Genomic DNA, 123308 nt, shown 5'->3' on the forward strand with positions numbered 1-123308 from the left:
ACGTGGAGCGATACATGTTTTATTAAAATATCGGTAAAGAATTCTTCCTTATATAACTACAATATTTTTACAATAAAAAAGTTCTTCCAACACTAGAGAGAAACATAAGTCCCCTTTCAACACTAAAAGGGATAAAAGTGGTGGGAGAAGGGCACGTTCCTTACGTATCATTATAAATGTGGAGAACGGTGCCAACTCCACACCATACATATGTATGGTTTTTTTTTTTTTTTTAATGGGCACAAGCATTGTAAATGCACGAAATGCATCTTGTTTTGTTTTTATTATAATGTGGAACTATTTATATTCATACATCTTTTCATGCAAAATCTCGTTTGTGATGCGAGGCCATAGAGCTTTTGGCGAAAGCTTCTAGGAGAGATGCTATGGAGCCATCATCATGAGCTATGCAATGCGGTAAAATCCACACCACTATCACTATTTTACTTCTAACCATATGCACAGTGAGTTAATCAAGGAAAACTAGTTGAAGCTTCTACGACTGCGGGGAGCTTGCTATGTAGGGCATGTGCAACGTACAAGGTGCACACAAGTTGGGGGTGCTCAAGGTGGTCTACAATAGGACAGGTGCTATGTGTGGAGGAGCAAGCTAGATCTAGTGGCTCCTTGGAGAAAGTGATAAGGTTGAGGGTTGGGTTTACCTCGAGAAGACAATAGTCTTGCTTAGCACGTATATGCAGATCCAGAACTCCCCCCCAACCACCCATATGTCTTGCAAAGTGGGAGTGGTATGTCCTCCACCCCTCTCAAGGGCGGAATTGTGGTGACCAAGTTGTTCTACTCTCAATTCCATGGGGTAGGCAGTAGTTGAGGCAGGCATGCTGCTCACTGGTGGCATTGTCAGATAGAGATGGTAAGGATGAGGCTCTCCTTCAAAGCATGTAGTTTCTACTACTCAATGGTTTTGACTTTTGTTTGGAATGTTGATGCCTCCAGTTCTAGGCTTGTCTTTGTCAATTATTAACTAAGTTGCATTTATACGTGAATTTATTCATATTTATAGTATGAAACACTATTAAATGTTGTATATCCGTGTTGTACGCATATTTTTGTATAAAGATGATTTTTATTGAAATCATCTTCTTATATTTAAAAAAAGGCACCGACAGTTTGAACAAATTGTCAAGGTCCCTTGTTTGTCATTGTCCCAAAAGCTCATGTTAGCCTGTTAGACCTCGTCTTCTGCTTGAGGTGATTGACAAACTTTTGTTATTCCTTTATTGTTTACAATATAAAAAAAATTTCTAGCCCTATTGTTATAGAGCATAGTCTCACACTTCGGGGTTAGTTTACAAGTTAGTAACTCGTCCCTCACTATGTAGACCACATCGTCACACTACGAGGGGATTAGAAAACTAAACACTTTGCCCCAGACTATATTGGAGACCATCTTGTCGCAATACAAGGAGAGTTTAAATAATGTTAGATTCCTTGTCTCTAGCTATGCAGACCATCGTGTCACACTAGGAGGGTTTAGGTTTAAATAAAAGCTTTGTCTCTGGCTCTGCAGACGACCGTGTTGCATTGTTAGAGAGAGCTTAAGGAATGATACACACTTATCTATAGTGAAATAATTGATCACTTGTTCAATACAGATTATTACAAACTCAATAAGACATAGAAGATCTGTACTATCATCATATTTACCATGTTTACGTGCACACACATCTACTTAAAAGGTTGCATAGCCAGTTGTGTAACCCTATAAGCATGTTTGTGTTTGTATTTAAATATGATAGATGTGCCAATTGTGCGTGTTTTTTATTTTCATTGAATCATAATTTTTCGTTTTGAACAAGTGGATTTACCTCAGAGTTCAAATAAGAAAGCATGTATTTCCGCCTTGTCCTTGATAGTGTAGACCACTGCATCACATTGTAGAGAGGGTTTAAATATAAACAAACACTATGTCTTCGACATTGCAAACCATCCTGTTGCAATGCAGAGAGGGCTTAAGGAAAGATCCACACTTACCTGGAGTGAAGTAACTAACCGCTCATCCAAAAGAATTCATTACGGACTCGGTGAGAAATAAAAGCTGTGCACACTTCGCACATCTGTCATATTTAAATAGACATGCATACCTCCTTAAAGGGTTGCACTTTAAGTAGATTTGTGTGCATTTTCAAGTATAGCATATGTGCACAATTGACAAATGCATCAATTTTGTACATCTTCCATTTTTTACTAAGTTAGTAATCGATCGTTTTGGACAAGGTCACATACTTTACTTCAAAGTCCAAATAAGTGTGTATGTTTGTCTTATCCTTGACTGTGCAAACCACTACATTGCATTCCAGGGAGGACCGTATTTTTTATAAACACCTTGTCCTCCTTGACTATGCAGACCTCGGCATTGCACTATATGAAGGGTTGTCATCACTTTAAGTTTGTCATTTCAAACTAATTGCATCATATTAATCTTTCTATGTTTATGTTGGATGTCATCAATTTTTGATATTCATAGTAGTTATTATGACATTTTCATGCGTTAATGTTTATGTTTGCTTCTCTAATTTTCATTTCATATATTTTCAAAATTCCAACAATGGTAGAGACAAAGTTGTCATGTGCTCATTGTAAATTTGTCAGTGATGCTCTTGTACTCTATCTGTAGCATGCTACAAAGGATCATATACGATAAGCATTTAATCCGCTTGCGGTAAAGTTTGAGGACTTCATTACATAGCTTGTGAGACATTGTTTTAGCAAGCTAGAAGCCACATTTTCTTTGATATCATGTAACCCAATCATGCTGACAAATGGAGTCATGCATGTAGCAATCAAGCATCTCTTAGGATAGATTGTCAGGACATTTGAGAGCATCCAACATCCTGAGATCAAAAAGGCTCCAAGGATTCTAGATCAAATGCAACTTATTTCATAGCTACATTCTGACCTCAAGGGAAAAAACAGACAAGAAGACTCCTCTAAATGTCCAAGAATTGAAGAGGAAGTACACATTGCTCATGAAGCAACTATTTAACATGTAGCCCAATTCTAGCAGCAGTCCCATCATCTACATGTCCTCTATCACAAAGGTGATTGCTTTGGCTGAAAGCTAACCCGCCTTGTCCTTCACTTGCTTGGTGAAATTTTAATTTTTTTCCTATACGCTTCCCAAATTGGTGAAGGCCGCTTCGCTGGTGTGTTTAGCAAGTGAGAGTGATGCATTCAAAATTTAAGGATGCAGTGTACATTGCCAAGATCTACAAGCTCATACCACATGTTAAATCCCTATACAAATGGCACTCGAAGAAAATATTGTGATGATTGTTCAGCATTGTGGCATGATCCTTGCCAAAGGCCTTGTATGCCAGCCTATGCTTATTTTCAGGATGTGGAATGGTGGGCACCTAGATTAGTGGATACAAGCTTGAAACCATGATGAAAGAAAGCCAGTTTTAAGAGAGTTCTAATACACCTCTAGAACTTTGAAGCGATTTATTGTTGAGAACATATTGCCAATCACAAATTCTCTCTTACAGACTCTAAAGTTTTTGCACAGCCACGACTTCTTACACAATAATTTACATGCTCGTAACATTTTGATATACTTTGACAAAAAAGATGTAATTGTCAACATTGTTGATTGGGGATCAAGCACTATCTCAAACACCAAGAATACATTTCCTTGCTTGCTACATTTATCCCTAGAAGTGAGATCACAACAAGAGAAAGATTATCCATGGACAGCTCCTAAAAACATAAGTACAAACCCCCTTCACTTCATTAAAGCCTATGATGTATATAGCCTCTGTTATATTCTTAAAGGCTTGATTTTGTGTATCCCATAGTCTTTTGAACATGGGAAACAGAAAATAGTTTGCAATTTGTTGCAACATATTGTCCAAGGAAAAGAAAGGAATCCCTTTAATAGGCTAAAGCATGGGATTCATCACTTTTTATGAATGGAGCCCATAACGCTGGCTACAATATTGTAACTTACTCGCCTACGGCCAACCGATGATTGAATGATAAGCGCAAGATTTAAATTAGCTCAATGTTATCTTTAAGAATGATTCTAGAGTACTTTTAGAAAAATTCAAGGTTTAAAGTGCATGCACATTTCTATCACTGAAATGTGTTTTTCTTCTACGTGCAAATGGAAGATGTAGCTCAGCATGATGATACACCACCTCAGCATGATCAAAATGCACATCGAGAGTACTGAGTAGGTGCGACAGCACCTACCTGATTTGTAGTAGCGGAGATTCCGAATACCCATAGTGTATGGGGAGTCTGCTTGGATGAGAACCATCAGGTCTTTCGGAGAAGGTTATATTGTATGAGTTTGCGTGGCGATGAAGGCCAACATGGGGAAGGAATCAACACGAGAGCCCTGCTGCTATACTGTGTGACAGATTGCTGAAACCGTCATGGGCATGTGAGCTTCATTGTATAGGGTTCCAAGCTACGCAACCAAAGAGACATTGTTTGTCTATCACGAGCAGAACACCGTAGCAAAACTGTAGGAGAAGAGGGAGATTCACCGGGGTATCGACAAAAATGCATGCACTCATGAAACTGCGCAGGGTTTGTGTGTGTGTGTGTGTGTGTGTGTGTGTGTGTGTGTGTGTGTGAGAGAGAGAGAGAGAGAGTTGTATGTGAGCGCACCTGTGTATCGTAAAAAGTGCCTATGCTTGAGAAACATTGCAGGAGAGCTCCACGCAAGTGGTCTCTATGTGTGTGTGTGTGTGTGTGTGTGTGTGTGTGTGTGTGTGTGTGTGTGTGTGTGTGTGTGTGTGTGTGTGTGTGTGTGTGTGTGTGTGTGTGTGTGACAGAGAGAGAGAGAGAGAGAGAGAGAGAGAGATCTTGGGTGTGTGGTCACGTTCGCCAGTGTTAGCTCTCGGGGAAGTACCAAGCAAGAAGGGCGTGTGGTGATGCAGAATAATAAGCACCCCTCGATTCCAAAAATAGAGGGGTTATTTTTATGCACCCATACCTATAGTGGTTGACTTCATTATGAACCCTCACATTATGTGAGTTGTCTCATGCAAGTCCACCACCAGTTCCAAGCTCAAGCTAATCCAAAAGAGACCAACTGTGAGGTGTATTCCCTTAGGGTTCTAGGGTTTATCAAGCCAGGGAGAAGTATTGTGGCAAGAGCAATTCCAAGAATCACTGTATGCAAGAGAAGCGCATAGGTTTGTGTGTATGAGCATGTGTGTTTATGTTTTGACACTCCTCGTAAGAGGGCAATACACGTCTACCGCTCGTGCTAGTAATAATGATGCCATAGAGGTTAGTCGGAATGCGAGCTAATAATAGATTAGGAGTGGGTTACCTAGCTTTAAATAAGGTAGGTAGTTTTTAGGTGACAGAGTTACTCGACCAAAAAGGTATTTAAACCATACCTATTTTTGGCAGATGAGTTGGAGTAGCAGCTCTAGGTTAGCACATAAAAGAGGGAAGCTGTCAGGGGTTAGTCAATGACTTGTCAGCTAGATAAGTGTGTGTGTGTGTGTGTGTGTGTGTGTGTGTGTGTGTGTGTGTGTGTGTGTGTGTGTGTGTGTGTGTGTGTGTGTGTGTGTGTGTGTGTGTGTGTGTGTGTGTGCACGCGCATGAGAGAGAGAGAGAGAGAGAGAGAGAGAGAGAGAGAGATTTAATGCCAGTATGTTGCATTTCTCACCCACATATGGATCTGCAATCATTACAAAAACTAGGTGCTTATACATCATTTGGAACATCAATCACAGGCACCATATCATCCACTTCCTCTAGATTTGAACATTTTGGAGCCACATCTGCTAAATCCCACTCTATTGTATCATCAGAGTGGGCTTCACCTACAATTGCTTCGTGGGTATGGAAACATCCCAAGCTTTTTTTAAAATCTTGTGTGTCTATCCTTGTAGGCTTATGTGTTAGTCGCATATTGCAAAAGATGTACACTAAGATTGTAGCTCCTTTTGGGATCACTCAATTTATTTTCTTTGTGTGCAGAAAAGTGAAAGATGACCAATTTTGCTCATAGCTTCCACTAGAGGAACCCATTGACAAGACCCTGATATCTACGTACTTTAGCTCCACATTCTCACCTCATATTCGTTCCACCAGATGAGTGCACTCAATGTCGTATCGCATCTATGTGCCATGGATCCCCAAACATTCCTTTCCTATTGGTGGAGGCTAACTTCTACATGTAAGCTACCTTGCCATCCGTATCACCTAATAATTGTGCAAACACTTTCTTAATAATATCAATGACCTCATTATTAGCAGATTGATTGTGTGTTTGAGACTTTGGATCCAACACAAAGCCTGTCCCATGTAAAGGGGTGTGTATTTGATCCCAACATTTCTCAGCAAAGGATACGATGATGTTTCTCTCACATGTTGCAAAGGATGTACTCTCCTTTAGCTTGCGAGTGAACAGTTGCATGCATGCACCAATAGACGCTCCCAAATATGAATCCATCTTTATCATTCAAGTGTAATAGATGCACGAAAGGCTCTGTACCAATGAAAATTTCTTCCACATTTCCCTAGAACACTGGAGATTTTACAAGTTAATCGCACTTCGTGGTTGTAGCCTCATAGCAAGGATACTTGTGAAGCCAAATATCCCATCATCTATCTACAACTATTTCACAAAGTCTAGCTTAACCTGCTACAATTAACCTGCTACAACATTTCAAGAACATAGTACGCAATCGCAAACCACATCTCACAAAAGATCTGCAAATTCTTGTTGGGCTATTTAGTTCTAAATAGAGCATAAGTAAAAGCATGCTCTCTAATGAACTTATTTACTTTCCAATAGACTTTAAAAAGCAAATTCAAAGTGTAGTGTGCACAACACATGGAACCGTACTAATCTCAGGATACTTGCTTTTGATTGCACGCCATGCACCTTTGTAGTTAGATGCATTGTATATGACAATAGCATTGATATTTTTGGGCCCACCATCTTTTTGAACTACACGCTCATATATGCTTGCTAGAAAACCACTTGTTTTCTCTTTCAAAGATGTATCAATTGCTTCAATAAAAATGGATCCTCTCAGCAAAATCAGCATCACATTTATCAAGGTCTTTTTTGACAATTTATCCATCCATCAAGAGCAATTGTACACCCATATTGTGGTACATACTCAAGAATTGTACGCTTCAAATACTCTCCGATGAAGCTTTCACTTTATCTAGATATTTTGTATGTATCTTGTTGTAATCGGGTGCCACAAATCCTTTCTTCGATGTTCTCAACAAAGCATCCTTGAAGATAGGCTTATGGATTGTGCCACCATATCATACGTCCATTTGATATGGAGTGTTGTATAATACGTCCGTTTAATATGGGGTGTTGTATAATAGACCCAATCGGTCATGAGGATTGTTTTGTATGAAAAAAGGGTAGAAAGATTGCTAGGGACAAGCCAAGAAAGAGTATTTGAGCTACTGATCATCTGTTAAAGAGCATGCCATTATGGCTATATGGAGTTTGAAGACCAAGGAAATGAAATCTCAAAGATGCACTTTGGTTGATTGTATGATGGGTCTTAAGCTGATACAAAGATGTCATGACTATATTGGGTTGAACTTTTGGGAACAAATTGATATTCCTTATTATTTATTTTTTTACATGGGGAGAAATGACGAGAAGGTAGCAAAACGAGGAGGGGTGTTGTTTGGCCAAAACTTGTGCCATGTTGACCAAGGCGGGAGAAAATCGAGGAAGGGGGAGAGTAAGGAACCCTTTGTATTGGCCAAGACAGAGAGAATAGTAGAGAGGATAGGAGAATCCTACAATGCCGGGGTTGAGAGGTGCCAAGAGAGAGCATGAGAAGCTTTGCCTGAGAGTGTTGTCGAGGAGGGTACTGGTTTCTAGGACGAGCATGAAGAAGGCCGAGAGGAGAAGGTCCATGCTTTGAAGGGTAACTACCATGAAAGAGCTGTGTAGAGAGGGCTAAGGATGCGGGCTGAGAAAGGGAGTTCAAGCGCAAGCGAGGGAGGAGGGAGCCCATGTGGGTTACTCTCTATCTGTGTTTTCTCAGTCGAGGAGCCATGGATGAGAAGAGCGAAGAGACTGTAGAAGTCTACCCTCTCTATATGGGTGTGCTCCCATACAGGGGAGAAATCAAGTATTGAGAGAGACAAAGGCTCTCATTGCAAGATCGATGGAGAGGGGAACAAGAGGGAGCAAACCTCTGCATTAGCAAAGGTAGAGAGAGATACCGAGCTCTCTGCAAGGAACCAAAGAGAGCGAGAGAGAGAGAGAGAAAAAAAACCACCACCTTCTATTCTTTAAATTTATTTAAGGGGGCTCTCCCATAGGGAGAAAGAGGCCGTGAGTGAAAAAGAGAGAGGGAGGGCTCGGTGGTTGCTGCCAAAAAGGGGGGGGGGGAGAGAGAGAGAGAGAGAGAGAGAGAGAGAGAGAGAGAGAGAGAGAGAGAGAGAGAGAGAGAGAATCAAGAAAGAGAGAGAGAGAGAGAGAGAGTTTGGTGTTACCAAAAAAATGCAGACCATGCTGCCCTATAGGGTGTAAGCCAAATCGTTGTGCTGCCCTATAGGGTGCAAGCCTTGAATTTCATGGGCTATCGGCATCTACCATTGCAAAGTTTGGAGCCTACAAAGCTGCCTTGACAAAAGGTTTTGAAGTCAAAAATAAGTTTTGTCAAGCTTGCTGTAAAAACAATATTTTCAATACTCATAGTTGCACGATAATTTCACACGTTATCTTGTGCTCTTCTAGCCTGTCATAAAATCTAATATCTAATCAACCCAAATGATTTTCTCATATTAAACTGATCATTTAATGTGGGAGAATAAACGGGAACAAGGGTTACAATATAGACATGTGCTTATGGATCTATCTCAACACGGGGCCAAGGTTAAAGGGGTCCAAATGAAAAATGATATGAAAGGCCTTAGGATTAGCTTCATTAAAGACCTCCAAAGGTTAGTGTTAAAAGCCTTTGACCTTAGGCAAGCTAGGAATGTGCTTGAGGTGGGAACCCGGCCCAAGCTTGGCGTGTTTGTCGTCGTGCTTGCTGATTAAGGTGCTTGAGGTGCTTAATGACTAACGTGCTAAGGTGCTCCATGACTAAGGTGCTTGAGGGGTTAAGGTGCTCAAAAGTCAAAGCACATCCCTACTCATGAGGGGGAGAGCCCTCTTTGTAGGAGCTAGAGAGAAAACACACACACCCTCACACAAGGCAAGCTTGGTACAAAGAAAGAAAATAGGACATTTGTCAAGCTCCTCTTCATGTTGCCCTCATAGTATGCCTAAAGCCTATTGGTTGGCCTCCCAAGGGGTCCAATGATAATTTAGTTAATTTAATTAATTGTTTATGCATTTATTAAGTCCTCTCTCTCAAAGAGGAAAGGGAGACACTTGTCCCAAGGCTACCCTTGTTGCTTGGTATGCACTAAGCATGTGATTGGCCAGGCTTGAGGAGGTCCAATCAAGTGCAAGCTAGTGCTAGAAGAGGGGGTCCACCAAAGCAAGGAGGGGGATATCTTGGGAGGTATACTCTCCACACACACACACACACACACAAACACACACATACTCTCATTGTGTGAGGTGCAAAGTGCAAGAGCTCTATCTCCTTCTCCAAGCTGGTAGAGAAGTTGGGAGCCTACACCAACACTTTTGGCTATGGAATGCAAATCCAACCAAGAGCCATGCTCCAATGCTTAAGCTTTCCATCTTCTCCATCTTCCTTACTATGCTACTATGTTTGCTAAGCAAGAAGGGGAGAGTACATCCATGGATTTTATCTTTGGATTACCCAAGTCTATCCATGGGAATACGGGAATATGGACAATAGTCAACACGTTTAGCAAGCAATCACACTTTATTCCTATCAAAAAGACTATTAAGGCACACCAAATGGCAACTCCCTTCATATCTCAAATTTTCAAAAACCATGGATTACCAACATCCATCGTGTCAGATAGAGATCTTAGAATGACCAGTAATTTTTGAAAAGGTGTCTTTGAAAATCTAGGTACAAGATTGAATTTCTCTTCGGCCTATCACCCACAAACGGATGGCCAAAGTGAGATAGTCAATCTTACGATACTCGATCTACTAAAGACTTATGTTACAGAAGTAGATCAACGCTCACAATGGGAAAAGTGCATACCCCTTGTAGAGTATGCGTATAATAATATTGTCCATACTTCTATGGGAAAAGCACCTTTTGAAATCATAGAGGGAAGACCTAAAAGTCCCTTGCTACTTAAAGTACATGGAAAGATCTTCGATGCCGATGAGTATAGACGTGACCTACAAGAATCTTTCCAGAAGATTATGAAGGCTATATCCATCTCTCAACAAAGGCAAAAATCTGCTGCTGACAACCACAGAAGGGCCTTAACATTTAAAGAAAATGATTGGGTCTTACTTAAGTTTCCCAAGGCTCGATTGAGGCAAATGACGGGCAAAAATCATATGGCCATCAAAAGTACTATGCTAAACTAGCAAAAAGATACTATGGTATTTTTCAAATCTTGACGCCAATCAATGAGATGGCTTATCAACTCAGACTGCCCAACCATTGGCTCATACACAATGCTTTTTATGTGGGCCTACTTAAGCCCTACAAAGAAGAGCCACCAAGTGAACCAATTATTGAAGACCCTCCGGAAATCAAAGACCAAGAAGAGGTGCTACAACCCGAAGTTATCCTTCGGCATGAAGATAAGGTACGACAACATGGTAAGATTATCCAACGATATCTTATTAAGTTCAAAAATTATCCTTTTGAAGATGCTAGATGGATACAAGGAATACAGCTTAAGGATAGTATGAACCTTGTCAATTCTTACAATGCTACATTAGAGTAAGCAAATGTACAAATTTCTTTTAAATGATCAATGTTTTTGTCTTATAAGACTAATTCTCTTTTTATTGTGTACACATTTAAGTAGTATCCATGCGTAGAATCATGTTTGTGATGAAGACGTCTCTCAAACACCAAGTTGAATGTGTCACTCTACTTTGGGAGAATGAAATGGACTAAAGAGCAGACATGCTTGCGGAAGCTACGTCTCCCAAGCACCAAATGGATTAGTCATCCATCTTGGAATAATGTCGTATGGTAAAAAGGGATCCTCTACCCGCTAAGAAACATTGACTAATGACTAAGTCTTTATCTCTTCTACCTCATAGTCGAGGATGACTATGATTCAAGAGAGAGGTAATGTCATAAAATTCAACATCTAACCAACCCAAATGATTTTCTCATATTAAACTGATCATTATTGTGGGAGAACAAATAGGAACAAGGGTTAGAATATAGACATGTGCTTATGGATCTATCTCAACACAGGGCCAAGGTTAAAGGGGTCCAAATGAGAGATGATATGTCAAAGAGCAATGCTAGCTAATGGAGGTTAAAGACCTTAGGGTTAGCTTCATTAAAGACCTCCAAAGGTTAGTGTTAAAAGTCCTTTGACCTAAGGCAAGCTAGGGTTGTGCTTGAGGTGGGAACCCGGCCCAAGCTGGAGGTGCTTGTCGTGCTTGCTGACTAAGGTACTAAGGTGCTCCATGACTAAGGTGCTTGAGGGGTTAAGGTGTTTAAAAGTCAAAGCACATCCCTACTCATGAGGGGGCGAGCCCTCTTTGTAGGAGCTAGAGAGAAAACACACACACCCTCACACAAGGCAAGCTTGGTACAAAAATAGGACACTTGTCAAGCTCCTCTTCATGTTGCCCTCATAGTATGCCTAAAGCCTATTGGTTGGCCTCCCAAGGGGTCCAATGATAATTTAGTTAATTTAATTAATTGTTTATGCATTTATCAAGTCCTCTCTCTCGAAGGGGAAAGGGAGACCCCAAGGCAACACTGTTGCTTGGTATGCACTAAGCATGTGATTGGCCAGGCTTGAGGAGGTCCAATCAAGTGCAAGCTAGTGCTAGAAGAGGGGGTCGACCAAACCAAGGAGGGGGATAGCTTGGGGGGTATACTCTCCCCCACACACACACACACACAGTCTTACCACGCACCGAGCGAGTTTTTCCGGGCAAAGACAAACCCGAGCAAATGTTTGTATGCATCTATAAACATCTAACTTAACTCTAGCTTTCTAATTATGTTAATTTTCACGTCATGATGTGTTGCTTTTTGTATGGTGATGTGCATAGTGCTCCATTGTCAAGTACATTGGTTTTTATTTTTCCTTTGCACCTATATATGTATATATACATATGTATGCACACACACACACACACACACACATGTGTGTGTGTGTATCTATAGAGAGAGATAGAGGAGGAGGAGGAGGAAAGTGAAGCTCTCATGTGGTACAAATTTATCCAATGAGTCTTGACCTCAAGACATGCTATTCAAAACAAGTAGATTAGGAGCAATAAAGGGTAGCTGGGTTGAAGGCCAATGTCTCTTTAGCCATTGGAGATGGCCCGGTTTGCTAGAGAGAGAGAGAGAGAGTGAGGGGTCCAAATGGCTATGCATACAACAAATTTATGGGGGTCCGGGCTATCTAGAACTTCATACCCTCAATCAAGGTGGAAAGCCTCCATTGGTTCAAAAAAAGGCACTCAATTTTGAGACCCACTAGAGGGACGCCTTTTTCCTCAGAATAGAAGCAAGTTTGGTACTAATTCTTGGTGCAAAATAAAGACAAGGGTTTGATCTCTAATCCTCACCTATAGTTGCGAATCACATAACCACTAGCTCGTATCTCATTTGTCGCTTCAAAAGCTGACGCTTTCTTTTATATCTAGACGTTACAACAACAGGCTAAATGTAAGGCTATTGTAAAAAGGAATGTCGATGTTGGGTGGCATTGTGGCATGTACAATATGAATGCACCCACTGAGTCATATATACCTAGATGAATCCAAAATAAGCCCAAATTCACCCTTGAAGGAAAGTGCAAGTTGTAGACCCATGGTAGTCACTGTTAAGGCGGTTACGCCGCTAGCGGAAGCTAAATAGCGAGAACTCAACCAACAACAGAATTTGTCAGACGAGGACGGAGCTTGACCCGCAGGCGCATGGAAACAACTAGGTGGGTGTCAAATCACCTACTCGACCTTCTAATGACAATCACTACTAAGGAAATCAAATCTAAGTTCTAAAATACGCAAGTGACTGAAATCCGTACTACGAACGAATGCTATACGAAACAAGATCTAGAATCATTGAATCGATCTCAAACTCAAGGGGAAGTCTATACACTAGGTAAGAACAACACCCTAAAGACTTAAACTGCAAACTCAACCTATAACCACTACGTGCGATAAACGCGTATGAAGACAGACCGAAATATACAGGTGACCGAAACTTGACCCTGATGGTACTAATGTGTAGCTCTACTCGTTGTGGTTCTATAGATATGCTGCACACTCAATTCCGACACACGAGTTTGAAGAAAACTCACACCGAAGCTCGTAGGAACTTACCACACATAGAAGCCGATAGCGCGCACTCTTGGTATCTGTGCGTAGCTCTCGCCGTTGCTAACACAATGGCGGTGTCGCTTCTCCAATGGCGGCTCCGTAGCTCGCGTAGCAAGTAGATAAGATTCTATCTCTCTCTCTCTCTCTCTCTCTCTCTCTCTCTCTCTCTCTCTCTCTCTCTCTCTCTCTCTCTCTCTCTCAGACACAGTCACGGCGCTCAAAAACTCACTTTGATTAATAATCTGTATCCCTAGGTTACAAAAACTTTGGCTTATATACCTCAGCCTTGGAGGTGAGAACATTAGCAAATGAAATTACTTCGGGATTACAAGCTGGAAACTCAATTGAGACCCGTTACTTAATGAATGGCTCAAATCAAAATTAATGTCGGAAAGACATTTATTACAATCAATGGTTACAAAATGATGAGTGTGAGCAAAAATGTGGGTGTGATCCTCTGCTGGCTCAACACTCCCCCCCCCCCCCCCCCCCCGCGTTCATGTCGTCCCTGACATGACTTTTATACTTGGTCAATAAAGTCCTGTCGTCTTGAGCATCTGCAAATGTGATTCGTATCGTAGGTTGCCGATGGTCAAGGTTGGGCCGAATATTTTGCTTTCGTGGGTGAAAAAGCCGGTGTAGAAAGCTTCTTCGAATGTTTGCATGTGGAAGCTAGGCAAAAACATAATCCTTTGGTATAGGAGGTGTAACACTTTGGGAGAAGGATGCAATGAAAGATCGTACATCATATCAGACACCGTGTAGGCTGTCGATAGTAGACTCGAGGTCGTGGCTTTATCTGGCGCGAACACTTCAATGCAAGCTAAGAGAGTCCTGCAGATTTTCTTGAGCATCTGACATGAAAGGTCAGGAGAGCCAGTAAAGAGCTTGATGGTGCCCGTTAGGGTTTTCACCATGTAGGCTTTACCTATTCTCTCTCCTGCCTTTGGTCCTGGCATCCTGGGGTAATTAAGCCAATTTGGCTTCTTTTTTGCAATCCTGCCATGCTCTTTCCAGTTTCTGACTCTTGGCACCGGGCAGAAGGTTGCATCCTCCCGGATCTCCTTTGGTGCCTCCACCAAGTAGATGAGGTAGGCTGGGTATTTGTTCAGCCAACCTTTCCTCCATCTAGGTTGTGAATCTACTATCTTCTTTGATTGTTCCTCCTTTGTGATGTCGCCTTCGTAAAGAGCGACATACTGCTCTCCTTCTAGTCTTTTTTTCGTCTTTAGCACTTCATATTTCATCAAAGGGAAAGGCAGGCTGGGTTGCATCCACTGCTCATGGAGCACTTTTGTGTCTAGTCCTTGAAGTCGAATGGAGATTAGGAGTCTCCTCTCCCATTCCATTTCCGCCTTGGCACTCTCCTCTGCTGACTTTTCTATTTGGTCATGGAGCCTTTGTTCTTCTTCTTCAGAGATTCTTGAAGTCGAGGCCACCTCTTGAGCTGGGGCTAGATCTTCAATTGTGGTTGCCTCTCCAGTTTCTGGTAGCTCTATGGCTGCTCCACCTGATTCTTCGTGTGGTGTCTCTGTCTCTCTTCTTTGTTGCTCTTGTAGATCTTGGAGCTATTTGCGGAGGGCCTCATTCTCTGTCCGTAGTGTTTGATTTTCTAATGTGAGCCTCTCCTCTGCGGCCAATGATCCCTCCGCAATGTGCAACCTTTGCACTTGCTCTAATCTTAGCTCTCTTTGTAAGCTTCGGACCTGGTCTTCCAAAACTGGTACGATAGCTCCCTCTTGTTCGGTTCCTGCTCTGCTAGCTCTAGGGGTAGACCTGAGTCTAGTGATTGTTCTTTCTTGGAGCTCGACTCTTTCCCTTAGTTCAATGAGCTCATCCTTAGCCGCCTCCAACTCATCCTCTATCCGCTCCCTTGCTTCCTGTGCACTTGTTACTTCTCTTGAAGCCTCGGCTAGTTGGAGTATCAAGCCGTCTCTCTCGCTTTCCGCGTCATAGAGTGATGCTTTATGACTTTCAGATTCAGTCATAGCATTCTCTAAATTTCTCTGCAACTCTGCTTCCCTTTGTTTGGCTGTCTCAATCTCTACTTCCTTTGCCTTGGACCTTTCTTTTATCTTGATGAGCAGTTCATGCACCATGTGCATGTCTTTTTCATCATCATCTGTCAACTCTAAAGCTCTTTCCTCCACCACCTCCACTGGCTTTGGCTCTTCTAGTATTTTCGGTTCGTCCAGTTTCTCTTCGCTTTCTTTTTTACTCTTTGTCTTTTTCTCCGTCCCTCTCCGTTCATCTTGTTTTTGTAGGGTGATCCCATAAACTGCCTCAAGGGCCTCTTCTTCGATGTATCCTATCTCTACCAGATCCTCATAATCATTTCTCTTTTGCTGAACTGGATCTATCTTCTTTTCTTTGGTCTCGGCTTCTGGCTTTTCCAAAACATCTGTGTCCACCTCTACTGTGGTCTCTTCCACAATTTTTCCCGTCTTCTTCGGGCTTGGTACATTAGTCATAGAGGGATGTTTGTCCTCAGCTTCCTTGGCTTTCCCTTTGTCGGCTTGCCCATCTTTCTCTTGAGGCTTAGTAGACCCATCTACTTTCCTTTTCCCCTTGTCGTCTTTTTTCAGCTCAGCTTTTAATTGTTGTACCTCCTCTTCAATGTATGGCTCGACAGGTTGCTTCTCCAAAATAGCCTCTGACTCCTCATAAGCTTTAATATATTGATCGTATTGATCAATGTGTGGCCTAGCCGAGCTAGTTCCGACTTTAGTGGGGTCTGGCACCCACTTTTCTTCAAAGTCACCCTTTAGAGCTCTTTTCGCTCTAAACTGCTCCACTAATCTTTTCATTCTTGCCGCTTTCTGACTTTTGGTTTGCTTGGGAGCAACCTTCTTCTTTACTTTCTTCTTAAGTGGCTCGTCCACATCCTCTTCAGGTTCTGAAACTACTTCTAGTTTCCGGCGTGCTCTTGTGGATGCCCTCTTGGATACTTCGGGCTGTTCTTCCTCCTCGTCGGCTTCTCTAAGCCACTCATTCTGGGAGGGAGCCTTTGGCCACTGATCTCTAGCTCCAATAGCTTCATAAGCTATTCTTGTCAGAATTTCCACTCCTCCTATGTATTTTGGCTTCTCGTTGTGCATGGCAATTACTTGCTCGTGGATGTGTTGAGCGTAATTCACCTCTTTTGGCATATTGCTCTTTAATGCCCATGTGATGGTGGTCGCAATGGCATGGGGTGGTGTCGTATACTTTTGCGGTCTTTTACTGCAAACATGAAGAAATTGGTTGTACATTCGGCAAAGGGTTGCCGCTCTTGGGTCCTTCATATCTCCATAGGTTGCATTCTGTTTCTTGGGCCCATAGACCTCCCTTCTTTCCTTGACCGAGCTCCCTTTGTTGTGCAGCTTCAATGCGTCTGCAATTAGCTGTGGAGTGATCTGTACTTCTACCTTCTCTCCATCCATGGCTGTCAATGTGGCTTTTCCATCCTTCTGAATGGATGTTGCCAACTCGTACACTCTTCTTGTATCCACACCTGATGGTCTCGAGGTGAAGAAACTGTGCAAGTCTGCCCTTTCCAGGTACCTGCTGATGTCTTCTGACCTGCTATAATCTACCAATTCCTGTGGGATCATCGGTACATCCACCGCTTGCCCTTGAGGATCTCTGAAAGTCCCCTGGTAGATCTTTATTCCCTCTTTCTCCAATACTGCTTCCTCCACCCAAGTTTTGGTTGGCTTGAGGGTTTCTGCTGGAATGTCAAATGGTTCCGCTTCTGCAATAGCATCTTTGATTGTCGGTCTTTTTCTCTTCGTTGCCGATGACTTGGTGGAATCCATGGATCCTGTAACTCCAATTTCAGAAGTTAGCGTCTTTTTAGTACTGAAAGCCGAAATGAAGCTTTTAACTATCCAAATGACTTGAAAATTGAAACATGAGCTATTCAGGGCCTAAGGATGCAAGGTAGGTGAAAAAATATGCAAAATGGGCTCAAAATCATGCTGGAGACATCATACGCGTATGATGTCTTTTGTGTCAAAATGACTTCATATTGGTTGTGCTTGTAGCTGATAGTGTATACATGATTATCATATGCTTGGATTTGAGTTTGGATCCCATTTGGTCAAGTTTTGGCCAATTTAGTCCAGTTCCGGCTCTTGGCAAAATTTTGAAAGGGAATTGGATTTTATGATCCAAATTGGATAAAACTTGGTGGTTCACTTTCAAATGGCATGTAGATCACTTATGTTTGGTGGTTGAAGCCCTGAGGTGCCAAAATCACATAGTGAGACATCATACGCGTATGATGTCTTTTAGTGTATTTTTGGACCAAATTTCTCTATAAGCTTGGATTTGGCTTTAAACAGGCTTATTCAGTGGATTTATGAAGTTTGGATAGATTTTGGGCTAAAAATGGCTCTGGAGACATCATACGCGTATGATGTCTTTTTCATCAATTTTGCATGGGATTGGTTCTGTGGACTCCCCATGTACTAGTGAAGGACTGTTCTTACTCAAATCTTGGTTTGGACTTGAGTATGTTGGATTTGGGCCAAAAATAGGCTTTAGGTGAAGGATTTTCCCTCAATTGGGCTATTGGGGTGATCCTCTTGACCAAATGGTTCCAAATTTCATATGTAGCATGTATTAGATATATATAATGGATGTATGATGACAAATGAGCAGTTTTGGCTCTGTAAGTGTAAATAGACATCATACGCGTATGATGTCTTTTGTGTCAAAATGGTGCTTTTTGGTTCCAGATAGCTTGTAGATGTGTTTAACAACAATCCTACAAAGTTTCAATGAGTTTGGAGTTATTTTGACAAAATTAGGACCAAAAATCAATTTTATGGCCTACTTTGCGTCTTTTTGGTTTTCCTTGGGTTTTCTAACTCCAATTCTCATGATACTTGGTTCATAGGATGTGATTAACATGTGGAATGAGGCTATGCACTCAAATGTTGAAATGGATGTGAAATTCATGCTGTGAGACATCGTACGCGTATGATGTATTTTCTTGAAATGTTGGTCTTTTTGTGCAAAGAATGCTTTGTGCTAGTGCCCTAAGCCCTGCTAACTAGTTTTCAACTTAAAAAGTCATCAGTTTAGTTAAAAAGCCCCCCTATAGGCATTTCAGTCTCCGAAGTCGTCTTTTTGCCTTGGAGTTGAATTTCTTCAACTTTTCTTCTCGAGAGTTGCATTTCCAGCTCATTGGATATGTTGTGAAGCCATCTATTTGGTTGAACTTGACTTTGGCTCCCTGTTCTCCATCTTTCTCCCTTTGGTTGCCCGAAAGCGTCTTTTTCACCATCGGTAAGTGAATCAGCTTTCTTTTGGGTTTTGCTTGCAAACATAAGTCATCGATAGTTACTTGAAGCTGCTTGTGAAGTTTCATTTCATTCGGTCGTCAATTTCAGCCGTTATGCCAAAATGATGCTTTGTGTGTCCGCAACCTAATCGGTTGTTCCGACCTACTTTTTGTGATTCAAACTTGGAGATATTCTATGGTTGCATTGTCCTTGATGTGGTTGAACTTCCTGTGAAGTTTCGTGTTGTTTCGACAACTTTTTCCTGTTTGCCTCTTGCAGGCTCTGTTGACCTAGGGTTTTTCCAATCGTTCTTTCTCAAGCTTTGAGTGTTAGAAACCCATCTTCTATACTAGGGTAACCCACCTATAAGTTCTTGCAAGGTTTGGTTAGGCGGTTGTGCCACTACCTAGCATTCTACCCCATTCTCCGTCTGCTCTTGTTTCTTGGTTTTGGTCAGTTTTCGCGACAAAAGTTAATGATAAGCATCAAAAGCTTATGGCAACGAGTCTACCTCTCATGTCTGGTGTCCTCTGAGCTCTCGTGGAAGTCGTAGAAGGTCGTAGAAGATCTGTGCTCCTGTGGCTCTCTGCTCTTCTCCAAGAAGGTAATAGTGTGAATGAGCTTGAAAGTGATGTGAAAAATACTTAACTTCGGACTTCCCGGTTCACTTGCCACCAAATTTGTCATGTGCTCCTATCTGGTTGTGAGATGCGCTTTAGGATCTGAAATTTCCCAAATCGGACTCCGTTTGACCTGTTTTCTTAGAATTCCGTCCACTTGCCAAAATTCTGTCGTTTCGGACTTTCCGCAACTTTTTCAGAATTGTACCCAATTTTTACCATGGGTTGCCCTTGTCATTAGGACCATCACCGTCTATTCTTTTCTTTTTTCCGATCTCATTTCACCTGCTTTTTCCTTATTTTTCTTTTACTTTTATTAAGAAAATCATAAAAAATAAAGGAAAATAGCAAATTGAAGCCAAAAAATTCCAAACATACACAATAAATAGATGGTAACCCTGTGTATATGAATATACACTTGTTTGTGATTTCTGGACTTGGATTATCACTTTTTTTCACTTTTTAGCTCCAAAAACACTCTTATTTAGTGATATTTACACGTCTAGAGACCCAAATTCATCATTTGATCTCTTCTTGTTGCAAAACAAAGTATATAAGGGCATAAATATTATCAATATCCGCAATCAAACATAAAAATTACAAAATCATGTAAGACACTGCCCTTATAATATAATTTTTGTTTTTCTTTGTTTTTTGTCACTTGTAGCTGCTTTGTAGCTCCTGTATACCTGTATACCTCCCCCCCTCCTAGTCTGAGTCCTCCCGGACGACTATGAATTGTCTGTGGGCGAAGCATTGTAGTTGTTTGGGTCATAAGTTCCCAATGCAATTGTAGAGCGATGATACAACAGTCTTTCCAATAAAGCTGCTCTTTGTTTGATTGAAGGATTGGTGGTCGGATTTTGGGTTGGTTTTGGCACTTCGGTAGTAGAATCAGTAGATGGATTCTTCTTTACCTTGTTGTTCTTTTTCACAATCCAAATCTGCTTCCGCTTCGCTTGTGCTTGCCATAAACTCTTTGCGACCCAAACCTGCTTTGTTCTTTGTGTTGATTTCCTCGCCTTGAAATACCTAGGAGTTTCCATGGATTGTACTGAAGGGAGTTCCTGTTTACAAATCCTTGGGATCCAAATTTGCTTGCTATAGCTTTGTGCCATCATGAACTTCTTTGGAATCCAGATCTGTTTCACTGTCCTTGATTGTCTGGAATCACTTTGTTGTCTGGTATTGAAGACTCTGTTTTCCACCTTTGTGTTCTCTAGCACAACCTTTTTTGGTCTCCATACCAACTTTGACTCCGTTTTTTCCCAAGGTTGAGCTGTTATATTATTGCTTTGTCTTCTTTATCCAATGTTGAGAGTTCCTCGTCGAAGAGCAATCCAGTTGTATAGAAACTTTTGGTTGCCATTGCTTCTTCTTTTTCTCTAGTTGTTGTTTACCTTTGTTCTTGGATTCTTCCTTTGGAGTTGGCACTGCTCCTTTGGTGAACTTAACTGATTGACTTTCACCTTCGTATTTGATAAGCACTGAGTTAGAACTCCAGTCAATCATTGCATTGTATTGCTTCTGCCATGGTTGTCCTAGCAATAATGGATGTTGTGTAGCTTGGTCTTCAACCACGTAAAACATATGAGGATACACATACTGGTTAATCTGTATATGTAAAACTGTGCATCCGACAGTTTTGATTGAATTCTCAGAGTAACTCTTTAACTCTTGCTTGGCAGTTTGTAATTTAGTGGCATTTGTCAATTGTCTATACAAACTGAGTGAAAGTAGGTTAGTTTGAGCTCCTGAATCCAATAGTGCTCTGGCTTTGATTTGGTTGGTTCCTACTTTGCATTCAATGATGGGTTCTTCTTTGTCATTATCCATTTCTGTTATACTGACTGCGTTTATTCGTATTGCTCCTTCATTGCGCTGTTTCTGACGCAGTAGTCTTCTTTTCTCCATTCTTTCCTTCGCCTCGGCTTGCGCTTCCTCCACAATCTTTTTCTTTTTCTGGACAAGCAGCTTTTCTTGATGTATTTTGAGAAGCATGTCTTGGGTTAGCGGCAAAAGATACTTTTTCACTCTGCATCCACTAATCCAATTGGGCATTTCTTCTCCGTCTAATGTAGCAAGCTTGACGGCTCCACTTGGTGATAGATCTTTAATCACCAGATGTCCCATCCCTCGCTTTTTAAGCTTCTTAGCATGCTGTTTCAGAGTGTAAACTAGGACATAATCCCCAACCTTAAACTCTTTAGTCCGCACATGCTTATCAAAAAATTCCTTTTGTCGCCTTTTTTGAGCGTAGATAGAAGCTACTGCTTTTAGGCGAAGCTCGTCTAGCTTTTCTAGTGTATCGTTCTTTTCAGTTTCTTTTTTGAGTGTAGTTCTCAGCATGAAGTACGGAACCACGTCGTACCCGTCCTTGTCACAAAATTTCGTTGTGGGACCATCCGGAATTGCACAAACATCTAGGGTTGCTAGAATGTGTGTCCATTCTAATGGTTCAAGCGTGTCCTCTGAAAAGGGTTCTCCTATATAAGTTTCGTCTTCGATAGCCCTTTCTAAAACATATTCTTCTCGCCTCAGACTTCCACATTTCGAGGCTCCACACATCCATAACTCCTTGGGCTTACCTAACCAAGCTGGAAATTCGGATCCCGCCAAAGTAGCTGAATCAAACTCCTCTACCGGTGTTCGGTTCACATCTTTGTAGCTATGGTCTCTCAGGTTCACACGTGTAGTGGTTTCCATATTTCTCAGGTATATGTGATCGTAGCCCCAATCCTGGACCATTTTCAACTGTCTCATGAATGGTCTTCCCAGTATGATATCACAGTTATTCTCCTTGCCAAAATCGACAATAGCAAAAGTATGTTCGTATTCAATGCCGCAAGAAGCTACTACGACTTTCTCTAATAACCCCATAGGTTTCTCCATGTGTCAATCTGCTAATTGGAGTTTCAACCTAGTCTTCCTTATTGCTGGTTTCCCCCATTTTTTCCAGATCTCTTTTGTAGCAATGGCTACCCCAGCTCCGCTGTCTAGTATTGCCATCGTGTTCACTCCTTGGAATTCAACTGGTAAAGTTGTATTCCCCTCTTCACCTTCGCAATACTCTCCGACCTTGTTTAAGGGTACAGGCTTAGCGTTCTTTTGTGCTTTGCTCAGCTCTTGTATACCCTCTTGCAGTCTCGATGTTGGGTCTTTTATCCCAAATTTCTCCAAGCATTTTCCTACAGTGGTCCACATATGTGGTCTTAGCCTCAAAAGCTCGGCTAGAGTGATAGTGCATGTCACTGGTGTTGACAAGATCTCTATCAATCCTTGCGAGTCCATGAATTTTTCTGATGAGATTCTTCGTGAGGGAAGTGCTCTAATCTCGGATTTTGCTTCATAATCTCCTAAGTATGAAGGTAAGGTATTCAGTGAATGAGGTTTGCTCTCCATTGTTCTAACAGAGCCCCCATCTCCCCAATAAGATTGCAGATCCAAGTCCACTTGAGATCCTGCCTCAAATTCCACTATGGGAGGATTCCTGATGTCCTTTTTCCAATTTGTCTGATTAGCTTGGAAACTTAGTTCGTTTGCAAAGTTTGCCTCTCTCACTTGTTTCCAAAATTCATTGTAATCCTCATCTCTTCCGCAAATCCTCTGTATGACTGGATGAAAACTCTCTATCTCCTGATCGGTTGTGTTCAATACTATGCAGTCATCCTTGTGTGTATTTTCAGGCTTTTGTGCACTGGGAGTCTTTTCAGCTACCCGTGAAATGATAGTCTCTTGTTGAATTGGGTTTTCCGTTCCACAATTCATTGTTTCTCTTTGTGGTTCTAATAAGGCTTGTGCAGTCTCGATCATTCTCTGGCACATTTCAAGTCTCTGCTTTTCCAATTCCGCGTTTGGGTATGTCATCCACCTCTGTTCTTGTGTTTGGTTGTTCTTTAACCTAGCTTCGTAAGCTCTCATCAGTGCGTCCAATGGTTCGTGTACTTTGTCGACTAGCACTAATCCCCCTGAGCTTAAGCTCGTTGTTTCTTTGATACTCTTTTGTTTCGTTCTTTTCGGGCTCATCTCTCGTTTCCCGTTTTGACTCTCAAGTTTTTTTAATCTATCTTTAGTTCGCTTTAGTTCCTCAGCTAGAATAGCGTCTTCACGTTCTTTTCTCAACTTCATGCGTGCTTTTCTAGCTTTCCATGTGTTTCTCTGACTCCGCGGTCCTTGACTAACCACTTCAGTCGCTAACTTTCCATTCTCAGGTTCTCTAGTGGTTTTCTTAGCTTGAGCTCTAGTAACAACTTGCGTTGGTATCAGAGTTTCATTTTCGGACCCACTGTTGGTAGGAATAGTTTCTAGCATATTCAATGTCGTCTTTTGCACTTTGTTTGGATTCTTTGAACAATCCTCAATGAAGTGAGTAACCCCGCACTCATTGCAATAAGCGTTAATTCTAATGATTTCCGTATGTGGACAAACATTCATCAGATGGTCACCTCCACACTTGTAACAGGGTCCTAGTGCTGGTCTTGGTCCCACTTGATTCGTCCTTTGTGGATAGGATGGTCTTTGTCCTGTTAACCCTCCATGAGCTATGAACATCAATGTTCTTGCGTCCAAATTGTATCTCTCTTCATCAGAAGCACTTGTAACTGTTGGTGTTCCAACATTCCCAATCATGCCCCATGGTTCTGGTTGTTTGGGTTCTTCTGGTGGGTAATACACAGTTGGAGACATGTGTGCACCAGATTCTTCATAATAGGCTTGAACAGGCACTAAGGCTTGTTCTTACTGATTCTCTAAGGTTGGTGCATATCTAATGCCCACTATTCTTGCTCCTGGTAAAGGTGGTTGTTGTCCCAATACTGGTTGCGGTCTTTCTATCCCCATATGTCCTGGTACATTTCCCGTTGGGTATCGAGGTACTGGATGTACCTGAGGTGGTGCTAATTGAGCAGGAGGTGCATACTAACGCTCCCTTACATACCCTTTGTTGTAATAGCACTCCTCTGTTGGGTGTTTTGTCCATTTTTGTTCAATAGCACACCATTTCAGTGGTTTTGGCAATGGTTTTTGGTATGGTGCCATCCTTTTTAGAGAATCTTCTATCATTTGCTCTACATTTGGCATGGTTGTTGTTTGAACATTCTTTTTAGTGGTAGTCTCGCTCGCTACGGAGGAAGAGCTACTGGATGCAAAATCTGTATCCGCTGACACCTCTCCATAAACTGTACAATTAGCCACTAAGTACAATGCTTCTCTCGTTACTTGCTCGAAACTTGTACGAGCTTTCAAGTGCAAGTCCTTCTTGAGAGTGTCGTTTCTCAATCCTTCAATAAAGAGAACAGATAGTCTGTCATCTTGTGGTCGTTCACGTACTGGACACACACATGAGCATACATCAACACCAAGTTTAGCATACTGAGTTTTTGTCATGACCCCAGAGATCAAGGGCCCAGCCATAATGAAGCCTATCACTAAAAGAAGCATAAAATCAAAAAAATTAGCATAAAAATGAGGTAGTTGATAGGGCATACGCACCACAAAAGATAGAAAGAATTAGCACAATATCAACTGGTCGTAACTCGGACAAAAACTTCACAATGTGAAGTTTGCATGTCCGCTATACGACTAAAAAATATACCTAGATGAATCCAAGATAAGCCCAGATTCACCCTTGAAGGAAAGTGCAAGGTATAGACCCATGGTAGTCACCCACAAGACAATATAACCATCAGCTCCATCATGCATAGTGTTGACTAAATACCACGACATCCCCACTAACGTCGTCAGTGCCCAATAGTGGGTGCCCATAATTTTTTTCGAGGTGCGATAGGTGATCATTTCCCCACTACTGCCAATCCCCCTAGGGAGTCAGCTCTTAATAAAGTCCTAACTCCCTCTAACCATCCACGCCGGCGCGTATCGCTAGAGAAAGTTTTTTTTAGGTTCAATTTGCATTTTGGAAGGTGGGAAAAGCTAGACGATGATATTCCTACGTGTGACCAAGGAAGCTCCACAGGGTGCAATCCATCTCCCTCTAGTGATCCGCGCCGGCGCGGATGGCTAGAGAGAGGTTCATGATACATTCTGGCGGGTAGGCAGAACTGGATGACAATATTGCTATGGGCAACCTCGCAGAGTGAAATACATGCTTATGTCTTTGCTTTCGGTACAGGAATTGAAGTATCGCAGCAAGTATTGCAGGCTACAAATGTCTTTGCTTTCGCTACAGGAAGTATCGCTGGAAGTAAGCAATGGGCAGCCTCGCTATGGGCAACTTCGCAGGGTGCAACTGTCTTTGATTTCGCAGGCCCTCACACAAAAGCAACAACTTCAGCTCTATTTTTTATGGGACTAGACGAGCCGGTGCTAACACACACATACACTTGCTACTGTCAAGCTATAGGACAAAGGGGATGATGTTGAAATTGACACACATACACACACACTCTTAGAGAGAGAGAGAGAGAGAGAGAGAGAGAGAGATTGGTTGGGGGAAGTTCTTTGGGGTACGGAGTGTGAGAGCGATAAACAAACTATATTAAATGCACGCACACACTTGATTTCTTTGTGATGAAGAGCGATCAGGTTAGGTTTTGTATTGCTTAGGTGTATGTGCTCGAAATTGTGTCATCCAAGGATTCCGTTAGCAAGGAGCGACTAAATATTGTCGCTCATGACTCATGATTGATAACGAGCTACAGGATGCACTACAACCTCAATACCTCATTCATTCTAGCCTACAGGAATCACATGCTCTCATGAGTTGCATATTTGCTCAGCTCTAAGTTCTCTCTCTCTCTCTCTCTCTCTCTCTCTCTCTCTCTCTCTCTCTCTCTCTCTCTCTCTCTCTCTCTCTCTCTCTCTCAAACACACACACATTATCACATAAGCATGCATGCATATCCTAATAAACGTGGCTCTCAAATTCTAGAAAGTGAGAAAGGTGCTATAGGATGGGTGGCTTGTGCACTCCATCAGCACGTACGTTCGTAGGAGATGAGCTATAGCAAAATTGCTCGTGATGCTAGTATCACAATATTGCTAGCAACAATGTCGTTAGCAAGTAGTAGAGAGGGCTACAGTGACAATGGAGAACGAGGACTCTGAGAGATGTGATCAGTAGCTTAGCCTCTTGACTCCTGTTCAAAATAAACAACACTAAGAGTTACTTTGAATATATATCAATATATCAAGGGTTTCACACTAAGTTTCTCTAAAACTAGTAGGTTTTTCAACACTGTCAGGAATCTACACAAGCAAAAGAGATCAAAGAGAGTGTCCAAGAAGGGGATAGGTTGTAACAATGATTAATTAACACACAAGTAGGTGAAAGGGAGAGGCCATATGGGAGCAAAAAGTTTTCCTGAGTACATTGATCATGACTTTCAACCTTGGTGAATCTTCTATCAAATCAGTGCAATATCCCCCCCCCCCCCCCCGGATGGCTGGCTATATATGATGGGTTGATGCAAACCTCAATATATACCATGATGTGGATTTTCTTAAAAGAATGTCCTCATTGCAATAGAATTCTTCCAAAGTTTCCACCATGATCTATACAACAACTTATTGTACATCGAATCACAACAGCTTGAGTTAGAGAGAGAGAGAGAGAGAGAGAGAGTGAGAGAGACAGAGGAAGAAGAAGAAGAGAAGAGAAGGACAGGATCCTCTCTACTTAGTCTTGAGATTTGTATTAGTGGAAAGAGCCTTACTTTTTTAGCATAAGGCTCGTGGTTTAACCCTTGGGTAGAGGTCTGGGATTGAGTAACATTTTTCTTTCTATGCAAGCAATGAAATTGGGAGATATTGCAACCATGCATGCATTACTATGTCATACTTGGTGCTAATTAATCTATAAACACCCAAATCTCTAACAACCCCTATGATGTCATGACTTTGAAGGCCATTTGAATCATGGTGCCAATGTTTCCAACAATCATTAAACTTGGTCGAAATATCCAAGGGCAATAAGGCCCGAGGAGAGAGATAAAGTGTCCGTGGTGTGACAAGGAAGAGAAACATTTTACCAAGCCCATGCTCAAGGAGATCTCTCAACTCAAAAAAGTATTGTGGGTTTATCATTATAAATAAGTGGAATATTGTTTATATTTCTTGTTTTTGCTTGAAATCATCTCAAAAATCTTAAACGACTTTGGGTTTTAAATAGTGTACTTTGCCCTATCTTGCTCGGTTTATGGATTGCTCAAAAATTCTTGCTCGAGGTTTGGGATTCCTCCACACACACACACACATACTCTCATTGTGTGAGGTGCAAAGTTCAAGAGCTCCATCTCCTTCTCCAAGTTGGTAGAGAAGTTGAGAGCCTACACCAACACTCTTGGCTATGGAATGCAAATCCAACCAAGAGCCATGCTCCAATACTTGCCATCTACTCCATCTTCATTACTATGCTATTATGTATGCTAAGCAAGAAGAGTGATGATAAGTGAGGAACTATTTTTCACTCTCCTATGAATGTTTCTTCTTCCTCTTCCCTATCCTCATTCCCTGCTAGCTCTCTCCAGTGTTTGAGGCCTTGGGACTGAGGCCGGGGATGGTTAATGCTTTTAACAAAGTCTATGTTATGCTTGTGATGCATGAAGCTTCCCATCTTCATTGCATCACCTCCCGGGGAGGTCACCTAATAAAAATGTAACCTATCACGTGAGTTCAACAGAAGGGTATTTAAAGTTTTTGAAACTTACAGAAATATATATATACAGAAGGGCATTATTTTTTCAAATTTGAAAAAAACTTACAGATTTTAAAATAAAATGGTACATTATATTTTTAACAAAATTCACAGATAAGGGATTTTACAAACATGTCTTGAACGCACGTGATATGGTAGTTTTACACATAGTGAACCCCCCGAGCATCACCTAGGTCACAAGGAACACAAAGATTGTATTGTACCAAGTCTCTCTTGATGGGAGAATCTATAATACAAAAGCCTATTGGATGGGGGACCGGCTCCACATAAATTCGATCCTCAACTGTTGTCTAGTTTTCTAAACTCTCTCTCTTGCAGAAGTATTGTTCATGCCAAGTTAATTAAGTACTATGGTTATGTTGCTACTGCTAATTAAGTTCACCTTCTATGTTCTCAAAGTAGCCTCACAAAAATGCTCACTCTAATTCTCTTAATTTTGATATTCTCAAAGTTCATAGGCCATTTCCATTACATTGCCTTCCTCTCTGTTTTGAAATAAAGACAACATGAAATTCTTCTCTCTCTCTTCTGATGAATGGTGACGTGATCATCTTTGTGGATAGTCATTGGTGAGATATGACACTGAGAGTGCATTGCACATTCCTGGGTAGCGGATTTAGTAGCACACCTTCCAGCCGTAGTTCCTTGTTGGTGAGCTTGGGGGGTTTGAGTATTATCCTTGCTTGGTTTTCTTGTATGGGTCTGCTCCATGGCCCAGGCATAGAAAAATATCCATCAGTGGAACACCCAGTGGGACCTAGCTTCTAGCATTCTCGCTTGAGCGAAGTACCTACGATTCTCAGATATGGAGCTAGTTTTTCCTTTTTGGGTGTGCCTGACTTTTAGGGTGGTTTCTTTCCTCACAGCCACTTGGGATGCTTGTATATCTAGATGGGAGTATTCCAAAAACAGGGTTATTTTAATGTCTATTGCTACCCAGACCTTCAGCGTCCATGATGATGTTGGTGAGCCTGTAAGTTTTTATAGAGTTTGGGATGAGTTTTTAGCCCATTTGAGTGATGAAGTTGATGAAGATGAGGGCATTTTCCTTGAGGTTATTTCTTGGAGAGAAGTGATGAGACAGAGTGAGACTCTTGACGAGAGTGTTAGGGATGGCTTTTTAGCCAATTTAGTTGATGATGCCACTTTTAACCAATGTCTTCTTCAAGGGGAGAATGTTGACCTACCTTTTTTTCTTTCCCACCCTCCCACTCTTGTTCAGGAGGTGCAATCTGGAGTGGGGTTTACTGCTTCTTTTGACCATATTGATGATGAGATGCAGCCTTTAGAAGGGGTAGTGCTTGTGTCAACAAGTTAAGCCATTTGTTGCAATTATGCCTTTTGAAGAGGATGTTCTTATTGAAGATGTTACTGATGCTTCAACTTTTACTTCATTTGATTTTTTGGATGAGGATGAACCTTCCGTTGGCGACGTTCTCACAAAGGAGAAAGTTGATCCCATAATTGTTGCTTCTCATGTCATTGAGTTACCAGTTGCTCCCCAAGTTAGGGAGAGACCTATTGATCAATGGATTGTCAAGTTGACACCCTATGATGGAGTTGGAGTTGATGCAATTGATTCTCATTTATTGCAATTTGTGCAAACTTGTTGGTTTGAGGGTAATGATAAGACCTCATGCGGTTCTTTCCTGCCTTTTTGACTGGTGTAGCTATACAATGGCATCATAGTATGCTACAACATTCTCCACATTTGATGCAAAAATGGGATGGATTGGGCCAAGATTTTGTTGCTAGACTTTCTCCTATTTTACCTTCTAATTTAGCATTAGGGGGACTATTGGACTTCTTCCAAGGTGAGGGTGAATCAATTGCTGAGTATATTAATAGTTTTCAAGATTTCAAGAGGAAGCATTGTGACCCCTACTGTTTTGATAAAAGGGTTTTATTGGAATATTTTCTTAAGGGTATTCTGGGAGATATTCAACTCCGTGTGAGGTTGTCAGATCCAAAGACACTTGAGGATGCATATACACGAGCTAAGGTCGTGGGGGAGGCCTTTACAACCATTGCACTAGCAACCTGGTCTACACTTCCCTTTGAAGCTAAGAGATACAAGAGAGAGGCTTATTCAACTTCTATGTTGAGCGCCCCAATGGTGCCTATTCCATCTTCTTTTAGAGTTACCAATTTGCCTACTCCACATAGGATACCACATGTGCCAAAAAATGAGTGTTCCCCATCCAAGGGGGTTATGGCAATATAAAGGGAAGAGAGAAATTAATAGAAAAAGGGAAAAATTTAAATGGAAGGAGAAAGAAAAGCCCGATGGATAAGGCACGGTCTAACTAGAAATTCTTGTTTCACACTAGCAGGCTAGTTTTCCCCGCAGGACACCACTGTTGGAGTTTTTTTTGAGCCCCGGGGAGCGCTGATACATGATCATTTTGCACTTCAAATGTTTGCCAGTGTTTGCTATTGTGCTTATTACATTGACGATACTCTCACTTGATTGGCGATGAGGATTGTTTTGCAAGAAAAAAGGGTAGAAAGATTGTTAGGGACAAGCCAAGAAAGAAAGTATTTGAGCTACTGATCATCTGTTAAAGAGCATGCCATTATGGTTATATGGAGGTTGAAGACCAAGGAAATGAAATCTCAAAGATGCACTTTGGTTGATTGTAATGATGGGTCTTAAGCTGATACAAAGATGTCACGACTATATTGGGGTGAGCTTTTGGGAACAAATTGATATTCCTTATTATTATTATTTTTACATGGGGAGAAATGACGAGAGGGTGGAAAAATGAGGAGGGGTGTCATTTGGCCAAAAAAAGGGCACTGGTTTGCAGTGTTGACTGAGGCGGTAGAAAATCGAGGAAGGGGGAGAGTAAGAGCCCTCTGTATTGGCCAAGATAGAGAGTAGTAGAGAGGATAAGAGAATCTTGCAATGGCGGGGCTGAGAAGTGCTAAGAGTGAGCAAGAGAAGATCTACCTCAGAGTGTTGCCGAGGAGGGTGTTGGTTACCACAACGAGCATGAAGAAGGCCGAGAGGAGAAGGTCTATGCTTTGAAGGGTAACTACCATGCAAGAGCTGTGTATTGAGGGCTAAGGATGCGGGATGAGAAAGGGAGTCCAGGCGCAAGCGATGGAGGAGGGAGCCCATGTGGGTTACTCTCTATCTGTGTTTGCTCAGTCGAGGAGCCATGGATGAGAAGATCCAAGAGCCTGTAGAAGGCTACCCTGTCTATATGGGTGCTCTCCCATATAGGGGAGAAATCGAGTATTGAAAGAGAGAGAGGCTCTCGTTGTACGATCAAAGAGAGAGGGGAACAAGAGGGAGTGAACCTCTGCATTAGCAAAGGTAGGGAGAGATACCGAGATCTCTGCAAGGAACCAAAAAGAGGGAGAGAGAAAAAATCCACCACCTTCTATTCATTAAATTTATTTTAGGGAGCTCGCCCATAAGGAGGAAGAGGCCGTGAGTGAAAGAGAGAGAGGGAGGGATTTGTGGTTTCTGTCGAAAAGAGAGAGAGAGAGAGAGAGAGAGAGAGAGAGAGAGACAGAGAGAGAGAGAGAGAGAGAGAGAGAGACAGAGTTTGGTGTTACCAAACAATTGCAGACCGTGCTGCCCTATAGGGCAAATTGCCGCGCTGCCCTATAGAGTGCACTACCATCCTTTGCACTCTAATTTCTTTCCATAAGGCTTGTGGCCATGGCTCTTCTACCTCTCGGATAGGTGTCACAATTTGTGATCTTGCATCATCATTGGTGTTGGCCACTACCCTTGTGTCCAATGGTGTTTCAGTCTCATGCTTCATTTGATTGTTTGTTTTGTTTCTTTTGTGCTCAACTTTCCCGTCCTTTTTGTGGAGTAACACTTCTTATCTAGGGATGTTCTTCTTGGCTCCATTAGAGCTTGAGCTGTCTCTATGAGACTCTTGGAAATTTCTAGTCTTTGTTCCTCAACTTCAAGATGCGGATATGTCAACCATCTTTGTTCTAGTGTTTGGTTGATTTCCTGTCTAGGTTTGTAAGCTTTCAATAGAGCCTCTCAAGGTTCCAACGCTTTATCTACCAAGACTGAACCCCCTGATGATATCTTAGATGATGTTTCTTTCTCCATTTCTTTCTTCAGCTTGTTGCAGCTCGCTTTGTAGGGTGACTTTCATCCTTTTTGCTTTTGTTTTGTCTCATTTTTCTTTCCACGATTTTTTTTGCATCCTCACTGATATGCTCTCAATTTTTTTTTAATAGGTATTTTATGTTCCTCCTTGATAGGTTTATCTTTGGCAGCTTCTTGAGCTTGAGCTCGTCACCCCATTTATAGGTACCATGGGTTCTACCTTAGATCCACTTGAAGAATGCAACACTATTACAATGTTCATTGTTGCTTTCCCCTTGTTGTTTAGGTGTTTTGGACAATTAGAAAGGAGGTGTGTAACATCACATTCTAACCAATATTCAAATATCTCTATGTTCTTTTCCTGATGAGGAAAATTTCTTGCCCAATGATTGCCTCCACACTTGTGGCATGGTCCTACTTGTTGCATAGTTGGTGGTGCATGCGATGGTTGTTCTTGACTGGTAAGAATGGTCTTTGATTCATACTTCTAATTGTCTATGAACATTAAGGTGTTCTCGTCCATGGAATGATGATTTCTCATGGGTTGTGACACATACTCAGCTAGTGGAGTGTAGTTGATTACCACTCTACTATTGTTTAAAAGAGGTGGTTGTTGCCCTAGCATACGTTGTGGTCTCTGATGAGTGTTACACCATGGGGTGGGATGATCCCCTCCACAAGTGTCATATCTCCTCATTTGTTGATGTCATACATTCAAGTTCTCCCTATAGGTTTGGTTCATTCTCCTTACCACTTCTTCAACCACTTGGTCAGTGTTCGGCATGGTAGAACATTCCACTTGATTGTGGATTCACTTGTTGTAGAAGAGGCACTACTAGTGGGCATTGTCTGCATCTTTCGTCACCTATATGTAAACCTTGCAATTGTCAACTAGATTTAGAGCTTCTCTAGCTACTTGCTCAAATGTCATGTATCCTTTTTTAGAGTCTCAGCCCTCTATAAAGAGAATTGATAACCTCTCATCTTGTAGTAACTCTTGTATTCAACATCTCTCAAGTATTGTTTGAAGCAAAGCAAAGCTTCCTTTACTTTCTCGTTCTCTTTTTGTCTGGAAGCATAGATCTGTGACAACGTGTTGTGTTTGATCCCTCTTTTAGAAAACTCCTCTATAAATTTACGCAAAATTTGTTCTGTGTGAAAAATCATCTCTATTTAGTGATTGAAACCACAACCACGCCATTCCTTCCAATGTCAATCCAAATCCTTCGTACTAAGTGTGAAAATTCACAATCTGTTCAGCTCTCAAAACTTGTTTGAAGAGTGACACACGAGCATATGGATCCCCCAACCCATTGTACTTTGTCTTAACGCATTTGGCCACTTAAGATGATCTCATTTGTTGTGGTTCAATCACCAATCTGACCAATTCATGGTCTCTTACAAAGATAGCTCTCGCTCTCTCTTCTTGTATTGGAGAAAATGGTGGTGTAATCCTCTCTGATATATGGTCTAGCATCGTTTTTGGAAATCTTTGTCTGAATCCTTGTGTTTTGGTCTCAAACATCACCGGTGCACTCACACTCGATTGAAAGTATGTAGAGATTGGAGTACCCTTCTATGCATATCATTCTAGGTCAATTGGATTGAAAAGTTTGTTATCTCTTTCATATTGATCTACCATCAAAACTTTCACTCCTTGGGTACCTGTATACATGAATGCATAGAGGTTCTTATGGTTAGTCAACTCTCCAGCATTGGGTTTTACACACTTGTAGAAGTTAAGTTGATCCTTGTTTGTGAACCTATACAAGCCCTCATGAGCGTAATCCGTTAGAACTCTCATGGCTTCGTTGATTTTGATGAATATCACAATGGGTTGTTGATTAGTGGATGCTTCTTCTCTAGATCTTCTCCAAATCCCATTATCAAAGATGCTGCAACATTTCTTGCAGTTTGCATATCTCTGAGTTAAGTAGAAAACCCTGGTGGTGGATGATTTTTCATGGTTAAGACTCACTCTATACTCTCAAGATAGTCTTTGACAAGCCCACATTGGCTTGGTGCAACTTATCCCTTGTTGTCCCTGGTCAAGACTCTCAAAAGTCAGGTCTTTGTGAACCTTTAGTCTGTGGAAAGTGGTTTTGAGTACCCTAAAAGTTTGGGATTAGGAAACCTGAAAAAAATAGCTCTAAAACAAAAACCAGCTTTTGGTGTGTCTTATTGCTCACAAGATTTTATCATGGCTTTACCTGACTCGTTTTGGAGTTGTGTATCAAAACTTAGAGCAATTTTGGTGAAATGCACTTAAAACAACACTCAAAACAGTCTCAAGATCAGGACACGGGACTTTTGATTGTATCTTGGTCTCCAAAGAATTTGAGCGTGTGTCTTATTGCTCACAAGATTTTATCATGGCTTTACTTGACTCATTTTGGAGTTGTGTATCAAAACTTAGAGAAATTTTGGTGAAATGCACTTAAAACAACACTCAAAACAGTCTCAAGATCAGGACACGGGACTTTTGCTGGTATCTTGGTCTCCAAAGAATATTTTTAGCTCAAACTTGAGATATAAAATCTACTCAAGTATATCTACAGGCTCATCAAGTGAGATACCCCCACTATGAAGAGGTACATGGATTGCGATCCACGACCCTCTGTCATGTCTCAAATCATTTTTAATTTGGAATTGGTTTGATAGGTCAAAAGCCAAACCCTAGGTTTGCTCTGCGGTTTTGAGTCTGTTGTCTTTTGTTTTGTTGCCTTTTGATCCAAATTTGCTCGATTTTTTCCAAAGTTGGACTTGGGGATATGTTTCCTTGTAATATGCACTACAGTCCGAGAAAATTTCAAGTCAAGCTGTCACCATGGGTATATATGGATTGTGATCCATGTTTTGAGGCTAAATTGACTTTTCTTCGTACCATTAGGATTAGCATGACTACTAGATGCTATGGTATCAAACTTTTTGGTTTTGGACACCTGGATTAGATATTAGGTCAATTTTTGCACTTTCTCAGATTACTTGAACAATTTTGGCAATTTGACTTAGGTCTTGATGTCCAAATGAGATAAAACTTTAGGATTGGGCTAGAAATAACATGTATACCAAAGTGGCTAGGTTTTGGCTCAAAATTTTGGAAAAGGTACATGGATTGATATCCATGTTTGGAGAGCTTTTGACCCCAAGCTTGAATCACTTATAGATAAAGGTATTTTTACGCTATCCCCAAAAAAAATTTGCATTTGGACAAGTTTCGGTCAACAAAAAATGAAATCTTGGGTTTGTTTTGGTAGTTTTTGACAGTCTTGTACTTTTTGCTCTTTTGATCACTTTTTTCAACCTTTTTTGCCAATGTGCCTTTTCGAAAAAGTGTTTCGAAAAGTCTCAGCTACCTACTGCTCAAATTTGAGCCAAAATCTATGATGAGGTACATGGATCGCAATCCATGTTTGACCTCATTTTGACTTGAAACTGGCTAGTTAGTTGTCTATGCTCCGTTGAAGCTATTCCCCAAATCGTTTTGGATTTGGATCACAAAAAGTTGAAAAACCCTCAAATTTTGGTTAGACAACCAAACTTTGAGTGTTTTTTCCAATTTCCCTCGTTTGAGTGTCTTTTCAAGCTCAATTTGATCCCAAACTTTGGTATCATTGTTTGAGAGTAGTAGCAATCAGATGGTCTAGTTTTGCATCAATTTGTCTTTGGGGTACATGGATCGCGATCTATGTTCCACCATACATGAATCTGCAATTTTCACAGTTGCTAAACATTGATTTTCTCTAACTATTCCACTTGGTCTTTTGTGATTTGGGATCTCAGAATCTCAAGATATGTCCAATTTTGTTTTTAAAACCTTGTTTCTTTATTTTTTTGCCCTGTCAGCCAATTTTGATGTAATTTTTGAAATTTTCTTGTAGCCAGACTTTATCAGAGCAATGTCCAACTAATACAGTGTGTCACTGACAACTTTCCTCCAAAAATGGCCTCTGAGGTACTGTTGGTGGATACGCCGCGACGGACGTCAGCATAGTGAGAACTCACCTAACAAGATTTGTCAGCTAAGGACGAAGCTCGACCCACAAGCGCGTGGAAGCAAGCATAGGGTGTCAACCTACACTCGACCAACTCTCAACTACTTCCTACAGAGGTCTCTACCCAATGTCTAAGCTACAACCTTCAGTAGTACATAAGAGGAGATTTCCTACAACGCTTTCAAGAGCCAAATACCCATCAAATGTTCTCGAAACGCCATAGAACTTGAAGGAAACCCTATTAACACCAATAGGTCGCTCTCCCTAAGGTCCATGAACCAAAACCCCAATCCTAAACACCTGGTGCAAAATCACGTAGGATATCTGGTCGAAATTTTCAGGTCGTCATTTCCGAAAACTAAAGTGCCTAATATGTAGCTCTACTCAATGCGAACGCGTGAATATGCTGAAATGCGAAAACAGACAACGTATGCTCACCGAATCGCTAGATATAGCTCGTGCGTCGAGTTCTCAAAGCCAGATCGTACACCCGCAATGTAGGTGTTGGCGCGTAGCTCTCGTCGGGGGCAACACGCTGCACTTCTCCGCACTCGATTTCGACATCCGATGCGCGCGTAGCGTCAAGATAAAACTCTCACTCTCTCTCGTACACAAAGTACGCTCACTCACACAAACAGAACTTTTGTAAAATGACAAAGTTTTTTTTCATTAAGGTCAAAAGTGGTATAAATACCTTACAATCTCAAACCCTAAGGTTCCAATTTAACCATTCACCCAATCTAAATCTCAAAAATGGAATACAATCTGGAAGCTTCTGCAAGCCCCACTATTTACAAAGGTGAAATGATGATTTTTCTCAATTAAAGAATAATTACAAAAAATAATATCCCGTCGAGCAATCATTCTCCGTTGGGTGTGTCCAGCTGCTAACACTCCCCCCCTCCTAGTTTATGTCGTCCCCGACATGGCAGTAGAGCTGCTTCTTTAGTGGAGGCTTTCACGCATCTTTAGAAGGGACTCATACCGCGCATGCTGGGCTAGTAATGTCGGGCCGAATATCTCTATGTTGATGGTGAAGAAGCCGGTGTAGAAGGCTTCTTCAAACGCTTGGAGGTTATAAGAAGGCAAAAACATGATTCTTTGATAAAGTGCATGTATCACCTCGTGAGAAGGCTGAGCAGACATATCATATGCACATCTGTATGTGTCTTGGAAGAAGAAGATGTTGTCTGTTGCCTGTCCAGGTTCAAAGGTTTCCAAAATCGCCAGAAGGGTTTTACAATTTTTTTCTAAGCATGATGCAAGATAGGTCAGGCGAGCCAGTGAACAATTTAATGGCGCCCGTTAGGGTTTTCACTATGTATTGCTCACTCATTCTCTCGCATGCCTTCAAGCCTGGCAGCTTCGGGTAATTGAGCCATGTGGGTTGGCTTCTCTGCAACAACTCTTGGGCTTTTCATGTCCGCATCCTTGGTAGAGGGCAAAAACTGAGGTTGTCTCTGATTCTTTTAGGCGCCTCTACCAGATGAATTAAATATTGCGGATATTTGGTGAGCCATGACTTTCTCCACTTGGGCTGAGAGTCCACGATCAGCTGAACTCCTTCTGGTTTGGAGATATCTGCTTTGTATAATGGCACTATTGGCTCCTCTTTTATCCGTTTGTTGATTGTAGCAGCCTCATACTTTAGAAGAGGATATGGGAGACAAGGTTGTAACCATTCACGCCGAATGATATTGGCATCTATCTTCTGAATGGTCATAGATTTAAACACTCTTTGCTCCCACTCCAATGCTTCTTTGGCCGTGTCTTTTATTGCCGCTTCTATTGCCTTCTATAGCTTTTCTTCTTCTTCTTGTGCTAGATCCTGGGGTTTTTGTGATGGTCCCACAAGGATGTCCTCTTGCATGGTGGTGTCCACTGATCTAACACATTTTCTATGTCAATGCCTTCCATTGTTGCTGGCCTGGTGCTCAAATGTTGCTCTTCAGTGTGCTGTTGGCCTTTCAGCTCATCTATCTGCTTCTGGAATGCCTTCTTTGCCTCTTCCGCTTGATCTCCCATGTTCACTAAGAGGTCGTTCAGATCTGCATTGATTTTTTCAGCCTCCTCTAGCTTCCTCTTTATGTCTTCGTTTTCTGTTTTCCATCTCTTAAATCCTCGTCCATCTTCTTTTTCACGGCTTCTAGCTCATTTTTCATGGCCTTGTTCTCTTCTTCAAGGCGGTTTTGCATTACAAGAGATCCCTCGGCCAGCATCAGTCTTTGTCTTTTCTCTAGTGTCAACTCCTTTTGGAGTTCCTTCATCTTTTCTTCATATAAATCATTTTTTGAAGCAGTGCTAGTCGAGCTAGCAGCTCTGACTCTGGCCGGAGATGCCCTTAGCCTTTGGATGGTCTGATCTGTCACTTTCATCTTATCTTTTAGCTCTATCACTTCATCCTGGCTTGCCTCATGTTCTATCTCAGCCTTTTCCTTGGCATTCCTCAAGGTTTCAACCTCTTTGGACTCATCAACAATTTGTAGTGTCAAATTGTCCCTCTCTTTCTCCGCATCTATCAATGACTTGCTGATTTTCTTGTATTCCTCCTTTGCTCTTTGAAGCTTGTGTTCTGCTGCTTGATTATGTCGCTCCATCTCTTGGCATCTTTGTAATGCCGCGTCCAGATTGGCTTGTAGCTTTGTTTGTTTCTCTATGTTCTCTTGGCCCTGTTTTTGCATTGAGTCCACTTTAGCTTTGATATGAACTTCATTTGTTTTGAGATAATCAATTTCACTCTCAGTGGCCATTGATCTTGCTCTAAGCCCAGTTAGTTTTTGCATTACCACATCCCAATCATTGGTTGGTGGCTGTAGGTCCACTGTATCTGTGGCTATCTCCTTCAACTCCACTAACCGAAGGCTTTGCTTATATTCTTTGGGTCTTGTGTTCGACAACTCAAAAGTTGCAGTAGCTGCCTCTTCTCGAGAGTACCCAACAGCTAGTAGATCAAGAAATATTCTAAAGTTTCTTTCTTCTGGATCCGGCTGCTCATCTTTTGGCTCAGCTTCTTCCTTCTGCTCTTCCTCTTTATTCTTCTCTTGCTTGGAATCTTTTTGTTCATTAGGTCTGTTCACCTGCTCTTTTTGTTGGGTTTGTGGAGGACTAAGAGGAGGTGGTGATGGTGGTGGGCTGGATTCTCGACTTGACGGTGGAGTTGGTGGTGTTGGGATTAAAGCCCAAGTGGCCTCTTATGCGGATATGGCCGCCCGCCCGCCTAACTCACTTACCTCTAACTCTTTGTATATACTAACTTATACTTTGTGAATACTAAGGAATTGGGAGATAACCCTTCTAACAGTTCTCTGCGTATTGTACTGTGTAAGCTCACTGTGTGTGTGTGTGTGAGAGAGAGAGTCGACCCACGCTCCGCTCCTCGACTTCAATTGGTATCAGAGCCTTGGTTCAGTGCGGTTTTGCGCAATCGCGCGCGCGCACTTTTCCGGCAGATTCTGGATCCGGAGTTTGAAAATTCACACTCGGCATTCCGGGAGCGTTTTCAGAAGGCGACCTGGGGTTTTACCCCCCTTTCGAAGCCGTTTATGCCCTCAGAATTTCGTTCTGAGCACTACAGCAGAAGATAGATTTCAGCCACAAAGAAATCCGTCTTGTGTAGATTGGCAAGCAAGAGGTGGTCGACATCAATATCGGCATCGACATACATCACCTATTAGTCTTCAGAGCATCATCTATAGACCAGGTACACATATATATCATCAGATATATATATTGCAGTCTGCATTGTTACTTCTTGTGCTTGCCAGGTTCCAGGGGAGGTGTGGCCATACGACGGCTTGACACCACTGGCATGTATTGCAGATTGATGTACTGTGATTGTGGGTCTGCTAGTTGTGAGTCACGCTAGCAGACAGACCGCCGCAGCGGTCATAGGACAGTGATTGGTCTATTATAGGATGTATGCTAGTTCTGGGCAGTTTGCTGAGCCATCTGAAAGGGTCGTGTGTGAGGTTTTTTGAAGCCAAGCACTGGGGGCTGGGTTACCCAGTGTGAGGTGGATTAGGTTGCTGGAGTTCCCCTCTACACGCATCCTCTTCGGCGACTTTTATCCCTTAGGATGTATGACTTTGTGTAGACACTGGATTGCATCTTATGCGTCAGGCCGTTGAGGCATTGTTCAGGGTTCAGTCTTGAGACAGATACAGGTTCTGTCATCGCCCAGAGAGGAGACAGTGTATGCTTACAGGATTTGTCACTGGTCAGCTATTTATGATTGTTTTTTGAGCTATCTTTTGGTTCCCAGAGCTCAGTTTACAGGGGAGACTCTGTCAAAAATTTTCAAAATACTGACAGTTCCTGAGGAGAGGTGTTCAACTTGTTGATTACAGCTTGTTTACTGTGTACAGAGGCCAGTTTACAGGGGAAACTCTGCCGGATTTTTCTCAGGAGTAAACAGTTTGGCAGATATGGCATCTTCTCAAAGTGAAACTCTTTACAACATAAAGAAGCTGGATGGCACAAACTTTCCATTCTGGAAGAAGCAGATTTGGCAGGTTTTGGTGCAGAAAAAACAAGTGAAGCCACTGAAGCTCAAAGGGGAGAGACCAGAATTTATGGCTGAAGATGAGTGGGAAGAGCTTGACGAGTTAGCTTGTTCCACAATCATGCTGACACTAGCAGAAAATGTTTACTTCAACGTAGCAGAAGAGACTACAGCGTATGGTGTATGGCAAAAGCTATGTGATATGTACGAGAAACAAAGTGCTGCTTCTCAGATTTACTGGCTCAAGAAATTGGTGGATTCGAAGATGAAGGAAGGGACAGCCATGTCAAATCATCTGAATGAATTTCACTCAATTTTCAGCCAGTTAACAGCACAGGAGATAGTCTTTCCAGATTCAGTGAAGGCTATGTTTCTCTTAATCACTTTGCCAGACAGTTGGGATACTTTTCGTACAGCGTTAAGTAATTCTGTCGCGCCAGAAGGTCTTACAAGTGCCAATGTAGAAGGCAGCTTGCTCACAGAGGAAGTGAACAGGAAGAACATTGACAAAGGCAAAGGCAATAGTGCTTTGGTCGTTCGAGGGAGACAACAGTTTAAAGAGAAGAAGGGTAAGAAGGCACAAAACCGAAGTAAGTGTCGTGATTCGAAGTCAAAGGATGACATAGAATGCTACCATTGTGGCAAGAAGGGTCACATGAAGCGAGACTGTACGAAGTGGAAACAAGAAAAAGGAAAAACAAAGAGTTCTGAGCAAGATGAAAAGAAGAGTTCAGTGAAGATTGAAGAGGTGAATGTCACAGGATCTGGTTCAGATAGTGATTCTGGTATAGCAGCTGGTGACATCTTCCTTACAAGCAATCTTGATTCTGTTTTCTTGACTGCAGAGGATGGACATGCTATGAGTGATTGGATTATCGACTCAGGGGCATCTTTACATGTTTCTCCGCACAAAGAGTGGTTTACATCATATGTGGCTACTAAAGATTATGTCAGACTTGGCAATGAGCAAGTTTGTGACATACTTGGAGTGGGAGATGTGCAGTTGAAGTTTCAGAATGGCTCTTCTTTATGGCTTAAGAATGTCAGACATGTTCCAGCAATCCGAAAGAGCTTGATTAGTACAGGGAAGTTGGATGATGCGGGTTATGTGACAGTTTTTGGGAACAGCGCTTGGAAGATCTCCAAAGGTTCGATGACTGTAGCACATGGCAGCAAGTCAGGAACTCTGTACACTTTACATATTTCAGAGGTTAAAAACCATGTAATTAATGTGATTGAGCAGCCAAGTGTGTCACTGTGGCATCGTAGGTTGGGACATATGTCAAAAAGAGGAATGGAAATACTTTCTCATTATGGTTATTTGCCTGGCTTTTCATTTCAAGATTTTGAGTTTTATGAGCATTGTGTTTATGGTAAGCAAACACAGGAACCGCACAGATCAAAGAGGAATCGTAGGGACGAACGGTTAGCTCTTGTACACAGTGATCTATGCGGACCAATGCCTAGTTTGTCACTAGGGGGAGCAGCGTACTTTTGTACATTCATAGATGACTATTCTCGCAAAGTATGGGTTTACTTCTTGAAGCACAAGGATGAGGTGCTCAAGGTCTTTAAGACATTCTTGCAGCTGGTGGAGAATCAAAGTGGTCAGAAGCTGAAGTGCTTGAGAACTGACAATGGTGGAGAGTACGTTTCCAAAGCTTTTCAAGACTTTTGTGAAGCAAAAGGGATTAAGCGGGAACTTACTGCACCATATAATCCTTCACAGAATGGGGTTGCAGAACGTATGAATAGGACCATACAAGAGAAGGTCAGAAGCATGTTGTCAAATGCTGAGTTGCCTGATGGATTTTGGGCGGAAGCAGTGGCTACAGCAGTCCATTTGATCAACAGGTCTCCTAGTAGGGTTCTGGATAAGAGTGGAGTGGCCGAGATGCTATGGACAGGCAAGGAACCTTCGTATAAGCATCTCAGAGTCTTTGGTTGTGAAGCTTATAGCCATATTCCTAAGGAGTTCAGAAATAAGTTAGAACCAAAGAGCAAGAAGTGTATATTTCTTGGCTACGGAGAATCGGGCGAGATGGGTTACCGGCTTTGGGATCCTGAGTCCAGAAAGCTTATTCGTAGCAATGATGTGCATTTCAATGAAGCCAAGTTTCACGCTAAGCCAGAGAAGACAGAGGAGATCAGAAGAGTTGTCTTCAGGGAAGATGGACCTAGTGCTAGCACATCAAGACAGCATGGTCAGGCTCAGGAACAGCCTATAGTGGCTAGAGAGGCAGAATCAATTGTGGTGAGACGTTCTGAGCGTGTCTCCAAATCACCTGATCGTTATGTGCCATCTCTAAATTATGTCATGCTCACAGATTGCGGAGAACCATCTTGTTACAAGGAAGCATTACAAGTGGTTGACTCGAAAAAATGGCAGTTGGCCATGCAGTCAGAGATGACAGCTCTGCATAAAAACCAGACATGGAAGTTGGTTAAATTACCACAGGGCAAAAAGGCTCTACCTTGTAAATGGGTTTACAGGTATAAGATCACCGCTCATGATAGTCAGCCAAAGTACAAAGCAAGGCTTGTTGCCAAGGGCTTTAAGCAAGAACAAGGCATTGACTTTGATGAAGTCTTCTCTCCAGTGGTCAAGATGACTACATTGAGATTCTTTCTTGCATTGGTTGCTATATTGGATTTGGTGTTGCACCAAATGGATGTCAAGACAGCGTTCTTGCAGGGTGATTTAGATGTGGAAATTTACATGCAGCAGCCAGAAGGGTTTGTTGAGAAAGGCATGGAACATTTGGTATGCCAGTTGTTAAAGAGTCTTTATGGCTTAAAACAATCACCGAGGGCATGGTACCATAAGTTCCACCAGTTTATGCTTTCTCAAGGCTACAAACATAGTGAGTTCGATCACTGTCTATATACAAAGAAGGCTAAGGATGGCAGTTGGATGATCCTTATTTTGTATGTGGATGACATGTTGATTGCTGGCAAACACTTGGAAGAAATTTCAGCTTTGAAGTCAAAGATGGCAAAATCGTTTGACATGAAAGACATGGGTGAGGCAAGTCATATACTTGGTATGCACATTGAGAGAGACAGATCAAAGAAGTTGATTTGGTTATCTCAAACAGAGTATATTGACAAGGTTTTGCAACGTTTCAATATGGAGAAGGGAAAGGCATTGAGTGTTCCATTGCCACCATATGTGAAACTTAGCAAACAAGATTGTCCTGTGTCTGAGGAAGAAAAGGCTGAAATGGATAAGATTCCATATGCGTCTGCAGTGGGTAGTTTGATGTATGCAATGATTGCTACACATCCGGATATTGCATTTGCAGTGGGAGTGGTTAGCAGCTATATGTCAAATCCCGGCAAGAAACATTGGGAGGCAGTGAAAGGTATCATGAGATACTTAAAACATACAAAGAGTATGCGCATATGCTATGGTAGTCAGGATTTGAGTGTCAGAGGATACACTGACTCAGATTATGTAGGAGACTTGGATAAGAGGAGATCTACATCAGGCTATGTCTTTACATTGGCTGGAGGTGCCATATCATGGCGATCTCGATTACAAGATTATGTTACGCAGTCTACTATAGAAGCTGAGTATGTTGCAGCAAATGAGGCATGCAAAGAAGCTATTTGGCTTGGTAGATTGGTTGCAGACTTGGGAATCAATGCAGATATGCCAGAGTTATATTGTGATAGTCAAAGTGCTATACAATTGGCAAAGAATCCAGTGTTCCATTCGAAGACTAAGCATATTGATGTCAAATATCACTTCATTAGGGAAGTACTTGAAGACAAGCAGATACAACTGCTGAAGATCCACACCAAGGACAATCCTGCTGATCTACTCACAAAGGGACTTCCAGGAGAGGGCTTTGTGCATTGTCGTGAGTTATTGGGCATTGGATAGATGGCAGCCATGTAAATCTTTGTACATTTATGTTCATAGATTTACAGTTACTTAAAGTGCCACATTGGACTTTAAGTGGGAGGTTGTTGGGATTAAAGCCCAAGTGGCCTCTTATGCGGATATGGCCGCCCGCCCGCCTAACTCACTTACCTCTAACTCTTTGTATATACTAACTTATACTTTGTGAATACTAAGGAATTGGGAGATAACCCTTCTAACAGTTCTCTGCGTACTGTACTGTGTAAGCTCACTGTGTGTGTGTGTGAGAGAGAGAGTCGACCCACGCTCCGCTCCTCGACTTCAGGTGGCTTCTTCTTGAAATCCCGATCCGCCTTGGTTTTTCTCTCTCTTTCTTCGCCTTCCTGCTCTTCTAGCAGCTGTCATCTCACTTCCTCCACCTCTTCCTCTGTAAAAGGGATATTCGGGATATTCTCCGCCGTAGCATCTAAGATCTCGAAGTTTTTGATATAATCTTCGAACCGATCCCGGTGAATCCTTCGAGATGATCCAGACATAGCTTCGAGGGATGGCTTCCACAACTCACTCGGATCCTCTTTTAGTGCTCTCTCAGCTCTGAAACTTTCCATCAGTCTTTCTAGCCGCGCAGCTTTCTGTGACTTGGTTTCTTTGATTGGCACCTGTAGATTTTCTTTTTTCCCCTTCTTTGACTCTGGCGGCTCTTCTAGCACAGTCCCTAACCGGCACTTCATCCTTGTGGCTACTTTGGGTGCCTTGGGAGGTTCTTCTTCCTTATCTTCCTTTAGCTTTAGCCAATCATTTTGTGAGGGAGGTAGAGGCCAGTTTCCCTTGGCATGCAATGCTCCATAGACAACTTTTGTTATCAGCTCACCAGGTACAATATAGGTGGGATTTTTGGTCCCCATCTTCACAAGATTGTCGTGGATGTAAGCAGCATAATTTATCTCTTTTGGTTTGCTCTTCTGCATTGCCCAGGTGAAAGTGGTGTCAATGGCTCCAGGTGGCATCTTGTATTTCTGTGGACGCTTTGTACACATGTGGAAGTATTGATTGTATAGTTGGCTCATGATAGCCACCTTTGAATTTGCAATATCTTCAAATGTGTAGTTATTCTTCTTTTCCGAGTAGACCTTGACATCATCTCGCGTCTTTGTCACACTGTCTCCTTTGTTTGAAATGTCAAGTGCGGCTGCCACCACCCTCTCTGTGATGACAATCATTGTATCAGGCGTGCATTGCAGATCGGTGACTCGGGCCACTCCATCTTCTTTGATTGTGGTGACAAATTTCCACACTCTTTTAACATCAATCCCTGCTAGCAAGGCTTCAAAGTAGTTGTGGAGATCCAGTTTCTCCAAGTAATCCCCCATCTTGCTCCTGACAAATTCATTGAGCTCTCCAGGTATCATGGGTAGCTCCACTGCATTTCCCTCAGGATCTTTGAATACTCCTTGGTAGATTCTCAAATCATTGGTCTCTAGCAGATCATCTTGAATCCATGTGCTTGTGGGCTTCAGGGTTCCCTCTGGGATCACAAAAGGCTCCACTTCTTCTAAGTAGTCCTTTATATTCATCCTCTTCTTCTTTGCAGGTGATTTTGTGGCTGCCATGGATCCTGTTGCACTCAATAGTCCAAAGTTAGCGTTTTTTACATATCAGCTGACAAACTGAGTTCTGACTACCCAAATGACTTGAAAATTGAAATAAAAACTCAAAAGGAACTAGGGAAACTCTACATTTTCTCACAATAGCTTTTTGGCTAAAAAATTATCATGTAGCGTAGGATGTCTATCTTCTCTGTTTTTGGTGAAACTTGGCAGGCTTGTGGCCCTTGACCTGTGCAACATGGCTATGTAATTGGAATTGGGTTTGGGCATCAAAAAGTGCAATTTTGGGCAGATTTAGGCTTTAGGCTCACGGCGTTTGGCCCCATATACTTTTAGATTCATGCTGTATAAGGACATATGTACTTAGGTTAGTCCAGAAAATTTCCCAATCAAACACAACCCTCTAAAATAGTCGAAAAACATGCCTTTTTTTGCTCTTTTTACCATTGGGTCCGCATTTGAGAATGCCTCCCCCACTCCTAGCCGGAGTCCTCCCGAACGACAAGGTATCGCCTCAATGTATGTGCCGTGCATGGGTTAAGAATTGTGCTAATGCTCGGTCGTGTAATGTGGCCCTATATGATGCATACTCGGGCAATGCATGGAAAAATCAATGCTGTGCAAGAGGAGGGAATAAGCAAGATGCTTATTGGCATTCGACGTCGAGGTTTCCTGTTTGTTGTTGATTTGGTTGGCGCATTTTCTTTGCAAGTAAAAGTTGTAACTCAACAGCTCTTTGATTGATTGTCTTTCTTACAAAAGTCGCTTGGTTTGCCGTTACTGTCGATATGGCCATGGTTGGCTCCTTGGAGAGAATTGTTGTGGCGGAAGTGGCCATAGTCTTTTTCTCTTTTGCTTTCCATTTGTAGCTTTGTTTGGTAGGTTTTTGGAGGTTTATTGCCATGTTCGTGGTCGTCATTGTTGTGCTCCTGATCGGCATCCACATAGATCGGTTTGCCGGTTTCATATATAGTGTGTGTCTGCATGCCGATGGTGCTTGTACTGAAGGGAGTTCCTGTTGCTTTGGTTTCGGGATCCAAATGCAAGTCACATTTAAGTTGTTACTGAGCATTCTCTTTGGGATCCATATCTTTTTTATTCCCTTGTTTGTTTGGTTGAACTGTGTTCTCCTATTGACTTCTTCGGTTCTATTGTGGTTTGTATGCCATGTCACCTCTATCCTTCCGCACCCATACTTGTTTTTCGCATTTTGCTAACCTTGATCGTTTCACTGTGGTCTGTGTTGTTGTATGTTTATATTAAACATGGTTGGCAGTTCCTTGTTTGTTCGCCATGGGTATCGTGTTGTTCTTTAGTGGCACCCATCTTTTTGGTTCTTTATCCCGTGATTGTGGTGCTGTCATCTGGTTCTTCCGGGGTTGCTGAGCAAAGGCTACCACTTGTTTTTCTTGTGCATCTTGAATTTTGACCGTATCCGAATTCCAATCTATCTGCACATTATACTCTTTTTGCCAAGGTTGTCCCAACAACATGGGGTGTAGTGTGCTCGCATCCTCAACCACATAAAACTTGTGTGGGTAAATATATTGATGTATTTGTACATGCAATATAGTCCAGCCCAATGTTTTTAGCGAATGTGATGTGCTACTTTCCAGCACTTGTGGAGTAGGATGTAGTTGATCTTTGGGCTTGAGTTGTTTGTATAATTTGTAAGAGATCAGATTTTCTTGAGCTCCAGAATCAAGCAATGCCGTCGATTCAACTTGATTGCTACCCACTTTGACTGCAATTATTGCCTCCACTGTGTCTTCACTAAAATTCGTTAGTCGAATAACATTTATTCGCAACGGTGAGCCACATTGTTGTTGTTGTCGTAGAAGCCGTCTTTTTGCAATGCTTTCTTTTGCTTCTGCTTGGGCTTCTTCTCGTACCCTTTGTTTCTCCTTCATCCGTTGTTTTTCTTGACGGATTTGTTGAAGCATATCCTGTGTTAGTGGTAAATGATATTTTTTTAATTGACACCCACTAATCCAATTTGGAATTTCTTCTCCTGCTAATGTAGCAAGATTGACAGCTCCACTTTGTGATAAGTCAATAATCACAAAGGGTCTCATCCCTCGCTTTTTAAGTTTCTTGGCATGTTGCTTCAAGGTATAAACAAGTACATAATCACCTGTTTTGAACTCTTTCGTGCGCACATGCTTGTCAAAAAACTCTTTTTGTCTTCTCTTTTTAGCATAAATCGAAGCTATAGCTCTTAATCGAAGTTCATCTAGCTTTTTAAGATCATCTATTCTTGAAGAGAGCTCATGCCCTGTCCATTCTAAGCGTTTCGCTACTCGTAGAGTCAGAACTAAAAACTCTATGGGTAATATATCGTTTAGACCAAACACCATGTTGTACGGTGTTGTTCCGATTGATGTTTTGTAAGCTACCCTGTATGCCCATAGTGTTGAGTGTAACTGCTGATCCCAGTCTGTCCTTAACTCTGATACGATTTTAGTCAGAACAGTGCATAGTGTTTTATTTGTGGCCGGAGCTTGTCCATTTACCTGTGGATGATATGGAGCAGATTTCCTATGTATGACCATGAATTCCTCTAGCAGATACTCAATGACTTCATTAAGAAAAATTTTTCCTCGATCACTGACAATTTCTATTGGTAATCCGTATCGTACAAAGACATTCTCATACAAAAATTGTGCAGTGGTTCTTGCGTCTGCTTTTTGTGTTGCCTTGGCTTCCGTCCATTTTGTGAGATAGTCCGTAGCCACAATGATATATTGGGTATGGGTGCGATATGCAGGGGGTGAAATAGGCCCCACAAAATCAATGCCCCATTTTGCAAATGCCCTTGCTCCCATCATTGGCCGTAGTGGCATCTCATCTCTCTTTATCGGCACCTTGGTGCGCTGACATGCGTCACAACGCTTTACAAACTCCTCAGCATCCATATGCAATGTAGGCCACCATATTCCTACGGTTAAGACAATTTTTGCCGTCTTATCGCCTGAAAAATGGCCTCCACTACCTCCATGTGCGTGTTCTAGAATCAGCAGGTATTCACTTTCACTTGCACAGATTCTAAGTTGATTGTCCTTTCCTCGCTTATAGAGTTGATTCCCAATTAAATTAAAGTCGCAAGCCTCCAGCTCTGTTGCCCTTTTCCGCGCTTTTGTTATGTTTTCAGGAATGTCCTTGTTGTTAAGAAATCAATGATGTATTGACTCCATGCATGTGAAATGTTTACCTGAAACAATGTCACATGATCCACCGGTCGTTTGGCACTACATATAGTACAATTGTTAACATAAGCATGTGTGTCAACATACATAGTTGGCCAATAAACCCCTAATTGTTTCAGTCTTTGGTGTGTTTTCATTGTTGAACAATGAAATGCACAATCCTGGACGTGTGCTTCTTCAAGATAACACTCGAATTCCTCAGGATTTATACATAATCGTAGAAGTTGGTCCGAGCCTAGATGATACAGTCGTTCTACAATCAACTGGAAGTTTTTTTGTTTGTCGAATTGTTTGTTGTTTGGATTTGTCTTCCTTGTTATCAAATGTACCTCCAAAGGAAAGAAAGCTAACAATTTCCTGAGACCATTTGGGTATCATTTCAATATTGAAAAGATAAGCATCAGGTATGTCATCGTCTACTCCTTCAAGAGCTTCTCCGTTCTGCAGCCTTCAAAGATGATCCGCCCGTAGATGAGTTTTACCCTTTTTGACCACCACTGTGAAATCAAATTCTAGCAATATAATAAACCAGCGTACAATTCTCCCAGTATTGCATGGTTTATTTACTAGATACAAAAGAGCTTGATGATCTGTGAAGAACACAAATTTGTTTGCGAGCAAATAATGCCGAAATTTCTTTACAACATAAATCATTCCTAATCCTTCTCTTTCCGTGGTTGTGTAGTTCTTTTCTGCACTATTTAACTGTCGGCTTGCATAACAAACTGGGATCCATTGTTCCATCTCCAGGTTGAGCAAGAATACTCCCAATTGCATATGCAGATGCATCAATGTGAACATGGAATATCTTTTCCCAATCTGGTGCTTTAAGTACAGGTGCTGATACAAGGTTTTCCTTAAGCTTTTGGAATGAAGTTTCACACTCCTCATTCCAGTCGAAACTGACTAATAAGCGATACAGAGGTTGTGCAATGACTACATACATATATATGAATCTTCGATAATATCCGCAATGTCCCATGAAGGATTGTACTTGTTTGGCATTAGTATGCCTGGGCAAGTCTACTATGACTCTGATTTTGTCTAGGTCAGTGGTTATGCCATTTCTTGAGACAATATGTCCTAAGATGCGGCCTTGCCTAACCATAAAAATGCACTTTTCCGGGTTAAGACAGATTCGATATATTCTGCATTTCTCAAATACCTTTTGTAAATGGTCAATATGTTCTTCTCGTAGAAGAGAGTGGACACAGAGATCATCCATATATATTTCTAAAAATATTCTCAGGTATTCTTTGAACGCATGAGTCATTAACCTTTGAAAGGTAGCTGGGACATTGGTTAAGCCAAAAGGTATAACTCTATATGCATATATTCCCCATTCTGTGGCAAACGCTGTTTTGTGTTGATTCTCTACTGCAATTGCCAGTTGGTTATACCCTGAAAACCCATCTAGAAAGGAATAAGAATGTTTCCCAGCCACCCTCTCAAGTACATGTTCTGTGATCGGCAAGGGATAATTATCCCTTATGGTGGCTGCATTTACTTTTTTGAGGTTCACACACACACACGCAGCTTTTCGTTCTTTTTGGGGACAACCACAATGGGTGACACCCAATCTGTATGCTCGATTTCATAGATGAATTCAGCATCCATCAGCTTGTCAATCTCCTCTTTGATTCGTTTAGCAAATGTGTCATTATATGTGTAAGGACGTTGTTTGTTAGGTTTGGCATCTGATTTCAATGGAATTGTATGTTGGCATATCGATGGATCAACTCCTTTGAGGTCTTTGTAGGACCGTGCAAACACATCTTTATACTTCTTGAGAAGTTGTGTTAGCAGTTTTTCTTCTTCAGGCGCTAAATCAGTTGCGATATAGGCCGGCTGAGGCTTTTCGCATGGCGCAGCGAGGTCTATCCGTTTTGCATTTTCCGGCCCATCGTAAGATTCTTGGTTTATTCTTTCCCTAACTGGTGGTGTCATTATGATTTTTATGTCCTCGATTGTGAATTTTCGATAGTGGGATGGTACATTCATGTTTCCTCTTTCTGACTCCTCCTTATCATCACTTTCCCCCTCAGTAGTCCATACCTCTCGTAACGACCGTTTTAGTTCTTGGTATTTCTTTTTACGCTCCATTTTGGTCCACTCTGGGTCTTTTGTTTTTTCCTATTTTGATTGTTGAGATTCTTTTTATTTTGTTTCTGTTTTAGCCTTCCGTACTTGTTTTATTTCCTCTTGCGTTCCTTCCCTTCGAACTTTTGAGAATCTTCCTGATATTTGGTCTTTTACACAATCCTCTGCTTTGACAAGCATTAGATAGTGAGTTTTATCTTTTATCCTGGGCATCAGGTTCTCTCTAATTTTGTTTTCTGCTCTTTTTTTTCTATATCGTTCCTGGCGTTTAGGGTACTGATTGGCAAAATCATAAAACTTGATATTCGTTGTTTTCTCCCCACGCTCGCTTGAGCTGTCTGAACATTCGTTATCTGCATCGTTATTTACCTCCAGATGCTCAGAGGAGTTATAAAACTCTTCTTGTTCTGGTGGTTCTACATGCTCATCTTTTGCTGGTATAGAGCTTACCATGTAATAGGGTAGCACATCATAGCCGTCCTTATCGCAAAATTTTGTCGTTGGGCTATCTGTACTGGTACAGACATCCAATGTTGCTAGTATGTGTTCCCATTCCAGAGGTTCTAAGGCATCTTCGGGAAAAGGTTCCGGAATATAATCCTTGTCCTCAATAGCTCTTTTTAAAACACATTCCTTTCTTTTTAAGCTCCCACAATGTGAAGCTCCGCACATCCATAGCTCTTTTTTTTGCCCTAACCATGCTGGGAGTTCGGACCCTGCCAATGTAGCTGAATCAAACTCTTCCACTGGTGTCTGGTTCACATCTTTGTAACTATGGTCTTTTAGGTGTATTTTGGTTGTAGTCTCGCCATGTCTGAGGTATATGTGGTCGTAACCCTAATCCTGGACCATCTTTAATTGTCTCATGAATGGTCTTCCCAAGATGATCTCGTAATTGTTCTTTTTGTCAAAATCGACTATTGCAAATGTATGCTCATACTCGATTCTGCACTTTTTCTAAAAGTCCTAGAGGCTTTTCCATGAACCCATCTGCCAGTTGCAATTTAATTATGGTAGCTCTCAAAGCCGGTTTTCTCCATTTTTTTCAGCTTTCCTTGGTGGCAATAGCGACTCCTGCTCCACTGTCAAGAATAGCTTTGGAAACTACTCCTTGGAATTCTACTGGTAGTGTGGTATTTCCATCTTCTCCCTCGCAACCAGCCTTGTTTAAAGGTACTGGCCTATTGTTTAGTTGAGGTTTGTCCAATTCTCTGATCCCTTCTTGAAGCTTCGAAGTGGGGTCTTTTACTCCAAATTTTTCTAAACATTTGCCTACGGTGGTCCACATGTTTGGCCGTAGCCTTAGAAGTTCGGGTAAAGTGATTGTGCATGCCACAAGGGTGGACAATAACTCAATCAACCCTTGTGAATCCATCACTCTGTTGGAAGAAAGTCTTTGAGATGGGATTTCTCTCACCTCAGACTTGGCTTCATACTCCCCTAGGTACAAGGGTAGAGGTTTTAGCGAGTCTGGTTGGCTGTGCCCCGAACTAATTGATCCCTGGTCCCCCCCTTGTGAATGCATATCAAAGTTCATTTGTGATCTTGCCTCAAATTCTTCAATGGGAGGTAAGATCTCATTTTTCTCTTTTCTCGTGCTATTCATTTGGTAGCTCACCCTGTTAGCTTCGTTGGCATCGCGGATTTGCTTCCTCAGGTCATCTAGACCGTTACAATCCTTACCCATTTCTACCAATGTTTTAAGCTGGAAACCATCAATTGTCTCATCTGTTGTATTTGGCACTATGATAAGTTCTCCCCTAGACTTAGAGGCAGTCGTGAGTCTTTCCTTCGTATCTACTTGTTTCTCTAAAGTTGGTTTGATAAGGGTTGGAGCTGGTACTTCGTGCCAACTTACAGGTTTACCAAGCGGGTTTTCTATTAAGGATTGGGCTATTTCAATCATCTTTCGACACATTTCCAACCTCTGTTTTTCTATTTCGGCATATGGATAAGTTATCCATCTTTGCTCTTGGGTTTGGTTGTTTTTTAGTCTAGCTTCGTATGCTTTTAAAAGTGCGTCTAACTGCTCATTAACCTTTTCTGCCAACACTGATCCTCCTGATCCTGCACTTTTGGGTTCTACTATTTCCTTGGGCCTTATGGTTGCCGCAATGTGTGAGCTTAGACTAGTTAGATCCTCTAACCGCTCTAATCTATCCTTTGTGTGTTTTAACTCCTCGGATAGAGCCGTTTGCTCTCGTTCTCTCCTGGCTTTCATACGCGCCTTTCTAGCTTTCCAAGTGCTTCTCTGATTTTTCATTTCTGAACTTGGGGCATCGGTTTTTGGCTCTTCAATTATGGGTTCATTTTTCCTTCTTTGAGCTTGGGCTCGTGTCACTGCCTGAATAGGTATTACTGTCTCGTTTTCTGACCCTCCACTGGAAGGCACTGCTTCCAGCATGTTCAAAGTAGTTTTTCCCCCTTTGCTCGGGTTCTTAGGGCAATCAGGAATCAAATGAGTAATTCCACACTCGGTGCAATATGCGTTAACTCTAATGATTTCATCATGAGGGCAGTCTCTTAGCCAATGGTCTCCACCACACTTGTAGCAAGGTCCCTTAGGCTGTTGAGGTGCTCCTTGAGCTCCTCTTTGTTGGTATGCGTGTCTCTGACCGCCCATGCCTCCGTTGTCTATGAACAACAATGTTTGTTCATCCAAGCTATATCTTCCTTCTCCTACTGCCTATGCAGTTGTTGGTGGTCCTGCACTTCCCATCATGCTCCAAGGTTCTGGCGTTGGGGGTTCTTCCGGTGGATAATAGACAGGATTTGCAGCATATCCATTGGGATCTTCGTAATATGCATGCATAGGTACCAAACCCTTCTCCTCTGGTTCATTTACAGTTGGTGTGTATCTTATGCCGACTGGTCGTAATCCTGGTAGGGGTGGTTGCTACCCCAACACTGGTTGTGGTCTTTCTACACCTACAGGTCCTAGTAGGTTGCCTACTTGATACCTAGGCATCAGTGGAAGCTGAGGAGATGCTACTTGAGCCTGGGGAGCATAAGGTCTCTCTCTCACATATCCCTTGTTATAATATCATTCCTCCGTCACATGGTTTGTCCATTTTTGTTCAATAGCACACCACTTTGGCTGTTTAGCCTGAGGTTTGGCATACAGGTTAATCTTTTTTAGAACTTCCTCTACAAGTTGCTCCTGGCATACAGCTAATTCCCCTTTCGGTGTTGTCTTAGCAGACTTGCTTCCACTTTGTTGTGAGGATGAATCATCATCAAGATCTTTGAATTCACCCTCCTTGTAGACCGCACAATTGTCTACATAGTAGAGAGCCTCCTTAGTTAACTCATTTAACGTCGTGCTCCTCTTCATATGTAAGTCCTTCTGGAGATCTGTGTTCCTTAGTCCTTGAATAAATATAAGCATAAGTCTGTACTGAGTTGGCAGTTCTTCCACAGGGCAGAACTTAATATATCTTTTTAGTCGTAGAGCTGCCTTTTGCACAGATTCCCCTTCTTTCTGTTTGAATTTATGGATTTGTGAGACTGTATTATGAGCTATCCCTCTTTGTGAGAATTCCTCGATAAAATCGTCAAACACCTCCTCCATAGACTCAAAGTCTCTACGCTCCACAGAGTCAAACCAAGTAGCAGCATACTCCTCTAGGGTCAATCCAAACCTTGCAAATTGGGTAGGGAAGTCTAACACCTCTTCAGCTCTAATTACACGCACAAAGGCTGCTACATGATCCCTAGGATCTCTGTTTCCCGTGTATTTCTTGTTTACCCATTTTTGCACCTGAGAAGGTCTAATTCTACGATGGTCTACAAATTTCATCATTGGTTCTCCTCGTCCCACTCGATATACCTCCTCTGGCCTTCGGTAGTGGGAGGGTTTCTCTCCCAGAGGTGCCCCTAAGCCATAATTTCTGATGGTTTTTGCAAGAGGTGGTTCATCTCTTCGGACTCGCTCTTCGGGTTGTCTTCCAGGATCTGTTGACTCTTGAGTTTTTGGCTTACTCTCGCCTTGATACCGTGAATAGAGTGGTGGTTCTTGTAGATCCCTTAGCCCTCATAGGCTGGATAACCATCTCGGTTTCGGTCTTGTTCTAATGTTGCACTTTGTCGAAGCCATGCCTGCAATGATGGTTGGGTTGCTTGTTGGTTTTGGTAGTTGGACGTCTGTTGTCGGTTAGAATGTGAGGTCGCGTCGTACTCTTCTAAAAATGGATTTTTCGACTTGCTAGGGGTATAGGTGACTCTTGGCACTTCTTCGGGGGCATATGTTGATGTCTCTGGAACTGTTGCCTTTTCTACCTCCTCTGGGAGAATACGTTTGTATTCTCGCTCGTACCTATCAACAAAAATTATATCCTTCCCCATAGCAATTTCATAAGAGAATAAGTAAAGAACATTGTCTTTGCTTAATTCGTTTGGGTAGGGTTCTTTGCATCGAAAATAAGAGACTACTCCCTCGCTCTCATGCTTGTAAATTCCCACATTCTCATTATAGGTAGAGACCCTGGTTGTTTTCTTATCATACATAAAAAGAGCTCCAGGTCGATCAATGTTTGGAGGCGGTTCTTGAGTTTCCAAAACCATTTTTCCTTTTGCCACGTTATCTCCATATCTATTGTAATCCTCAGGGTTACTAACTATCAGATAGTGGTTCCCCTTTCCGTCTCGGAATCTATCTCCATCATCATAGACTCGAATTATCTCCAGTCTCTGAGCAGGTCTTTCTTCTATACAAACACACTTACGTCCTCGATAGTCAAAATAAACTAGGGCTCCCCTAGAGTTTGTTCCTTCTAAGAAGATTATAGTGAACTTGGAATCGTTCAAAGGATTTTGGGAGGAGCTTCCTCCTAGCATTGGTCCTTCATCGGAGAAACCTCCTGGCTGTTGACTACCCATCATGAAGAAGGACTTATCTGATGAAGTGTCAGTATCACAACCCTCCTCAATAATCGGTGCTAGTGGATTTAGCCTTGCCTGAGTTACACTCTCCTCGGTGGACACTAAGCTACCCTGATCACCTGCCACCTTTTGATCTCTAAGAATGTGTCTTCCTGATCTTAGATTCATCAAACTTAGCAATATAATTTATCACAAATCCAACCACTCACCTGGCAAAGGATCAGTCTCCGCACAACTTCTTTCCTTGCCGCTGAATATACTTGTACACAAGCGTTTTATTTCGGCAATCGAGTCAAAGAATTTAACCGCTAAAGGTGGTCTTAGTAATGATTGGTATAACTGGAGGGTTAACCTCAATCACTACTGTATTTTATACACTTCTGATGTTCTTGATTAGGTCTGCTAATCTGGAACTGTACTTCCCTTGAATGTTGGTCAATTTACAGGGAAAGTCTTAATTCCATCTTTGCTCCGTCAAAAGGTCAAACAAGGTCCAATTTCACTTCTGAAAGAAGTTCTGGAACTCTTAAGTCAATTGGAACATCACTCTATTTCCTCAGTCAGCTTTTCTCTTCTCTAAGCCCCTGTAGACATACTACGCGTAAGATGTCTACCTGCTCTGTTTTGCCTGGATTTTTCACTATAGATTCCCCTTGATGTGCTGAGTCCACAGTTGTTTTTAGTTTTTGATTTGGATACCTTTAAGCTGGTCAATTGATCAGAAATTTGTTCCAGTAGCCTGATGTTGGTCTGACCAGTCAAATCAACTCCAATTTGGACCAAAATTGACTAGGAGGCTTGCCTCAGGCTATACAACACCCTGCTATGTCTACAATCAGTTTTTGGCTTCAATATCAAGCAGTAGACATTCTACGCGTAGCATGTCTAAATGCTCTAAATGGCTTCAAATTCAAACCACAGACTCCTCTTAAGGTGCTTATCACTTTGGTATGCTCAAAGTTGGGTTTGAAGTGCTAAATCACACCGAACACATCCTACGTGTAGGATGTCTATATGGTCTGTTTGACCCCAAACTTGAGCCACAGCTTCCCCTTGATGTCAAAAACCCAGTGCTATGCTTAGATTTTAGTTTGGATTTCAAAAGACCCGAATTTTAGCTATCCTAGCCCTTTTCAGTCAAAAATGTAAAGTCTGTTTAAAACCCAATTTTCTCACCCATTTGAGATGAAAACTTCCTCAGGCACTCAATAAATCATGCAGATCATGCTCATACAGCCATCCTATGGTTTTGGTCTCAAACTAATGCCTTGGCACAATTTGGGTAGGATGTCTGGCAATTTCCTTTCTATTTGACCTTATCTTGTCAATATATGGTCAAACTTCCACTTTCCAGGTGAAAATAGGGTAAAACCTACCTTCTAAACACACTGGTCAACTCAGAATTTCAAAATTCCCACCAGAACACCCTGTAGACATCCTACGTGTAGGATGTCTCCTAGCTTAAAATTTATTTTTTTTCTGACAGAAGTACTCCTTATGCTTTGCAGCTCTCTCAGAAATACTCACAGAAACTTTTGAACTTCACTTCAGTGTCTAAACACTCTTTTCCATTCTTTACAACCTTTTGATGAGCCTAACAACAAATATAACATGCATTAAGTGCTCTAGATCATAAATCATGATGTCCTACTTACCCTACTCCTGCTCATCATGTGGGATGGTGATATTGGTGTCTCGGTTGCTACCAGGCCTCTCTGGACTCTCAAGCTATCCTTTCACCGCCTCTACCACTCCAACTCCTACTCTCTACACCACAACTCAACTAATAACCTAAAACTATCTAAGTCTACCTAAGTCTACCTAAGTCGAAGGATCTAGGCCAGACACTCGCTCCCTAGACTCCTCCTAAGACCTAGAGAGTCCTCCACCCTCTGATCCTATCTAAATGTAAAACGAGAATCTGGCAAGCCAGAGAATTCCTATCCTCAAGGACTAGTATTGGTCACCTACCTAGGGTTTTCGTCCCCGACAGCGGCGCCAATGTTGGCGGATACGCCGCGACGGACGTCAACACAGTGAGAACTCACCTAACAAGATTTGTCAGCTAAGTACGAAGCTCGACCCGCAAGCGCGTAGAAGCAAGCATAGGGTGTCAACCTACACTCGACCAAATCTCAACTACTTCCTACAGAAGTCTCTACCCAATGTCTAAGCTACAGCCTTCAGGAGTACATAAGAGGAGATTTCCTACAACGCTTTCAAGAGCCAAATACCCATCAAACGTTCTCGAAACGCCACAGAACTTGAAGGAAACCCTTTTAACACCAATAGGTCGCTCTCCCTAAGGTCCATGAACCAAAACCCCAACCCTAAACACCTGGTGTAAAATCACGTAGGATGTCTGGTCGAAATTTGCAGGTCGTCGTTTCTGAAAACTAAAGTGCCTAATATGTAGCTCTACTCAATGCGAACGCGTGGATACGCTGAAATGCAAAAACAGACAACGTATGCTCACCGAATCACCAGATATAGCTCGTGGGTCGAGTTTGCAAAGCCAGATCGTACACCCGCAATGTAGGTGTTGGCGCGTAGCTCTCGTCGGGGACAGCACGCTACACTTCTCCGCACTCGATTCCGACCACCGGTGTGCGCGTAGCGTCAAGATAAAACTCTCACTCTCTCTCATACACAGAGTATGCTCACTCACACAAACATAACTTTTTTAAAAATGACAGAGGTTTTTTTCATTAAGGTCAAAAGTGGTATAAATACCTACAATCTCAAGCCCTAAGGTTCCAATTTAACCATTCACCCAATCTAAATGTCAAAAATGGGATACAATCTGAAAGCTTATGCAAGCCCCACTATTTACAAAGGTGAAATGACGGTTTTTCTCAATTAAAGAATAATTACAAAAAAATAATATCCTGTCGAGCAATCATTCTCCGTTGGGTGTGTCCAGTTGCTAACAGGTACATGGATCGTGATCCATGTTTCTCCTCAGAATTTGCCCAAACTTATCAGTTTGCTTCTAATGAGTATTCTAAAGCCCTCGATCACCAACTTTTTGGTTTTGAACTAGCTTTTAGATCTCTACCATCAAAAGTTTTAAATTTTAGAGTTATGGTTCTATGTGTTCAAAAGAACCAACAAACAAAACAATGTAAAATGACAGTCATAGCGAAAAATGGAACAACTCTGAAAGTAATCATGAAATTGAAGAATGAAATGCTTTTGGTTATCTCACTTACAACTCTCTTTACCTCTTGAGAATATATCTAGCTAGTCCACGACTTCTAGACTCTAGCAAGTACTTAACCTTGTTTAGCTACTTTGCTACTAGTGTAAATCGAATGGAAAAACTAATCTCTCAAAAACGCAGCTCAAATTGTGTGCTGGGTGACTCACCATCTAAGGATCATTCCTCAAAAATGGCACCAATGTTAGTGGGTCACCGTGATCAAACGTCTGTAGCATAGCTATATGGCACTAACATAATATCTCAATACTCAAGGAAGTGGCTTGGATGGGGCACAAAGACTCTTTGAGGTTGTTAGTCCTTAAGAAGTGAACCTAACAAGCAAACACAACAACTCAATAAGCAAATCATCACTCTCATATCAAATTTTTTTCTGTAAGTCCTTTCTCACCGCTCTAGGTTATCACGCCATTTTGTCAACTAAACGGAGTCGGATCGTCACGAAACTTGAAGGGAAGTTTCACTAGGCCTAAGGGACAAGTCTACAAAGTCTGGTTGCATTCTAGCAAGGTACATGGATCGTGATCCATCATGACCCAAGTCATGGAAAGTGCAATAGAACAACCCAAACAGGTCGCCCTAACACTCTCCTATGGTCAAAACGTTAAAAAACAACGATTTAAGCACTTAAATCTGAACATTAAGCTTGTAGATGCATAGTCGCAAACCATAACAAAATTTGAAATGCTTGCACTTGATTGAAAGAGCAAGGAAAGAAAAGCACATTACACGTTTCAGATTTGAAATCGAATTAAGTTGCTTGGCCACTTGAGCGTACGTACACAAAGCTCTCCTTTCTCCTAAAGATAAGCCTCCCCTTTGAAGGGGATCGGGGAGCACCACAGACGGAGAGTGAGCGAGAGAGAGGGAGACACACGACACGATGTGGGTGGGGAGACTCAAAGAGTGAGCAACCCCCTATACACTTATGCTATGTATAAGGTATACAAGTCAGTGGGCGCCCAGACTCTGGGTGGTCGGGCAAGGCACAGGCGCTTATACCCCCAACAACCTCCCACTTAAAGGCGATTGTGCCTTTAAGCAAGGGAGCCTAGTCTAAAGACTACAAAAGGTGAGAGAAAATCGCTCTCAACCGATGCCCATTGGCTGGCTGTGATCGTGTGCATCTGGCTGTCCTGCTCCCGTGTAAGTCCATACACCACCAGACATACCGCACACGTACTGCAAGTATATATGCAATACCTGCATATCTCCCTCGTGCACTATGCCATCATCAGTCAACAAACGACTGACAACCCCAACTGCAAATGCTCCCACTACAGCTGCGATATCCGGTCTCAAGATCAACATCTCATACATGAGACCACCGAATGCCGATGCAATGCTAGCGGGCCCTGCTAGCTCTACGGAGCATGCATCCACATATATATCCCTGGCAATAGGCATCTCTGACTGACAAGGCGTGTCAGCCACATGCATCTCCTGACTGTCCACAAAAGACGCATCAACCTGTCGTGCAACCTCAGAGCAAACCAGCTGCTCTAGATGTTTGCTGGAAGACATATCCTGCACAACTATATCCCCATGCTCAATGTCGAGCATAGAAAGGAATGACTGCATAATCGCTGATATCTCAGTCTCCTCTGCAATCATCCACTGCAAACATGATCACTCAATCTGCTGTGACTCACTAGAGCTCTCATGCTCTAACTCCGTATGCATAGACTCTTGCACAACGTCCTCCTGTCGTGACTCACTAGAGCAAGACCGCTCTACCTGTCTATCCTGCATAGAAGTATCTCGCACAACTGACTCTCTGCTTTGCTCACTCACTAGCAAAGCATGCATGTCTGACTCTATCTGTGTGCACAACGAGCTCACTACTCTGCACTCCATGCAAAGTACCCTGCAACCCATGAGCAAAAGAGACTCGCCTGCTCTCTCGCTCTCTACCTGGATGTGTGATCACAGAGACAACACCGTCTCTCCCGTGATCCACATGCAATGGGTAACTTGTACCACTCTTGGCACCTCTCGCAATCACTAGCGAACCCAAATGCATCACAAAATCTCGCTCTCGTAGCGAAATCTGACATCCACTATCCCGTAACTGTCTGACTGAGATCAAATCCCGTCTCAGATCTGGCACATAACGCACATGACGCAGGGTAAATCTCATACCATTGGGCAAGGACAAACATACGTCTCCTGTACCCTCAATGGCATACACAGCACCATCAGCCATGTGCACACAACCAAGTCTCCCACTATAAAACGTGCTAAACCACTCACGATGCGACGTGACATGGAAAGTAGCATCTGAATCTAGTAACCAATGTGAAGACAATGTGCAATCCGATATGCAATCCGTAGACATAAGATCGTCTGAAGACAAGCTAGATGTAAATGTGACATCGCCGTCACAAGCATACTCAGTAACCACCGTACTGATCTCACTAGCATCTGTCATGCCCAAATCTGCATCACGCATTTGTCGCCTCCGTTGTCTCAAACGCCTGAAACATCGACGCCTAATGTGCCCTCTATGTCCACAATGCCAACATGTCAAGTCTCTATGCCGTCGAGACTTGCGTGTGGGACCAATCTTTCCCATGGACATAGAAGTGGGACTAGACTCCCCTGTAGACATGGATGTCGCGTACATAGCATGTAAACTCTGCCATAAAGCATGAGTTGTAGTCTCCCTCGAGACCTGCCAGTAAACAGACTCAACCAGATGCAAACGAATCGTAGACATTGCTAACTCATCAAGATCCTGCCAATCATCATCACGCATAGACTTGGGCTTCGCCGATAAACCACACAAGGGTTTATCTTGCCCCAAATCCGCCAATGCAACAAGCATATGCTCCTTCCAAGCAACAAAATCTGCACCATCAAACTGTGTCAGACCATAACGTTGGAAGTCAAATGAAAAATCAACCATAATTCTCACAAAAGAGCAACCAACAATGAGTAGCAAATGTCAACCAAATCAGCCCTAAACTGGCTCGAATCGCATCAACACAAATCTCCCACCTGCAGAGAACACCGCACGCAAATGCTGAGTGCAACCCGCAATCTCTACCTAGATCGCATAAATGATGCGCATAAAACTCCTGGGAAAATTTCACCAGAGTTTCGACGCACAATGGCTATCAACACAAAATAACCATTGTCCTGCAAGCTCAATACAACGAGCAATCAATGCGCATCAAACTACACTCAACATACATGCATAAGCTCTGCAAACCTGTGTCCAACAAATACTCACAAAGAGTACCACATGTGACCATACATGTCATCCACAACCAACCTCTGCACTTGCTCATAAGATCTACTGCTCACCACATAAGCATACATAGAGCATTACCCGCTCAAAGACCATGTATGCAAGCCACAACACTGCAGAAGAATCACTCAACTACAACTGGCAACACCTGTGGGAGTACTAGACTCAACCTGTACCTGGGAATCAAACCCGATCTTGTAACACCTCATATGTGCCTGCTACTTGCAGTGTGCACGGGTAAGCTGTTTGCAGCAAAGAAAACAACAAAGCCCAAAACTGTCATGAAAAATAGTCTCTGTGTTTTTAATTTCAGACCCACCTGCACTCTGAATTAGAAAACAATTCCTCCTACAAAGTCGTAGAGCTCAAAGCCAGCTCCGTTTTGAACCAAAAAGTTTTGGAATCGGAGCTCTGTAGCTCAAGTTATGAGCAAAATAGTAGACTGTTGTCAAACTGCTAAAAACTGAACGACTTTCTTCTGTGCTTCTTTGAGCTCATAGAAAGGCTCAAACTCACTTCCCACCTCGATGCATGAGCTGAATGCATCAATCTCACAATGCTTCCATGTCTATGGAAGCTCCAAGCTCCAACCTGTCGTCGCCGATGTAGCCGTTGCAAAGCTTGCCGAGAAGAGGGAAAATGATGTACACTGTGGGCTGATCTGTAGAGGAACTCTGATCTGTGAGCACTAAGAAGCTCCTGAGAGCTCTCCTGCAAGCCTCTGTATGGCTGCCCATAAGCCTCCTCTATTTCTTTGCTTAGATCTGTGACCTCTCAGCCATAGTCGACGAGTTCATCGCGAAGCCGTCCATCTATGCTCTCACACATGTCGCTCTGATACCAATTGAAGGGGATCGGGGAGCACCACAGACGGAGAGTGAGCGAGAGAGAGGGAGACACACGACACGATGTGGGTGGGGAGACTCAAAGAGTGAGCAGCCCCCTATACACTTATGCTATGTATAAGGTATACAAGTCAGTGGGCGCCCAGACTCTGGGCGATCGGGCAAGGCACAGGCGCCTATACCCCAACACCCTTCACACTAAAGTTGTTGTCTTTTATACCTATGGCTTTCTAAATGGTGAGAGGCTGGCTTACATGGGCCTTTACACATATCATGACAGAATTACAACTTAGAGAATCTACATGATACTCTGAAATCAAATCTACACCTAGTGTAGCTACACTAGCTCAAAAAAATAAGAGAGTAAAAATACATTAAAAATATGATGTTTGGCTAGGTGGGCATCCATATGCTGAAATGGCCAAACATTCACCAAGCAAAGAGCTACAAAGAAGTCTCACAAAATTATTGTACATTCAACACTAGTATTAGTAATATTTTGAGAACTCGTGAATTAAAGGTTGTCTCACTAGAACCATCAAAGTCAGTTTATAATACCATGGATATACTAATTATTCAAAAAGCAAAAGTATCACTGATCACCATCTATCGGAGTGTACTAAAAATAATCTTTGTTAGTACAAATTGATTGCTAAACCCACATAGAGAGAAGTCAAAAGGCTATTTGGGCTGAATCAAGGTCTATGGAAATGTCTCTTAACTTTCGAGAGAGCACACCAAACCCATGACTCACTCACACACACACACACACACACACACACACACACACACAAAAACACACACACACACACACAAACACACACACACACACACACACACACACACACACACAGAGCACTTGACTCAAGTGTTAGGTGAGCGAAGTCAATGTTATCTTGGACTATTTCTAAAAGAGGCATAAATGCAGATTTTTGTGTAACAAAACAAGTGATGAAATCACGAGGCATGTCATAGTAAAAATCGATAAAGCGGCACACCCCAAGTAAAATATGGTAGAATAAGAAGTGCTAAAGAAACACACCATGTTGAGTGTTAATTATGCTCAAAGTAAGGATGTTCATAATAGTAAAAATCCATTATTTCAAGTGCTTAAGCATCGGGAATTGCAATGGTCTTGAAACTCCAACAAGCTTGCACAAGGTGCAACACATCCTTCCGTACGATAATATGTTCTCTTTTTAAGTGAAGGGAAGCCTCAATAGTGGGCTTTGTGGACATGGTTACCACCTCTTCAATCGAAGACTAACTATGGAATGTAGTCTAGTCAACTAGACCCAATTCCACATAATTGAACCAAATTTGGCTCAAATATATCTATGTAGCCCACAATATACTCAATTAGGCATCAATTATATATAATTGCACTCTATTAAACTACTAAATGCAACTTCAATGGAGCCAATTGCACTCAATTTGATTCAATTGAGGTCAATCACCCAATTTCAATTGTACCTAATTTTATTGAACTAGTCTTGATTGTGCTTGATTGTACAAAATTTCAAATGACATTGCATTTATGTTTTAGCATTGTATGGCACTAAGAGCATGGCTTGGTGGTCTTCAAACCTCACTATTAATCGGTGGAGGCACTGAGAAAAGAGCCAAAAAGCCTGCTAAATTTGCAACCTTTCAATGTACATAAAGTTTTTGATTCCCAATAGCCAAAAGCCCATTTGAAATGATGAGCACCCTCTAGATTGGCCACATGGACTGGGCTCTCTCTCTCTCTCTCTCTCTCTCTCTCTCTCTCTAATCGAGAAGCGATGAAAATTGAGATAAGGATGAACATGACATGCTTATTGCTGCAGCAGACCGTGGATGAACATGACATGCTTATTGCTTGCAGCAGATCGTGGAGAGAGAGAGAGAGAGAGAGAGAGAGAGAGAGAGAGAGAGAGAGAGAGAGAGAGAGAGAGAGAGAGAGAGAGTTGTGATACTAGCCTACTGTAGAATGACTTGGCAACCATCGCCAATAACTTTTAGGTGGAGAGAAGAGGGAGGAGAGAAAGCTAAGCCCAAGGCAAAGAGGGAGAGGAGCCACTATAACAAACGAAGAGCATGCCTTGGGGCTGGGAACGAGGGTTGGGCACACCTTGAATTTGAAAATCAACTTGTGGCCATTATGAATGTGTAGTCTATTGGCTATCTTCACCACCACACCTCTGATTTGGAAGCCCCATGATCTGCTACTGGACGACTAGCGCAACCAGCCTCCTCTGCCAACCGCCCTTCAACTAGCAGGCCTTGCCGGCTTTCCCCTACTCTTCCATCTTGGCCGCTACTGCCACCGTCGACCTCTCAACCGCCCACCCGCTACCCAAAGTCTATCACACTCGCCCCGACCACAACCAGTCCCTTCTCCACCAACAATTTTGGATCCACCACCTCGATCCCTATTCCCCATTAGTAGCTTGCGGCCACCTGAAATAGCCCCTGCTGTGTTTGATAGTCGTTCTATCAACGCTCTTCAAACGGTCGTCCTTCAGTCTGTAATATTGACCTCACATTCCCACTGCTGCCCTATATCGTCTCCTCGATGCTCTCACTACATTCGCCAATTGATTTTCTAGCAAGCACTCAGCGCCCATGCTCCATTGACCATCTACACCTACGCATCGACCGACGCACACATGGCACATCACATGACCCCTCCCTGGCTTTAGCCTTCATGTCTTTACGTCTTTCGTTGGATTGTAGCCCGAGGACACTTGTCAAGGCACTCCGCACTTCCATTATATGATACTTTAGATTTGGATTTGTTTTGGATTCTGCAGTTAATGATGTACCCCTTATTCTAAAGTGATCACCGTGTGACTCCAACCATTCTAAAGTGATCACCGTGTGATCCCAACCATTCCAAAGTGATCTCCAAGTGAACACTGTATGATCCCCACCCCGTCACTTTTGCCACATCATACTATGTTACCCTCTTTTCAAGTGGCGCGCGATAGCTTACTGGGAGAGCCGACCTCTCTAGTGTGGGAGGTGGTGGGTTCAAATCGTGGAGGCAGACCGGCCGGAATCTTTAATAAACGGACGGTCCACATCTTTCAGAGAACCTGGACCGCCGATCCCACCCGACAAGGTGGTGTCAAATAGTCCCGTGGGAGGGCCACCTGAGCGTGTGGTGGGTCCGGAAAGGAAACTACATGGCTGCAACCAATCTACTCTAGCTGCACACCACCCTTCGTCCAGGCAGTCTGAACTGCGCCTTTATGCTCTCTTTGCCACGTGGCTGATCTCTCAGAGTGCGATGGCAATGGTGGCGTTATCGAGAGGTGTCTGTTGTTGCTCTGCCTCACCTTACGCTTACTCTCTCCCCTCGCTCTTCCGCACAGCAACGGTCGCCCGGATTTACCCTGCTTTCGAGCCTCAGAAGAACCCATTTTCCTGCTTGTCGCTCTGCGCTGATGATGAAGAGGGTTTCTCCAGAGACAGCCTGCTCGTCGGAGAGTATGGAGCTAGGATTATTGTGTGCGAGGATGATAATGAAGATTTTGGGGAGATCAAGCTGGAATGCGATGAGAGTGGTTGCGTTGTTGTGATGCCCAAAATGAAGGCTCTCAGAGATGAAAATGCAAGCGGTCATCTCCGATGCGATCTCACAGGTGCCTTATCTTTGTGCCTGTCTTGGATGCTCGTGTGTAGTTCAGTGCTGTGATGCTGCTGTCATGGTTTTTTGCATTTTATTTTTGAGGGGGTGAGTTTTCTCTTGATTGTAACAATGTAGTTCTGGCCTTTCATGCATTTGCTATATACTGGTGTAACACTAGTCGAATTCGCTATGCCATTTGGGCAGATTTTCCCTGTGGGTTTGGGCCGATTCCTCCCACCAAATATTAACCATATGTTTAGGCTAGGCAGGGGTCACAGGGAGCTGCTTGTGGGCCTCCTCATGTCTAGGAGATGAAAGCTTAATGGAAATCAGTGTTATAAAGTAAGAGGAACTAGCTACCCGGAGCTGTTGTGCTCAATTCTCCACAAGGATTTGTACGTACAACTCGTACATGAGCCTTGTTTTATTTGGTTCTTGTTGTGGAAACTGCCCATCATACAAGCTTCATGTGCATCAAGAGCTGTCATTTGTTGCTTCTGCTGTGAGCGGGATGAAAACACACACACCTCTATAACGATCCGACACACACTCTTGGGAAGATACACACACACACTATGGGGCACCACTCGGCTTAGACAACACACCTGGCCGAGACAGGGAACACACCTCTGGAGTGAGAGGAGAGAGACTATCCGCTTGCCCACTCCACACAGACACACACACACACACCCAAAAAACTCAGCTCAAAAGAGGAGAATTTCTGATGTTTAGATACAATTGAGCTTGGGCCAACACCAATGGGGCAAATAGCTCACACAATATGGGTAAAATAAGCCAGATACAATCACAAACTAGAGCAGAAACTTCGCTCATAGGAGAAACTTACACAGAAAAACAGCAGGAAAAGAGTGAGGAATTTGGCAAAATGGACAGCGCCATCGCGTCCGAAAGGCCCAAAACCCCAGTCTACAATGTCAAAGTGCTCAAATCCGAACTCGGATGAGCAGTTTACGGCCAAAACAGGCTCCAAAATGAGCAAAAACACACCTGCGGCTGTTCCTCCTCTCTTCTCCACGTTTTTTCTAGTCTTCTCTCTGTTTTTTCAGTTCCCACACTTAGCTTTATTAGTTGGGCACCCTTGGCCTTTTAGATGACCTCAAACGGACCCCGAACAGGCCAAAAACTGACCTCGCAGTGCAATATTGTCACCTTTTTGCATCATCCGCAGACCTGGCACTCATTTCTTTTCAATAATGCATCCCGCAACCACGTGAAGTGGCCCCAAAAAGTGGTCCTCATGATGACCTTTCTGCATAAGTATCACAAGAAAACACCCACGTCGTGTCCATACTTCTCCGCGTGCAAGTATTGACCCCATTCGCCCTCCTGACGCCACTAGATGCCATCTGACGCACCTGCTTACCTCATGTCGTCGGCCCGCGGATAGCTTCCTCGAGAAGTTTTACGTGCTACCAACTCCTCCTCATTGTAGAAAAAACACAGTGGTACTGGTAATAGTGAAAATCGATGCACTATGTACATGCTATCCTAGCTGTATACATGTGGGCCCCACACAACCACCTGGCTCTGGAAAATGGGCAATCCTTTATTCGATACACCATGCATGTGTATGTACAGATGCGCAATCCCTTGCTCCAAAAAACTCCTGACATAATTTGCCCACCCCCTAGCCTGCTAGAGCATTCATGCTCAGCAGCAGCACTAGTAGATGCTCATTCCACCTGGATCAAAAGGCCAAAGGCATATCGCCTGATTCACAAGAAGCATCATAACACCACACCTACATTTGTCAACAATCAACCAAAATGCACCATAGGCATATCCAACTAACACATCCACCCTTTTTGGAGTTCCAAAAGCATAAATATTGCATGCCACATTCAGCCCAACCGATAGAGACAACTCAAGTGACTCATCACCTGGCATCTTGGCTTCACCACCCATAGCAACAACCTGCAAATCATGCACCCAAGTAGCTAAAAGCATTTTGTGAAGGTAAAGTTGTTGATATCCAAAGCACAAAAGTATCCCTGTAGCACACATATCCCTAGCATAGGCATCCACATAGCTGAGATTGGACTCATATATGCCAAACCCCTTATCATCATCATAAGCATACTCATCATCACACAGAACTTTATCCACATCATATTCATGGCTAGCACCACTATCCATAGCTTCTAGCATGGGTTCATCAGTCTCCAAGAATACAGATCCCTGCTCTAAACCACAATCATGCTCACAAATTGGTTCAATCACTGCACATACATCAAAATATGGCTTCAACACAGGCTCCACATCCAACAAATCCACAAAATGGCTCTCAACCTTGCCCTCTTCCCTAATTTCCAAGGAACTAGTATCCAAAGATACGTGCTCATCATCAATAACCTCAACCTCACACTCACACCCAGAATCACAAGGTACACGAGTAGCCAATGCATCCTCTTCAAGACTTTTCAATCCTGTATCCAAAGCATTACTCACCTCTTTAGGCTCTTCCATAAACCTGTCAACCTGCAAGACCTCTTTACGCTTCACAATAGACCTTGGGAAGAAATGAGAAACCTCATAGGATAGGCTACTTTTCACCTGCTTAGGCTTAACTTCATCTTCCATGTCAAATCCATTTTGCACATGCATACCTGTACTGATACCATGTTCCTCAAGACGCTTAAACTTCCATTCCTTGTGCTTTGCAATGCATACCGCATCTTCAAAAGACTTGGGCGTCTTCAACTCAACCTCGAACCGCAACCAAGGTGACAAACCATCAAAAAAGAACTTTTCTTCAATGAACAAGGGGGGGTCTCATCCTTAAGAGCAACACACCAACGAGTCCATAAATTTGTAAAACCTTGTACGTAGGCATCAACACCTTGACAAGAACCTTGCTTAAGAGCATTGAGCTCATTCCATACTGCATTTGCATCTTCAAAAACCTGGAAACGCTCTAAAAAGTTAAAACGCTTCTATAAACTTGTCAAGACTCAAACCATAAGAAGAAGCCACTGCTTCTTTAGCTTCCAAATCCATGAACCAAACACGGGCCTCATCTTTCAAAAGCAATCCAAATAGCCTCAAAATCTTGTCCTCATCACACATATTGTTGCTTATGCATGCCACCTCGACTTGCTCCAGAAAGTCTTCCGCATCTTCACCACTTCTTCCATGAAATTCCGGATAAGAGAAAGCCATGGCTACCCAAGTTACAATGCTTTGAGAACCCCTTCGAACACACGTGCAAGAACCCAAGACTTTTGACTACCCAATCCCCAGAAACTTCAATGGAGCTCAGCTTTAGATAAGGACAAACACATGTACATCAAATGAGTTTTCATAGTTAATCATCGAAATTACAACAGGCAAAGGACATTCTAGTATCTCCCTTAATCTTCTTGGCCCGAACATGAAGACTATGCGCTGCTGGAAAAAGATCTTCCTGGACACATGAACATTTATCTGGATTCTTTGAGTTAAATGAAAAGGAGTGAATTGAGGTCCGTTTTGATCATCCATTAGAGCCAATCATGAAGCTCCCAAGAAAGCACACCTGTCTTATCCTCTGATTTGCCAAAATTTCAGCAGCATAACAGCATAAATGGCTCAAAAGACCAAAAAACCAGCCATCATAACTTGGAAAAATTTTGACAGAGTTTCCCCAGGAGTAGAGCAGTGAGAACCCAAAATATAGACTGTATATGTATGCATAAATTGCCAACAATAGGACTCGAGCATCAAGTTGGAATCACTAGTACATAGCCTATGGCGAGGTCACGAAAAGGGTGCTCCAGCTACCTGTATCACCGAAAGGATCTCCACATTTGAGAATCCCCCAGCTCAATAAAACCTCACGCTATCGACCCTCACACGAAGGCTAATGCAAATCGCGTATAGTCAAGTCTCAGAAATGACTATCTTCCAGACCAAGTTTCAGAAATGGCTGGGACTCCCAAATAAAACCAAGTATGGCTCCAAAAATGCGTACAATGGCAGTTTCCACAAGTAACGTACAGCCAGCAAACAATGCGCTCAAACAGGCGCCAAATGATGCATACCCACAACAACTGCAAGTGACACCACTGCTAGTATATCACTATACTCCAACTACCTATACGTGTGTGAATCACCTGTACCTGTACCTGTCCCTGTAACCTATAACCTGTAATCTGCAACCTGTAATCCCGAATCTCGAAGCTTGAAGCTCGAAGCAGAAGGTACTCGAAGAAGATCCTCCGTGGGGGCACCAAAAGAATGTGAGCGGGATGAAAACACACACAGCACCTCTATAACGACCCGACACACACTCTTGGGAAGATAGACACACACACTATGGGGCACCACTCGGCTTAGACAACACACCTGGCCGAGACAGGGAACACACCTCTGGAGTGAGAGGAGAGAGACTATCCGCTTGCCCACTCCACACAGACACACACACACACACACACCCAAAAAACTCAGCTCAAAAGAGGAGAATTTCTGATGTTTAGATACAATTGAGCTTGGGCCAACACCAATGGGGCAAATAGCTCACACAATATGGGTAAAATAAGCCAGATACAATCACAAACTAGAGCAGAAACTTCGCTCATAGGAGAAACTTACACAGAAAAACAGCAGGAAAAGAGTGAGGAATTTGGCAAAATGGACAGCGCCATCACGTCCGGAACGGCCCAAAACCCCAGTCTACAATGTCAAAGTGCTCAAATCCGACCTCGGATGAGCAGTTTACGGCCAAAACAGGCTCCAAAATGAGCAAAAACACACCTGCGGCTGTTCCTCCTCTCTTCTCCACGTTTTTTCTGGTCTTCTCTCTGTTTTTTCAGTTCCCACACTTAGCTTTATTAGTTGGGCACCCTTGGCCTTTTAGATGACCTCAAACGGACCCCGAACAGGCCAAAAACTGACCTCGCAGTGCATAGTTGTCACCTTTTTGCATCATCCGCACACCTGGCACTCATTTCTTTTCAATAATGCATCCCGCAACCACGTGAAGTGGCCCCAAAAAGTGGTCCTCATGATGACCTTTCTGCATAAGTATCACAAGAAAACACCCACGTCGTGTCCATACTTCTCCGCGTGCAAGTATTGACCCCATTCGCCCTCCTGACGCCACTAGATGCCATCTGACGCACCTGCTTACCTCATGTCGTCGGCCCGCGGATAGCTTCCTCGAGAAGTTTTACGTGCTACCAACTCCTCCTCATTGTAGAAAAAACACAGTGGTACTGGTAATAGTGAAAATCGATGCACTATGTACATGCTATCCTAGCTGTACACATGTGGGCCCCACGCAACCACCTGGCTCTGGAAAATGGGCAATCCTTTATTCGATGCACCATGCATGTGTATGTACATATGCGCAATCCCTTGCTCCAATAAACTCCTGACACCGCCATTCTGGACCTACGCACCTCTATAAAGACAAGGCTAGATGACCAACTCTTTCATTCTTTTGGTCATGGGATGACTTGCAAAATAGCTCTGAGTGGATACAAGTTTGTATTTGAAATTGCCGCTCCAACAACAACTCCATCAAAACTCAAATTTGTATCGACACGTTGTGACAGATGGTGTTCTTTTGTTTGGATTTCTGTGGTTTTGGTGTTCTCCCACTGGAAGGGAGTAGGAGTAGGAGAAGCCCTATGTCTCTCCTTGATGGAATTTGAGAGTGGAGTCCGAGTAGCTTGAAGAGCTGCCATACCCTCAGATTGAGCTTAGATTTTAATGAGTTGAGAGCATCAGACTCTCTAGTCTTCAAGCAAAGAATGGATAGTCATCCAAGAGTAGTACATGTTGAGCTTGATATCTCAAAATAGCCTCTAGACCTTTACGAGTGATGCCTTTTTTTCTCTTAGCATCTTTCAAGGCATACTCAATCCTCGACAATGGAGTAATTGCGTCAAGGGATTCTACAAACTCCTTATCACCCGTGGTGTCCCTAGCACCTATATTATTAGTGGCAAGTTTGTTTATATTCTCAGTAGATTTTGTTTCTAGCTATTTTGACGTGGTAAGAAGATCCATTGATGCAAGGGTATACAAAATCTCTTGAATATATTGAGAGAACACTCTACTTTGTCCTTCTTCAATTGGGTGCTTGTGATGCCCTAGGTGAATAAAACATCTTATTAGTCCAACTTTGTCTTCAGGAATACAATAATAGATGACAGCAGGGCATGTTCCTATGCACTCTGTGTCCGGTGAAGCGGAAGAGAATAAGGATTTGCTCGGATCTAGTACTCCGCACACAAACACAAGGAATGCTTTACTTCACTTGAAGGAATTGAACTGAATTGAAAGAAAGAGAGGGACAAAAGAGAGAAAAGAGACGACATAGGGGTGTCGGGTCCCAACCCTCAAGGGCCCCCTTTTCTCTGTTGCCAGAGCAAGTACTTTCTTTATTCTTGCACAAATGCTACTACAATGATGCTGATGCTAATGGGTACTGACACTATTGATGTGACGACAGTGATGTCTGCAAAGCAAAATGCTGAGGCTACAACCGCTGGAAACTGTCTCCTATGGATAGGGTGACAATGATAAGCCGGCGAGGATCTGCAATGATCAAAGGCTGAAAAACACTGCCACTACATGCTGAAAACGCTGATCTAATTGATGCTAAAACGTTGGCCGAGTCCGATCTGGAGAAAGGAGAAGCTAACTCCTTGATCAAAACAGCCGAAAGGAGAATCTAACTCCTTGATCAAAAGAGCAGAAAGGAGAAGCTAACTCCTTAATAAAAAGAGCAAATTGATTGTCCCTCGGAATCACCCTCGGAAATTTTTGAGCTAACTTGAGTTGTTTTGCAGATATGCTTTAATCGCGGACGATTACTCTCTTTCAAGAAGGGGAGATGTAACAAACTACTGACGTGTCAAAGCCTAAAGAATGGAAACCCTAATTTCTGCCAGAAATCCTAAATGTTGAAACCCTAACCCTAAAACCTGCAAACCCTAACCCTAACCCTAAGGGCAGCGTGGCAGATTTTAAAAAATTGCGTTGGCATGATGACGTGGCAGGCTGTACGGATTTTTGCGTTTTACGTTGGCTGATGACGTGGCATGCTATACGGATTTCCGTGATTTACGCTGGCAGCTTTTTGGCTTTGCTTTTGGACCAGAAGCTTTTAAGTTTGAAGGCTTTTTACTGTAAACTGCTTTTTAGGCCAAGGGCCTTTAAATATGAGGTTAGGGCTCATTCTCTGGCATGCTTCAGTATGAAGGTGCAGAGTCTCGAGTACCGGCTTGTACTGTGTTGATGCAATATAAAGAAATACCGCAAGGGGCGCCAAGCTTTGGGGCCAATACTCTTTGGGGTAGAATTCCGCCACTCCTTGTCGCGTGTCGTCTCTCTCTCAGTTCTGTTTTTTTAATTGAAGTGCTAAAAGTCTGTTCAGTCTGTTCTTTTCTATTGGCACGTGGTACCCGTCTTGTGACAGGCATTGGCTTTCCCCTGAAATTCTTTACTTTAGACACACACACAGATCACTTTGCAAAGAGAACCTGCGACGGGAATTAACACTTGACTACACACACTGCTCGGAAGCTAGAATGCCCCGAGTAGACGCCGACAACCTGTAGGCCCCTAAATTGGCGCCCCTTTCAGTATTTCTTTATACTTTGAGAGGGTAAATTACAAAGTAGAGTTCTGGGAATCCTTTACCTGTATCCTGCTAGATACTACCTGATTTGGCTAAATTTCTGCAGCATAACAGCCCCAAAACTTGTGCGAAATCAATTCCCTTGCTGGATCTCACTTGCACTGGCATAAACCCTCTTATTCCTGTCCAAAAACAGTAAATTCAGGTCGCTGTATTTACTGGCTTTTGCCTTGTTTCCAGCCCTAAACAGTCCCCGAACTGTTCTCTGCCAGTGGAGCACGATACCCAAAGGTTTTGGTGTCCGTATGGCTGAAAAACAGTCAATTTTCTGCGCATACACAACACTAAATTTGCACCTGTACAGTGAGGTTATGACCCTCACCGGTGCCTGCTTTGGAGTAGCAGCTAGCTACCCTTGTTCCTGCTCAAGGAGGCTCTTACCTCAGCACAAAAGCATGAACCCACACAACTGTACATCAGTCAAATGAAGAGTCCTCTTGTGGGGCATCACATAACTGCACGTAGGGGAGAGAGAGAGAGAGCAGTGTGTAGCGTGCATGGCATCACTCCTAGCACCACACTGTACATGGGAGGGAAAGAAAGCACTCCATAGCTCGTAACCTGTGACCAAAATCCAAATAAGGCCTCTTCCCAGCTTAAAATTCAGCGCCCATTTTTCTGCATGAGGCAAGTGCATGAAAATTTGCCACTTGGCGTATTTACAAGCTTTTTCCCGTTTCGGGTTTGCTGCCTAAAAATCTCCCGATTGGTTGCTCAATTGACATCGCGGCAGAGTTGTAAAATGTTCCCCTAGTCATACTGGAGGTAATGACGCAAACACATTTCGCGGCCCAAAATAGCAGCACCCTAAATTTTAGGAAATGATTCCGTTGGGCTCCCAGTGGTCATCTAACCATCTATCCTCATTGGGACCGCATCCAAAAGTGCAATGTGGCCCAACTGTCGGATACTTTCTGTTGGTAGTCCCACCTTGATTTATGCCTTTATTGAGTTCACTTCCTAGTATCCACCAACTTGCTATGTGTGACGGGGGGACCTACATGATCTTGCTCTGAGCCCAGACATCCTCTTACTAAACGAATTCCAGTGCTGACCACTATCCATCTGCGGGTGAAACTACCGTTCACATTGGCTATACAATGTCCGACCGTTTGCTACTTCAAAAAGAGGGTCTCAAAAATAAAACAAAACCCATTGGAAAGAAACTAACAACTAAAGTTAGCAGTTGCCACGTCCTCGTGACATACCCCCCTCTTGAAATCGCAAACTTCCTCGATTGCATACCATAAATACATGCCACTGATGATCTTGTGCTATTAACACTCTTTTATCGTCGCATGTATCCGCAAGAAAGGTCGTAACACATAGATACAAATGACTTAATGAGACCTTCATACTTTTGTCATTTCCATCTATTACACCGAATTCATATGTACATTTGATGTACTAGCTCTATCATTACCCCTCCTTTGCACACGTTGGGTTGGGGCATATGTAGGTTGTAACCCAAAGGCTTCAAGGTAAAGCTGCAATACATTTGGTGACTCTGACAGTTCATGCTCTTCCATCCACTTTGCATCCATAGGTGGATAGTTCTTGAACTTCACCAAATAGCGTCTTGCAACTTGTCGTTTAACTTTTCTGTCCTTATGTGCCAAAACTTGCTCAGGTACCAGGATCTCATCAAGTTCTTCAACTTCTGCTGATCCTCTTCTGGCATATCTTCTAGCACATCACCCACGAAGGGTCTTACAAGACTCACATGAAACGCATTATGAATCTTCCACGCATCAGGCAATTTCAGCCTGTAAGCCACATCGCTGATCTTGTCAAGCACTTGAAAAGGCCCATAGTAACGCATACTGAGCTTAGGAAACAGCCATTCCTTGCCCTTCATCTTCTTTAACCTTGCCTTTTCGAACCTTAACAATACCCAGTCACCAGGTGATAACAGCAATTCACGACGGTGACGATCAGCAGCCTTTTTCTGTTTTGCCTGAGTCTACTTTAATTTTCTTGTACATTTCATCCATGTTCTCAACATATCGATCTGCCTCAAAGATCTTGTCCTTTGTATGCAAAATAGGAGGAACCTTCTTGCCGCCTTCAACAATCTCAAAAGGTGCTTTGCCAGTAGATGAATGCACCGTATTATTGTATGCATACTCAAGCATAGGCAAATACTATTCCCACTTGCCTTTATTATATGACACAGCATTTCAACAGATCTAAGACAGTAGAATTAGCCTCTTCTGACTGTCCATCAGTTTGTGGATGAAACAAAGACGAGAACTTGAGCGTAGTGTCCATGTTCTCAAACAATCCTCTCCAGAACAAACTGGTCATGCGAGGATCATGATCACTGATAATCGATTGTGGCATACCATGGTACTTAAACACATTGTACATGAACAAGCGTGTCATTTGATCAGATTTTATCTTCTTCCTGACAGGGATAAAATGGGCTTGCTTGCTGAACCTGCAGATAATGGTCCATATACCATCATTCCCTGTTGGCCTTCTTGGAAGATCAAGGATAAAGTCCATAGCAATGCTTTCCCATGGCTTATCCGGAATTGGCAGTGGTTGTAACAGCCCTGGTGCCTTTTGCCTGTCAAACTTGACCTTTTGGCAAATTAAGCATGCTCGCACAAAGGCATCCACATCTCTCCTCAAGGTAGGCCAACAGAAGAATGTCTCTACCGCTTTAACTGTCGCATCAATGCCACGATGCCCTGCATACGGTGGGACATGACTCTCTTCCATGACCTTATGTCGCAGTGGCCTAGTGACACAAAGTCTGCCATGCATCATCATAAAACCATCTCTGAGGAGGTAGTGCTCGTGATGTTACCCCTCTTGTAACTGTTCAAAGATCCTTGCAAAATCTTCATCAGCAGTATACTGCTCCTTCATGTCATCTAGCTCGTGATGATAAGGAATTGACACAGCTGAAATTTGTGGCTTTCTTGATAACGCATTAGCCACAACATTCTTCTTGCCTTCCACATGCATAATCTGGAAGTGGAACATGGAAAGAATGTTTGCCCATCGCATATGCTTTTTGGATAACTTTGACTAAGTCAAGAAGTATCGCAAGGTCTGATGATCTGTTTGGACAACAAAATCAGCACCTAAGAGGTAGTGCTTCCAACTAGAAAGCGCATGAATCACGGCCAAGAGCTCTCTCTCATAGGCTTGCATAGTCCTCTCTGGCCCTTGCAAAATTCGGCTTTCATAAGCTACTACTCGTCCATCTTGCATTAGCACTGCTCCGATGCTACTACCATACGCGTCACACTAGACCACAAATGACTTCCTGAGATCTGGCAAAACAAAAACTGGATCTGAAGTCAACTTTTCCTTTAAGAGACTAAAAGCTGAAATCTCTTTTTGGGTCCATCTGAAAGTGACCTCTTTCTTTTGCAAAGCGTGAAGAGGCAATGCTATCTCTGCAAAATTCTTGATAAACCTTCTATAGTAGGAACACAATCCCAAGAAGCTTCTGACATCGTGCACAGTCTTCAAGTCTGGCCATGTCTTAATAGGTTCGACCTTTGCGGGATCCATTCTGACACCATCCTTTGAGACTATGTGGCCAAGAAAGTGGATCTCTTCGAGGAAGAATTCACTTTTCTTAGGATTGACAAGTAACCTGTGACTGCGCAGCTCTTCGAACACAATGGTCAAGTGACGCCTATGCTCCTCTTCATTCTTCGAATACACTATCATGTCATCGAAGAACGTCCCAACAAATTGTTGATGCGAGCGGAAAATCCGGTCCATCATTCTATTGAATGTGGTAGGAGCATTTGTTAGCCCAAACGGCATCACTAGAAACTCATAAAGACCAAATGTCGTTTTAAACGCAGTCTTGTGCACATCCTCTGGCCTTACACGAATCTGATGGTATCCACTCTTAAGGTCTATCGTGCTAAAAATTGCAGCACCCTCTAAACGATCGAGAATATCATCAATTCTAGGAATAGGAAACCTATTCTTGATGGTATTCTTATTCAACGCACGATACTCAATACACATGTGCCATGAGCCATCCTTCTTCTGCACTAGGAGCACTGGGGAGCAAAAGGGTGAAGAACTAGGCTGAATCAGCCCCTTCTCTAATAACTCCTCAACCTGGCCCATAATCTCTTTCTACTGCGCCATGCTAACCCTGTAGGGAGGTCTATTTGGTGGGCTACACCCTGGCATCAAATCTATCCGATGGTCCTCAGGTCTCTCTGGCGGCAATTGAATCAGAAAAACAATCACTAAACTTTTGCAAAAATGCTGACCTTTCTTTATCTATCACAGATAAATTTGATTGATCACTATCTGAGACATCACGTGCAAAAATCAAGTACACAGAAAGATGATTCTTTATTACAAAAAGGATAGCAGAAGCAGATACAATAGGGACTGACTCTCCTTTAAGCTTTACATCCAAGATGTGAGTTTTGCCCCTATGCTGTACAGTGATCTTTTTGTTGTAGGCATCCAAGACTCCATGCACTCGGAACATCCACGGGATCCCCAACAAGGCGTCACATCCTTCCAGCGGATTCATGTAGAACTCTTTTGTATCCACATACGACTGAATATGCAGACGCAGCTTTCCAATGATGAGAGTAACACACTCTGAGTGGCCAGGACATGCCAACCCTGCCTCTGCTGTGTATCCCATCTCTTCAGCTCTGATGCCCAACTCAATAGCTAACTCTGGTGAGATTAAGTTGGCAACCAGAGGAAATGCAACTACTCAGTGTCTAGACATGCACGGCCTGCGAATAGACTCACAAAGGTGCCAGAACACTTCCTAAGCTGACCTGAACCCTAAACATGAAGTAGCTTGTTCACCTGCACATAGGGTTAGTTATGTGTCAGAATGTGCAAAGGGGAAGCAACCTCTGCAAACTTTCTAATGAACCGCCGGTAGTAAGAACATAACCCAAGAATCTTCTAACAGCGAGAAAAACAGTAAATACAGCGTGCTGTAATTACTGTTTTTGCGCAGGAAATAGGGGGTCTATGCTATTGGAAACGAGTCAGAGCTTGGGAGATTGTCCAGGGCAAGTTTTGGAGCTGTTGTGCTACCGAAATTTTGCTTGCACAGGTGATATCTAGTCGTAGCTTGGAAGACTGTCCAGGGCAAGTTTTGGGGTCCTTATGTTGCTAGAATCTTGCCTGCACAGGTGCCATCTTGCTAGATACACGTAAAGGTCTCAAGGACTCTGGTTTTTGTAGTCTAGTCCTCATTCCTGAAAGATAATAAAGAAATACCGAAAGGGGCGCCAACCTTTGGGGCCTACAGGTGTCACTGTCTGCTTGGGAGCATTCTAGCTTCTTGGCCGTGCTTTTGTTTTGAAGTGTAATTCTAGTCTCAGTTACAGGTTCCTTTTAAGTCATTGCTTTGTGTCGTAAAGTCAAGTGTTAAAGAATCAGGTGAAAGCTAACGTCTACCGCCCTACGGGCCGGTTTCATGGTTCCGTTGCTGGGACAAGATCACTTTTTTCTTAAGAAGTGAGCCTTGGTTGGTTTGCGGCGAAAACACAAAGTACAGGAACTTGGAATTACACTATGGCTGACAGGACAGACGATTGTAGAGAAGAGGGTTCTCAGGGTAGATAGGCTATTCCTTTACAGCATGAAGTTGGTGAGAGTTCACGACCACCACTGTCTACGCCTTTTGTTCATGTGAATGCACAACGAGAACAGGTTCAAGGGTTCATGACTGGGCACTTTGAAGAGGATGCGTTCAGGACACAATTAGTTGCTGTTGTGAATGTCTTCACTCGGTGCAGAATCCCAGGTTTATGGATTATTTGCATGCACCATCAAAGTCACAGCAGGCAAGGGAACGCCCTCAGCGTACAGAGCCCGTTGAGGCTTAAGCCCAGGTCCCCCATGTGTCTCAGCAAGACGGGGAGCATTTGTCACAAAGTGATGACGTGGCTACGGATAGCAGAAACCCTAATTTCCGGAAATCGCGGAGGCAAAAAACCAAAAAATAAAAATTAAAAAATGATGAGCGACGCAAATTCTAGCTTTTTGCTACGCAAGGATTTTAGATGAGAGAGTTGAATTGCTTTATTTTAACTCTCATTGAGAGAGAGAGAGAGAGAGAGAGAGAGAGAGAGAGAGAGAGAGAGAGAGAGAGAGAGAGAGAGAGAGAGAGAGAGAGAGAGAGAGAGAATTTGCTTTTGCTTTTAAGCTTTTGGGGCTCTGCTTTTGGGCATCCCTTGTAACTTTTAAATTAGTGGTGAGGGCCTCACTTCTCAGAGCATCTGGACGCAGAGTCTGAGAGTGAATCCCGACCCACTCTCTTGTACTTTGAACTAATTAATATAAAAAGAAATACCGAAAGGGGCGCCAGTCTTTAGGGCCAATATCTCTAGGCACGGAACTCCGTCGGGCCAGTGTAAATCTATTGGATCTGTGAATTGTTTTGAAGTGGTTATTTGGTGCTATCGCGGTTGATTCTTGAGTTGGAGTGTCCAAGTCTGTTACAGTGGTATCAGAGCACGGTCGATTTCTCTTCTACGGAAAATCCGATCCCCAATTTTTTTTCCGCGGCACCTATGGCTTCACGCAAGGATTAGTCGACTCCCTCTGCATCTGGAGATGCGGGCAGGGATCACAACGAAGATTCCGGTAGAGAGTATGGCCCGCCTCGGCCTACTCAGGCGGAGCGGTGAGAGATGGAGCGTCGCCAGTTGATCGGCGATGCAACGAAGATAATGCTCAATTTTGCGAAGGACCCAAAATTTACTCTCAAGAAACCTTCTGCTCACAAGAAATATTAAGAGAAGGAATTAGAAGAGGTGGTTGATGCACGGATCGCCCAGCTTTTTGACGCGCAAAAGAAAGCCAAAAAGCACGGCAAAAAGCACAGACTTCCTGGGATATTTGGGTCGTCAGTCAACTTTTGATAAGGCGAAGAAACAGAAAAGGTAAAAAGCGAAGCAAGAAACAAAGCTTCGGAAAGGGCAAGAAACAAAGCTTCTGACAGTTCTTCTAGCTCTTCAGATTCGAGCGAAGAAGACAGAAAAGGTAAAAAGCGAAGCAAGAAACAAAGCTTCGGAAAGGGCAAGAAAAAGGCAAAGAAGGCTAAATCTCGCCCAGAGATTGACAGTTCTACTGAAGACTCGTCTACAGACAGCTCAGATTCCGATGACGGAAACTTCTATGCGAACAAGAAGAATTTTTACAAAGCCAACCAATATGACTTTCTCGAAGATAAAAGCAAGAAAGTCTGAGCGTTTAAGGAAGGTGGCCACTCGATCAAGTTTGATACTTTTTCAGGATACTCAGATGCTTCGAAGTCTGTCTTTTATACAGCAGTTTGACATTGCTTTCGCGGGAGGACGCTATTCAGAGCACTCCAAGATTCGGAGAGCTGCCTCTTACTTTAAGGGGAATGCTCGTACTTGGTGGTCCACGCTTCTTTTAAACAAGACTGCGCCAGTTAAATGGCTGAAATTTAAAAAGCTTTTTATTTCTTCTTGGTTGACGCAAGAATATGAACAAGATATACGAGCTGCTTGGAACCATCTTCGGATGACCAAGAAAGATACAATCAATGCTTATTGTGAAAGATTCTGGAGCTCATTTCTACCCGCCTCTTCATTCAAGAAGATCTCGTTCAGAGAACAGATTGAGCGGTTCACCTTGGGTCTACCTACAGAGATCCGAGATCACTACTTCGAACAGAAGTCAGCTTCTATTCAGGAGTTGATGAGTCATGCGAAGCGGGGTTTTGCCATTCACTCTTGCAGTCTGACCTACCCCACAGATGAGGCCATGACACAACGAGCCGAACAGACTTCTGGGAATGAAAGTAGAAAGAAAAAGAGTAACCCAGAGAAAAAGGATGCACGACCCAAGCTTACTCCTGAGGAGAGAGCTCGCTTCATCAGAGAGGGGAAGTGCTTTGGATGCGGGGAACAGGGACATATCTCTGCGAAGTGCCCTAAAAAGGCACAGAAAGAACAGAATGATAAAGACGACGACAGGCTTGAGAGTTCGAGAGCAGCTGAGGAACGTGACAGAAAAGGCAGATAGAAAAGTAGAACTGGTACCACATGGCGTGGGACCTACACCGAATCTAATGAATGAAAGTACAAACTTTGCCGCCTTTGGGGCAAAGTGAAGGATCAGGAAGCTCTTTTGAAGGAGCCAAGGCCAACTTCTTTTCACTTGGAATTGGCGCTCGATTTGGAATTACGCACGACAGACTGACGCCACAGGCGGAGGTAGTTCGACTGGCACCCGGATGGGATGTTGCCAAACTTCGTTTGCAATGACAGGGGTGTTCAGGGCACGCGAGTGACGTTCTACTCAGGATCCCTTGGTACCACAAGAACTACGCCGTGGTTGACTACCGGGCCGAGAAAGCGACTTTGATAAATGAAGGGCTTAGCGATTGTACTTGATGAACTTCAGTTTCTTACTCATTCTTTTGGGAGAGAACTGAACGATGGATAAAGGTTGAATATGTTTTGACCTGATCAAAAGAACGCCAAGATTTTTCTCCACACTCATGCCGATTGCTTTTCAGAGGGCTTGAAGATCAAACCATTGATCTGATACCTGGAAGCACGCCACCGAACTATCCACCTTACCGTGTGAGCCGAGTACAGAATGAAAAGATTATGAACCCAGTGAAAGACCTCTTGGAAAAGGGTCTTGTCCAGCATAGTACTGCACCGTATTGCTCTCCACTGTTGTTGGATTTGAAGAAAGACGGATCTTGGAGAATGTGTATCGATTATAGCGCTCTCAATGAAATCACCATCAAGAACAGATTTCCGATTCCTAGGATCGATGATATACTCGACAGGTTACAGGGATCCTCGGGCTTTAGCAGGATTGACTTGAAGAGTGGATATCATCAGATCCGAATCGCGTCCGGAGACATCTACAAGACAGCCTTTCGGACGACTTTTGGGTTATTTGAGTTTTTGGTGATGTCTTTTGGCTTAACCAATGCTCCTGCGACATTTAACCGGATGATGGACAGGATTTTTTGAGAGTACAGGCTATTTGTTGGCACTTGCTTTGATGATATCATTGTTTTCTCCAAGAATGAGGTAGAACACAGAGATCATCTGCTTCAGAGACTTATTGGGACACTTTGTCTCAGCAACAGGAGTGCAAATGGATCCGGCCAAGATAGACACTATCCGTGATTGGCCCGATTTGAAGAATGTCCATGAAGTTGAAAGCTTCTTGGGACTGTGTTCGTACTACAGACGGTTCATTCGAAAGTTTGCAGAGGTTGCTTCCCCTTTGCATATCTTGATACAGAAAGGAGTCCCTTTCTCGTGGGGATCCACAGAGGTGACGGCCTTTCAGACATTGAAAGAGAAATTGACTACAGGACCAGATTTGACTTTGTCGGACTTGCAGAAGTCATTTGAAGTATTTTGTGATGCTTATGGTCGTACTCTGGGTGCGGTCTTGATGCAAGAAGGCCATGTCATTGCTTACGAGAGCCGATTGTTCTCTAGGCCAAAGATGACAGCACAGATTTATGCGAAAGAGCTTTTGGTGGTTATCCATGCTCTTACTCAATGGTGGCATTACCTACTCGGAGCGGATTCTACTGTCCTTACAGACCATCGGAGTTTGCGCTACTTCTTGCCACAGAAGCAGCTTTCGGAAAAGCAAATGTGGTGGGCGAACATCTTGTCACAGTTTCACTTCCAGATTGTCCATGTGTAGGGACAAAAGAATGTGGTGGCAGATGCTTTGTCTCGGAAGCCGTTGGTTCTGGCTATTTCCGCGATACATCATAGGAGCTTTGAGGATATGGTCGATCAGTATGCCACAGATACAGATTTTGCAGATATTTTCACACGGATACGGGAGGGGGAGACAGTAGCTGGATACTCCCTTCGGGAAGGCTACTTGATGAGAAAGACTATGTTGTGCGTTACACAGCCGTTGCGGGAAAAGGTTATGACCGAATGCCACTATCCACCTTTTACGGGTCACCGCGGCATTGCTACCACCATGAAGGGGTAGAGAGATACTTCTTTTGGCCGAGACTCAAAAAGGATGTGGAAGAGTTTGTGCGCAGTATGCCAGAAGGTCAAGTTCGACAGGCATAAGGTAGAGGAATTGTTACAGCCTTTACCCATACCCACCCGTCCCTGGGAAAATATTGAAATGGATTTTATTTTTGATCTCTCGAGAACTTAGAATGATCACGATGAGTTTCCGATTACATGGCACGTCTGAGACGATTGTCTCCGATAGAGACCCCAGATTTATGAGTTTGTTTTGGAAGGCAATTTGGGAGAACATTGGCACGTGGTTGCAGTTCTCGTCATCGTTTCACTTGCAGACTGATTTGGATACGGCTTTTGCCAAGGTTCGCGAGACTTTGCAGAAGTCTCAAGAACGACAGAAAAAGGCAGCGGATCGCCATCGTCGCGACTTGAAACTGAAGGAGGACAATTGGGTGCTCTTACTTTTGAGAAGGCATGCCTCAGAAAGAAAAAGGGAAAGGAGAGGCTTTTTCCAAAGCTTAGTATGCGATACTACGGACCTTTCTAGATTACTGAAAAGATAAATGATGTCTCCTTCCGATTGAAACTGCCAGATACTTGGAGGATTCACAATGCATTGTATGTGAGTCTCTTGAAACCTGTTAAGGGTGATGTGCTTGATGATGGGGAGCTTGATGAGCAACCCGCAGTGGAAGAAAACGAGGAGACCCTTGTTCTTGAACAGATTTTGGCACATAAGGATACGAAGAAAGGTAAAGTCCAAAGGCGGTTCTTGGTTAAGTTCAAGAACTATCCTGCATTTGATGCGAAGTGGATGGAGGAGGAGGACCTAGCAGATACTCTTCGGATTGTGAAACTTTACCTCGATGTTTTGGTTTAGCATAGTCTACTCCAAACGGAACCCAGAAATTCAGCTTGGCCGAAGATATGGTGCAGTGGGATGCACAAGAGGTGAGTTACTCCGCTCCTTTGTCAACAGATGCCTTGATTTTGATACTAAAGTCACTTATGTCTCTTTGAGCTTCAGGGATACTGAGAGCTGACAATATTCTGCTGGATGACTTTATGAAATGGAATTCCTGATAATGATACTGATTTGTTTGTCCACTTCTTTTGAGTGCAGGAACTGATAGACGAAATGACTGTAACATTTTGGTCTACTACATCTTGAATAGACATGGTTGCAATAGGGGTTAGTCAATCGGACATCGATGAGGTCCCGATTGGACCTAGATGTGATTGCTAGCTACATTGCCGATAAATCATGGTCTAAGATCCGAATGAATGTTGAATGTCATGTGATGTCCTGTGATGTTTGGTGATGTCCTGTGATGTCATGTGATGTGAATGTCGATTTTGTACATGTGCTAGATGTGTGATCCTAGTACGTAGGTACTAACAGTCAGTGTCTGCTAAGACGACTTATGGCTTTTGTCGGTTTTGCAGGCGTAATCGCAGTCGATTACAATGCTTATAAGAGGGGGGTATGTCACAAAGTGATGACGTGGCTACGGACAGTAGAAACCCTAATTTCTGCCAAAAACCCTAAAATTCTTGCAAACCCTAATTTTTGCCAAAAACCCTAATTTCCGAAAATCGCGGAGGCGAAAAATCATTTATTATTATTATTATTTTTTATTATTATTTTTAAATGAGCGATGCAAATCCTAGCTTTTTGCTACGCAAGGATTTTGGATGAGAGAAAGATTTGAATTGCTTTATTTTAACTCTCATTGAGAGAGAGAGAGAATTTGCTTTTGCTTTTAAGCTTTTGGGGCTCTGCTTTTGGGCATCCCTTGTAACCTTTAAATTAGTGGTGAGGGCCTCACTTCTCAGAGCATCTGGACGCAGAGTCTGAGAGTGAATCCTGACCCACTCTCTTATACTTTGAACTGATTAATATAAAAAGAAATACCGAAAGGGGCGCCAGTCTTTGGGGCCAATATCTCTAGGCACGGAACTCCGTCGGGCCAGTGTAAATCTATTGTGATCTATGAATTGTTTTGAAGTGGTTATTTGGTGCTGTCGCGGTTGATTCTTGACTTGGAGTGTCCAAGTCTGTTTACAGCATTCACATGTTGCGGAGTCACGTCAGGCTCCTAGACAGGTCCCTTCTGTCCATGAACAGGTGGCGAGGATCCCTACTCCACAGGTTTTGCCAGTTCAGCCCGCCACCTTTCAGGGTCAAAATGTTCCATTGAATGGACAGGGAACCAGTCTCCAGGCAATGCATCAAGTTTTTCCACCACCCACGGTACATCCTGGGTATTTCGGGGGTGGATCCGTGTTCCAAAGTATGGCTGGTTATGCGCATGGAAACCAGCAGTATATGCCTGGAACAGTGTTTGGGGGTATGCATGGCATGACGCCAAACCCCATGTATGGTAACATTGGCATGCAGCAAGGCTTTCAGAGCAATTAGGGCCAGTTTGGGGTGCCACAGGTCAATTTTGGCATGGCTGGTTTTTCGGGACAACAGCCAGATATCGCACCTTTGATGGAGAATCTCAATGACCAAGGGGCACAAATGGTCCCTACTACAGTGCCCATGCTGTAGACGCTTCCCTATGACAATTTGGGGCCAATAGAGAAGCCAAAACCATACAAAGAAGGAGGTGCAGCTGTGAAGTTCAACACCTTTAGTGGCTTCGAGGATAAAGCAAAGGCTCTTACTTTCCTCTAGTAGTTTGATACAGCTTATGCAGGAGGGAATTTTACAGAAGCCTCTAAAATAAGAAAAGTTGCCACTTTCTTAAAGGACAATGCGGTTACATGGTGGACGACATTGTTAATCCAAGGACAGGCACCCGCCACTTGGGTTTACTTCAAGCAAATGTTTGCATCTGCTTGGCTGTCAGATCAATTTGAAGCCGACGTCATGACAGATTGACACCAGCTTACTTCGGCTACATGCAAGAGCTTGCTGGAGCACAATAGGAGGTTTTGTAAAGTGTTACTCTCAGTGACCTCCTACAAATTTGTGCCATTGATAGAGCAAATAGAGAAGTACTATTGTGGGCTGCCTAAAGGGCTTCGCGATTACTGTACCAAGAACAGAGTGGCTATCCTCACTCAGCTTATGGAAGTTGCTAACACTGGTCTTGCCTTGTTGAAAGGAGAAGACAGTGGGTTTTCGAGCAACGAGAAAGGAGGGCAGCAAAAGAAAAATTCAGCAAAGCAGCCCTTTACAAAAGTGGCTCCTGAAGCGTCCTAGGGGCGAGCGAAGTTGATTAAAGGCAAAGGTTCAGCCGAGACTTCTGGAGTGCAGGCAAGGAAGAAGAAAAGGAAGCCTTTTATGCGTTAGACGCTTGAGGAAAAGAAGGTCTTGATGGCTGAAAACAAGTGCTTTATATGTGAGCAGACTGGTCATTTTGCAACCAACTGTCCACAAAAGAAAAGGCCAGCTGACAAAGAGGATAGGAAAGGAAAGAAGCCTATGCCCTCGGCAGGTTTAGTTGCCAGACATGTTGGGCGACAGGCCTAGTATAGATGCCAGTGAGTTATGCAGAGCATGGGGTAAAGTTAGAGACCAGATGGCACTTATCTTCTTTGATCCAGGTGCCAAAGTGAACTTTATCACGCTAGAATTAGCTATGAAGCTGGGCATCAGAGCTGAAGAGATGGGGTATACCGCAGAGGTAGGATTGGCATGTCCTGGCCACTCAGAGTGCGTCACTCCCATCATTGGAAAGCTGCGTCTGCATATTCAGTCGTATGTGGACACATAAGAGTTCTACATCATGCCGTTGGAAGGATGTGATGTCTTGTTGGGGATCCCATGGATGTTCCGAGTGCATGGAGTCTTGGATGCCTACAACAAAAAGATCATTGTACAGCATAAGGGGAAAACTCACAGCTTGGATGTAAAGTTAAAAGGAGAGTCAGTCCCTATTGTATCCTGCTATCACTTTTGTAATAAAGAATCATCTTTCTGCGTACTTGGTTTTTGCACGTGTTGTTTCAAATAGTTGTCAGTCAAATTTATATGTGTTAGATAAAGACAGGTTAGCATTTTTGCAAAAGTTTAATGGCTGTTTTTCTGATTCATTACCGTCTCAACTACCGCCGGAGAGGCCCGAGGATCATGCGATTGATTTGGTGCCAGGTTGTAGCCCACCAAATAGGCCACCGTATAGAGTTAATGAGGCGCAGCGGAAAGAGATTATGAGCCAAGTGGAGGAGCTCTTAGAGAAAGGGCTGAATATTGCTCTTCAGTGCTCTTAGTACAGAAAAAGGATGGCTCGTGGCGCATGTGTATTGACTACCGTGCGCTGAATAAGAATACCATCAAGAATAGGTTTCCTATTCCAAGGATTGATGGTATTCTTGACCGCCTAGAGGGTGCAGCGATTTTCAGTAGGATTGACCTTAAAAGTGGGTACCATCATATTCAAATAAGGCATGAGGATGTGCACAAGACTACGTTTAGAACGACATTTGGTCTCTACGAGTTTTTAGTGATGCCATTTGGTCTTACAAATGCTCCTGCTACGTTCAATAGGATGATGGATAGGATCTTCCGTCCATATCATAACTTTGTTGGCACATTCTTTGATGACATGATAGTCTACTCGAAGAATGAAGAAAGGCATAGGCATCACTTGACCATTGTGTTCGAAGAGTTGCGCAGGAACAGATTGCTCATCAATGGCAAGAAAAGCGAGTTCTTCTTGGAAGAGATCCACTTTCTCGGACACATTGTGTCAAAGGATGGTGTCCGAATGGATCCTGCGAAGGTGGAAGCAATCAAGACATGGCCAGCTTTAAGGACTGTGCACGATGTCCGTAGCTTCTTAGGGCTATGTTCTTACTACAGAAGATTCATTCGCAACTTTGTAGAGATTGCTTCACCTTTACATACTTTGCAAAAGAAAGGGGTCACTTTCAGATGGACCCAAAAAGAGATTTCAGCCTTTAACCTCTTAAAGGAAAAGATGACTTCAGATCCAGTCATTGTTTTGCCAGATCTCAGGAAGTCATTTGTGGTCCAGTGTGACTTGTGGTAGTAGTAGTGGTGCAGTGCTAATGCAAGATGGCAGGGTAGTAGCCTATGAGAGCAGAATCTTGCAAGGGCCAGAGATGACCATGCAGGTCTATGAAAAAGAGTTACTGGTTGTGATTCATGCGCTCTTAAGTTGGAAACACTACCTGCTAGGTGCTGATTTTGTTGTCCAAACGGATCATCAGACCTTGCGATACTTTCTGACACAGTCAAAGCTATCAGAAAAGCATATGCGATGGGCAAACATTCTTTCCATGTTTCACTTCCAAATTGTGCATGTGGAAGGCAACAAGAATGTTGTGGTTGATGCATTATCAAGAAAGCCACAAATTTCAGCTGTGTCAATTACTTGTCATCATGAGCTTGATGACATGAAGGAACAGTATGCGAATGACGAAGATTTTGCAAGGATCTACGAACAATGACAGGAAGGACATCATCATGGGCACTACCTCCTTAGAGATGGTTTTATGATGATGCATGGCAGACTCTGTGTCACTAGGCCATTGCGACATAAGGTCATGGTAGAGAGTCATGTCCCACCGTATGCGGGGCATCGTGGTATAGATGCTACAGTGAAAGCGGTTAAGACATTCTTTTATTGGCCTACCTTGAGGAGAGATGTGGATGCCTTTGTGCGAGCATGCGTGATTTGCCAAAAGGTCAAGTTTGACAGGCAAAAGGCACCAGGTCTGTTATTACAGCCATTGCGATTTCATTCTTGTTAGAAAGAAGATAAAACCAGATCAGATCAGATGGCACGTCTCTTTATGTGCAATATTTTTAAGTACCATGGTATGCCAAAGTCAATTGTCAGTGACCGTGATCCACGGAGACAAGTCTATTATGGAGAGGCATATTTGAGAATATGGGCACTACGCTTAAGTTCTCATTGTCGTTTCATCCACTGACAGATGGGCAGTCAGAAGAATTCTATTGTCTTGGATCTGCTTAAGTGCTATGTGTCAGAGCATAAGGCGAAGTGGGAGCAGTATTTGGCGTTGCTTGAGTATGCGTACAATAATACAATGCATTCTTCAACAGGCAAAGCACCTTTTGAAATTGTCAAAGGTCATGCGAAAGTTCCTCCCATTTTGCATACCAAGGAAAAGATCTTTCAGGCAGATCAATATGTGCAGAATATGGATGAAATGTACCAGAAGATAAAGCATGCTCTTGAAAGGACAAAGGCAAAGCAAAAGAAAGTTGCTGATCTCCACCATCGTGAATTGCTGTTTTCACTTGGTGATTGGGTACTGTTGCGGTTTGAAAAGGCACGCTTAAAGAAGCGAAAAGGTAAAGAAAGTCTCTTTCTTTACAAAGCTTAATATGCATTACTATGGGCCTTTTCAAGTAACAGAGAAGATCAGTGACCATTGTCTTAGATAAAGACAGGTTCGGATTTTTGCAAAAGTTTAATGGCTGTTTTTCTGATTCATTACGGTCTCAACTACCGTCAGAGAGGCCTGAGGATCATGCGATTGATTTGGTGCCAGGTTGTAGCCCACCAAATAGGCCACCATATAGGGTTAGTGAGCCGCAGCGGAAAGAGATTATGAGCCAAGTGGAGGAGCTCTTAGAGAAAGGGCTGATTCAACCTAGCTCGTCACCCTATTGCTCTCCAGTGCTCTTAGTACAGAAAAAGGATGGCTCGTGGCGCATGTGTATTGACTACCGTGCGTTGAATAAGAATACCGTTAAGAATAGGTTTCGTATTCCAAGGATTGATGATATTCTTGACCGCCTAGAGGGTGCAGCGACTTTCAGCAGGATCGACCTTAAAAGTGGGTACCATCATATTCGAATTAGGCCCGAGGATGTGCATAAAACTGCGTTTCGAACGACATTTGGTCTCTACGAGTTCCTAGTGATGCCTTTTGGTCTTACGAATGCTTGTGCTATGTTCAATAGGATGATGGATAGGATCTTCCGTCCATATCAAAACTTTGTTGGCACATTCTTTGATGACATGATAGTCTATTCGAAGAATGAAGAGGAGCATAGGCATCACTTAACCATTGTGTTCGAAGAGTTGCCCAGGAACAGATTGCTCATCAATGGCAAGAAAAGCGAGTTCTTCTTGGAAGAGATCTAGTTTCTCGGACACATTGTGTCAAAGGATAATGGATCCTGCGAAGGTAGAAGCAATCAAGACATGGCCAGCTTTAAGGACTGTGCACGATGTCCGTAGCTTCTTAGGGCTATATTCTTACTACAGAAGATTCATTCGCAACTTTGCAGAGATTGCTTCACCTTTACATGCTTTGCAAAAGAAAGAGGTCACTTTCAAGTGTACCCAAAAAGAGATTTCAGCTTTTAATCTCTTTTAAAGGAAAAGATGGCTTCAAATTTAGTCATTGTTTTGCCAGATCTCAGGAAGTCATTTGTGGTCTAGTGTGATGCCTGTGGCAGTAGCATTGGTGCAGTGCTAATGCAAGATGGCAGCATAGTAGCGTAGAGAGCAGAATCTTGCAAGGGTCAGAGATGACCATGCAGGTCTATGAGAAAGAGTTACTGGTTGTGATTCATGCGCTCTTAAGTTGGAAACACTACCTGCTAGGTGCTGATTTTGTTGTCCAAACGGATCACCAGACCTTGCGATACTTCCAGACACAATCAAAGCTATCGGAAAAGCATATGCGATGGGCAAACATTCTTTCCATGTTTCACTTCCAGATTGTGCATGTGAAAGGCAAGAAGAATGTTGTGGTTGATGTGTTGTCAAGAAAGCCACAAATTTCAGCTGTGTCAATTCCGTATCATCATAAGCTTGATGACATGAACAATATGCAAATGACGAAGATTTTGCAAGGATCTTCGAACAATTACATGAAGGAAAACATCATGAGCACTACCTCCTCAGAGATGGTTTTATGATGATGCATGGCAGACTCTGTGTCACTAGGCCATTGCGACATAAGGTCATGGTAGAGAGTCATGTCCCACCGTATGCAAGGCGTCGTGGAATAGATGCTACAGTGAAAGCGGTTGAGACATTCTTTTATTGGCCTACCTTGAGGAGAGATGTGGATGCCTTTGTGCGAGCATGCGTGATTTGCCAAAAGGTCAAGTTTGACAGGCAAAAGGCACCAGGGCTGTTACAGCCATTGCCGATTCTAGATAAACCATGGGAAAGCATAGCTTTGGATTTTATCTTTGATCTTCGAAGAACACAGACAGGGAATGATGGAATCTGGACCATTATTTGCAGATTCAGCAAGCAAGCTCATTTCATTCCTGTTAGGAAGAAGATAAAACCAGATCAGATGGCACGTCTTATTATGTGCAATGTCTTTAAGTACCATGGTATGCCACAGTCGATTGTCAATGACCGTGACCCACGGATGACAAGTCTATTCTGGAGAGGCATATTTGAGAATATGGGCACTACGCTTAGGTTCTCATCATCGTTTCATCCACAGACAGATGGGCAATCAAAAGAGGCAAATTCTACTGTCTTGGATCTGCTCAAGTGCTATGTGTCAGAGCACAAGGCGAAGTGGGAGTAGTATTTGCCGTTGGTTGAGTATGGGTACAATAATACAGTGAATTCTTCAACGGGCAAAGCACCTTTTGAAATTGTTGAAGGTTATGTGAAAGTTCCTCCCATTCTGTATACCAAGGAAAAGATCTTTCAAGCAGATCAATATGTACAGAATATGGATGAAATGTACCAGAAGATAAAGCATGCCCTTGAAAGGACTCGGGCAAAGCAAAAGAAAGCTGCAAATCTCCATCGTCGTGAATTGCTGTTCTCACTTGGTGATTGGGTACTGCTGCGGTTTGAAAAGGCACACTTAAAGAAGCGAAAAGGTAAAGAAAGTCTCTTTACAAAGCTTAGTATGCGTTACTATGGGCCTTTCCAAGTAACAGAGAAGATCAGTGACGTCAGTTATAGGCTAAAATTGCCTAAGAACTGGAAGATTCACAATGCTTTTCACGTGAGTCTTCTCAGACCATTTATTGGTGATGTGCCAGAGGATATGCCAGTTGAAGAGCAGCCAGAAGTTGAGGAGCTTGATGAAATTTTGATCCCATAATAGATCATGGCACACAAGGGCAAAAAAGTCAAAGGCAAGGTTAGAAGGCCGATATTTGGTGAAGTTCAAGAACTATCCACCTATGGATGCAAAGTGGATGGAAGAGAGTAAATGTTAAGAGTCACCAAACGTATTGCAGCTCTACCTTGAAGCCTTTGGTTTACCACCTACGTACTCTCCAACTCAAGAAGAGCAAAGGTCAAAAGGAAAGAGACCTGCATTGGAGGGGGGTGATCCAGGAGCTAGCACGTCTCATGTATCTATGGATTTAGTGCAATAGAAGTGTACCCTGCTTGGCAATTGCCCTTGGGGAAAAAAAGTTTTGTCCAAAAGTCTGTTCAGTGCTATAGAAGTAAGTCTGTCTTGTCAGTTGTCAAGAGTACAGCAATTGCTTATAATGAGTACATGTTGACGCATTTTTAAACTACTGGTTTATTATGCTTGAAAGAATTCGAAGTGTACTAAAAGTTATGGACTCTATTAAAGCCAGTGGCATAGTGTGAAAGCTATCCACTATGTCAATGGAATAGTCTCACAGGTAGACCATACATGAGTTAACAAGTGTTGAATACACGACTGTTAACTACGAGCATGTATGTCTCGTACCATGTCGACCAGGTGTGTACACAGGAAAAGATTGACAGTCGTGATACGATGTCCATGAAGTGTTGTACACACTAATGGATTGATATTCATGCAAATGAGGACGTTCGTGATTTCAAGAGGGGGGTATGTCACGAGTTTGTGGCAACTTTACTTGCTGATTTCTTTTTGGGGGAATTTTATTTGACTTGTTTTACAGCACCCCTCTGGAAATGCCAATGCCCGAGTTGCATGGTGTGAGGCAGACAGTGAGAGTCTAGGCCGGACGGCCAGTGAGCACTAAAGTTGGACAAACGGATTAAGGTTAGCCACAGTGGGGCTATGAGTGGAAAACACCTGATAGCTGGCCGAAATTGCATTTTCCGATGAGGTTCCAGTGGTGATTGATGGTCAGATGACCAGCGTGAGTGCCATGGAAGCATCTCCTAAAATTTAGGGAACTGCTATTTTGGACCTGAAAATGTGTTCGCGTCATTAGCTCTGGAATGACAAGGGGAACATTTTATTGCTCTGCTGCCAAGTCAACTGATGCACCAATTGAGATATTTTTAGCCAAGTTGGCCAAAGTCGGAAACCGGACGAGGTGCCACTTTGTGAGCATTTCTGCCACTCTGGGAGAGCTGGGGCGAGCCTACAAGAGAAAGGGGGCACATTTTTCAGCAGCTAGGTGGATTGCAACAGGTGCAAGAGCTATGGAGTGCTTTCTTTCCCTCTTATGTACAGTATAGTGCCAGGAGTGATGCCCTGCATGCTACGCACTGCTCTCTCTCTCCCCTATGAGAGTAGTTATGTTATGCCCCTCAAGTGGGCTTCTCATTTGACCAATGTACAGCTGTGTGGGTTTATTCTTCTGTGCCGAGGCAAGAGCCTCTCTGAACAGGAACGGGTGTAGCTGGCTCACCAAACAGGTGCGATTTTCAGCGCAGCGTACACGCTGAATTTGGACTGTTTTGCAACCGTCATGATGCCGGGAGCATTGGGAACAATGCCCCACTGTTAGACGACAGTTCGGGGGCTGTTTAGGGCTGAAAACAGCGAGAAAAACAGTAAATACAGCGTGCTGTAATTACTGTTTTTGCGCAGGAAATAGGGGGTCTATGCTATTGGAAACGAGTCAGAGCTTGGAAGACTGTCTAGGGCAAGTTTTGGGGCTGTTGTGTTGCCGAAATTTTGCCTGCACAGGTGATATCTAGTTGTAGCTTGGAAGACTGTCCAGGGCAAGTTTTGGGGCCGATATGCTGCCAGAATTTTGCCTGCACAGGTGCCATCTTGTTGGATATACGTAAAGGTCTCAAGGACTCTGGTTTTTGTAGTCTAGTCCTCATTCCTGAAAGATAATAAAGAAATACCGAAAGGGGCGCCAACCTTTGGGGCCTACAGGTGTCACTGTCTGCATGGGAGCATTCTAGCTTCCTGGCCGTGCTTTTGTTTTGAAGTGTAATTCCGGTCTCAGTTACAGGTTCCTTGTAAGTCACTGCTTTATATCGTAAAGTCAAGTGTTAAAGAATCGGGTGAAAGCTAACGTCTACCGCCCTACGGGCTAGTTTCAGGATCCGTGTAGTCAGTCAAGAATATCATCGATCCTCGAATTCGGAAATTTGTTCTTGATGGTGAATTTATTGAGAGCTCTATAATCAATGCACATTCTCCAAGATCCGTCTTTCTTTAAACCAACAACACCGGAGAGCAGTAGGGTGAAGTACTCAGCTGGATAAGACCCTTTTCCAAAAGGTCTTTCACTTGGTTCATAATCTCTTCATTCTGGGCTTGGCTCACTCGGTAAGGTGGCCGGTTCGGTGGTGTGCTTTCAAGTATCAAATCAATAATATGATCCTCACGACGAGATGGTGGCAACTTGCCTGTCAGGCCCTCAAAAAAGCAATCGGCATGAGTGTGGAGAAAATCTTGGCGTTCCTTATCTAATTCAGACATATTCGTTTTGTGTTCATCACTTAACTCGTCAAATAGATCGAGTAAACAAACAGACTGGATTTCATTAATTTGGAACCGGCCGAAGCCGATACAATAGGGACAGACTCGTCCTTCAGTTTCACATCAAGTACAATTTTTCGGCCCTTTTCATTTGTCAAAGTCACTTTCTTCGCCCGATAATCGACCATGGCGTTGTTCTTATGGTAACAAGGGACTCCAAGGAGGACGTCACAACCTTCCACGGGCATTATGTAAAAGTCCTCGTGCCCCAAATACCCCTGACAATGCCAACCAAAGTTTGCCAATGACAGGTGTAATGGCTATGTCCCGTCCGGGTGCCGCTAGAACTGCCTATGCTGGTGGTCCCATCCGATCGGGTGTAATCTCGAGCCGATAATCGACCATGGTGTTGTTCTTATGGTAACAAGGGATTCCAAGGAGGACGTCACAACCTTCCACGGGCATTATGTAAAAGTCCTCGTGCCCCAAATACCCCTGACAATGCAACCAAAGTTTGCCAATGACAGGTGTAATGGCTATGTCTCATCCGGGTGCCGCTAGAACTGCCTATGCTGGTGGTCCCATCCGATCGGGTGTAATCTCGAGCCGCGCCGCCAATTCAGATGAAATGAAGTTGGCCTTGGAACCTCCATCGCAGAAAATCAGGGCTTCTTGATCTTTCACTTTGCCCCAAGCTCGGCAAAGTTCTGTACTTTCATCAATCGTGCTTGGGTCAGTACCCATGCAATCTGGAACTAGTCTTGCTTTCCTCAGCTGCTCTCGAACTCTCTGGCATGTCTTCATGTTGTTCTTGTTGTGCCTTTTTAGGGCATTTCGCGGAGACGTGCTCATGTTCTCCGCATCCAAAACACTTCCCTTCTTTGATGTAATTGGCCCTCTCTCGAAGAGTGAGCCGGGATCGTGTATCCTTGTCTTTCTTTTCTTGGGAACTCTTTCTCTTTCTACTAGAAGTCTGTTGGGTTCTTTGAGTGAAGATCTCATCAGTGGGGTAAGTCAAATTTCCCGAATGTATCGCAAAACCTCGTTTCGCATGACCCATCAATTCATGAATAGAATTTGACTTTTGTTCTAAGCAGTAGTCTCGGATCTCTGTAGGAAGTCCGCAGCAAAACCGCTCAATCTGCTCCTTAAACGAGACCTTCTTAAATGAAGAGGTTGGGAGAAAAGAGTTCCAAAATCTCTCGCAATAAGCGTCCAAAGAATCTCCCTTGGTCATCCGAAGACGATTCCAAGCGGTTCGTATATCTCGCTCGTACTCTCGAGTCAGCCAAGAAGTAATAAAGAGCCTTTTGAATTTTAACCATTTAACTGGAGCTTCTTGCCTGTGAAGAAGAGTGGACCACCATGTTCGAGCATTTCCCTCGAAGAAAGGTATAGCCCTCCTAATCTTGGAGTGCTCTGAGTAATGCCCTCCATGAGAAGGCTATGTCAAACTGCTGAATGAAGGCCAAAGCCCTCGGAGCATCTTGGAACCCAGAAAAGGAGTCAAACTTAATCGAGTGTTCACCTTCTTTGAATTCTTTTACTTTCTTGCTTTTATCTTCGAGAAAGTCATATTGGTTGGCTCTGTAAAAATGCTTCTTCTTTGCATAAAACATGTAATCGTCGAAGCCCAGACTGTCTGAGGATGACTCCTCTGTAGCATTGTCAGAAACTGGGCGAAATTTAGGCTTCTTTGCCTTTTTCTTGCCCTTTTTGAAGCTTTGCTTTTTGCTTCGCTTTTTACCTTTTTTGTCTTCCTCGCTCGAGTTAGAAGAGCTAGAAGAACTGTCAGAAGGAGGAGAAGAAGAATTGGGTAGTCCTTCAAATCGTACACGCTTCTTCTGCTTTCTTGCCGATGCAAAAGAAGATCGACCAAATAACCCGGGACGTCAGTCCCTTTCTTGTGCTTTTTCTCGTGCTTTTTGGATTTGTTGTTTGCATCCAAAAGCCGGTTGATCTGTGTCTAAACCACCTCTTGTAATTCTTGCTCTGTAAAACATCCTCGAAGAAGGAGGTTTCTTGATTGCCGGTTTGATGGGTGGTTCTGTGGCTTTCGGCCACTGGGTGTGCACTTCTGCGATGGATTGTTGAGACAAAAATTTTGTAAAGCAATTTTAATCATCTGCTTTGTTGCCTCGTCAACCAGCTATCGACGTTCCATCTCTTCAATCTCAAACTGAGTAGGCCGAGGTGGGCTGTACTCTTCCTTTGTTTGATCATGAGAATCTTCTTCGCGATCTCCTCCCGCACTCGCAGATGTAGAAGAAGTCGATTATTTCTTGTTGGAATCCATAAGTGCGGCGAGAAAAAGGATCGGATCTCCCGGTAGAAGAAAAATCGGCTGTGCTGATACCACTGTAACAAACTTGTGGCCCAAGTCAAGATTCTACCGTGACACAATAGAGATTCACTTCAAAACAGTTCACAAAGACGACACGGCCCGGCGTAGTTCCGTGCCGAGAGGTATTGGCCCCAAAGATTGGTGCCCCTTTCGGTATTTCTTTTTATATTAATCTGTGTTCAAAGTACAAGAGAGTAGGTAGGCACTCACTCTCAGACTTTGCGTCTAGATGCTTTGAGTAATGAGGCCTAGCCCTTATTTATAGGTACAAGGGATGCCCAATAGCAGAGCCCCAAAATCTTTTAACTCAAAAGCAAAGTTCCCAAAAGCAATTTCCTTAAAAATCTTTTATCCAAAAGCTGCTAAAAACAGCCAGCATAATTTGTGCAATTCCGTACGGACTGCCACGTCAGCAACGTGATTTGCCACGCAATTTTCGGGGGTCCGAACAATCTGCCATGTGTCAGCGTATCGGCACCTTATCCGGGTTGTTGCCATGTTACCAGTTTGTGACATGTACACACGGATTCAGTGCAATAGAAGTGTACATTGCTTGACGAATGTTAAAGGTACCATGCTCACTTCTATGATAAACAGAAATGACAAAAGTGTGAAGATTTCATTAAGTCATTTATAGTCATGTTTGATAGTTTTTCTTACGGATACATGCGATGATAAAAGGGTGCTAATCACATTAAATCATCTGAGGAATATATAACAGGGATGCAATCGAGGACATTTGTGATTTTAAGATAGGAATATGTCACAAGACTGTGACAAACACTAACATTATTTGTTTGTTTCCTTCCCTTGATTTTTATTTAATTTTTGGGACCCTCTTTTTGAAATCACAAATGCCGAGACAATGCATGGCCAATGTGAAATGGCCGTTGGCCAAGAGTTACACTCCCAGGGCCTTGCACTCCCAGGGGTCAAGGCCAAGCAGCCACGAGATGGTTGGGCCGAAACTTACTGAAATCCGACTAGTGGAGAAGTGGCTAGGCTCAGTTAAAGTCTCTAAGGTCCTCGACAGGACTTTATAAGCTGGAGGGGGTTAGGAATTAAACCAAATGGGGAAAACTGGACACATGTTAGTAGGAGAGCAACGTGCAAGCCAACACACCGTTCAGAAGGTCTCTTCCCAACTGGAGGCGCCCAAATATGAGTATATAGGCTGATTTTTATCCTCTGTGAGTGGATTTTCAGGTTTGAAGCTTTAATGGAAAGCTTGCCTTCTTCCCTTGTCTCATGTAGCGCGATGATTTGCTTTCGTGCATCTCTCTCTCCCCTTTGCACATACGGCAATCTGCCACTAGTTGGGCTACTAAGATGACCATGTACAGTTCTGCGGGTTTTATGCACGTTTGCCAAGGCAAGAGCCTTTTGAACAAGAACCGAATAAGCTAATTGCTAATCCCCCATAGATACGCACAGTTCCATTGCGACAAATTGGAAAACGGAGAGTTTTCTTGCATGAAAACTCGTTAATTGTTTCATTGCATGCTTGAGCTCCCGAGACACATGTAGACGTGCTTGCTCTGCTTAAAACGATCCAAAACAAAGGATTACAGCTTGCTGTGTTTATTTGCAGGTTTAGGGTTTCACACCTAAACTGCAAGATAACACCAAGGGAGCCTCGGGGAAGCCTTGGGGTGCTCATATAGGGCTTTGGGCACGTGACAGTGACCAAAACAGGAATTACAACATGTTGGAATTGACCTACAACTCACCGAAAATGCAAGGGAATCTGTCCTAGGCGTGTACTTTTGACCTACAGGGGTTTTGGTGTCGTTATGTTGCCGAAATTGGGTCAAAACCTGCAATTTCATCCCTTGACAGGTTTGGACAGCTTGGTGAGTGTTTGGTGTAAGTGTTCGGGTTGTTTGTTTGCAATTGAAGAAAGAAATACCCAAAGGGGCGCCAGTCTTTGGGGCCAATAGGGTGTCATTAAGGCTACAAGTCGGTTTCACTAGGTAATGATCTTTTGATCTTCTGATGCTCCCAATGGGGACGAAGGGGTTGCTTATATAGGTTCTTTCGCAATTTGCCCTACCTACTTTTATAAATGTCATGTCAAAATCACTTATTAATAAATGACTTAATTGACTGTTCATATGCCTGTGCTCTTAAGTGACTATACTGTGCAAGTGAGGGTATGTAACTATGACCTGCCTGATCATGCACCTCCTCCTAGAGGCTCACAAAGTGTCAAGCTAGATCCTAAGCTAACTAAGGCCGACGCTAAACTGTAGCAGTAGCTTCTCCACGTGGCTCCAGTGCAATGCACACATGACATTAGTACTTCAATACAACTGAAACAAAGAGAGAAAAAATTCACAGAATAGACACGGAATGGTGAATTTCCACTTCTAGCCCAAAAACCCTAGCGCCCCTTTCGGTGTTTTGTTACCTTGATCTTCAAAAGGTACAACCACTGGGAGGAGCCCTCTCTTCAATCTGCAACTGCTAGACTGACAAGAGCCTTCCCCCAAGCTCATAATTAAAGGCCACTGCCCAAAAGTATATAATACAAAAAGCTGGCATTGCTACAAACAGTCGCGCCCAAAAGCATCCCTCAATTTGTACAAGATTTTGCTATCTAAATCACGGTGCAAATCACGGATCTCGATTCTCCGTACGGCTTGTCACCACATCATTACTTGTGAAAATCCATGTCAGCATTTTTGCGACATACCTCCCCATTATTAAAGGAAGAGTAATTAACCGCGACTACACCTACAAAATTCGATCCGAGTCTTTAGTAGACACTACCTTCATGTATACATGCCGATAACTATCATGATCAGATTGAACATTCTCTAGCATGCATTACACAATGCAGTTCTATAATCAGATTTCTATCTAGTCATTTCATCCTCACTATTCATAAGAACTCTTGATATTCCGACGTAGCAATATTAGTCATCACATGCAGATCACACTGACCTTTTTGGGGTGCCTTAACGCACTAAGACCACGTATCCAGTCTATCTCATACAAATTGGAACTATTGATGGACCAGATTCACATGCTTCACAAAATGCTATGCAATTGACATAGATGCACATATGCAATCAGCAAACATAAAGACATCTAGATACAACCAAATGCTCCCCGACCGCAGCCTGCGTTGTTCATGGGGTTCCATTTGGCATTTACAACTAATCGATCCTCGAAGCGTAGTTTGCACGGCTTAGAGGTTCATCAAACAACATTGAATCTGGTATTGCAACCAAAGGCAAAGAAGTTCAATCGGCACCAAAACAAGATCAAACAGGTTCAAACAAGATTGAATCTGGTATTGCAACCAAAGTCAAGGAAGTTCAATCGGCACCAAAACAAGATCAAACAGGTTCAAACAAGATTTAATCTAGTTCAAACAATTCCAAAATTGTATGCAAAATCTCAAACAAGTGATTCTTCTTGTTGCATAAGAGTGGATCTCCATCCCCTATGCTCTCAAATTCTTGTAAATCCATCTTCCTCTATCCTGCTACGTCCTGTCCGCAAAACAAATATAAGAGCATCCAAAACATAATTTTGACACATGCTGTTGAAAACCCTAATTTTTATAATTGTCGAAATCGAAATTTGTTTGTGTCAATGCGTAGGGCTCGTCGAGAGAATCAACTTTGGTTTCTGCCGCACATCCAAATTCTCATCCGGTGAAGAGATTTTCAGAGGTCTCTATAACACAGGAAAGAACAGAAACGAACTCTTGTTTCTTCATCTTCTCTTTCTTTTATCGTTTCTTCTTCTTCCAACTCCATAACTTGAAAGGTTAATGTAGGACCTGTTTGCTTGTCAAGACAGCAAACAACTGACGCTCTGATACCAGTGTAATGGTCAGGGGGCACCACGTGCCACTCGTGTGCTTGTCAGAACAGCAACAAACGAGTGACGCTCTGATACCAATTTAACGGTCAAAGGGCATCATCTGCCAATTGAAAAGATCAGAACGGGAACAGACTTCAGCACTTCAACACGACTTAAACAGAGAGAGAAAATTCACACAATAGATACGGAGTGGCGGAGGTCCACTTTCATCTGCTTTTTTTCAAAACCTTGGTGCCCCTTTAGTATTTCTTTTATAATGACCTTCAAAAGGTACAATTGCCGCGAGAAGCCCTCTCTTCAATCTGCAACTGCTAGACTAAGAGGAGCCTCTCCCAAGGCTTATATTTCAAGGCCACTGACCAAAAGCATCCGACACAAAATGATGGCATTGCTCCAAAAGCACTTGCTAAAAATAATAGCGCCCAAAAGCACGCCTTAATTTGCTTAAGATGTAACGGGAGGGCACCATGTGCCAACGGAAAAGAACAGACTGATAGATTTTAAACACTTCAATACAACTGAACTGAAAGAAAGAGAGCCCACATGAGACATGGAGTGGCGTAGTTCCACCCACAGAGTGCAATAGCCCCAAATAATGGTGCCCCTTTCGGTATTATTGCTTCAAATATTGTGACTCTTGCTCTAATTCTGCTCCCGCTAGAATGCCAGAGAAGAGACCCACAGTCTATATATAAAGGCCCATGGCCATTCAAAAGCAGTTACATGAAAAGCCGCAAGTTTAAAAGCATCTGGTCCTCCAAAAGCTAGCGCCCTTAGGGACCGTCCGTACAGCACCGCCACGTCATCAGTCTCAGCAATTCGCGGGCGTCTGTACATTGCCACATTAGCATGTCAACGCGAAATCCGGGCTGTTCGTAGAGTTGCTTTGTCATCAGCATGTCAACGCAATTTTCGGAGTGTCCGTACAACAGCCACGTCATCATGCTCTACGCAAGATTTGTGTGTGTAGAGTCTTGCTTTAGTTTAGGCCCCGTCGGATGGGGGTACCGTAAGTTGTTGGGGGCTAGGATTTTCATCCTGACCCTTTTTTAATAATTAGGCCACTCGACGAGGAACTGTAAGTTGGTGAGAACTTCGTCTTCTTCTACTTCTGCTAGGGTTTAGATCTCATTGCTATAGTTGACGACATTGTTCTTATGGTACCAAGGGATTCCTAGGAGGACGTCACATCCTTCCAAAGGCATGATGTAAAAGTCCTCATGCCCTAAATACCCCTAACAATACAAACGAAGTGTGCCAATGACAGGTGTAATGGCTCTGATACCACTGTAACAAACTTGGGCACTCCAAGTCTAGGTTCTGTCGCGATACAAGAGAGATTCACTTAAAACACTTCATAATTTATAGAGTCGACACTGCCCGACGTAGTTCCGTGCCAAGAGAGATTGGCCCCAAAGACTCGCGCTCCTTTCAGTATTTCTTTTTATATTAATCTTTGAGCAAAGTACGACTCATGCGGGTCCTCAGCTCTCAGACTCTGCGTCCATATGCTCTGGAGTTTGAGAAGTGAGGTCCTTGGGCTCCTTATAAACTTACAAGAGATGCCAAAAGCAGAGCCGCAAAAGCAGGTAAACTTCAAAGCATTAACCACAAAATCAATTGGTCAAAAATCTGCAAGCAAAAAGCATCAGCGCAATTTGTGGAATTCCGTACAAAACAGCCACGTCAGCAGTTAGCGCAAAAAGCGGGATTCCGTACTGGTTGCCACGTCATCAGTCAGCGCGTTTCACGGGCGTCCGTACAGTTGCCACGTTAGCGCGCTGTACAGCCTGTTAGTGCCATTTGCGGACGTCCGTACTGTCTGCCATGTCATCAGACGTTCGTGTGTGTGTTTGGGGCACTGCCACATCATCAGTTTGTGACACACTGACTCACATGTAGCACTACAAACATCACGGTACTTTGCCTTTGTGGAAGACAAGGCAACTGTTGGCTGTTTCTTGTTACTCCATCAAATTGCTCCTGAGCCAAAAGAAAAGGTGTAACTTGTAGTCGACTTTCGTCCGTCTGAATCACCTCCTTAATCCGAATCACTCGATTCTCGTAGAATGATTTGGGAATCCACACCTCCAGCCGCATAGTGAATGCTTAATGACTTGGTCGCCTTCAAATACCGCAGGGTCCGAAGAGCCTGCTCAAATGTAACTTGGCGGGTTTTTGCATAAAGGAATTGAGAAGGCCCACCAGAAAACTGACATCAAATCGGGTGTTGAGAACCCAAATGAGAGAACCAACTAGTTTCCAATACTGTGTAGCATCTGCTACAATAGGGAGATCAAACGGTGACAACCTCTGATTGGGATCCATGGGAGTAGAGATAAATTTGCACTCGGTCATACCAAATGCTTCCAACAATTCCTGGATATGCGGCTCTTGAGAAAGGAAGATGCCCCCCTCTATCTGCCAAACCTCCAATCCAAGAAAATGATGAAGAAAGCCAAGATCTGTCATCTCGAACTCCTCTGTCAAGGTTTCCATAATATTGTAGATGTGCTCAACATGGCTACCTGTAATCATAGGATCGTCGACGTAGAGGATAATGAGTGTCATTAATCCTCCCTCACGATAAATGTACAAGTTTGGGTCAGCAGAAGATCGTCAAAACTCGAAAGGAGTGTCAAAGGAAAAATGAATCGATCTTTTGGTACCACGCTCGAGGGGATTGCTTGAGGCCATAGAGGGCCTTGAGAAACCTACAAACCATGTCTACAAAGTTTGGATCCTCGAACCCTGGAGGTTGTTCCACATAAACCTCCTCCTCTAGATCACCATTGAGGAATGTTGAAACCACAGCCGTCTGAAAAACCGGCCACCCGAAAAAGACAGCAAGGGCAAAAACAATCCTTATGGTCGCCATCCGTGCAATCGGTGCAAAGATCTCCCGAGTCCTCGTAGTCTACATCGGGTTTTTGGGAAAGTCCTTTGGCAACTAGTCTTGCTTTGTGCTTGTCCAAAGAATCATCAGGTTTGTACTTGGTCCCGTAGACCCATTTGACCCCAATCACTTTCCGCTTGGCGGGCCGCGGAACCAACACCCATGTGTTGTTCTTCGTGATGGAATCAAGTTCTTTCTGCATAGCCAACTTCCACTTTGGTTGTGAAAGTGTCTCCTCAAGTGTAAGAGGAACTCTGTCTATTGATCACTGTAGACATCAATGCATAGTTCACCTGAAGTAAAGGCTCATCCACCTCAGCAAGTCGAAGTCGTCAAGAGCGTCATGTGGTACAGGCTTCACGCCAATCGGGTGGAAAATCTGAGGTTGCTGTATCTCGCTAAGTCTCCAATAGCCACTTCAGCAACTTGTCGGGCTTGCTCCCCGTGGGAGGAGCTTGTGGTATATCTGGCTCTATTTATGCATTGTGATGAGAACCATTGTCATATGCATCATCAAAAATAGGTGCATGCTCCTCCGTAGCCTAAGGGACAGGGGTAGGAAAAGAGGGCTCATCAATGGAAAAATCAAAATCCGGGTCTCCAAGAATCGGCAAGTCAAGGGTTGTCGTGGAAGGCTTGGGAGTGGAAGCCCCCTCTGAAGGTAAGATCTCGTCGAAGACAACATCACGGCTGAGTACAACGTCCTTCTCTGGATCATAAAGTCGATATTCCACCGAAAGAGAGTTGTAGCCGAAAAAAACATTTTTCGGGTCTTGGGATCAAACTTCCCCCTTTGCTCCTTCAGTACATGGACATAGGTATCGCTCCCAAAAACCCAAAAATAGGAGACGCCGGGCTTCTTACCAAAATAGGCTTCAAATGGTGTCTTCTTGGGCATTGAAGAGGTTGGAGATCGGTCGTGGTATGGACAGCCGTCGCAACTGCCTCAACCCATAAGGACTTAGGTAAATCTCGATGCTCAAGCATGGTCCGTGCCATTTCTACCACTGTCCTGTTCTTCCGCTCCACAACTCCATTCTAGGAAGGTGAATTGGTATTTGCAAGCTCTTGCTTGATACCATGGTCCGAACAAAACTGAATAAAAGCATTGGAAGTAAACTCCCCACCTTTGTCTGATCGATTAGTCTTCAACACTTGATTGCTTTCCTTCTCCACAAAAGTACGCCAATTTTTGAAGAGGCCAAATGCCTCGTGCTTGTGCTAAAGAAAATATACCCAAGACGGTGACTAAAATACACGAAGCATCACAAATGAAACACTCGAACAATGCGTGCTAACTAATCATTCGAACACATAATACTTCCTGTGGGGGTTCTTTGGACCTTGACTCGAGAGCCAAGATCGGTTCTTCGTGATTGATCAAATCTGCAATGAGGTTAGCTTTACTAGACAAAGTATCAACTAAACCATCATCCTTGTGAACAATCACATCTTTATCATGCAAATCATCATGCTCGTGAATAATCACATCTTGATCATGCATATCTTTATCATGCAAATCATGTGTGTCGTGCTTTGGAGAAAACGAGACTGAGAGAGTCTCCTTCTCCTGACTCTGTTCAATTTGCGCCTGCACACTAGAAAAGAGTCGGAACAACTCTTGCATGTGTTGGGGTCTTTGTTCGGCCGCCAAGCGCACTTCCTCGCGCTCGCGATCCAATTCGGCTCTTCTTTCTTTGTGTTTACGATCCAATTCGGCCATTCTTTCTGCTTTTCTTGCTTCGCGTTCTAACTTCATGTCCATCACCATCTTGTCGAAAGCCTCCATAGGAGTTAGTGCAATCCTTGGCGTAGATGGGGAAGGGGGAGGGTCGGAAAAATCTCTTGGTGGGGAAAACTCTTCTTCGCTACTCCCATGCTCACCACCTCTATGTGAAGTATCCATTCCGCTTCGGGTGATGACCATCCACTGAAGTCTTGGGTTCTTAAGTTCACAAGGAACTTGGGTTCTTGTGGGTCGTGGGTTCTTGAGGGTCTTGAGGTTCTTGGGGGTCTTGAGTCTTGAGGTTCTTCTTTTGCTTGCAATCTGTGTTAGAGAAGGATCTTCTCTTCACCCGAGTTTCGCCCTTTTTCGCGGGCGCACCCCTTGGCGGCCTTGCGCTCACACCAAGGTTGCTTCTTCCCACCTCACGTCGATTGGCCGGCTGCTAAGTGCACGGTCCGCTCTCAATGAGTGAAAAGAGGCACAAGGGGAGGCTGGACAAGCCCTTCTTTCTTGGGTTTCCTGGCACTCTTCGAAAAAAAAATTAAAAATCGACACGCCCAAGAGAACTTGGGTTACGTGCGACCGCAACAAGCAAAAAAAATTATGTGGTTCTTTCCTTGAGTGATACAGAAAACTGCCAAAGCTCTGATTTACTTACGGAAGGGAGAGCCTTCCGTTCCTTTAGTGAGAGAGTGCAATGGACACAAACAAAGTGGTGAACAATGTGAATGAAGGTGCATGAGACTGAGAAATAGAGAGAGAAGAATACGACACCAGAATGTTGTCAAACCCTCCTCCGAAGGCCCGACTCTCTATGGCGAGAGTGGTCTACTATTGATTGCACAAATCTCTACAATGCTTGGACTTTCCGACGATGTCAACGACGACGAGAGGACGGGCTGAAATCTGAAATCTGCAAACGTTTATCTGCTGAATTTTGACTCTATGTCGGTGACGATGTTGATGGCGACGATGCGGCTGCGACGCGCTGAAAACGCAGATGCTGAAATCTGCGTTTTCCGGGCTGAAGCTGCAAACTGTGGCGGATTTGACCGTGCGGCGAGGATCTACTGCGGGAAGGTGAGATCTGCGAGGGTTGGGACTTCTTCTGCGATGTCTGACTGCTGAAAACTGAAAACGCTGATGCTTCTTGGTGTTCCGTCGCGGTGAATCTGCAAAACGCTATGCTGATGCAAAAACGCTAGGGCTGAAAACTGATCTTGCGGTGGAAATTTGCTAACGCTAGGGAATTTGCTGTGTTGCTGCGGGAATCTGCTATCTTGCTGTCGTCAGGGCTGGCTGATCTGCGATGCAAACGCCAAGGCGGGTCTTCAAGGCAAAAACGCTAGCCTCTTGCAGATGCAAAAACGCTAGGTCTGCTGCTGGGGGGTCCTGTTGAGAAGTTGCCTGTTGCACCAGAGTTCTTGGTGCCTCTTCTGCCAGAAATGCTAGCGCTAGGGTTTTCTTATATAGTTCCTTGCAAAATTTTCCTACCTAGTTCTCAACAAAAGTCACTTAAAAATAAGAAGTGAAAAATGTCAAAAATAGGGAAAATAGGTCTATGCACTGTAAAAATGCTCCTGATGGGTTCTAATGGAAATCTGATGATCATGTTGTGTGCAACCAGAGGATATGCATCTACTCTAAGTGTCTAGACATGCACGGTCTGCGAACAGACTCACAAAAGTGCCATATCACTTCTTATTCTAGACTGACTGAACTGAACCCAACCCTTGTCATAAAGTAGCTTGTCCACGTACACATAGGGTTAGATGTGCACGTGACAGAACCGCTCCTCCCGGTCCAAAACCATTGGAACTAGCTCGTCCCAAGTAATAGTATTCAGCCAGCCATTGGTAATCAAGGAAGAGTAGAAGTTGGAGTACCGAGGAGGCAATTGGGCGAAAAGCTGAATGGCCATGTCCTTGAACTCATAAGCTTTTCCATTTGAAGTATCTCCTCTTGAAGCTCCTGCATCTTGTTGATGTGATTGTGCATGGAAGTGTGCTTCGCATTCAAGGTTCTCATCTGCACCTCGAGGGCTATCCGCTTGGAGAGACTCGATCATAAAGGGAAGAAAGCTGATCTCAAATTAACTTTGCATCTTTCATCAGTCGTATATGGCGGATCACCGATGGTGTATTGTTGAGGATAATGAAACCGGATCCGAGCATTGATACGCTCTTATAACTTCGCTCCCTTTGGGTCCTTTGGCTTTTGAAAGTTGCTCGAGACAAAACCTCCAAGCTCGTAAGAGTCAAAGACCGCCATCATGGTGGCTTCCAAATGGCATAGTTGTCTCCATTCAATTGCCGATTCGAGGGAAAGGTAGGGAGTGTAGGTATCTTGATTGGTTGATCACCTACGCCGGAGTAGAATTGGGACCAATCTCCCCATTCTTCATTGATGGTGTTAGTCACCGCCATCGATTCCATCCTCATGGTTCACCTCATCACCATGGGCTGAATAGGTGTCAGAATCATCATTGTTCTCCATGGTGTTGGAGAATTTGGGCATGTGATAAGGCTAGGTTGAGGGTAGAAGGTAAAATTTGAAAATTTTCCCACTACAGCTGAAATCAGTCCCAAAAGAGTGAAACACGCAAAAAAACCAGAAAACTATCTCTTTTCGTCGCGAAAAATCAGCACCACCAACTCACACAAATCACCGATCCGATTTGAGAGCACGCAGTGGCTCTGATACCATGTCAAAGGTGCAACGGAAAAGGGTGAATTGGATGAGAAACTCGTCTGCAACCTTGAGCGAGACACCTCTCCGTGACGGGCAGCCAATAGATTTGTATCTATCGCGATGGATCTCCTCGCATCAAGGTCCTAGCACGTACCGCCCATTGAACGGGCACAAGCACACACTATGGGATGTGGCACACCGCAATGGATGTGCACACGTTGTGTAAGGGAAGCGCTAGCAGTAGACGCCCAGCAAGAGAGAGGTCGATGGTACCACCAAAAACGCTAGAGAGAGAAGATGCACAATCTGCAAAACGCTAGCAAGACAAAAACGCTAGAGAGTGAGAGAGAGTGCCCAAATGCTGGATGTCTGCAGTGAACAACATGCCAAAAGTACGAGGGGGGGGGGGGGGGGGGGGGGGGGGGGGTTGCTGCCTATATAGGCAAACTGAAAGTTTGCCCTACCCAGCCAGAAAACCCCACGATCCCAATAAATGGCTAAAAATGCTAATAAATATGTAAACTCACTTAGAGTGACCTGGGACACATATTTAGCAGCAGAACTGCAGAAGACTCAAGACTCTGACCCCGGGAAACCTTAGGAACGAGGGTCCCGCCTCATGCCAGCCTACCGGGTGAGCAACACAGTGAAGTGCACCGCCATGAACAGGTATTTCTACCTCAAGTACAGCCTGGCACAACCACAAAACAGCCCCCACTCCCTAATTTTCCCCTCGGAGATACCGGAGCTACCACCGGACAGGAAACCGAACTCTTAACAGAATTGTAGATTTGGCTCCTTCCCACAAAGCGTGTTGCAAGGGCTGTCACTACTTGTTGGTTCAATCGATGGAAGCTGAGGGGGACATTTAATTCAGAGCTTGGGGTGAAAGAGCCTTAAGACACAACCTAGTGTAGTTATTGGTTTGTTATGCTTTAAGGGGAACCGTTGGTCCTGTCCATCAAGCTCTGTTCCTGCTATAAAAGGTAAACTAGGAACTTTCTAAAGCTGTTCTTCCTATTGAGTGTCAAAAAATCAAAGTCTCATCAGGGTTTGTTCTGATTTGTAGGGTGCTACTTTACTGATGAACAACCCGTAGCAAATGAATTTGAAGTTATCAAAGGTCCGAAATGGTGTCTTGGCTATGAAACAGCCCCAGAGTCTGAAGAGAGCTTTTCTGCAGTGGTATTCTCAATCAACTCTGATGTTTCAACCTTCCCCTTTCCCTACATTAGATAGAATCGCTCAATTTCATAGACATAATTTTGCATTTGTCGTGTGCAATTGAGTTTATTGCAATGTAAGTCACCCAGATAACTTAATTTGCCAAATTACAGATAGGTGCTGGTGGCTGGAGCATAGCTCTTACTGCATGTGAATTCAATGACTTCTGCCAACTAATACAGGTAGCATTCCTCTATGCTTGTACGGAGACCAACCTCTGGTATTGAGCAGATTGAAGCTTTGCTGCAATTAAGGAAGCATTCATCAGTTTTTTGGTCATAGACTCTTCGCAAGGGCATTGCCACAATGGACGAGGATGGGTTTATTGGAAAAGACGATATCTCTATGCAAGTAACGAGCTGCAGACCTGGAATATTTTTGGATTCTTTCTGTGAATGTTTATGCAGTCTTTGAGGCTTTATGAGTTTTCAGGTAGAGAAAGGAAGCGTCTGGATGGAATGCACTATACCAAAAAAGAGAGTAGCCATCTTGCAAAACTTCTGGAAGGTTCATATCAAACTTACTGATCTCAATTTTTATGTTGTATTTGTCATTATGACCGAAGATTTTCTGCATTTGGTGTAGATGAGTGCCTTTATCTTTTTCTTGCTTGATGTGCTAACAAGATCAGTAAACTCAACAGTGAGCGATGCAATGTGAGCTAGGGGGCATCCAGTGAGCACAGGAAAGGTAGTAATCAGGTATATGCTAGCGGATAACCTAAACGATCGTCAAAAGTATTACGCAACACTATTTGCCTAGGCTACAGAAGTCTATGCCATTCTAAGAGACACAATCTGCATATTAGAGTCATCTTGTGGAGTCAACATAGCATCATCTATGGATGCTTGCCCACAAATTACTTTCCAGTAAAAATTAGCCCATTCAGCTGTCCTGTGCTAGTGAGATGATCCATTTAAAGGAGCAATGAATGAGAAGCAATCGCATAAAGCAGAGCACTAGGAAAGACAACTTTACATTACAGGTTGCCCCAAGAAACATAATCATTAACACTATTGTCCATGTTATGGTTGATGGGGAAATGCCATATTGGTAAGGATGCAAACCAGTATGCAGGCAGTCTTGCAATCTGCTTATAAGCAGTAGTTTATAAATAATAGGCATCATCAAGAAAATGGTCACAAATTGCTATTAAATCATCGTTCTAAGACACTGGAAAGACTGATCACAAGATGCAAGATTCATTATCTGTTTACTTCATATAAATACTTCTTCTGGAGTTACCATCTCTATCGCTTTGTGGGTGAGAGTTGTCCAGAAGACAAATCAATCAAGCCATAGCTTTGCCCAAAGTGAGGGAGGAAGAGCATGCATGATCAAAGAGTGTGCCAGCCATCTCCTTCACTATCCTATTCTTCCTTTGCATAACACCGTTCTTCTACGTGGTGTAGGGAATGGTACTCTTCCTTTGGATGCTTTTAGAAGCAAGAAAGTGCTCTTAAGGCTAATAATTTCCTCGATTGTCAGTTCCAAGAATCAAAATTTTAACTTGATTTTTACCTTGTGCAATCCATGCTTTAAAGCTAGCAAGAGAGTAAAACTTCTTGAGCTGCAGCCAATAGAAGTATCTCTGAAACAACCTTAAGTGTCGCCTCTGCCCTGGTGCCCAACGAAAGGAGGATTGTGACACTCCATCAACACCTTTTGCCTCAAATCACATGTCACACACACCATGGTTTTTCGCATCACATAGCCTTCCTTGAGAGGATATCGTACAACTGTCTCCTTACTCTGTACCCTGTCAAGAATCTCACAAATTTGCTCCCGCATTGCATCAAAGTTCTGATGATGCACTGATGTAGCAACAATTATATGTGGCTTGGGAGACAATGCATCTGTCACAACATTCTTCTTTCCCTTCAGATATACAATGTATATGTGAAAATGAAACTGTGACAATATGTCGGCCCATTTCATGTGCTTCTCCAAAAGCTTGTTTTGGGACAATAAACTCCGAAGATCTGTGGACACTATACAGTCCGCCTCGAGTAAGTAATGCCTCCACTGAGTCAAAGCATGAATGACTGCTGAGAGTTTCTTTTCGTAAATCTGCGCAACCTTCTATGTCTTAGACAACCCCTTCTCAACGACAAGTCGGTGGTGTTTCCTTTTAGACCCCTTCTCAACCAAATCCTCGAAAGTTGATTGTCAACCAAGGTAGACGGGAAAAGACAAGGACTTTCGTTCTTTGCGAGAATAATTTTCGATACTTCATCGTCTCATTGACCTTGTGTTCCACTGCTCAGTCAAATTCTTCAGGAGAAGTCAAAAAAGAAGGCGTCATATCAGATTTAGGCTTTGATTTGACTTTCGTTGCCGAGATATTTTACATATTTGGGATCCTTTCAGTACTTCAGAAATCGCTTAGCACAAGGGCGTGCTTACAATTTTCTTGAAGATCTGTAAGTTTTGGATCCTCCATCAGAGATACTTCAAGTTGATCCTCTGGCTCTTCGTCAGTTGACGTGCCATTGTCAGAATCCGCATTGCCATTATGTTCTTCATCTCTGAAAAATGTGGTTCGGATGCTTTCACGTTCTTGGTCGGATTGTCTGTCAAAATCCATACCATGTGCTACAAAAAGTCAGATTGGATTCTCCGTTAAATAAGAATTGATTGAATCTCTGGTACCACTGTAACCAGCTAGGCACTAACAAGGTGCTGATTCCACAGTAAAACACACGAATAGAACTGAAAAAAAAATAACTTTTGAACTTCAAAACAAACTGAAATCGTGACACGAAGTCGCGGAGTTCCAATCTACCCCCAAGTCTGGCACCATTTTGGATACTTCTTTTTGTATTAATAGTCACAGAGTATGATTGTCAAGGAGACTGTTGTTGAGGTGTGCAACCATGCATTGATCTGCTAGAGGAGAACCCCAAGGCACTTATTTATAAGTCGTGGTACAAAAGCAATTGTGCGCAAAAGCTAGGTGCCCTCCAAAATTTCAGGGTTGTTCTCATACATTGTAGGAACAATCCGTCCCATTCATTAGTCTAGTACGATTCCGTCCGGCAGGTTTTTAACATTTTGTCTGGTCAGTTGACTATTGACTGCACGACTTTTTTCAGCAGCTCTTTAGCCTTGCATTAAATGCCTTTTGGGGCAATCCCTTGAGAGCATAGGACGCTCCCATGTGAGATGCTCAAGAGTCAAGCCCTTGCAAGTTTTGGAGAGGAATTGGTAGGCTTAGCCTTTACCTCTTTTGAATTCACACACACTTGAGACTCCAATGCTCTCTCTCTCTCTCTCTCTCTCTCTCTCTCTCTCTCTCTCTCTCTCTCTCTCTCTCTCTCTCTCTCTCTCTCTCACACACACACACACACACACACACACACACACACACATTGACAATTTGACATAATAGAATCCAATGCTCTCTCTTTGTCCCTCTCATAGGTACATGGTATCCATTTCCATCTCTCCCTCTCATAGGTACAATGGTATCCATTGCTCTCTCTTCCTATCAACATCTCCATGGCCTCCAATGCTCTCTCTCTCTCTCTCTCTCTCTCTCTCTCTCTCTCTCTCTCTCTCTCTCTCTCTCTCTCTCTCTCTCTCTCTCTCTCGTTTTAGTTTAGTTCTTTGTAACTTTGGAATTTTCGTACTCAGACATGATATTAGATTCACCAATTGTAACTTTGTTGGTCTCATAGGTCATTTTGGCCTTTCGAAGACGTTAATATAACATTTCATTTCATTTCATCTCTCTCTCTCTCTCTCTCTCTCTCTCTCTCTCTCTCTCTCTCTCTCTCTCTCTCTCTCTCTCTCTCTCTGAGAGTGGCTTCACACAGGTTAGAGATTGAGATCGGGAGACATACTGGTGTTCCCATGGAGGAGCGAGTCTGAGAGTGGTCAGCTGAGAGTGGCTTCACACAGGTTAGAGATTGAGATCGGGAGACATACTGGTGTTCCCAAGGAGGAGCGAGTCTGCAGAGCCTGCACAGAGGAGGTGGAGAGTGAGGAGCACTTTGTATGTAGATGCAGAGCATACACTGAGATCAGAGGCAGGTATGAGGCCTTATTCAGAGGACAGCCCACTCTCCGAGAGATCATGGACTCTCGAGATCAGAGACAGCTCGGACGTTTCTTACTAGAGATACAGAGCCATCGGGACACACTACTACAGCCACACACAGCTACACAGACAGAGAGGAGACAGTCGCAGCTCACAGACTTCTTTCAGAGGATTGCCGCCCCTCCCTCACCAGACACTCAGAGGGGAGTGACACTCCCACAGGCGGAGGTGAGCCGAGCTAGACGACGACCACGAGTCACAGGCTACAGGGGCGCGAGCTCCCACCACCGACAGATCGAGGAGATCCGAGCCCGGGAGCGCCGCGAGTGGCTCAGATGAGGGCCGACCCGACAGCTTTCATCCGGGTAGCCTTGGCACCAGACCCGCCCATGTACCACATCTTACATCCCCCCATTAGTACAGGATGGAGCTAGATAGCTTAATGCATTCTCATGATTGTACTACCTTGAGCATATAGACATGCATATACCCCTAGAGATAGAGCTCCATCCATCCCTCCTCAGATACTCCACTACCTACATTCAGTTCAGTTTTGTATCAGTATCAGTTTTTGTTTCATTTGTCTTTCCGATAGACGGATGACACACACACCATGTACATTTGATTTGTCTCATAGGCCGATTTCGGTCTGACATAGACGTTAAAAATCTTTCTTTCTCTCTCTCTCTCTCTCTCTCTCTCTCTCTCTCTCTCTCTCTCTCTCTCTCTCTCTCTCTCTCTCCCCCTTTATATTCTTGTCACTTGTGACTCTTGAGTCTCGATACTTGTAGATTATAGATGCTATTAGCCTAGGCCCTATTGCTAAGGCGTAAGTTCATGTAGTCTTGATGTATCGCATGTGGCAGGCATAAGCGGCTAAGTCCTACTACTTAGAGTCTGGACTCTTAACTTTAAGGCTTAGGCAATGGACGTTCTTACCCGAGACCATGTGAGGGCTGCAGCACAAAGGCATCAGGATTCATGAAAACTCTCTCCCCCTCTCTATAGTTAACTTTCTACCAGACACAAAGATACACACATTCAAAGTTAAAAACAAGGACTCGTAGCATGTTCAACTTCATTCATTGCGCATACACTACCTAGTACAGATGGCTTCATTGACCTATATGATTTGAAATTTAGTAGATATTATAATCCAATGACATTAGATGCTAATTTGATTAACATATGTGTAACTACTATCAAAATTCTTAGCTATAGGCATCGATGTACCTACAACTCCACAATTTTCAAAAGGAAATGGAATGTAATAGCCATAAGGAAGATACTCCTGCTTCTTATTCGGAATCACCCACTCTCTTTTATGTGACTTTTGTTTTTCTTAATAATAGAAAAAAAGCTTGAAACTGATACAAACCAGATTGGATTTATCAGCACTAAACAACACAGAGGAATGGCTCAAGAGGGTATATGTCATGGATATACTATGGTGCTATGTAGCGGGCTAGTTTAAACTAACTCCAGATTGATGTACATGCATCAAACAACGCGACACGCATAGTTGAGCGGGAGGTGTGTGTTGGTCAAAAACCAACTCTCGATTAATTTGTCGCACAAACCATCGCTAGATGCCAAGCGTGAATTCCATGAAGAAATTATTGACATCATCAAGAGAAAGAAGCAAACACTTGGAGAGTTTATTCGCCCACAAGTTGAAGGTGATACTATGAAGACACAAGGAGTACAGGTGCGTGCTAAAGAAGGTGATGAAGCTATGGTAGAATGCTATCAGTCTTCTTGGAATGTAAGGCAAGTGAAATTTGTTGATGATGGGGAAGAATCTCAAAGTATTCTTAGGAGACACTATTCTAGAAGCCATTGAGCACGAGCTACTATAGAGACATTGGTCAAGGTAGGTGATCTTGAAGAACCATTTGTTGCCTTAATTGACCATGGTTCGAAAATAAATATAATGTCAAAAATTCTTTACAACAAATGTAAATGGGCAATGGACAAAGAACATGGTTGGATGGTCAGAGTGGCAAACAATTCATCAGGTGAATTGTATGCAACATGTCCAAGTGTAAAGGTGACAATAGGTGATGTAAAGGTCGAACAAAACTTATTTATATAAGACATATCTTCTTATCATCCTATCCTTGGACAACCCTACATTGTGGGAGTTCAAATGGAAACAAAGGTAATAAATGATGGTTCAGCTATGCCAGGATATGAAGCAAAGATGGTAAACGTGTTGTTCAATTTCTCACAGTTTGTGTAAACCATGAAAGAAATTGTGACAACCTCGGAGATCATCCTCTTCCAAAGGTGATCAAAGAGTTTCATGATCATATGGAGATGTTGGGTTTTGGCCAAGTACCATTCTAAGCGGGATTGCAATGGTACAGAAAGAAAAAGGGTCTTGCCTGATCCAAAAATAGGTGAAACTTTCTCAATAGACTCCTTGGTAACAAGGAATAGATCAGTATGTTTTACAAAACTTGAAGATTTGAAGAGATGTGAGAGGCAATATGTACATAATGTACAAATAGGCATGAAAGAGAGTGGGTTGCTAGAGCCTATTGAAAATGTTTTGGGTTTGTGTGAACAAGTTTCTTTTGTAAATACTATGGGTGATCTTGATGCTATAATGGAGTCTACATTTTTTCTATGTTTTGTGATGTATTTGTTGTGAGTGTATCCGTACGTGTAAAATCTGTTGCAACATTGTGTATTTTTTCTATGTTTTGTGATGTATCTGTTGTGAGTGTATTTGTACGTATAAATCTGTTGCAACATTGTGAACAAATTAAAACTTGGGTGTCTTATAAGGATGGCACCATTAAAAATTTAATTTTTAACGAGCTGGAGGGATTATGTCTGTAGCATTCCATCGTTGTTGAACTAGTGCATCAAAAACAACTTGATCTGAAATGTCAGACCCAGATGTTTTCGATCAAGTGAGATCTTTTGCATGGTGTGTGCTGTTTTGTTCTGAGCATGACTGCATGAAGTGACTGTTGATATGTTTTCTTGATTTTTACGTAGAGACTGTACAGATGTTTGCTGCTAATGTCGCAAAATTGTGCAAATGTTGGCTGCTGATGCATGGGTTGCTTTTATATATAGGACGTTTTTAGAACTGCTTCTTATGGGTTGCTTTTTGCATCAAGAGCTATAAAGGAGCAGCCATAGTGCCCATTGTATTCAGATTCTGAGAGTTGTCTCTCCGAACAGTGAGCAATTGTACTTTGCTTGATAAATAAAGAAAATAGTGCTAGGGGCACCTACCTTAGGGGTCCACCATCTCTGTGAGGAACTCTATCTCTCATGTGTCTTTTGTAGGTGTTCCTTTATTCAGTTTTGTGCAGTTTCCTGTTGTATCAGACACTTCGCCCGTTCTCTTTCACCTGCCAAAGTAGTGTCAGTCAGTTGCAAGTGGCCTACTTTGGAAAAGAGTTCTGTTTGTTTCCCTTCAACACTTGAAAAGCAAACATGATGAGTCTTGTGAACCTTGGGCGATCTGGGAACCATATTCTTTGAGGAGTAGCAATAGGGACATTCCCCAAGTGAGAGTGCCACTCACCGTCAATAATAAGTGCTTTGGTGGTAGCAAACAATAGGCGTAGGTGTGACTTATGAGGCTGCATATTAGGAGTGAAAGACTGGGGACTCTATAAACTTTACCTTCTTGATAGCAATGGAGGGAGGCCTTGTATCAATCAGCTTAATTGTTGGTCCCCAAAGTAGAGTAGAAGACCTTTAAAGTTAGCTTTTGAGACAAGGTTTTGTAGAAAGTGTAGGTGCATGTGGCACATTATTCAAAGTCCGCATCAAGAAAGGGGGGGGGGGGGGAGGGGGGGCTGGGGCGGGGCGGGGCGCTCCGTTTGCACAGTTTATAGGAAGATGGTGAAGCTGTGGGGAAATTGCTACCCACCACCAGGAACAACAGAGACACTTTTGAGGGGCAGTAAAGGATGAGGTCGCTGGTAAAGAGATGCGGATGGAGTATTTTCTCCAAATTGTGACAACAGGAGCTATTGGGTCGCGCAAGAGTATTCCGGTTTTCTAGCCCCCCGATTAAAATCGCTCTTTTCAAATTTGGATGCCTAGGTTCCTCAAGAAATTCCAGTTCTATTGCAAAGTAGAAAACTCTGTATCTCATTGTAACCTGTTTACTTTCTGGTTTGATGCTATCTGATATAAATGCTTGTGTAGCAATATGCCTATTACCAAGTCCTCTCAAACAAAGCTTTAATCTATTTTCTGTTTGGAACAGCTTGGGAACTGGGGACTCCTTGACAATCAGCAGATGTCAGCCTTCGAACTTAGATTTGTGATTTCTGGCCCAGGGAAAAGGCAGGTGTGTTTTTGGAGCAAGAGTTTCTCTTTTTCAGAGAACTGGATTATGAGGATGCTCAAAGTTTGTTTCTGAATTCACGGATCTCTTGTATGCTATGAAGATTTGTTTTCTTGTTTAGTCCAGATACACTGTAAGATTGTAGGAGTTGACACGATGAGGAGCTAGTTGACATGATGAAGATGTGGCTGCAGTCTCAGGAGGTTATAAATCGAGTGAGCGTACATGTGAGACTTGCACTGGACCAACTTGTTCCATGCTGAAAAACGTACTAGTCCGGCAAGGCTAGTCAAATTCGGGAAAAATGTCAGGAATCTGGAGTTTGTTAACAGTATTTCTATATCCAGAAAAACAAGGTGAACTCGAAAGATCACGAAGCCATGCTAAATCCTACAAACCTTTGAGAAATGCATCTTAGCCTACACTTCTGCCCTTCAGGAGTCCGAGAAAAAAGATGAAGCAAAGGGAGAAGGAACAAAATTTTCCTCGTAAATCTTTGAAAGTGTAAATTTACAAAGAACATGATTAAATATTTGAAAGTTCATCTAGGATAAGCCTTAAAGGGAAGTGTGTATGTTTAGGGAAATGTTTTTGAGGAAGGTTGTCTAAAAGAAAGTGATGACAAAACTCAAAAAGGTACATGGAGTGATAGTACACTAGGGGGGAAAGGCCGAAGGGGAAAGTTGGCTTGCTTGCTTTCCGTCCATCTTTTTTGTCTCCGTAGAGTCTAGCAGAAAACGGTTTGTAAGGCTGCCTAAATAAAGGAATCTTGGGAGCATCTTAAAGTGAAGATCCCAAATTCCAAGTTTGAAAAGATTAGTCTTTTCAAACTTTAAAGCCCCACTTGGAGGACACGTGTCCATCACTCAGAGATGCACGATCTTTCAGGTTTCTCCCAGGCTAATTTTCGACCTCTTTTCTGTAACTTTTGCAAATCCAAGTTTTGAATTTTGGTGAGGGGCTACAATTTGCAGCTCATAATTGTCACATGTAGAGGGCTATTTTGTTTCCTGGAAGACTTTCTCTGCGCCAGCTTCATTTTTTAGAGAGTATTGTTAAGCAGAGTATTTTTAGTGATACGTTGTGTGTTTGGACTATTGATGTAATTTTTTGATAGGTAGCTTATTTGAGCCTTAGCTTTAGGCTTGCCTCTCTGTTTCTCTCAGATGAGAGATCGTTCATCGTATGTACTGGTTTGGTCTCATAGGCCACATTGGCCTTTTAGAGAGGTTAATATACTTTTTTCTTTCTGTTTTTTCTCATTACATGTTCAATATCTCAAATTTTGTTCATGACTCTGCAGGCTGAGGGGTATTGGCTTGCAGAAGCTGTTATGGAAATGTTGAGGAAGATTGATGCACTTATAGAGCAAGCCCAACCCTTGGTATCTTCTAGCATATGAAAACATGGATGTTTGGCAAGAAAAGTTTTGTTATGCTGGGGGGTCTTGATGATGATATAAAGATGGTCAACGCCCAATATTCAAGTGGTGCCGATGCTACAAAAACATGAGATGTTATGCAAGAAAGAGACTTCCAAGTAGGAATTTCGGCAACTTGCAGATTCTTTCTGATATTGCTTTCTTTTAATCCCTGCAGCATCAAATGCTTTTATACAGATTGAATGTTTGCAGCTCAAGTGCTTTCTGCACTTAAGGTTTCCAAGCATATCACCTGAAATAATGTCCTGGGTCCCCAATTGATTGACTCTTCTTTGTAATCTCATGTCTGAAAATGGACCCGAAAATCGATTCGTCAGCAGAATCTCTTGCTCTTGGTGATCAAGGGAATTGTATGCTGGGTTATGCTCAAGAAGAAAGGACTCATTATACAGCTTTCCATTCTTCCTGATGCTATAAAATGGTTCTCATGTTTGCAAATGCAAATCAGCAAATTTTGTGCTTGGGCTTCTAGTGTGCAGTGTTAGTATGACCCATTTGGGAAAACTATTTTTGTTTTGCCGTGGGATATTTATGAATTGAAAGGAGTATTTTGTCTTCGATGGTATTGTGGGTTAATTGGTTTTCAAACACTTGAAAATTTCCAAACGATGGTGTTTTCTAACACTTGCTTTGAAAGGACAAAAATGTTTAAAAACATAGATGTTGCTTGGCTACGTTAGTTATGCACATAAATGATTTCTTGGTATACTGAAGAGTGGCTTTGGTCTACAAGTAACTTAAGGACAACATTCCAATTAGGAAACACGAAGTCAAACCATAAGGAAAATAGGATCCATAAACTTAGCCAAATACAGGAGTTCTTTGATTGTAAATGATTTTCTCATGATTTCTTTAAATGAAAATAATTTTTGGTAAAAGCACCCAAATACCCTTGAAATTTGCGAAAATTCTCAAACATATCCCTCGCATTTTGCTAAAATACACTTTGTCAATGTTGCAAACATTTCCAAACACATTTTTCTTTGCAATTCTTTGTAGGAAGATTGGCCCTTTCTCAAAAGAAGATGATAGGTCTAATACTTTAGATGGTGGTATGGACTCCTTGCAATGACATGCTTCATTATTTGTAGACCCAAATGTGTGTTCGTGAGCTCAATAGCAGTTTTTTTAATCTAAGAGAATTAAAGATAGATCTCTATTGTCAAATAGATTGAACTATGTTAAAATTGAATCAAAGGGGGTAGTCTTTTGGATCTATTTTCCTTCTTCGTAGCCTCTTACTACTTTCTGGTTTGTCTTCTCTTTCCTTTCCTCGCTCTTGTTTCCTTCTCTTCTTCTATCTCTTTCTTCTTATCATGTTTAGCTCTCTTCTTGGCCAAAACATCCACATCTTGATGCTCAAGAGTAATGATGTTGATAGCTCTGCCTTTTCCATTTGCAGGCAATGGTTATGGTTGTCGTTGCGACGGTGGTGCCTCTAACGTCCGCTCTTGATGATTTTCTTATATTCTCCCTCGACCATGTCCATATAAGGGGTATATCCCTCCTCTCTCTTTTGGCGGTTCAAGACAATCAGGGGCGTAGTGACCCTCTTCATCACAATTGTAGCATCTACCTTGTAGCCTCCATCCCTTACCTCTACCAGTTGGCCGCTCTTCTCTTTGGTTCCTATTCATTATGTTAATTCTTAATTCTTGCAACTGACCACCAAGATTATGCAAAACCCGGGCCATAACGGATCCGGACCTTGAACCACTTGCTCCACTCTATCATCCATTGCCATAGGAACATTGGTTGCACCACAACTGGCTCAGCATGTGTTATGCCTTGCTCCCATCTTCTATTGATCTTCTTACTCTTTGCCTCAGCAATTTCCACAGCTCTTTTAAATGTAGCAGGCTCCTTTTGATCGGCTTTGTCCCTTACACTTGAATGGAGACAGCCCATAAACTGACGCGCTTTAAAGAAATCCCTGGAGGTACTTGGGATGTCGCCTTTAATTGCACCCAAAGTCCTTTGAAGTGTTGCAAAAACTCTATAAATCTAGCATGAACATCTTGTTGCAAACCTCTCAATTTTGTCGTTGCTTCTGTTGCGGTTAGCGTCTTTCCAAACCTGTCAAAAATTGTCTGCTTCACCTGCTCTCATGTTTGCTTTTTTTCTTCCTCTAAACCTTTAAACCGCTCGCGAGATTCTGCTTTAAGTGCAAGAGGAAATACATGAAGCTTTGCTTCATCATTCACAATATGCATATGCTACTCGAAGTCAGCAATCCAGTCCTTCACATCCTCCTTCCCTGTGAATACTGGCCGACTATACGCCATCCCTTCGAAGTCGCTTCTCCCTTGCGCTAGTAACTCCACAAAAGTTGAAGTTTTGCACTTCAAACAAACCACCACTTTTCTTCAATGAAGCTCAAACTTCACAACAAAACTGCTTCACTGGGGTGCACAACCAGCAAATTCCGCTCCCCAGCATGATCGCCAAAGGATG

General features: G+C 43.1%; 1 protein-coding gene across 1 annotated transcript; it reads left to right on the forward strand.

Annotated features, from left to right (window-relative positions):
* The first annotated feature begins 66717 nt into the window (after positions 1-66717).
* Positions 66718-121315, forward strand: LOC147461495 (uncharacterized). Its single transcript, XM_086509038.1, has 7 exons — positions 66718-67146; positions 110896-111011; positions 111164-111232; positions 111333-111401; positions 111483-111557; positions 119333-119416; positions 120717-121315. Exons 1-7 carry the CDS (start codon positions 66792-66794, stop codon positions 120813-120815), a joined length of 867 nt encoding a protein of 288 aa, XP_086365164.1. The 5' UTR covers positions 66718-66791; the 3' UTR covers positions 120816-121315.
* The last annotated feature ends 1993 nt before the right edge of the window (positions 121316-123308 follow it).

The sequence above is a fragment of the Adiantum capillus-veneris genome, chromosome 3, assembly GCF_014529385.1.
Source record: "Adiantum capillus-veneris isolate H3 chromosome 3, ASM1452938v2, whole genome shotgun sequence".
NCBI classification, from domain to species: domain Eukaryota; kingdom Viridiplantae; phylum Streptophyta; class Polypodiopsida; order Polypodiales; family Pteridaceae; genus Adiantum; species Adiantum capillus-veneris.

What these genes read in the sequence shown, in the direction of transcription:
- LOC147461495 (XM_086509038.1), top strand. Translation starts at nt 66,792, where the DNA reads ATGGCAATGGTGGCGTTATCGAGAGGTGTCTGTTGTTGCTCTGCCTCA. An exon ending in AAGAGAGCTTTTCTGCAGTG is followed by an intron (nt 111,012 to 111,163) that starts GTATTCTCAATC and finishes GCCAAATTACAG; the next exon opens with ATAGGTGCTGGTGGCTGGAG. An exon ending in CTGGCCCAGGGAAAAGGCAG is followed by an intron (nt 119,417 to 120,716) that starts GTGTGTTTTTGG and finishes ATGACTCTGCAG; the next exon opens with GCTGAGGGGTATTGGCTTGC.